Source organism: Aptenodytes patagonicus, chromosome Z (genome assembly GCF_965638725.1).
Source record: "Aptenodytes patagonicus chromosome Z, bAptPat1.pri.cur, whole genome shotgun sequence".
NCBI lineage: Eukaryota > Metazoa > Chordata > Aves > Sphenisciformes > Spheniscidae > Aptenodytes > Aptenodytes patagonicus.
In genome coordinates, this window is record NC_134982.1 from 66,468,934 (window position 1) to 66,613,112 (window position 144,179).

Here is a 144,179-nt window from a genome sequence, read left to right on the forward strand (position 1 = left end):
AAAGTGTTTCATTTTTATCACTTCAGAATGGTTTAGGGGAATGGTAGACTGCAATTACAAGTCACATCTTTAAATATTTATCTACCTTGTGGACTACAGCTTGGATGATACTGAGTTTAATCTGTTTACAATTGATTTTATTTTTAGAGGCAAATATTTAGGGTGAAATCCAGCCTTATTCATGAAAGGTACTGAACTCAATAGCTTAAATCAATAAGAACTACAAATACTTATTATATCAAGATGTAATGAATTATGCTTTCAAGTGTTTAGCCCTTCTCAAGGTTTAGCTCATAATGTGATTAATCACCTAGGTATGACAGGCAGGATTTCAACCAGAACATTCTCGCTAATGTATCCAAGTATGCTCAAATAGTGATGAAAAAAGAAACAGCATCTTTTCAGGCTGAAAAGTGGCTTCCTGACCTTCAATAACTTTGTAACTCTAGTGAGTTTACTGTAGCTGGAGAAGAGGGAGTGGACCACATACTGGTGCAGCCATGCTCTGCTTTCTGATGTGCTAAGGCTGTATGTTGCACTAGGAACAAGTCACCCAAGTCTTGAGATGTGAGCAACGTAACTGCACTGCTTTCGCAGCTTACAGACTTACCATGCTACTGGAAGGCAGGATAGGAACTGGCCCACATACAGAAAGATGCCTAGCTATGCTGAGGTAGCTAAAAGGAAAATGGAAATTACAACACTCTTACAGCATGATGTAAAAACACTTCAGTTTTCGTGAACCAAGGGGGAACATGGCTGAGAAGAAAGGAGTATTTCTGTGTGGATACCAGGTGAAGGTCCGTGGTAAAGGCATACACAGCACACAACTCTCTTGTTCTGGCTGTGTGCTGGGGCCAGAGTTTCTCTAAGAGATGTGGCACAGAGAGGAGCGCTGAGAAATCACAGGATAAGGAAGCACAGGAGAGCATAAGTGAAGAACGACATTTGTTGTTCTGAATAAATGTGATTCTTCCCTTTGAGCTTGTCTAGGGCATGCCAGAAAATGCAGAAGATATAAACAGAAAGATACGAAGTTTCCCTTGCTCAGTCAGACATACACAGAAGAGAAATTTCACCTCATCAGTGTCTGGTTTAATGTCTAGCAAAATTTCTTTTGCTGAATTGCTTCACTGACATACAAGTCTCTGCTGTAACAACTGCTACACTAACAATTTCCATGTATTGTAAATGCCTGCATTTCTAGCCTTTGTTATGCAGCTTTATTAAGCTGCACTGTTGTTTCTTGCAAAGAACCACACAAATAAAATACCCAGCTGATGCTCCAACTTTTTATATACTTCTGTCTGTTCATAAAACTTTATTAAATAAACATTTTCTTTGGCTTCCACATATTTATAGTTACACATATCTGCCTGTGGTTGTGGCACCCGTGTGACTACACAGCAGAAGTCATGAAAACCATATAGAAAAGGAATCAGGAAACATACGTTATCAGTTTGGCGATGATGATAAGGAATTCTTTTATCAACAGGAAAACTACAGCTAATATATATGGTATATGTATAGTCAATTTCAGTAATTGCTAATACGTATATTCAAGCTGGTATTCTTAATTTACTGAAAACTTTAAATGCATTTGCTGTAATTGCTTATAAAAGAAAAAACCAGGAAATTCTAACTCATTCTGGTCCAGTGAATTTTGCTTTCTTTACAAATTGTGGCCTAGCTTCAGGAGGAAAGCTTGAGGGTGCCATCTGTCCCCAGGCCCAGCCTAGATCAGGGTGACTGGTGCTCTCCTGGAGAATTACGTTAAGCAAGGGAGGCATTGAATCCAAGTCCTGGAAAAAAATGTTCTAAACTGCATTTTATGTCTATTTTTGTCAGCTCTTTTTTTTTTCAAAAGGAGAGAGGTTCCTACCTCAGAAAGGCAACTCCAGACCATGAATCACAAGTGACTGGAAGAGGATGCTTGATTAAGACAGAAGCCTTGGAGAGCAGTGAGACTTAGGACATTTTTACACAAATGGTGTCAGACAGACTTGGGCTTGGCTTCTTTTTACTGCTCACCTTGAGACCCTAAGTGCAGGGAACAAGGCTGTGGGACATACCTGAGCTCGCTAGACAAGCAATTTGTGCTTCCTAGCTCAAGGTAATGTGCACTCAACAATTTTGCTTATTCAATTTGTATCTATTGCATTAACAGATCTACAGCTCTCATGGGGGAAAAAAGCAGTTAGAAGGATGAATATAGTCAAATACATATAATTACTTAAAATTCAACCCTGGGGATATTACACCGGCAGAGACAGAAACATTGTTGCTGTTAGCCATCTCTCTTGAGTTCAATAAAGGTATTTTTACAAAATCCTAAAGCTTTTGCTGATGAATCACAAATAAGAGACCTCAAATGAACCATGGCTATTTTGTCTTTTATTTCTTATTCTTGGGACCAGCCACGTGGGAAATGTAGGAAGACTCTGAATCATTGGAGCAATGTAGGCATGCCAAGAAATGGCAACACAAGGGAGCTCAAGACTGCAGCTGTGCTTTGCTGCTGTGTTGATATATAGATACACAAGATGAGAGGGCTTTTTATACCCTTTCTTCTCCTTGACCACCTGAAAGCAACTAGCAAAATAAGATAAGTATTTACAAAGACTAATTTTCATCTGGGAGCTCTTCAGTGGTCTGTTCAGAGCCAATCCACAGGACCTAATCCACAGTCACCTTAGCTTCTGCCTCTAAATGTTTCCTACACCAGGAAGCATTGTCTTATCTTTGCTGAACAGTTAACAAATAATCTCACTTGGATGCAGAAATTAGGTGTTACTCCATCAGTCTCTTTGAGGTAGTGGTCTGTAGGTTTCGTACAGCACACTGTGCAAAATCTAGAGAACTGCACTTTTCATTAAATACAACTGCAGACATTGCTTTCTTCAAAACACAGCTGGAAGATGACATGGAGGTGATGCTCTGGACTGGTATAGGACAAATATCAGAGCCTTGGACATCAGGATTCCCTGCCTCACTGAACGCTGGAGCCCGTAGGCCATACAGTCACGCTTCTTTTCTCTTCTTTTTCTTCTTCAAAGACTTAATTCAATGCTTTGGCAGAGGAGAGATACAGACAGTAAAATATTAGTCTGGGAGGTTTTCCAAAAGGTAGGAGATGAGTTTCTAATCCCAAGACAGTGATGTAGGAGGGAAGATGCTGTTCCTGTTTCTGGCTTTCTTTTATACTGATGCGTGTTCAGGAGAGGTTTTAGGCTCTGAATTCAAAGTGTAGAGGTGCTTACCTCTGATACTTACTAACCTGGGGAATCGGCCACAAATAAAGTACATTTTTACACTTGTGTTTACCTATTAGCTAGCTCTTGTGGATCCTGTTTGGAAATACCTCTTTCTCCTGCACACAGAGCCTAGGTGCTTAAGACTAGGTTCCACTACCTGAAAGTTAGGTTTTTGCAATGCTCAGCACTGTGACACCAGAGTGGATTCACGACATAGTGTGCTAAATGTGACAGATACAGAGAGGGTAGAGTAACTGATATTACTGTACATACAGGTTTGACCCAATACCTATTGATATTAATATCTTTCCACTTACTCTCAAAGGCATTTGATCCTACTGAATATTTGATTTTGAGGTGAGGAATTTGGCTTACATACCTCAGAAAACAGAGGACTAAAAGGTAGGCTCAAACACAATTCTGATAGGGATTTTTATAGGGATTGCTATTTCCCCTTGCATCAGCTGCAGTTATATAGCACAGGTAGTAAGACCAAGACTTTCACAGGCCTGCAATGACTGCTTTCAGTGCTCAACCTCATGCATTTACAAGGCCTGATACTTGAGACTGGATTCTCAGCATCTTCTGAAGCTCAGGCCTTTTTAAAGTGGCAAGTATACCTGTCAAAAAATAAGACAGATGAATTTCAAAGCCATTTCTGAAAAAAAAAAAATCTTTAAAAGATACAGAAAGATTAGGTTCTTTAGCAAAGCACTTACCAGGCAGCAGACCGATGAATTAAGCAACTGAACATAAGGTATGGTTATACATATTATGCAATAAAAAACCATACTGTGTCATCCAGCTCTCAACTCAATTTGTGAAGAAGAGATCTAGAAGGATTATCCAGTTCTCTGATGCCTCAGTAATTTTCAATTCCTCCCCCCCAAATTAAAATCAAAGCTTTTGTAACTCATCTGCAAAGTACAAATATTATGGGAAGCAGTATTGAAGTAGAAAGCTGTCTTTTCTGCAATACTGTGTGCTGCAAAGCTGTAGCTAAATCTAAAATAGATACTTTTTTGTCTTTGGCTTAGCCATGTGAGGGAGTACAATAAAACAAAGGGAGTACAAAACAATGGCCTATATATTTATAGATTGGATATAAATAGTCCAGCTGCAAACGTTGAAATTTTTCTTACATTTACAAGGTTACAAGATAAGCACGATTATCTCTGTGTAGATTGCTAACGCTACTCCCATTAGATGAAAGAGAGAGAATTCAAAGGAGAAATTAATATACAAAGTGGATTGGGCTTATCTTTCATTAACTGAATATCTCCACCACAGTGGTGCTTCTCTTTTGGTAAGATCAGTGTTTCTCAACACTGTTCCTCTTTTCCTCTTGCTCTTTCAATAATCCTTCTATATCTTCCCTCTTTGTATAATTGAAATCAATATTGCCAGCTAAAACTGCTTCCCAAATCCAGTTTACTGAAGGAGATAAACTGTAATGGAAAACAAATAAAATCCTAAAATCTGAAACTTCTTTTTTTTGCCCATGACAAACAAATGTCAGGCAGAAGATTCCTTTTGGGAATGTTAAGAAAAATGTTGCATGAAAAGTATTGATCAGCTGTCAGTCAAAAAGTGGCTCAAGGATCCTATTCCCCCCTTTTTTTAAATTAAATCAGCCTGCAGTTGCATATAGTTATGTATAAAACTCAAGCTATTGCTACTATATGCACATGACAGGAAAAGGGAGAAAAAAATACACTGTACAAAAGAGGAGGAGAAAACTTTCTGTATATCATCCCTGATGAAATGATCGCTTTTGATAAAAGGCTATTTATTGTTCACTTTAAAATCTAAATGCTCTGATTATCCAGCTAACTCTGTCATGTGAATAGTCTTCCTCTAAAATCAGAGCAAAAAAGCTTTTTCAGGATTTAGTTCCCTGAACGGTTTGCTGGAAGAGTCTCTCTCTTCATCCACTGACTAGTCGCCTAGCCATCTTAGCAGGGGTATTCCTGCCACATGACTTACACCCTCACAACAGGCAAAATAAAGGTACACTGTATTTCAATGCAAAGTTTCTTCATATCCAGCTGCTGTTTTCCTTTATTTTATTTATTTACAGTAAGGCCTTGCTGGAAGAACAGTAAGATTATCAGGGCTGCTAAGCATCCTCTTAGTACTTACAAATATAATCTTAAAGTGTATATGCAGAGAGAAAGAAAAACAGAATTAATGAGTTTGAAATGCTTTGATGAAGTGAACTGCTATGCTGCCTCAGTAAAAAAAATGATTTAGTAACTTTTAGTGCTGTGGCCTTGCCACATAACAGTCTAATTTAATGCTCAAGAAAAATTATACAGTGTGTGTGTGGGGGGAAGTATTATTATTTACTGCAAAGCCAACTTGATTTCAGGGTCCCACTAAACTGCCCTTTGAAAATCCAAGTGTATTAAATGGTTCTCCCTTGTTAACACAACTGTGTTTATTTCTTCAAGGAAATCCATTGGATTTTTCAATAGGGCCCCTCCTTAAGGGGAAGGAAAAAAAGTTGATTCTTTCCCAAAATAATATTGATCCACGTGTGCATTACTTCTATCTTTTATTATAGTTTTTACTCAGTTTTGCAGTCCTGACATCAGGTTTACTGGTCTGTAGTGTCACTTATCTGCCCAGGAACCTTGGCATTATACTGGCCATTTGCCAACTGTCTGCAGTCTTCAGCAAGAGGTTATATATGCTGCAGTTAGTAATTCAGTTATTTCATCTCGAATCACTATATGCATAGGTAAATACTGGCTGATACTCCCTCCTCTATTTGTTTTTCCCATATATAGTCTTTTACCGAGAAATCAGTATGGGGTAGGTATTCAAATTGTCTGTCTGTATCCCTTCTTTATGGGGGACTTGTTGAAGGATGTAAGGTCAGGACTCAAGGCTTCAAGGCCTCCATCCTATCTGCTACTTATTTATACACATGAATTCCCTTCTAATAGTTAAATTCTTGAGTCTCTTGGTTTTGGGAATGCCCAGGACTAAAATCTTACATGTAATGATTAGCTAAGCCCCCAGCTCATGTCTATGTCTGCCCAGAACAAACTGATCTTGAGTATTTCTTCTACCTCTATCATCAGCATGGCCAACTCCAGTAGGCATTTTTGCAACTGACCATAGATAGTTCCTCTCCTTCCCTCACTGCCCCTTCCAAAACAGAGTTGCTGCTACCTGTTGTTCCCAGAAATTCACTTACTAGACAATCTAAGGGCTAGGACTGTCCCCCAGCATGTGAGAGACAATGCTGTAGGTCTCTCCTGTGTGATAAAACCTTAAATCCCTCTGAGCTGAATTCTCTAATTGCCAAAATATAGGGTAAGGTTTTCTCAATTACTCTTACTGTTGAACAGAATAATTAAATAGCCATTGCAAAGCTCTACAGACTAATGGCTGGGGAAGTCATTTGGGACTTGGAAGCCTGGATTCCAGTCCCTGTACTAATGAGTGTTTAAAGTGTATTCTGTTAAGAGTCCCATTTCAGAAAACCCTCTAGGTTAGTGGCTAAAGCATTGAGCTAAGAGATACACATTAAAGCTCATCAAGCAGAAGAAGATATTGACCCTATTTGTTCTGCATCTTGCATGTGTGCTGAGCAGGCAACATATGGCACAGGCACCACTGCATCCTCTTCCTCCCTTTTCCACCACCCCTCCGTTTTGCAGGGGGTGGAGACAAATACTGTGCCCCGGGAAACAGTTTGGATCTGGGAGTCTATTCTGTGTACTGTATGGTGGCATCTTATTTCATGCAGCGCCATCATCCCTAAGATGGCAGTTGTCTACTGGCTGGATCAGGTTCATGTGTTGCTTCTCAATTTCACAGTTAAATGACTAATTCTTCCAGTGTAATTGGCAAGTAAAGGTTCTGGATTATATTAGTGGCTAGATACCCGAGAACTGTTATAGTGCTAAGAAATACAGCATTTATTTCTATTGCTGATGTGGTGCAGTTTTTGAACCTCTAGTTCTTGTCACAGAGGTTAAGTGATCCTCTGTGGAGCTGAGTGGTATGCAGTAGTGAGGAGTTTCACTGGTTAAACGCTTTAGAGTTATATCATTTGTGTTCTAGTATAATAGAGTTCATCATTTCACACAATTACTGTAAAGATGTACTCAGGTGAGAGATTATTAATGTAAATCACGATTAAGAAATCCATCTACTAGGAAATATTCTGGAACCAGGAACTTAAAATATGCAAGCTACTGAGCAGCTATTCAAAACAGGCAGATCTCTAAATAAGAGAGGGTGTTTTAGGATACATAACATGTATTTGTCTAACACCTTTTCAAATTAATTTCTAAAACTAAGTAAATACAGTTTCAAAGATAAGATTGTGAGCTATTGTCGAGCTCCTCATCTGGATTCTCTTCTAATAGCTTCTTCTTTTGCCAATCATAGAATCGTAGAATCATAGAATGGTTCAGGTTGGAAGGAACCTCAAAGATCATCTAGTTCCAACCCCCCTGCCATGGGCAGGGACATCCTTCACTAGATCAGGTTGCTCAAAGCCTCCTCCAACCTGGCCTTGAACAATTCCCGGGGGGGGCGGCCTCCACAACTTCTCTGGGCAACCTGTTCCAGTGTCTCATCACCCTCACAGTAAAGAATTTCTTCCCAATATCTAATCTAAATCTACCCTTTTTCAGTTTAAAACCATTACCCCTCATTCCATCACTGATTAAGAGTCCCTCCCCATCTTTCCTGTAGGCCCCCTTTAAGTACGGGAAGGCTGCTATAAGGTCTCCCCGGAGCCTTCTCTTTTCCAAGCTAAACAACCGCAACTCTCCCAGCCTATTCTCACAGGGGAGGTGTTCCATCCCTCTGATCATCTTTGTGGCCCTCCTCTGGACCTGCTCGAGCAGGTCCATGTCTTTCTTATGCTGGGGACGCCAGAGCTGGACGCAGTACTCCAGGTGGGGTCTCACGACAGTGGAGTAGAGAGGCAGAATCACTTCCCTCGACCTGCTGGCCACACTTCTTTTGATGCAGCCGAGGACGGTCTTCTGTGCTTCACTGCTCCTTTACCATTTCTCAAGTATCAGGATTATGATGCATCTTCATCCCAGTTCGGTCACGTACTTATTGCTAAACTGGATCACTGGAAAAAGTTGATTGGAGATGGGCAATTTAGTGGCCAAAAATTACTCCCAAAAAGTTCACTGTTGAGATACTCAGGGAATACAGGTATCCAGAAAAAATTAAGACCATGCAAAAGGATTTTTTAACAGAAGTTATAAAAATGCTGATATTCCCCTTGCCAAAGGAGAATAATTTTACTTATTGTAAAAAGTGCATGTTTACATCCATGGTGGACTGGAAATGGTATTGCAATAAATATTATTCCTATATGCAGGAGTTGTGGGGAAAAAATGGTAGCAGTCAATTCATGATTATTCATTACCATTAACTATTTATTCAGAGTTTAATGCCTATTGTTTTTAAACATCTTAAAATTCATCAGTGACTTTATTCTTTCATTTTCCTTCAGTTAGCCAAAATGAGAGGGATTCTCTTTAGTAAAATACATGTAAAGGGATGACTGCTTAGCATAGGAAATTTCTAGAATTACACAAAATTGCTATCAGGTAGTTTTATTTTTGGAGATTCCTAAGAGGCTATATTGTGCCAGACAACTGTAATAAACCTAAATTAAGAATTTGCTTTCTGTAAGAAGTAGAGATAGTCTTCTGCTCTGAATCTTGTTGCCTGTTTCATTCATTCATATATAACCAAGGACATATACAACATGTTCATGCAGTAAACAAATTTATCCAATCTCTTTATACAGAAATGCAAGAGTGCTACAGCAGGTGGACAAACCAAATAATATTGTGCACAGTTATTCAAATTTTAGATACAAATTTCTCAGGCTTCTCCTTGAAAGTTCTTCTCACCTAGCATGTCTTGTGTCCACTGTCGTATGTTACTGAGAAAGTACTTTCCAGTTTTCCAGTATATCTGGTTTCAGTATTTATCGCCTCTTTTCATATATTTCCCTCCTCCCTGAATTAGCATTATTCCAGTGATCTATTTTTAATATGATGTCTATATCTATTTAATACTCTAATGCTACAAGAGAATGAATGCCACCACGAAAAATAGCCGTCCTAAATCAAAACTACTGATTATCCTAATACTTTCTTCTCAGATGGTTCACTAAGCACATATTTGGTATCCCTTTTCTCCATAACCTTACAAAAGACACTGTCTTATTTATATTATTTTAGAAAACTCTTTACTTCCAGGGAAATCACCTGTGTTTACTTGCACTGCTACTGTGCCACTATTTTCTTTAGGCCTGGAATACTTGCACCCTTCTTCTGCCTAGTACCAAAAAATAAACGTTTGTACTAGAATTAAGAAACAGTACTAAATCTGTCAGTATCATAGTAATTGGCTTAATTTTCAGAATTGCTCAGTACCTGATCTAATTGTCAGTTTGGCAAAATACATCAGCTAAGACGTTCCAAAAGATTTGGCACACTGCCTCCAAGAGTTTGACAACTTGCTGAGTGCTTGAGCCATATTCTTCACAGGTATAGCAGAAACAAATCTGTCCCCTTGACTGCACTGTTCTGTAGAATCCTGAACATGAGAAAGTCTAGAGATGGCCAACTGGCTCCCATGGCTCCTCCAAAGGGGACAGCGGTAGATGTTGCAGGGGTTTGGTGGGTATTCGTGCACTGCTATTGGAGAGCGGTCTGTGAAAAGGCCTCTCTTCATTTCCTAGAGGGGCATTCCTGCTCCTACTCCGAAGAGAGACTGGTTTTTGGCTAGATCCATGTGTCTTGTGTACTTTCATTCTGTCTGACCCAATGAATCATCTCACCTTTCATGGCTAGACAACTGTAAGGGGAGGGATTGGTTTTCCCTTCCCCCAGCTATGATACAGCTTGAGTTTTAGGACCTGCTCTCTGAGATGGAGTGTGCGCGTGAGTCCATCCAGGGTGGCAGAAAGGAAAATCACATTTTCTTCCCTGCTGTGTTTATGTGGTGAAGAAATTAGCTTACATTTAAGAGGAGAACACAACAGCTGCAGGTGCTTAAAAGAAAATGCTTGGGCTCCTACCCCATCAGAAGAGAGTCCTCCAGAAGAGGAGAGTCATCGGTTAAGTGCTGGTCTTGAGGTCATGTCCCTATCCTCAGTTCATACTCCTGACTAGCTCAAGCTCTGCATATTGGGTTGCTAACTCCTCTAATCCATATGCTTGAGCTCTGCAGTGGGGGTCAGGTGACTAGAAAGGAGGTGCATGGAGGTGCAGGTGGATGTTGTATCTCCACCCTTCAGAGAACATGGCTGGCTGAATACTAGATTTCTGTCCTTAAAAAGAAACTGCATTACCGAGTAGAATGTGACAATTTGATGACTTGCTGCTTTCAACACTGTCTGACATCTGCATTGCTGTTTCCCAAGATGGTGCAGGAAGATCTCTTACCTGTGTGCCTTGTTTGTTCTGCAGTAATGGTCGCAAAGGGGAAAACGAATTCCTACCATGCCTATGGGTGGCTTTCTTCTCCAGAGGATAGGCTTCTCTGAGACAGAAAAACTAGTTTTATTCGGACCAGCTTGAACACTGATATATTTTTAATATTAGGAAAATTAGTCTGAGAAGGAACTTCTAGGACATACTTTATAATAGTTACAGCAGAGATTTCATAATTAAAGCTAGAAGATCTTTTCCATTTCAAACTTGGCTTTGACCTTCCAAAAAGATAAAGAATCTAAAATGCTGGTCAGGAGTGAAGAAACCATACTGTCCATATATTTCCCATTTCTGCATCACACTATTTCAATGTAGAATATATTTTGAATATGTGAAGTTGTAGACAGAATGAAAAAAAAATTATAGTTTTTCCTTTGAGAAATGGTCTGGTTATCCTAACTTTTTTAAGCGGTCTACACTGTTACATATATTTTTAAATGTCACTTTGCTAATACAAGAGTTATTAATCTGATATATTGCATTGCAGAGATGGCTTTTACCCAGCTGGAAGGAAGGGAGTTCAATTCTATAGAAAAGTTTTCTGAATGGGATAAGATTTTCTGGGCTATGTGAAAAGTCTTAAGCCCTTTCTCCTTAAACTTAGTTTTTATAATTAAAACTGCCTAAACTTAGTTTTTATAATTAAAACTGCCTAGTCCTTTCCTCAAAAACACAGTTAATTTTTGGTTGAGTAGTATGAAAATACAAGGGATAAAGAAGAGAAGTGAGAAGAATTATACTTCAGAGAATGAAAATTTCATAAAACTTCCCGGCACTTTCTGGAATATCACTTCAAAGAGTTGCTCAGTCACTGAGCTTATCAAGCCAGAATCGGCCTGAAGCACAGATTGCTTGAATAACTCCCAACTTTGACAAAAGCTGAGCCGCAGAACTCTTCCCGGTCTTCCACCATCCAACGCACAGGTGCTGTCAAGTAGCATAAGAGTAAGCGTCCTGTCTCCTCTGCAGTAGGGAAGGTGAGAAGGAGGGGTAATGTGAAGGGAAGGGGAGTGGAGAAAAGAAGGTGCTGCAGACAAACCTAGCTAGGAAGGAAGGAGTGAGATGCTCTTCCCTCAGCGACTGCCCCATTCCTCTGTTCCAAACTTGTTCCTCAAGTCAGCCATCTCATAAATTAGAAAAACAACCACACAAACACAATTAAGTGTATATCGAGTAGAAAGTAGGACTGCAGGTAACATAAAATTGGACATTGCCTTTTATCTTTTCACTGCTTCCATTTGTTCTGCAAATGTATAAATTTTCCAAACTTGTTAGAGATATGATTTCTGCAAACAGGACCACAACAGACATTGACATTTGTGTGTGTTATGAAAGTATCCAAAAGGCTTTAGGTATGATGATGACAACAATGAGAAAATGGACTTTCATGACATGGGATTTGAACGAGCTGTGGAAGTTGTAGAGTCCTTCAGGGAATCAGGGCTGCAGAAACAAATAAAAAAGCCCCCAACCAAAGAAGCAACCTTACACTTTATACATGTTTTGAATTGGGAGGGCTACTGACTGGAAGAACCTACAGTGCGTTTAAGATTTGAAAGCAATCATACACACCACACATTTGTCACCTGATAAAAGCAAAGTCCACCTCTCACATTTTACAGCCTAATAAGGGATCATGTTATTAAGTAATCTAGAATGAATTTTCCAAATACAACAATGCCAGTGCAAATCCATAGTAACTATGTTCTGATGGTAAAATGGAATCAGTGATGGTAAAGTACCAATGGAAAAAATATTTTTTTCAAATATGGGCAAAAAGAATTTAATTATTTAGAATAAATTGCTACATGAATCAGAAATGACATATTTTATGGAGAGGAAAAGTGCTGCTAACATCTTCAGTTTGCGCACTACCAACTTTGCAGGGTATGATCTTATATTTAGATGTAAACACTGTCTCACTGGACTCAATGGGTCAAAATTCTTCAAATACTGGATTCTGCAAGGTTAAAAGTAAGCTCAAACACTTGATAACCCCACACACACTCAGAGTCACTCTGTGCTTTTGCATAGGCTAAAATAGAAATACTGCATGATGTTATCATTTCAGTAATCGTACTGAGTTAAAGTCCTGTGAGAACAATAAAAGGTAGTCAGATTAAACATAATGTAATAGTCACCTGCTGAGCACCTGTAAAGGCTGTGCAAAATAGTATTAATGCTGATGCAATTAGCTAGCTAAGAAATTCCTTGTAGGTGGCAGTATCCCTTGATAATGAGAAAAAAGTAGGAGCAAGACAAGACGTCACTAGGTTTGTGTTATCTCCAAGTACTATAAAAATATCCAGAAAAGGTGGAAAAGTGAATTAAGGGAAGAAATAATTTTCCCAGCTGTTTTGTGGACCCTGTCCAATAATTTCAACATGTTTAATAGTAATAAAAAATTTTGTTAGCAAAAAAATCCAAAAATTCCATCCCTTGAGGAAGGCCCCTTGACAGGAGGAAAGGTATGCAGCAATTCTAGATATTCCTTAAGCTGCACCCCCATGAATTAAGGCATCCCCACATTTTAAAGTTTTGGTTAGCATTTTAGAGCTGTCAATCCAGTGTCCTCATCTTTTGTATCCTATATGTCCCAGATAATAGATGAAGATTTCAACTGGAGTGAATCTGCATTTTCACTGGTGATATGCTGGAGAAGCAGAAGAAAGTGTAGATTAGTGGAACAGTATAAAATCAAAAGTAGATACAGTAAAGCATGCCTCCTTCTAATATGTAGCTGTACTATCCGCACGGAGTCATTATTTGGTATTTCGTCTCCTTCCCCCACTACTGTGGAACATTATCAAAAGGTCTTTGAAATGAGCATGGGTCCAGCAGGGGTGGGATTCTAGTTAGGGCATATAACTGCCTGACAACAGAAGTTGCTGGGGTGAATGTCAGAGACATCTGGTGAGTAAAAGCCCTGCCAGATGGTATGCAAAAGGTAATTTACACATGTGGCTCATATGGTTAGTTTCCATGCCATCGTCGTGGCAGCTGTACTGCAGTCATTTTGGTGTTGTCTCACAAAGCATTTTTATTGCTGCATGGATACTCTTGAATGATCTCGTGATACCCTACTGCTGTCAGTGTTACCTCTGGTTTTATTAATGTGACTCTGCTTTCACTGAATGGCATCCTTCTGTGTATACACTGAGCTATGCACCCGCTTGCTTTTTTTGAACTGGACAAGGCTGTTTCCTTTAGTGCTTTCTAGAAACTCCTAGGTCTTGTGCAGAATATGCTTTGAGTTCAAAATACTGTTACAGAATGGAATTTCCTAGGCTTTTTTTTCCCCATTCCTTTAATTTTCTTTTTGCTACTATCGTTCTGTATTTCTTGACATTTTTATGAGTGCAGGATTCTCAGTGATTTTAACAGGAGTCTGGCATGAGTAGGGGCAATAGGATAAGAGCCAAAATAGCTTTCTAATACCTTTTATTGTAGCCTGTAGGTGTTGCATCTCCATTAGATGTTGTTATGTGGGCTTTTCAAATGACTAGCCATTAGCTCTCACTTCAAATATTTCATAGTGGTTTTTTCCTCTCAGAAATCTATTTTTTCTTGTGTCTGTTGAGCTTCCTGTCCTGCTATTGACACAGTTTTGCTCAACAGTATTTATCTTGTTCTTGCAATTAGTGGGTTTAGAAAAAATTCTTTTTTCCAAACATCTCCAATAATCATCATTATCAAATGAGATCTGCAGTAATTGTCTCTCTCTTACTTAATACAAAGGTGTGTGTGCACACATGTGTACACACACCACACGTGTGTGAAAAAACAGCCTCTTTGGCAAAGCAGCAGCAGGACCTATGTTAATCAGTAAGAGCAGTTCCATCCAGTATATAATGAAAAGGTAGGAAAAAACCAAAGCCCCCAATCCCAAACAGATAATGTTTGTTTCATAGGGGTTCACTGTTACTAGTTTAGTATGATTTAGCAGTTCCGAGCTGCCCATGCTAATTTATTTGTGATACAAAAGAATGTAACAATTCAATTCACATGAAGAATGTATTTTATTTCCAAAAATAAATACACTCATTTTTAAAAGTAAACTTTAAAATAATTTTAGGTTAGGTTAAACCACGACAAAAAGGAAGATGTTAGATTAAGTAGCATCTTTCTATTCCGGCTCATTAATCAGCATCATAGAGAGGAAGGTTTACCTCTTTAGCTATGAAAATGCAAACTCTCAACAGTTCTTATTTTAGACCTTGAAACTATGATGAGATATCCCAGGTTGCACAATGGAACTGAAATAAACCTCTAGCTGATTAGTTTTATAAAATGCTGTGTGATTAGTATGACCTCTTGTGTTAAACATGGGAATATTCATTTGTTTATTCGCATAATGAAACAATCAAGCAAGTAGATGAAATATCCAAAAGCTAGTAACAACACTGTCCTTCCCATTTCTACAAATAAATAGGATAGCAGTAGTAAATGTAATAAAATTGGGACTTGTAACTTTTATATATGAATTAGAAAAATAAATGCAATCATTTCCCCATATAGAACACGGCTATCATATATTTTAGTCTACCAAGACTTTGAAAAGATAATTTTTTTCCTTCACAATTCTAATAAAACCTTGCATGACCAGTGTAGATGAAATTACAGGAAAGAACCTTGGTGACTTCTAAATAAAACATGATGATTTACCAATTTCTTAAAAAGCCTTTCGTAGTAAACTAGGTCCTGAGGACTTTATCTTCTGTTAAGGAGAACACTTACAAGAAAGTATCTTTACGCAAACATTAAGGACATGGCATGCACAGAAAAGGAAAGACGAAACCTAGACCTATCTAAATCTTTAACTAGTTTACAAAAGAGAGATTCTGACAGCACATTTGTGCAGGACTTTTATTTACAGAGTGATAAAAGCACGGGTTCCCTAAGATTGTCATTTTCTAAGATCCATGCAATTCATGTGTGTGTTTGAGAACACAGGCAAAATAGGACCAGTGAGATGGAATTATAGCACCATGTTTTTTCAAACAAACAATAGAAGATCTGAAGCTGTTTTAAACAGACTGTTCATTCTTAAAAATAAAAGCGTCTTTTTTTTTTTTGGTCTTTGGTGCTCAGGAGAACTGAGTGCAATCGACAGCATCCAAATACACTGTAGTATAATTTAAAAACAGAGAGTGATGTATTTGGAAAGTGCTTTATCATTCATGCAAAACGTGTGTGTGTATTTTTATTCAAAATTTGGTTGTTAAACAAACCATGAATTATCACAAGGCATTATGACACCATAATCACACACACTGCTATTTATGGGTGCTTTTTCCAAAATAACCTATGCTATGTAAACATACTCAGAGATTTTTAATTTTTGGTCACTCTCTGAGTAATCTACCTATATTGTACAACCATGATATTTACAACATTAGTGAGGGTTGTTTGACTCTGTGTGTGCAATATGTGCTTGCTTTAAAAGGTACACCTTAGTTAGGAATTAAGCCATTGAAATTTTATAGCAGAGCATATTTAAAAACTTTGTTATTGATGGTTCCTCACTCAAATTTCTAAAATGCAAGCCATTCAAGGGTGTAGAGTTTCAAAGGAAATCGAATGTCATGTGAGACACAGAAATCATACGGATGTAGGCTTTTATCCTATAAAGGCTTAGTGAATTTTGTCTTTGACATTAGAGAAAAGTTGAAGATGTAAGGAAACCTTCCACGCTATTAAATTTTGCAGCTGATTTTTCAAGCCTCAAAGGCAGTGCTGCCTGACTGGAAAAAAAAAAAAAAAAAAGAAACCCAGTTTAAAATCTCACCCAGGCAACAAGAATGGCACAGCTGTAACGAGGTAAATCACCTACCGTTTCATGGTCCTTCCCTTAGAGAATCTTCCCTTAAATAAATGCAGAAAAGAGACTTTACCCGGTGCAGACATTACTCTGCCTAAGGGAGCTGCGGGAATGAATTATTCAGTGAGAGTTTGGGAGGGAAAGGAAGGGGAAGAGGCAAAATGGTAGCAGGAGACCAACTTAAGGACTGCACTGGCACCGCATGCCAGGAAACCCGAGCCGGAGGGGAGCGCAGCTGCTAGGTGACACCGATCCCGTTTCACGGTAAAGCTCCCGCCGACCCACCGGAGCAGGTCTCCAGCCCCTAAACCACCCCCTGCGGTGTCCCGGGTGGTGGCCTCACACCCCGGCGGCCGGCTATCCCTCCTCCAGCTGAGGGAAGCAGCGGCCGACAGAAATCCCCCCCGCCCCCGCTTCGTGACAGGCCCGCGATGTGCCGGGGGAGGCTCCCTGCAACCCGGCCCCGCGGCAGCCCGCGGGGGCCGCGGCCTCTCCCCGTTCCCTCCCGCGGCCCGCTGCGGGCACGGCCCGAGGCCGCGGGGTGGGCGGCGGGAGGCACGGGCCCGCCGGGCCGGCGGAGGGGAGCGAGCGCGACGCTGTGTTTTGCAGGGCGGCGGCGGAGAGCGGGAGGCGCCGCTGGACAGCTCCGGAGCGGGGCGCGGCGCCTATGTTCCGGAGGCGGCGCAGATGTGAGCGGCGGCGGGGAGCCGGGGAGCCGAGGAGCCCCGCCGCGGCGGCCCCGTCCTGGCGGGGGCAATCCTGGGAGCGAGCGCGCTCCCCGCCCCCGGGAACCCCCGGGTTTCCACGGCGCGGGGCTCCCCGCGGCGGGCGGGGCGGGGGCGGGGGGCGAGGGCAGCCCTTACCTGCGGGCGCGGCGCGGGCGGGCGGGAGGCGGGAGGCGGGATCCCCGCGCGGGCCGGGGCGGGGCGGCGGGGGGACCCGGCGCCGCCCCCGCCGCCTCACGCCGCGGCCGCTTCCCCCCCCCCCCCAGGTGACGTGATGCCCGTTGTTTTGGTCCGCCCGACCAATCGGACGCGGCGGCTGGATTCTACGGGAGCCGGGATGGGCCCTTCGTGGCGGCAGCAGAACTCTCCCCTGCCGACCATAACGCATTGCGCAGGGTGCACCACCGCCCGGTCCTCCTGCGGCTTTAACGGCCCCGGCATGGACGCGCCGCGGCAGTTCCCGGCGGGCTTCGGCCCCGAGCAGCAGCAACAGCAGCAGCAGCGCCCGCCGCCGCACTGTCAGCAGCAGCACGGCCAGGACAAGCAGAGCCTCCTCCAGCAGCAGCAGCAGCAGCAGCAGCAGCAGCAGAGCCCATGCCTCCAGTGCAACAACTGCGCCTACTACGGGGCTGCTGCGGCAGCCGTGGGGGATAACCTGCCCCTGCTGCTCCGCGCCTCCTCGCCCCTCTCGGGCGCCTTCCGGACTCACTCCTCGCCACTCTCTTCCGCCGCCTCCTCCCGGCAGGGCAGCCAGCTGAACGTCAGCGAGCTCACCCCCTCCAGCCATGCCGGCGCGTCCAGGCAGCCTCACCAATACCCCCAGTACCACCAGTGCCATAGCCTGCAGCAGCAGCAGGCAGCCAGCCCCAGCAGCAGTGTCAGCAGCGGCAGCACCCACCACCACCACCACCACCACCATCACCACCATCACCAGCAGCAGCGCCGGGAGAGCAACCCCTTCACCGAAATAGCCATGAGCAGCTGCAGGTACAACGGCGGCGTCATGCGGCCGCTCAGCAACCTGAGCTCGTCCCGCAGGAACCTACACGAGCTGGACTCCGAGTCGCAGCCGCTCCAGCCGCCGCTCTCCAGCCCCGCCGCCCCCGGCACCGGCACCGGCACCCCCGCCGCCCCGGAGATCGTGGTCTCCAAGCCCGAGCACAACAACTCCAACAACCTGGCACTCTACGGCCCCGCCGGCCCCGGCCCCGGCCCGGGCGGCGCCAACAACGGCGGGGGCAAGTCCAGCAAGAAGAAGAACCAGAACATCGGCTACAAGCTGGGGCACCGCCGGGCACTCTTCGAGAAGCGCAAGCGTCTCAGCGACTACGCGCTCATCTTCGGCATGTTCGGCATCGTCGTCATGGTCATCGAGACCGAGCTCTCCTGGGGCGCCTACACCAAGGTACCCGCCGCCTCACGCCCGGCCCGGCCCGGCAGCCGGTCCGACCGCCCCGCGGGCCCGCGGAGGGGCGGCCCCGGCCCCTCAGAGAGCCCAGCGTGGCGGGGCTGCTCGACCCGCGTCCCGTCCGCGTCCCGAAGCGACTCCCCCCCCAGCCTGTGGCGGGGTGCCGCCGGCCACCGCTCTGCCCTCGGCACCGTGAGGCGAGGCGGCCCTCCCCGGGGCCGGGGGTGGCGGTGGGGCGGGAGCGGCCCCTGCGCGTGGGTCTCTGAGGGACGGCGGTGTCTTTCTCTTGCAGGAGTCGCTGTATTCCCTCGCTCTGAAATGCCTTATTAGCCTCTCCACGATTATCCTGCTCGGGCTCATCATCGTGTACCATGCAAGGGAAATCCAGGTAACGTTTCCTTCTGTGGGTCAGTGAGCATTGCTGGCATAGCTGGGGGTGCGAGGTGGTTTGTCTAAGGGCGCAGTGGTGGTAAGTACTTGGCACTTCCCGGTGGTTCAGAACGCAAAAGTGATCACTGCGCGCCTGCCGAAGTTTGGTGAATGGACCTCCACCCTGGAGAGAAACACGGCGGGCGTATATGTGCCAGGAAGCTCTGCCTGCTAGGGACTGTTGCCTGCGGTTATGCTACAGGATCGCTTAGCCCTGAGGTTATAACATGCTTTCTCAGTGACATGCCTGCCGTCTTCTGTAGCAGATGTACAGCAACAGTCTCTTATTTCTCACTGACTAAATTTCATGCTGTGCATTTCCTCTTGACGGCAAGGTTAATGATCTTCACTGTGCAAGGTATGTAATCTTTACTGCACTGTCTTAGATACAAGCATACTCTAGGAGAATGTTTAAGAGGAGGGGGAAGGCTTATGTTCGACTTGTTTTATTTAATGCCATACGGCCACTAGGAATGTGACAGAGGAAAACTGTCAAGAAAGGTAGGGCTAAAGGTAGGAGGAACGTAACGATCAAAGCTGTAGAATAAGTCTCACAAATACTGTCACAGATTCTGTCCGAGGGACTTAGTTCTAATTTCAGTTGTAATTTTTGACCAAGAAATTAAAACTTGGCTTTCCAGCTCAACTGAAATATGCAACAGATAGATTTCAAAGTTTTGAAGGGAAAAATACCTTACTCTCAGATATATCGGTGCTTTTGCTTTTTCAGATTAGTTAGAGATACCTTGAGCTGCAAGCTGAAATGACAGCTTTCAGGGGCAAAGAGGACTTTTCCACTGGTACCAACCAGTGAAAAAAAAAAATATTAAGAATTGTATAGTACCCTGCTTCTGTGTAAATGAATGCTGTAATTTGAATGTGAAATCGTACCATAGTCTCGTACTTAGGGTAATGTTAGGGAAGTATTATGTTACTGAAGCCTCTTTGCCAAATTGGATCCTGTTGTGCAGTCCTTGCACATGCAAAACTTCTGTTCCTGGCTCAGAAACCAATTTCCCTGCATTAATATAAAAGATATTGAAAGCTGTTTAATGATACTGTACTCAATAAACAAGTGTTCTGTTGAAAGAGCATCTTTATAAACTACTGAAGTACTAATAAGGAGGTTTCTTTATCCGTATAAAAATAAGTAAGTGGCACTGCTGCAATGTGGGAGCCTTCTTCTCTGGTGTATCTTCCCACAAGTGGTGCTTCAGGCATGAAGAGCAAAGCTGAAAAAAAATCTCTGTAAATATTTGAATTACTCTATGCATTTTCCAGAAACTTTAAATGGAAAATTTTATGCAAGATAACCAAATAGTTGTAGGTCCCTGTATGCCTCAGCTTATACTAAGTAGTTACTCCAAGATTCAGTTGGGATTTTTTTTCAGGTAAATAGTTACAAGTTTTCATTCCCTTAGGAGTGTGTTACAGATCAGAAGAAAACAATCTTAAAAAAATAAAGTTGTAATTCTGGGTTTTGGGGTTTTTTTTATTGGTAGTTTTAAAAAACTTCCTCATGTACGGGACTGCAAGGACAGAGTTATGCAATCATGTGACTTAATCAAGGTTAATGTAGTTTTCAGTGCTGCCTGACAGTACAGCACACAAGTATACCTGCCTGTAAAACAGCAATACCCTATGTTTTTGTCTGAGAGACACCAAAAACTGCAGTAGTCATGGCAGGGCCCTGAGTGAGCTGCAGCTTCAAGGGGCTCTGTCATTCATCTTGAAAATGAAAAGGAAGTTCTCTTTTTCAAGGAGCCTGTTAGAAGGAAAGGGCGTAGTACCAGCCTTAGCTATTAGATATCTGATAGTTTTTTAATTTAGGCACAGTCTGTTTTCGTACACACAGTTGACTCTTAAAAAAATAAGGTGAAGAACATGCAGAGTAAAATTTATGTCCAGCTACGGTCGTATATTTATGTTACACTTGACATCTGAAAACAAGAAGTACCTTTAAGATACTTGGCGTAGGAATGTAAGGAATCTTCTCCAGGCAGAAGAAATTACTGTGTAGCCCTGATAATGTAATGGTTTTTAAACAATCTTTAAAGCTAACTGTTTTCTGAAGGCACACTTGTCTAATTCAAGCAAATATCCTGCTATGTGCAGTAGAATTAGTCACGTCTGTAGAATCATGCCCACAGATGGTTAGTTGTGTCCTGGAGGACTGTTTGCACCAGCTATTTGTCAATCCTGTTCAAGTTTGAACATTCCTTTCTAATTCTTCTCTGAAGCGTACTTAGACTTCACCTGTGGGTATAGTGTAAATAAGCAGGAATTCATGGAGAGAAGAAATATTGTTCTATAGAACAGGAGAAGGTCAATGCATTCCACTTGTGGTGTGGTATGTTTCATACTCTGGTGGAAGCAAACCAACCTAAACATGAGTAGATTTTTCTACAAATCATGAGACAAAACATGTTGTGAAATAAAAAGATGACATTTTAGTAATTATTACTGATTGCAGATTTAATATTTAGAAACACCTGATGACCTAAAATGCCAGCAAACAGAAATCAGCTTTTTCGTTCTTTTCAGTAGTCTGTGACCTTGATTTATTGGTAGGAAGTCCGAACAGCCATGCTGCAAGCAAGTCTATGGCAGTGCCTAGCAGCCTAGCAGGTGACTCTAGTTTTTCCATTAAAATGACCTTGCCCATATGTTTTGCTTCGAAAACAGTCAGCAAGTCAGTTAAACCGAACTCTAGAGCTTGCCTGTCCCAGACCTGCTGAACATTTTGAGGGAGTTGGAAGGGAGGTTTATGAAGACTTGCAGGGGTTCTTCCCAAGAGCCGAGAGTCATACATCGACGTGAGACAAATGAGTTTTCTTTTTCGCCTTTTCCCTCGGTTAGACGGTGGTTGATGGGCGGTGGAGGAGCTCGAGCGCCTTCAGTCGCCCGGGGGGGAGGGGGGGGGGCGTTTTCCGCCGCCGCCTTTTCAGCACCGCAGACAGCTCCGCACGTCGCGCACGGCCCGCGGGGGCCCGGCCCGGAGGGGCCCGGCCCGGCGCACCCGCAGCGGCGGGGGCGGCCGCCCGCTCCCACCCGCCCCGCCGCCAGGTGAGCTCCCCCGCCGCCCGGCGGCACTTGCATCCCTCTGGGCACGTTTTTAGCATGGCGTTCAAAACCTGTTAGCCAAACGGCTTCGTTTTTGAATTCCCTGGAACTTGCCCAGAGCTCTGCAACTGACAGACCAAAGTCTCCAGTATTTGGACAAGAATAACTGTATGGATGCTGCGTAGTCTTGTGAAATGCTGGAAATGTTAAAATATTTTCATCAAATAGGTTTTCAGTGATCGCACTGTATTAGTTACTCTGTATACCTTTAAGAATAAAGCAGGAGCTGTTATTAAATTTAATAAACGTGAGTTAGTGTTAAGACTATAATAAAAGTCAAATGAAACCAGGTACATTTAAATGACAATTCATAGCTTACATCATCATTTCCAGAAAAGAGGATAGAAATTATAAGCAAGTTTCCTTCACATCCCTCCCCCTCCTAGAAAAAAAACGCAAATGAACAACAGTAGCGATGTTGGAGTTGAGGATAGTGACAGCTCCAAATCTGTGTGTTCTCCTTTTGGTCCATTGTTGTCATGCCTATAATGCTGTTAAAAACATCACACTTGGGAGATTATGAAATATGCATTGCTCTCTCTCCAAGCTTGTGTGGTTGTTGATTCAGTTCTTCAGAGCAAGTGCCCTGTGTTTGGAAGCTCAATGGGAAAAATGTAATTCATCGTTATCCCAGCCTGAAACAGCTATTTCTCTGACTATTTCTTCACTTGAGAGCTTGCAGAGGTGGAGGAGGGAAGAGCTAAGAAGATAGCATGATCCAATTATCATAATAATTTTTGATGTATAAATTATCCACTTCATGCATAAACAGTTTGTTAATACTATTTTACATAATTAAAGCAGCAGCATGGAACATGGTTAAAATTGTAATTCCTAGACAACTTATTGTTCCATTCCACATTTCTCAAGCAGAATTTGCTGTTAGATCAATACATAAAGTGGAATTTAAGAAAGTTTTGGGTGGCAGTTCACATGGTAAAGCTGCGTTTTTTCTACTTTTATTGAAAAATAGACCTCTCTGTCTCTCTCTAGTACTGCTGGAGATAGAAATGCTTTTTAAGTATGCACTCCTGAAGTTCTACTGGCACTTTCTTGTGTTATTCAGAGCAAAGGATTGAAATCAAAATTCTCTGAGGTTGCCAGTAAGAGGTCTTTAATGTCTTTTGTTGGGTGTTCCACCATAGCCTGGTATTTCTTGAGAGGTGGTGGTCACTGGAGGAATGTCTCCACTGGAACACTTTTCCTTTGATGCTGGACTGCTTAGTGTATCCCTTCTACAAATAAACATTGCCCTTCTATTGCCTGACCTGAGTAACAGTAACCTGAGTAATGCTAACCTGTGCTCTCCTGGACAGAATCTGAACCTCTTTTCCTTCTTCCTGATACAGATGCTCTCACTCATGCAGAAACATGAAAGTTGTTGGTATTTGGTAGAAGTGAATAGAAATCTTCATTTTTTTGTATGTCAGTTGAGATTTCTAACCACTTCTAAACTGTATTACTAGTTCATACTTAAGTAGAACACACTGTGGAAAGTCTTGCAAACTCCAAGGTTAAGCCATTGCTTTCACAGCATAGCCTCCCAGGGCTCCAGGGAGAAAGCACCTTCAGTCCCTAGGTGGTTCTGAAGTGGTGGGAAAATAATGTGCTACTGATGGATTTGGAGTGAAACACTTTCAGTCTTCATTAACTTTATGGAAAGTTATCACAGCTTAGAGCCCAAATATTTTGCTGAAGAATCAAGAATCTTTTCTTCTTTTCCATCTTCCTGAAAATTTGAAGAAATGGAACAGGCAATATTAGGAAACAGCAAAGGATGGTAATAAATACATATTTTGACCTGTTTATTGTGCAAATAAATTCCATAGTGCATGATAGTAATAAACAGGAGTTTATGGGAGTTTTGTTATCTTATGGCATCAGTGGAAAGTTCTGCAGTAAAAATTTTGCACTCATGAACAAATACGAAGTTAAACTCCCTTAGAGTTTCCTGTTATTAGAAGTAATGGGTATTCTGCAGGCCAAATTATTTATTTGTTTTTATCTATATTATTGTTTTGCCTTCACTGGGGTGGTAACATGCATCTCATTAGCTGTCTTGTTGGCAATCTCTTGACTCTGTGCTGAGTCTAACTTGCCTTTGCTTAGGTATATTGAAACATCAGGGCTTGCACACACAGACTGTAAAAATTCAGCTGCAAAAACAAATGAGTTAGATTAAGAGCATAGAGAGCAAATCTGTTGAATAATAGGTGAAAATCAATAACTAAACTTTGAGTGATAATTTTATTCTGGTCTGAAGCCAGTTGAGAATTAGTGATTTTTTTTTTTCCTATTTATTTTAATAGGCCTTGGATTGGGCAACAACAAAAGTCATTGTTTAGCAGTTTTGATCCAGGATACAGTAACTTCATGTACAGACTCGAAAATTCCCTTCTACCAATCAAGTTCAATACACATTCCACATGTGTATTAAACAGAACATTCCATGAGTGTATTAAACAGCAGAAAATCATGTAGGAATCCAAGGACACCATATCTATCGAATTAACACCATCTCTGTCAAATTAACACTTTAGAGTATTTTTGTGAAAATACTTAGTTTTAGTTCCACTCAGTACATTTTTGATAGATTATATCTGCAGAATCTGTTGACCCAGGAAAAGTTACAGTTGCCCAGTGTCTACGAAATGCAGCACTGTAATGCATGTGGCACGGAAGGCAGGCTAGAAAATCCTTTAACGTTGGTCAGCATCCAAAAGGATCTAACGCCTTTTGCATTGAAGTTACATGTAGAAGATGCCTCTATTTCCAACGGGCTCCATTAGAACAGAGGAGGAGGTTGTACCTGATGGTCAGGACACTGAATGGTTGGCCTTGCCATACCTAGGATTATCTATTAATGTGCACTGGTGTTCTGAGCATTTTTTAACGAGGCTGTTAGAAGTTTATCAAGACATAGTCGTGCATAAAGTGTGAGAGGGTCTGTTATTGCCCTTGTTGGAGGACAACATTTGTAATCAGAGATCACATTCTGGATTTGTATAAATTGTGTAGCTTAGCTGAAATCAACAGAGATACTGTTGTCTACGAACTTAGAGGCATTCTGCATGCACATGTTAATGTGAAAGTATTGCAAATGTCAGATCCTTTGACTGTGGGGACTTCAGGTCAGAAAATTCTGTCAGGTACTTGACTACAGCTCTGGTTTGCCTGAGTTTAAGTGAAAGTGTGCCGTGACTGACAAGTGTAGATTAACGCTCTTGTGATTCTGGTTCTGGTTTGTATGTGATCTACTAAATGGAGTATTCTGGGCTTTGAATTTGATTTGTGACATGTTTATGGTCCATTTTGAGCAGAGATCAGAACAGGAATGGCTGCTGCATAGGACTTGGGAGAATTAAAAAGCTGTGTGGAAGCTTCTATGCAACTTCAATCAGCTGTTTTCACCCTTGATTTTGGTGATGAAAGTTGTTGTCACACTCCCTTACTAGAGGATGAATTATTGCTCTGAGCCTGTGAAGCTTCTTTTAAGACGTAAATTAACCCTAAGAGAAGAGGCTGTAATTGATCTTGTAATTAGCTTTCAGGTAAGCTGGATATATTGGTCATTGTACAAAGTTTCTTTTATTAACTGAAAATAAACTGTAAAGTACACAGAAAAACAAGTAATTTTGTGGGGAAGTTTCCACAGCTCTGTCTGTGGAAAAGAGAAAAGTTACACATCATGACAACACAACCCCCCCCCCGAATTTAATATTACTTTTTTTATGCCTTTTTTTTTTAAATAACATAAACTATATTACATTGAAAAATGTGAATGGAAAAACTTCCATTCAAAAAATGTGATATGTGAAATACCTATGTATCACAGTGTATTTTTAATGAAGTTGTGTAAATTGACTTTGTCCCATTATTTTAATGAAAGCTACATTAAGTAATTTCTTCTTACGGCTGTCAGAAGATCAGAAGAGATTGTCACGAGAACATGTTTTACAGCTTAGAAAGAATTCTTGTGTAAAGAGAGTGGTAAAACATTAACATTTTATACTTTAAACTGGTGTATCTGAACCCAGGCCTTTGCAACCAAAACTGTTCAGTTAATATCATAGATAAATATTTTATATAATACTGTTTTAATGTAGTTGCTGGGAATCACACATTTGTAACTTACTGATTCATTCAGCTTTTCCTTCTTGAACAGTCCCTGCAATTGTGCTCCTTCATCCGTGTGAAAACCGTCCTTAATAAACATAGTTTTATATTGACATTTTAAAAACAAAAGGGTGTGAATGTGAGATACTACATGAAGGAGTGAAGACAGATGAATTCTGAAGAGGGATGTGTGCATCTTCTAAAGTGCTTCCTTATCTCATTCATTCTGGTGGAGACTGACAGACCTTTCAGAATTAAATTGCTTTTGAGGAAATGCTGAACCTTTTCATGACAGATGGAAATACCCCCATGAATTCCGTATAAAGTAAAACCAAAGGGTAGGCCTTAAATATCTTTATGTTTTTAAATTGCTACTCTTAGTCTTTTTAAGAGTAATTTGCTCTGGGTTGTTTTTTCTGCAAAGAAACATATTTACTAAAAGAAAAACCCTCTCTGTCGAAGTGGCACCTTCTAAACTTTTATGCCTTTTAATACTGTAGAGCTAACCTGGTGAATAGGGGAGAGTTGGGTTCTGTGTTATATGATTGACCAACAGAATTGTTTATTGAATTCTAATTGAATACATATCACAAAGTTACTGAAGACTGCAGGAGCCATGCAGGTTATAAATAGAGAGTTAAAAGGCTGTACAGGTGTAACTCTTAAGTATAATTTGTCTTGCAAAACCACTGCTGCTGGTAAGGATGCGTCTGTGGGAAGGGACCTAGCTTGATACTGAGTCTAGGTATTCAGAAGAAGATATCAGACGCAAAGGAAGAGTTTTTGCTTGTAAAAGAGCATATTTGAAATAAAAAATAATCGAGAAATAAATATATATGGGCTCATATCCATAGATTTTATTGTCACCTGTGGGTAAAGAGCTTCCTGAGCTTTCTTACCTGTAGTCTGCAGTAAATATTGTTGCTTGTAGTATTTCAGAGTGTAGCTGTGTGTCTTCCATAAACAGTTATACATCAGTTCTGTGGTTTGATGGGTAGGTGTAAGTTAGCCTGAAAAGAAGGAAATGCATGTAAAACAAGCATTTATATTGTAGTTTTCATTGTCAACAGGAATTACTTGGACGAATCCTCACATTTTTTCTGTCACTTAAATGAAGTTTTTACAAAAGGGAACACTGAGACCAAGAGTTCAAGTGCTGTGGAAGTAATCTGGGGAAGGCTTCATAATTACATTTGAAGCTCAGGCTTGCCTATCTTGTAGTCTTATGCTCAGATCAGTCATTTGTCATGTAAATAAGACACTGTTGTTGCCATCCAGCTGTGCCTATAATTTTCGAGAACAGCCCATCCAGCTATGCCTATAAGTTTCAAGAACAGCCTGCTTTAGCGGATGTCCCAAACACTGCAATGTGAAATGAATGCTGTGCTCCACAGTATGTCCTAATGAGATACTGTTGGGAAGCTTTATGAAGCATTTTATTCCTATTACAGTTGTTTATTCCAGCTTTCATACCACTGCAACTTCTGTAGCATTACTGCAGGTGTATGCAGACGTTCACACCTGCCCTACCCCTGACCTCTGACGGTAGTGTCTTTCACTAGAATAATGCATTATGAAGCAATGCTTCATCTTCAGTCTCTTAACAAAACAAAGATTCATCCCAGGTGGTGAACGGTATTTCTTGTTTTGTGACGGTTGCTATGCTTTTAAGAATAAGATCTGTTGCAGCCAGGGAATGGGGCATGTCTTTAATTAAAAGTAAGAATTGCATAGTAGCTTTGATTCAGTCTGTACCGTTGCACCCACAAAATTCGCATGCATAGAACTCTGATGTCACTCTGGGGAAGTGGAGAAAGACTGAATGTTCAGGTGTGGCGAGACAGCACAAAATAAATTGTTTCTTACCTGAAATAAATAATAAATACAACTAGCAATAATCATCACTCAGCATTCACTGATAGCACCTAGGCTTAATGAAGTTTTCATCAAAAGCATTCTAACTGCATTTCTGATACAACATTAGTTACCATTTTTACACCAGTCATGCACATTTGAGGTGTGTTTTGACTTCAGAGGAGAATCTGTATTTGTGAGTATCTAAATTAGTGGGATCGTTAGAGCCTTTCAGTTTAGAGCATCCTCATTATATGCTAAGGATTTGATCATTAACACCTTTGTCATTATTAAAATATCTTTTCAAGAAGACTTGGAAACTCTTGAACAGACATTGATTTATGAATAAGCTAAGGACGCTCTTTACCCACTTTTTCTTTGTCCATGGAGCAGCTCTCCGCAGTAGCTGTAAAATTCAGTTTTGGCCGTGCAGCTACTACACCCAGATTGTAGTGGGTTCCTTTGATTGTAGATTCCTTTGTGTGATACTGCCCAAGAGTTGTTCTTGGGCTCTGCATAAGGAATGGGCTCATACAGGAGAAATTCTCATCCATCCAAATTCCAATATAGCTGAAAAGGTACCCCATGACAGCTACTGCTGAACATGATCCTCATCTGAATGATGTCATGGGTAAAGTGGCTTCACACTAAGCCCACCCCCTCCTTTTGTTCTCATTCAGGTTTGGGCTTCATGGTAAAAGCCAATAACTTGCATTCTGTTGTGATTTCTGCAGTGCGATCGTTTAGAATAACTAAATCCTTATGTGGAAGGATAGACTGGTGCTGGGCCTGATGTATTCCCAGTTCAGCTTCCATATAGTTTTAAGAAAGTTTAATTGCAAAATGTGTAAAAAAAAAAGATAGAAGACTACCCATGGCCAGTCTGCTTTCCAGATTTGGTTGTCAGATAGAAAAATGTTTAGTTCTCCATCTTAATGTGCAGCCATTTATGAACAGACATTTGTCTACCTCCCAGTAACAGAATGGGATGCAGCGGAGCCAGATGAGAAATTTAACAGTGTGGCTGTAAGCTGGCAGTCCATTCTTTTGCTCTGCCATTTAGCACTTGGAAAGAAAATAAAGAAGATGAACAGTTTTTTTACATCCTGCCTGTGATCAGAGAAGTCAGCTCATCCAAAATTAATAATTCTTGCATTTCACCTGTGACTTTTGTTACGTATGTTGTGGCTGGTGTCATCCTGTGTTAACTGCTGGACATCAGACTTTTTGCTGCCATGGACTGTCCCGTTGAGCATAATGGTTGTAAAAATAAAGCTTTCTGAAATAATTTTGAACAGCAGTTTTCTGTTTAAACTGTGGAAGATAATGGGGTTGGCAGCATTCAGTGCAAACTTTTTCATGTATTTGGTTTGCAGACTTCTTAGAAAAAACAGTAGCTTTGAGGACAGAGCATCTTTTACCTGAGAGCACTGCTGTAAACTGGAAGATTTGATGAAGCTGTAACATTCAGACAATGGGGCAGCAACAACAACTGTGTATGTTAAGGAGTGTTTGACAGAATATGCTGGGATTTGGGTTTTTGGGGAGTTTTTTGGGTTTTTTTCTGAGGAAACAGCTGCAGTCGTAATTAGTAGTGATCAAGTAAAACAGTATTTTACCTATAAAGAAATACAGATAAATACCTGTAAAGAAACTCATGTCTATGTTTAACCTGATGTTTAAAGTTGCCCTTCTTAAAGATATTTTAACTTCATCTTTGAAGCAGTTTGAAGACTGTATCTGCTATACGGTTTAGTCAGAAGCCCACTTTAGGCCTTCAGGAGTAACAGGTACTAACTAAATAGCTACTTTATTGCTGTTCCCTCCCAGTTTTACTTGCCAGGGTGAATTACAGGGGCAGGTCTTGCAGGAAAGCCTCTATACACTTAGGATTAGTGCGTGACTATGTTTATTAGGATTTTAAAATACACAAGTACATCTAACTCCACTCTGCTTATCCTGCTGCCCAGTTCTTAGTTTCCCTTATTTAAGTGGTCAGTGCTTTAGGACAATACTTAAATACTTAGATTTTACATTTCTGTATTTGGAGTTATTTTAAACATATCCTTAAATGAAGTTCCCAGTTTAACTGTGTTTCTGAGACAGTAAAAACACTAAAGGGACTTTATAGTTCCTGTGGTGCTGATGTGTATTCACCCATTGTCAGTTAGTTTAAAAACAAACATGCAAACTTTCCCAAATACCTGAAGTATTTGTGTCATAAGTAAACACGACAGGAGGAACTGAGAAGACCGATTCTTGTGTATATGATGTGTTGGTACCAGTCATTCCTTGAAAACAAGTTCCTAAGTTTAGAGTCACTGGTGTACTACTCTGGCAGAATGAATGAGTTAGCTCATTTTCTCTAGCTTCAGATTCGGTGTTTCTTTCTTTAACTTCTGTTTCCCTTATTCACTTGCAAAAATATTGCCAATTTCTTCAGAAAATGCATCCTTTTTTTAATCAGTTCCAGTTTTCCTAGGAGTAATGAAGCTGATCATCCTGGTTAACAGGGGAGGTCCCAGATGACTGGAGGCTTGCCAATGTGATGCCCATCTACAAGAAGGGCCGGAAGGAGGATCCGGGGAACTACAGGCCTGTCAGTCTGACCTTGGTGCCGGGGAAGATTATGGAGCGGTTCATCTTGAGGGCGCTCACAAGGCATGGGCGGGACAACCAGGGGATCAGGCCCAGCCAGCGTGGATTCATGAGAGGCAGGTCCTGCTTGACCAACGTGATCTCCTTCTATGACCAGGTGACCCGCCTAGTGGAGGAGGGAAAGGCTGTGGATGTGGTCTACCTGGACTTCAGTAAGGCCTTTGACACTGTCTCCCACAGCATTCTCCTCGAGAAGCTGGCGGCTCACGGCTTAGACAGCTGTACTCTGCGCTGGGTCAAAAACTGGCTGGACGGCCGGGCCCAGAGAGTTGTGGTGAATGGAGTTCAATCCAGTTGGTGGCCAGTCACGAGCGGTGTTCCCCAGGGCTCAGTTTTGGGGCCGGTCTTGTTCAATATCTTTATCAATGATCTGGATGAGGGGATCGAGTGCACCCTCAGTCAGTTTGCAGACGACACCAAGCTGGGCGGGAGTGTTGATCTGCTTGAGGGTAGGAAGGCTCTGCAGAGGGACCTGGACAGGCTGGATCGATGGGCTGAGGCCAACTGTATGAGGTTCAACAAGGCCAAGTGCTGGGTCCAGCACTTGGGCCACAACAACCCCATGCAGCGCTACAGGCTTGGGGAAGAGTGGCTGGAAAGCTGCCTGTTGGAAAAGGACCTGGGGGTGTTGCTCAACAGCCGGCTGAACATGAGCCGGCAGTGTGCCCAGGCGGCCAAGAAGGCCACTGGCATCCTGGCCTGTATCAGAACTAGTGTGGCCAGCAGGAGTAGGGCAGTGATCGTGCCCCTGTACTTGGCACTTGGTGAGGCCGCACCTCGAATACTGTGTTCAGTTTTGGGCCCCTCACTACAAGAAGGACGTTGAGGTGCTGGAGCGTGTCCAGAGAAGGGCAACGAGGCTGGTGAGGGGTCTGGAGAACAAGTCTTATGAGGAGTGGCTGAGGGAACTGGGGTTGTTTAGCCTGGAGAAGAGGAGGCTGAGGGGAGACCTCATTGCTCTCTACAACTCCCTGAAAGGAGGTTGTAGCGAGGTGGGTGTTGGTCTCTTCTCCCAAGTAACTAGCGATAGGACGAGAGGAAATGGCCTCAAGTTGCACCAGGGGAGGTTTAGATTGGACATGAGGAAAAACTGCTTTACTGAAGGAGTGGTTAAACATTGGAAGAGGCTGCCCAGGGAAGTGGTTGAGTCCCCATCCCTGGAGGTATTTAAAAGACGTGTAGATGAGGCGTTTAGGGACATGGTTTAGTGGGCATGGTGGTGTTGGGTTGACTGTTGGACTCGATGATCTTAGAGGTCTTTTCCAACCTTAATGATTCTATGATTCTATGATTCTATGATCCCTGAAGAGAGTGAGGCTTCTCTCGCATTGGGAACAGTGGCAGATGGCAGCTGTTTTGGGAGATGGCATTTCTTTGTGCAGTGATCTGTAGAACAAATTATTTTTAGTACTGAATGAAGAAAAAGAAATCCTAAATGAAGAATTGTAAAATAATAATTTAAAATTAACAACATAAAAATATTGAAATGTACATAGTTCTCCCTAGTGAGTTTTGTTTCTGCAAGAAGATTGTAGAATCAGAGTTACTTTATTTCTGAGGTACTCGAAATGGGGAAAAATATAACACAGACCATTAGGTTTCTTAAAAATGCATTCTAAAAATTAGTTCTGTAAAATAGCACAGTTATTTTATGGGAAGATGTGCTGTGTTCTTCATATATGAAGTATTGAAACTGCTCCTTAAGTGCAAAACTAAATTCATCCTTAACTTTGAAATCAGAGCTTCCATCCTCGTACTGCTAAGATCAGTGTAGTAGTTGTAGCAGACCTAAAAGATCAGAAGATGTTTTTAAAGATTTTGTTGTTGTTCTTTTGGGATTATTTTATTAGCATGGTGTCACGTCCCACCTACGAGAAGGGGAGAGTGACTAAGGTCTGCAAATCCCCTCCGTGTGGATTAAGGTGAGATAACACTCAAGGTCCATACATGAACATCAACTTTAATGGAATGAACACTCTATAAGCATCAACCCTCTGTGTATTAATATGTCGCATAAGCTAAGTGGCTTTATGAGAAGTTGAGGTAGGCCTTGTGTTACTTAGCAGCATCAAGGACAAAGAATGAGGAAGGGGGGGGGTGGAGAGAGAGAGCCGGGGGGGGGGAGAGAGAGAGCGATCACCAATCCTGGATCCATCGTCAGACCTGCCAACAGGGGGTGTTGGTGTGGAGAGCGCCCCAAGGAGGCTTGTGTGTGCCCCTTTTTAGTGGCCGCAGTCCAAGGTTTCTGGAATCTTCTCTCACCCCTGTTTCAGGAGTGGTTGGGACATCAGTCAGTCAAGGAGGGTGACACTGAGCCCCTCCCCGTGGCTGGCTTCTGGAGCTTTCCCTGGGGGCATTGTCTGTGCTTGCAGCACAGTCACTTGGGCCTCGTCCCTTACACATGGTAATTTGTTCAGGGTCGTCATTTGTTTATATTTGTGAAAGTGCAAAGGGAACCTAAGCAATTCATTCACTATTTCTTTGCAACTTTCCCTTTTAGATGTAATAAAGCTGGCATAGGTTGTGTCCTGCTGCACTCTCTTAGCAGGGAGAGTGAGCCAGAAGAGGCCAGCAAAAGCAGGGGGTAGTGTGGAGTGGCGACTGATGGAAGCTGAGTTCTGAACAAGTTGTGGTGTGATTAGGTTAGGTTAGGTGAGGTGAGGTGAGGTGCTGAAATGTTTTCTAAGGGCTGGCTACGTCCAAATAACCTTGCTCAGTCCTTAGGTTCTTGGGGAAAAAAGCTGTAGTTGAAAACTGTCTCTTTTTCATCCCATCTCTGTCAATTGTATGAAGCCGCTATTCTGGATTGCGCTGGGTCACCCAGTGTATTCTCTAGTAAATACATCTGTTATGTAGTAACATACATATTCTTTTTATTTTCTCTGTTATTTCTTCCCTGCTTTTTAAATAACAGAATAATAAATAGTATAAAACAAGATTCATGCTGTTTTAGTGAACTGGTCCCATTTTCCCATTTTGCATGTTTATGCAGGAGACCTATCTCAACTGTTCCTTCTGTCTTATTCTTCTTGCGCTTAAGCGATATTCAGAGCTTTATTAAGTCATGTTTCTTCTGTATCTACTTGGAGAACATTTTTGATTGTCAACCCCAGTCACAAGAGCTTTTGGGAACTACTGGTGCTGGATGGAAGCCTCCTACATGTGGTAACTTAAGGACCTCATTCTTACTGTGTTTTAAGCAGCCGGAGAGGGTGGGATCTGAAATTTTGGTATGATGAAATAGCTGTTAAGTTAAGAATACTGTTAAAATGAAGAAATACCTGTTGTGGACATTGACTTTGTAGAAACTCTTGAATCAATCAATCAGTTTAATTCAGTCACTTACTGGTGGGTCTACTGAGTATCTGAAATGAATATGGTAACCCCGAGTGGTGGACTTTTATTTCTGGACCTCTGATTTGATTCAAAGGTTCATAAAAATTCATATAACTAAATATCTCCCTGTTGATTACAGATCTGAGGAAGCTCAACTGTGATTGTTCCAGCAAGAGTCCAAACTAAATTAAATTAGGAGATTGCCTTGTGAAATATCTTTTTAATAATGAAAGTGAAAAAATGTTTTGTTTTGATAATAATCTTTTTTTTTTTTTAGATCAGCCCTTTCTATTAATAAGTTCATTGTCTAATTCTTTTGATTTTGTTATATATTTATAAGTTTGTGATGATTTCTTAGTTCCATGCATAATTATGCTTTTCTCAGGGGGTTCTTCTCCATAGCATTAGGAAAGAAATCTTGATATCCTGGAATGTCCTTTTTTTCCCTTTGTAGTCCTTGGATTTAAATTCTTAACACTATTACCTGCATAGAAAGTTTAACTTTGGAATTTAACTTTGTGTGCTTAGGCAGAATTTAACCCTATGTTAGTTTATGTGATCATAAATGTCCTTTCTTTGTAAAAAAATCTCATAGCGTATTTGGGGTAGGTTTTTGTCGTGGTTTAATCTCAGTCAGCAATTAAGCACCACGCAGCCGCTCGCTCACTCCCCCCCACCCGGTGGGATGGGGGAGAGAATTGGAAGAGCACAAGTTAGAAAGACTCGTGGGTTGAGATAAAAACAGTTTAATAATTGAAATAAAATGATAATAATAATATGATAATAATAATAATAATACACAAAACAAGTGATGCACAGCACAATTGCTCACCACCCGCTGACCGATGCCCAGCCAGTCCCCGAGCAGCGGCCCCCCCGGCCAGCTTTTCCCAGTTTATGTACTGAGCATGACGTCACATGGTATGGAATGTCCCTTTGGCCAGTTTGGCTGTGCCCCCTCCCAGCTTCTTGTGCACCTCCAGCCTCCTCAGTCAGTAGAGCATGGGAAGCTGAAAAGTCCTTGGCTAGTGTAAGCATTACCTAGCAACAACTAAAACACCGGTGTGTTATCAACTTTGTTCTCATCCTAAATCCAAAACACTGTACCAGCTACTAGAAAGGAAATTAACTCTATCCCTGCCGAAACCAGGACAGTTTTTTATGATGATCTGAGGGACAGAGGTTAAGAAAAGACATAGACAAACCTGATTAAGAGCATTGTTTAACACATATCTGTTTTCTGAAATGGCTGTGGTTATGTTTGGCCTGTCAGAGTAACTAAGAGGTATTATTCAGATGTATTTTAATGTGAAGTTTTTGATGCTGCACTTCTGAAAATATGGTTCACAAAGACTATAAATGGTCTGAGCCTCTTTTACGCATCCCTTCCTGGGATGGTAAGGTTTAAACACAGTCTTTGAGAGAAGTATTTTGAGCCTGCTTAGCCACCAGCAGATATTAACATGAAGTTTTCTTTACATGCATTGATGTACACAGTGTTTATAGAAAAATATCAATAACTATGAAAAACTCATTTTGCACAGAGATGCCAAGTTTAAATAAATATACTGTGCAAATAATAATTTTTGTGCTGAAGCTAAGTACCAGACTTTTACAAGTCTGGGGAGGTGGGGGTGTATGCATGTATACATGTATAAGTGATAGAGCAGTCCAGCTTCCCCATTTGAATGAACTAAGCATGTTTCATTCAGTAGATAGCTATATCCACAAGACCTTGTGGATCAATTTCTAATGACCCACTAGAAAGTTTGGGTTTAACTCTGGATGTGGGAAATGTTCTGGAAAATATAAGATAGTCAAGCCTTCATGTAATTTTGTGGAAAACATATTCTTTGTCTTCTGTGCTTTGCACGCAGAAGGTGTTTGATGCCTCATGACTTCACTTACCACTTGAACCCACTAACGTCTCTGCTTTCTGGCATTGTATTTAGGATGAAGAGTTCAGCAGTCCTCAGGAACTCCTGCAGGCTCTCCAAGGTCAAGGACAGGCCTTTAGATAGCTTACAGACCATTTGATTATGTGCCTTCTGTTGATGGAATAAGGTCTTTTTCGTTAGGGGGAACTGTGTTAAAGGCTTGAGATGTCTATCTCCCACCACCATATGGTTTTAAATCATTTGTACTTAATGGGGTGCTGTGGGGCAATAGCTTGGCTGTTTGGACTAGTGAGACAAAAGCAGTATCTTCTATCTTCTTCTTCTCTGAGTACCATAATGGTCTTTTTGGTTGTATAAATGATATTTCAGGGACTACAAACTATAGAAAAATGTCTGGTCAAACATTTTGGTAAATCAGGAGCCACAGAGGCTATATTTTGCTACTCTGAATCATAGTCCCATCAGTTCTTTTATAAGGTTTAAGTGATTCCAGTATTTAACCATTTTAAATTTGGATTTTTAAATTAAACAATTACAACAATATGTTTGTGAGTACAGTTGATTCCCCTTCTGCAAGGAATGCTTCCAGGAGTACAGCTGATGCTACTTTATCACTGCTCATTGCTTCCTTTTTACTCCTGTGTTAACATATCCCCAGAGTAATACAGCAGGGTAGTGATACAGTTTTCAGATTTGTTCTTCTACCTGGATTGTAAAGACATTTTTAGAAAATGCCTAGTTGCCTTGTTCTTTGCATTCACTAACATCTTCTGCTAGTCTGCTATGAATCTGTTTTGATATACTAATGATTTACAAAATTAACTTCTCTCCTTTTGTTTTAAGTAGCTTCAGGGAGTCTCTGATCTAAGTTGTCATTGTGTGCAATCTGTCTAGTTTGAATGTGTTTCTCTTTTTCTCATCTGGTGTTATATGAATTTAACAAAGTGTTATGTAAATATACACATACCTATATAAATATCTATGATATGATATTTATTTTAATATTTTTACTGTGTGGCATTACAAATATCAAGTTTATTTGAAGTTAAAGATTGATTTATGTCTGTCTTTTACATACAACATGCTGGAAATACATTACATAATTTCAGGTGAAAATAACTTTAAAATTTTTCTTGCAGAGTGCAGACTTAATGAAGGTATATGAGAGTTCTGTATTTGAAGAACCTTGCAGAACACTGATGAAGTACTTGCATTAGATTTCAACAGAGGAATTATAAGAAATCTCGAAGCTATGAACAGGCATAAAATCTTTGACCTTGACTGCAGTTTGGCCTTCTCTGTGGAGCGCAGGACTCAATTCTATAGGAGGAGTTTGCTCACTCTTATATTATGTTCTCTTTTTATTGCTAGCATCATTCTCCATTCAAGTGAGGAGTAGTATCTTGAAATTAATGCATGATTATTATAACAGGATTGACTGAAAGCAGCTGAGAGGGTGTATACGTACCCTTTAAATTGTGCTGTTCAGCTGTTCTTTCTCTTCTTCATGCATTTACCTTCCTCGCTTTCTGGATAGGAAGTGTACCCAGCCAAGCAGGCAGGCATGCACAAATACCTCTGTATCTTCCAAATTAAAAGTGAAACTTGCATTTAGTAGATTGTATAATTGCAAGTATATAAAATGTACATGAAATCCTGTACTAATTTCTGTGTCATTTCAGTATGTCCCAATTTAATTGTTATTCACAGCCTGGTTTAGAGGCCCGTATTTGTTCCAGAGTGTTCAATATCCATCATAGTTTGAATTTAGAGACACAGAACTGTAAGGAAATTTTCCTCATAAATATGATTTTGAAATGTTAATATTTTTATGAAATAGAAATGCTTGTACTGGATCTGTGGTCATTTGTGGCTTCTGGTGTTTTCTACCTTCCATGTTTTCACCTCCTAAATCTCATTATATGATAGCTGAAGATATTATCACTTTAAAATATTATTTTCCTTAGAAGAAATAGGCACAGCTGAGGTCAAGGGAAATTGATAGGGATCTTCTGTGTCTGCAAACATAACCTGTTCCACTGAGCACTAGTGAGAAACATTCTTTGTAGCGTGTTAGGATTTCTTCTGCTGACAGGTGAATATGTTATCAAGTATGCATTCCATAATGACATCTTAAAGTTTTTAAAAACCTCAGTGATTAAATAACATTTTCTTCCATGAAAATTGTAAGATCAAATTTTAATGCCTAAGTTTAACTCAACATTCTTCTAGTCTCATCTTTTAAATTGAATCAGTACTTAAGGTATCATTTTTCTTGAATTGCCTTTCTGCATATAGAATTCTTTTTTAAATCTGTGACGTGGTAGGTAAAAAGGGAGGACAAAAGACCATTGCTTTTTTCAGCAGATTTTGCAATTTTAAAAGAAGTTTTAAAACACTGCCAGTTTGACATGTATTTGATATGTATCTGAGAATTGAAATATTTAACTCTATTATTAATTTATTCTTTTATTCGGAAACCCACACAGCATTTGAGAGATTTGATATTATCTATCTCTTTTTCAGTCAAGCTGGTTACTATTCAGATACCCATGTATTCTGGGCGTTCTAAATACCTGGACCTCTTCATAACTGATATACCACTTCTGTGATCTGTGTTTGCTAAGTGCAAACCAGCACTTTTTTGGTAATACATGCATGCATGCATACATACATACATACATAAATTGGCCTTCCAGTATCAATTTGCACATCTAGTATGCGAAGTTCGCAGAATGACCACAGGTAAAAGAAAGTGTATGTACTCATGTTGCATACATTGAATTCACTGACTGTGTTTGTTTAGCTTAATTCAACACTATTTGTGTTTCTTTGTCTTTAATAATATTGCAGTGGAGATAAGAACTATACGTAAGTGTGGTGGCTTGACCTTGGCCAGCTGTCAGACACCCACCCAGCTGCTCTCTCACTCTCCTTCCTCAACAGGACAAGGAGAGAAAATGAGATGAAAAAGTTTGTGAGTTGAAATAAAGATGGGGAGATCCCTTACCAATTGCCGGCACTGGCAAAACAGGCTCAACGTTGGGAAATTAATTTAATTTATTGCCAGTTAAAAGTAGAGTAGGATGGTGAAAAACAAAGACAAAAACTAAAACATCTTGCCCCACCCCCTCTTCCCAGGGTCAACATCCCTCCTTCATTCCCAACTCCTCTATCTTCTCCCCCATGAGTGGCGCAGGGGATATGGGGAATGGGAGTCTGTCAATGACAGTTCCTCTCTGCCATTCCTTCCTCCTCACACTTTTCCACTGCTCCAGTGTGGGTCCCCTCCATGGTCTGCAGCCCTTCAGGCTAAACCTGCTCGAGCATGGGTCCTCCGTGGGCATTAGTTCTTGTAATGAGAATCTGCTCGAGCATGGGCTCTCTGCAGGTGGCAGTTCCTTCAGGAAATATCCACCTTGCTCTGGCACAGGGTCCTCCGTGGGCTGCAGTGTAGGTATCTGCTCCAGTGTGGTCCTCTCCACAGGCTTCAGGGAAATACCTCCTTCACCATGGTCCTCTCCATGGGCTGCAGGGAAATCTCTGTTCTAGTGCCTAGAGCACCTCCTCCCCCTTCTTCTTCTCTGACCTTAGCATTTCCAGGGTTGTGTCTCACACCTTTTTCCCTCACTCCTCACTGCTGGGGCAGCGTTTTGCCCTTTCTTAAATATGCTTTCACAGAAGCACCACCAGCTTCACTTGATGAGCTCAGCTATGTCCTGCAGTGGGTCCTGCAGAGCAGCCCCTGACCTCTTCTCACAGACACCACCGCAGCAGTGCCCCTCCAGTACCAAAACCTTGTCACCAACACCCAGTACAGTAAGATGGAGGGAAAGAACATAAAGGGTTGAAAAAGAGGTCCACAAATACAGAAATTTGTTTTGTTTTGTTTCTTACTATGGTTAACTTCTTTGTTTCTTTTAGTATCAGTTCAACTACAATAAAGTTAATTTGTGGTTATCACTTTCCTAAACAAATGACTAGAGCGATTTTCTGAAAGACAAACTGAATGCATTGGGAGGAGGATGTAAAGTGTGTTTTCAGTCTCTAAAAACAGATACAGAGAGATCAGGCTTGTATTTCTGAACTCTTGAAAGATGAAAGGGGCAAAGAACAGTGCAGATGAGTAATTGGTTTTTTGGCTGTGTATATGGTGTGTAGCATGCTGAAAATACTCTTCTTACATTAAGGAGGGCATTCTTTGTATACTTTTCCTTCTCACCTGTTGAATTACTTACACATTTTTGAATAATCTCATTTTTTAAATCCTGCAAAAATATTGTTATTTCCTCTTACCTGTTTACTGAACAGCCTTGTTTCGATTCGGACTATAGTTAAAGTGATGAGAAGGTCTTCTCCTATCACTGAGATTGTATCTTCTTTGTCATTATGGGTTATGTTCCTTTTTGAAAAGTTGCCTATTTGCAACTTCTTGCACACCACTACTCTCTACTAGTGACAAATGCTGTTTGATTAAGTATTTACTTAGTAAATAATCAGGAACAACATTTACTAAACAGTGTGAAATGTTTCAGTACCTTTGTTCTTGAGTGGCTGCTGTGGTTTATCCTGGCAGGCAGCTAAACACCACACAGCCATTTGCTCACCCCTCGCCCCCAGTGGGATGGGGGAGAGAATCTGAGAGGGGAAAAAAAAGTAAAATTCGTGGGTTGAGATAAAGACAGTTTAATAGGACAGAAAGGAAGGGAAAATAATAATAATAATGATAAAAGAATATACAAAATAAGTGATGCACAATGCAATTGCTCACCACCCACCGACCGATGCCCAGTCAGTTCCCGAGCAGCGGTCACCACCCCCCAGCCAACTCCCCCCAGTTTATATACTGAACATGATGTCATGTGGTATGGAATAGCCCTTTGGCCAGTTGGGGTCAGCTGTCCTGGTTGTGTCCCCTCCCAGCTCCTCGCTGGCAGGGCATGGGAAGCTGAAAAGTCCTTGACTAGTGTAAGCACTACTCAGTAACAACTAAAACATCAGTGTGTTATCAACATTGTTCTCATCCTAAATCCAAAACACAGCACTGTACCAGCTACTAGGAAGAAAATTAACACTATCCCAGCTGAAACCAGGACAGTGGCAAACTGAAGGCCTTGGTTGTGCAAGAATCAGCATGTGCATTTAATTTTCAGCTACTACTAGACATCACCTGACTGCCTGAGCTACTCAGATATTTGCTGGCTTTTGCTTTTCAGATTTACACCATGAGATATCTTCTTGAGTCTTTGTGCAGTTTCTCATGTAGTTTTGCATCCTACATTGATCTGTATTGGTGCCTGAAGCTTGAAGGAAGCTTGGGTAGTTCTCCAGAAGCTATAATATCACCCTGTCTGAAGCATGGATATGTTCTAGGGCGGGCTTAACATTGCATCTTAGAAAGTATTTTCAATTTGTAATTTAGATATCCATTCTGAAAACATTTAAATTTTTCTTAATTACATGAACTTGAAAAGTTGCAAATAGGCAAGTTTTCAATTGATTTTGACGGGACAAGGCTTAATTGGTCCAGTGGTTTTTTTTAATCAGAAATTACACTTAAAGGAAATATGAGGAATTCTTAGTAAATAATTTGTGAAAATTTAGTTTCATGTTCAGTTTTAAAAATAGTGCATGAAAAAATTCTTTTTGTCTAACCAGAGTTATGTTTCACTTCATAGTGATGTAGTAATGTCATTTTCTGAAATGGCATATTTATTTTCTTTTTAGTGGTCCTTTGCAGCTCTGAAAACTATGGTATTTTAAAATGGAATTATAACAAGGTTTGTTAATGATGTACTAAAGCTAACCTTATATTTTATTATTTCAGTTGTTCATGGTGGACAATGGAGCAGATGACTGGAGAATAGCCATGACTTATGAGCGTATTTTCTTTATCTGCTTGGAAATACTGGTATGTGCTATACATCCCATACCTGGGAACTATACATTCACATGGACAGCCCGGCTCGCCTTTTCTTACGCTCCATCCACAACAACAGCTGATGTGGATATTATTTTATCTATACCAATGTTCTTAAGACTATATCTTATTGCCAGAGTTATGCTTTTGCATAGCAAACTTTTCACTGATGCCTCATCTAGAAGCATTGGAGCATTAAATAAGATAAACTTCAATACCCGTTTTGTTATGAAGACTCTAATGACAATATGTCCAGGAACTGTACTGTTGGTTTTTAGTATCTCGTTATGGATAATTGCTGCGTGGACTGTCCGAGCTTGTGAAAGGTAAGGTTGTTCTGTTTGTTTAGTTCTTTCTGTCTGTCTTTCTATTTTTCTCTCTTGTTTTGCCTCTTCAGTTTTGGATTCAGGGGACCTAAATATTTAATGCAATGGAGCTTCCAGGTCCTTGATATTTTGAGTGTTGGTTGGGTTGTATTCTATGTCACAGATTGCCAGGAATGCTTTGCCTTTTAATCTGAAGGACTTCTGCAGAGAGGTTTGTGCCATGCTATTTACTGTAGCATTGTGATTTGATTTCAGTGTTTTGATATCACTTTAGGTATGTTTGCTAAAACACAGTGGACAGATACCATAAAATGTCTTTAAGAGTAGTTGTTGTTATTCTGCATTGATATCAGCTTTCATTTATTTTGTTTGTAAGTTAAATTTATTGAGGACAAGGTAGATAAAATGACCATGTAAAATTCCAGTGGAAAATGTTTGGGTTTTTTTTAACTTGAGTTTTGTTGTCATGTAAAAAGAAAAAAGGAAGTGCAAAATATTGTTGGGGAGTTGGCAAGATCAAAAAAGGGGAACAGGCAGAACAATTACAGTGATAACTTTTTTCTTCCCCTAAAAATCAGAAAAACTGCATTTGAGAGGCAGACTTTCATTCATTTCAGCTAGTTTTCCAACCTCCCCCTCCCACAGACTTCAGTGTAGGTGCAGAATAAATGGCTATCAGTGCTGACAGCTTGAAATTGAATTTCTCAAACATAGCTTTAACATAAAAGAAATGAGCTTCTGATTAGATAAGCTTGCTTAGGAATATAAGATAGGTTAATTCTAAGGAGACAATTAGGATGATTTTCTGAGAAAGATTTAATGCCTGGCACAGCTCTTAGGTCCTGGAATGAATTTCTCCTTACTTAAGCTGGAAGATCTTCAACATATTTAATGCACTTCTGCTGCTGGTTGTTGACCATTTTGTTTTTCCTCTTCCTTTCCATGTCTGCCCATTTTAGAAGCAGTTTAGGGGAGTTACTTGTGACAGCTAGCTGATTTAAATCAGCAGTTAAATTGCACACCAACTGTTATGAGTATGTTACTTTTGGAAGTTACTCACTGCTTGCATTACTTCTCAATTTGTTACAAAGAAAAATAGCTGATCTTATAAACTGAGTGTAGACATCATGTTGACGTTGTAGTTTTTACTGTTAAAATTGCCAGAACTATGAAATGTAGTTTGTTACAGTAGATGCTTTGTGTCAATATTGTTTCCTCATGTTATGGCAAGACTAAACATTTAAGAATGTTCTGAAAATGCCATGTTAACGGTGACATGGTTTCAAAATATTGCCCATAGTGGGAGCAGATGGAGCACTCTAGATATCGACTGAATCTATAATAGTTGTATTTTAGTAAGCATGTTCTCATTTCAGATGTAACTGACTTCTGCAAAGCCTCTCCTCTTTGTATCACATTCTTCACCTCTGTTCCCACCAGTTTTCTTTCAACCAAATTACTGCTCAGGAATTCCTGAGTGTCTATTTGGGCATTTCCCAAATTGCCACTTGTGATGTGGCTCTGAATAACTTCAGCATCCATTGCTGTCACTGTTTTACATGTCACTGGTTAATAATCTGTATTATTATTATTATTATTATTTAAAAGTAGCATTAAATAGTCATTGTGTTATTAACTTTTTAATAGATGCACTTTCAAAATGAGCTTATAAAACTTGTGCCTTTCACAGTGAAAATTACTGAAAAAGAACTGAGGCACTTCTGCATCACTGTGATCCTGGGAAGATGCTTATTTGTTTGGTCAGGTACACTGAACTCAGAGTTGTGAACAAGGCTGAATTTTCTTCAACTCTCTGCTAAACTAGTAATGGGTTTTCCACATTTTAATTTGTAGTTGCTGTCCTTGAAGTGACTGTAATGGTTTGGACAGTAAGCTGGATAGCCACTGCCTCCTCTAAAACTGAAACAAAACACAGCTAAAAGCAAGTTAAATATAGAAGTGAGTATTAGATTGATATGTCTCTAGCATAATTACCTTCTGTCAGTGGAGTCCAGTCCACGATTATGTTCCTTCATATTTAACAAAATCCTTAATTTTATGTTTCAAAAACACTAAAAGGGAAACATTTTGGCTTTGGGAATTAGATACTTGTGACATTCATGCTAGTTGCACAGCCAATTTTGCATGTTTTGCCTCAGATTTTCCCTTGAGGGAATATGTAAGTATTTTACCAAATGAACGATACTCGCTCTGGATTCCAGTTACTAATTAGTCCACCAAAAACCTGTAAATGCATAGCCCATAGAGAAGTACATTTTTAAACAAAGCTCTCAGAAGAAAACCCCCAAACCCCACACATCAGAATGCTCTTAACATTCTGCCATCTGAAGCTAAATATCCCTTTTTGTATAGCTGGAAACAGATATAATAGCCATTTGTCATGGGAAAGGACAAATACGGCCACTGAATCCGTTCTGTGCTGTGTAGAGGTCATAGTCCTCAGAAGATGTCACCTGAGATCTTAATGGTTTGATTTGCTCAGTAGTTAGAAGTTTAGTTTACACAAATAAAATACATTTCTTTCATCTGCTCTTAAGTTGCTTTTTTTCCCCTCAGTTTTAACTAGAGGGAATCTTTATTTGTTGGAATAGACTATTTTATGTATACAACATGATCCTGAAAACAAATGTTTTCATTAGAAGGAGTATTTGCTATTCTGCTTGACGCTATACATGAAACCCTAATGAATTTTGATACATTTAGCAAAAATTAGGAATTAGGCAGCAGTCTGGTGGCTTTTTTTTGATGAGGGGGGATTTATATGAGTGAAATTTGATGGTGTTAAATGGTTCTCAGCATCACTGTAGCACCAAGCTCTATAATTTGTGTTATATAGTAGTTTTACATAAAGCTTTGCACTAGCGGTTTTAGTATTTCTTCAGTGTATTGCATCAGTTAGCTGGCCATCCAAATTGGAACAAGATGATGGTGGTAAGATTTAATAGATTAAAATATTAAAATTTTGGAATGGATATGAAACATTCTCATGTTATTCCACGTCCTTGGTGAGGGGGGAAGTAGCAGTAGGCAGTGTCCTTACCATGAAGTTGTGTGTGCTCAGCAAAAGCTGTTCCTGCTGAATGACAGCCTGATTTTGAGACTGTTGTTCTATTCAAAGTCAGATTTTTCTCATTACAGGCTGTCCTGGGAATAGGAACAGAGATTTGGAAGCACCACATTTCATACCAAGGAATGTAACATGAAAGAGCATCATTATCCATCTCTCTAAGGAAAACCTTGTAGAGACAGGTTATGGGTTGAGGCAGGCGAGTTGACCATCTGAATAAAGACTTCACTACTTTAATGGTCATCTGACTGATCACTTGATATACACGGAACTAGGGCAGGACATGTGTCTTTCTCAGTGCCTTAATGGCTGTACTGTTAGCTCCCAGAATGCTAATTATAGCAAGTGACACTTTGGGTTGGTGAGCAAGGTATTTTCCGGGATTGCAGTTTAAGGTCACCCATGAGGGCAGAATGTAGTACAGATAATGGTGGTGGACAGCCAGCTGAGTATACACGGGTTGCTAGGGCTGCAGGGTAATCTGGCTAAGGGAGTTTGGGAGGAAAAGGTGGGGAAAGCACGGAAATGTTGCTGTATACACAATGCCAGAACCTCTTGCTTTTTTGTTGCTCAGGTTTTTATGTCTGTTTTGGAGGGAAGATTACATTACACAGGTTTTAATATCTGCCTTTTCATTGCCAGCATCAGTATATTGCTGTCTGTCATACATGGGCTTCATAATGAAAATCTAAATTTTTTATTAGGTCTAACTCAATAGATGTTTGTGTTTATAACATCTCTGAGGCATGCTACCTAGAACACTTATGAATGTTACTTTTGTATATGAATTATAAGACCTGTAGGCAGATTACTTTTTGCAGTCTCCCTTACTGATCTTGTTACTGAAATAGCTCTGTGCATGGTCATCAGTTGTTTATAGCAGTTAAAATAGAAATATTTGGTTTCTCAAAAAAAAAGTTAATATGCATAGCATTATGTCATTGAAAAGTCTAACAAATTTGCTTCGCTCTTCTGGAGAAGACCTGTCTCTGCTGTGAGAAGTGTGCTGCTTTTCTAGGTTATGTAGAAGGTAGTCACTCTTGTTGATCTTTTATTTTTTCTGTGCAAAGGAAGAAAGAACCTTGCCTTCTGAATGCACACATGGCTATAATGTGCCCATGTATCAGGGCAACATGAGCCATGTGCACACATTACACTGTTGTATGTCCAAACAGCTCGTATCACATGCCTGGAGTTACTGTGGATTTACAGCGGCAGAACTGAGGACAGAAGTGGATTTTCTGCTTCCTCAGAGACCACATTTTTGGCACCATTTTTGGTTCTGTTTGTACTTCTCTCTAACTTCTGGCAATGAAGTCAGTTTAGATTGAGTGGTTTGTTTAGTCAGCATTTGTTCCTCCCATTGGCTTGTGCTATGTATTCTTTCCTTGATTTAACAAAAAAGCAAACAAACAAACAAATCCACCTGTGTGTGAAGGTGAAATCCTTTTCTAGTCTCTCTCATTCATGTTTTCTACAAATAAATAAATATCTGTCTTAATTCTTGGAAATGTGATGCCATCACAAAGCTTTCAGTAAGCAGCTCGTGCATGACAACTGCTAGGCAAATGTTAAGGATTCATTTGATACAAGCAGGTGGATGCACTGAGACTTTCAGTTGTAATTCATGCAGGAAAAAATGTTTCTTAGCTATCTAATTTCCTCGCAGTATGTGTTTGGCTTCTTTGGTTGGCTTGAGGACCTTATCTGAAGTTGTACATTGCACATATAATCCCAAGGCCACACGCCACTGGAAATTGCCTTTAGCAGTCTCTGCAGTGCCAGTGTGAAGATTCTTGCTAGTAGTTTAAAAAAAAAGAAAAAAACCCAAACAAGCTTGGGTATTTAGTTTTAAACCTATTTTTAGCCCCAAAAGCTCAGAAGCAATAATGTATCATTTTTATTTTTTCTAGCTAATATGTCTTAATTACTGTCAACAGATCAAATAACGTTTGTGTATTGACAGTGCTGGCTGTTTATCACAGTTCTTTACCTTCTCTTGCTCACTGAAACTAAAATGTGCTATTTGCAGTCAGGTTTCTCCAGTGGTGGCAAAAGTTAACTGTTAAATATTCAACACAACAGTGATCAAAGATGACCCAACGTCATCTTGACTTGAATCTATGCTATGAATGAATGATTCTCTGCCTTCTAGTCTTAATTCCTCATTTTGCAGACTGAGTGTAGATTAACTGTAAATGTTAGGTTACTCTTTTATGATATTTACATCTCAAAGCAACTCATCACTAAAACCAAATGTAACTGGTTGCATTTTCATTGCAAATGTTACCAATAGACATCAGATATATTGTTTTATCAAACAATGAAGACAACAAGGGAGTCTATCACAGAAGTACATCAGTGAATGTCTGATATACATAACCCGGATCCAAAAAAGAACAATTGATCCAAATAAAAAATTGGTTTGCTAGGTGAATGCAGAAGGATTAATAGCTAAATTATGTGTTCTTCAGCTGTTTAAAGACAAAACAGTTTATGTACATTTAATGGAGGAAGCAGAGGCACCTATTCTAATGCACGTAGAGTTTGAGCGCTATTCTTTTAAATTCATATTTTCCTTCCCCTTGGAACAATGCTGTTTGTGTAGTCTCAGCAAAAGAATTTTGGGAATACAAGTAATAATGTATTCTTCAGTTTGTTTGGATTTATAGAATTAGCCTTATAGCTATGGAAAGTAACAATAACTGGTGCAGTAACTCAGTGGATATAGTCATCCCTTCACAAAGAATTTATCAAGCCAAGATAGATCGGTGTTTCTCTAGTCCAAAAATAGCAGACCCAACTTGGGGGAAGGGAGTGCAAAAGACAAAAACTTAAAAAACAAGCACAAAAAAGTCTCCTTGCTAACATAAAAAAGATCTTATATCTGTTTTTCAGGGTCATCTAACTAGAGCAGGAAAACTATTTTTTAGGTTAAATTCCCTTTTATTTACAAAGGATTTATACGTACAAAAGTTGTATGAGAACAGAATGAAGTGAAAAAGCTCATGTATAGTTCCAAGGTCTCATAAGAATGGTGAGCAAAGTGAAAACTTTTTTTTTCTCTAAAAGCAAAAGTCTGAAGAGAATGAGAATACCTATAAAGGATTACTTACCTGCTTTCAAGGACAAAATGTCTTTTTTTTTCCCCCCGTTAATCTTGAATCTGTAAAACATAATTCAGGGAACAATCTTTCTTCTGTTCAGCAAGAATGGTTGTACCCACTCCAAATTCTTTCACATAAGAGAGCAATTTATGGACTTTTTTTAGTTAATATTTCATTACTGGATCCAAAGATATGTCCTCTGGCCCTTGCATTTTTAAATGCGGTAGTTCATATTTTTCCTCCTAATTTTAATCAACACCTTAAACTATTCAGAATATTTTGCTTCAAAGGATTGAAAACTATTTGTCATAATACTTTAAAAGCAGTCCTTAGAAAATATGATCATACTGAAGCAGAAATCAATTTCTTATCACTTCAAAACATAATTTGTTGCTCCAGTAGCTTAATGTATTTGAAAAATGCACCCTGAAATGGGGATTTAGGCTTTACTACTGGTTTTCTTTTGCTTCTTGATCTGGGTATCAGGCCACAGTGAGGAATTTGTGTCATGGTTGTCACTTCAGTGCTAATAAATGGGCGATATGCTGATTGAACTCTGACCTTAGACATTAAAGAATTCCTTTTATTGGGAATTTACAATTCAGTCCTAAAAATTCAAGTCTGCAAGATCAATTACTGGAGATAGTATGGGAGGAATTGCACAGTTTAAAGAAATTAATGGTTATATGGAGGGAAACATCAGAAAATGCTTTTTAAATATTTTATATGTTCTTTATTTTCCTTTACTGTGCTCCTTCCCCTTTTAATTTGTTGTCTCAACACATTCAGATTTTTTTTGCTTGAGTAGTTTTTTGCCTTGAAAAGTTCAGAATCGGCTATGTTTTTTGCTACAGCTGTTCTTGAGATGGTAAGTGATTTGCAGCAAATCAGTAATGAGTATTGCAGAGACATCACATTAGTAGCCAGCCTATGCTTAGAACTTCAGCTTAGGGACATAGCTGTGCTATATCCCCATATAGTTAACATGGGGAGTACAGCTCGCCAGACAAATCTTTACTACCAGTAGGTCCCCTAGCTTTACATATTTACAGGTTACTTTAGTTTTTACCAGGTAATTTGGTACTGTTTTGTTTATGCAGAGCTGAAAAAGCCTTATATTAAAACTGCTTATCCAAAGGATCCCCAATAGTGTTTCCTTCCATACAGCTCAGTTGCATACACAAGTCCATAATCCCTATGGAAACATTTGATATTTAAACCTGCAACAAAGTTTAACAGGAGTTACAGAGAGCCCTGATCTGAGAGCTGCAGACCAATGCCCTATGAGTGGAAAGGTCCCATCACCAGCCCTTCTGGAATACCACTGAGATACTATATCAGTGTCGAGTTTAGAAATGGCAGCTTCCTTCTCTTAGTGGAAGTGGAAAGGACACAGCTCTGCCTGCATGACTTGATCTGTATTGCTGACTGTTAGAGATTAATGCTGCAGGAAGTAGGCACTCCCAAACTGGCGTGAAGTGTACAGGAGGGATTAGGGAGATTTACCTTGACATGACACCTCCGGGGTCAGTCTGTGAGATGGGCGCACTTGTTGCATGCAGGTCTCCCTAAAGAGTCAGACCAAAGGTTGCATCTGTTCACTTGCCTTCTGTTCTGAGGAACTCACCCTTAGTATTTATTTTTTAAATGGTTTTATATATAAAAAAAGATTGTTAGTCAAAGGAAAAGTGACAAAGTAGTAGAGGGAAGGACCTTTTGCCTTCTGTGTTCATTGCAAGTTACAAGGCTCTTCCCCATTTTGGCCCAAAACACAGGAATTCTCATATCCTGATACGAGTATTTCTGTAAAGCTTCAATGGTATTTCTGGACTGAAATCCAGACACCTTTTTCGCTTTTATTTATACTGATTTATTTCAAATCTTTTTATAAAAATACCCTACATTCTAACATTTGTAGTATATTTTAGACATTTGTATTTGGGTAACTGAATCAGAAGGAATGCATTATGATTTGTTTTTTAAAAGAAGCTTGTTCTCCTTTTTCCTCCATCATTATCAGTGGGGTGTGTATGTGTTCCTGGGATCTCAGCATTCTCAGATGTGCAGTGCTCACTAACAATTAATTTGGAATTAGGGCCGTGATACGTGACTTTCTTTCTTAATCTTTTAACTGCAAGTGTTGGTGTGTGTTAACACCTACACTCATGCTTCCAAAAACAGTGATGTTATACTAGTTCAGAGCTTGTAGGCTGATCAATCAAGAACATTCCTGAATTAGAAAATAGAACATGAATCTACTTGCAGTTATTTTTCTCTAAAACAGAGTGATATCCAATATTTCTTTTTAAGCCTTGTTCTGTGTTAAATGAAATCCATTGGCAAAATTCCTATGGGTTTCCACAAGAGTGGTTCACTGAATTGAACCACTGAAGCTAATGGAAATTGAACCAATTGAAGTTAATGGAAAACTGAAGCTATCAGTGCAATGTGAATTGGACACTTGGATTATTTAAGTTGCAAGCTTCTGGGTCAGGGGGCTGTCTTTGTTCTGTGTTTGCACACTGCTTAGCACAGTGGTATCTGAGAATAACACATATATATGATATTGCAGTGCTAATAAATGTAATAATTTCTAGTGAGGAAAAAAGGGAGCTAAACACTTCTGAAAACTGGCGATGTTCAGATGAAGATGAATGCTTTCATGTGTTGATATAGCAGTTTAAGACGAAGTGTTTCAGTTTTGATCAATGCCGAGCATGCTGACAGCTTGTGCTGAGAACACTGCCCAGGCAGGAGTAATGCCCTGCTAGTTGGCTTGTTTTCCCCACAGAGACTCGCTGCCCAAAGTGGAGAAGGCTGAGGTGAGAGGCTCTGTAGTCTCACTTGCAGAGGGGAAGCTATGTTCATGTCTGTCTGGCGGTGGGACCTTAAAAACCACTATCTAGTAGGGTCAGTCAATTGTACTCCTTATTAGGTGTGTGCAAGCACTGTGCACAGCACTATGCTGCAAACATACATCAGGTTGAGTTGGAATGGCCTGGCACTGAACTGGGGTCTCTGTGCTATGCTTTCATTTATGGTGTCTGTGACGCAGTGCTTAAGTGTATCTTCTGATGCCAAGCTTGACAGCAAAAGAGACCAGTCCCTGATCACTGGGAAGGTGCAATGAAGGTAAAAAATATTCCAAATGTCCCAGAGTAGCAGCTACCTGAATAGGGTAAGAGCAGAAACAGTAATAGATGGTGTCACTGCCATGGGGCTACAGCCTGGTTTGGGACCTGATGCAAAATCTGTGGAAGCCAGTGGACTCGCATTGACTTCAAGGACTTTGATGACAGAGCTAAAATGATTGTGTCCTGACTGTGTAATCATGCAAATCATGCCAAGTTGTTGGGGTGAGCCTTGGGTACAAACTTAAGTATCAGTTGTAAGGAATTGTGTACAGGTCTGAAAATAGGTTTTGCAATGCTAGGAGGTAGGGATGCATGGCAGGAAAAATATCTGCAACCACTGTTACTGGCACCAGTGTGCATGAAAAGCAATGTTATCATCACCTCGGAATATCTATCTCAGTGTGCATTTGTGTGAGAGAGAAAGGGGGAAGGATGTCCAGCAATAACTACAAATAAAGCAGAAGTTTTGGGGTTTTTTTGTTGTTTTTAAAATATTTACATATTCTATTAATTCACTAAATATTTACAAATAACTTTGACTTGCAAAAGACTACTTACAAGGTGAAAATAGCAGTAAAAAACAATGTATGCTGTCTTTGAAACAATAAAACATATTGTAATACATAGACAAGAAATGACAGAATGATTAAAGATGTAACTGTGGGACGGAAGATTTTTATTAATATTAATGTTAATGTAGTCGTCTGTGATAATCATGATCACCTAGAAGTGTAAACAAATTATTCACTTCATATAAACTGAATGGGCTTCATATTGTGGGTATGCCAGGACTGCAGGATTGTGTCCCAGTCTTAGGAGTGCAATGATGTGTTGTTCACCAGTGCTTATTTTGTTATGACATAATAAAGCAGGCCATGATCATTTTAAAGAGTATTCTTAATAATCATAAACTTGAGTAGATACAAATGTAGTTACATAGCATTTGTTTTGTCTCATTGGACAGGCTGCATTAAAAATATTTTGAGTTGTAGGCAACTTTGGAGTACAAAGCAGAAAAGTTTTAAAAACCTAGGAATTGAGAGTTGTGGGGACTGAACAAATGAACATATTCTTTCACAGATCAGGATTTTGTATAAGATTAGGATACTAAAAACTAGCTTTTCCAGAGCCATCTCTGCAATCCAGGGGTTTTCACTTCCTACAGCTATGCTTTAATTTCCTTGCCTGTAATGCTGTGACCCGTCTTTTGGGGCAGATTATTTGGGCATCTTCAGCAGGTGCAAAGAGACTCTGCAAGCAGAGTATGCATAGCTTGAAAGTGCAAAGCAATTATTACTTACTAATGCACCCAAAAGCTAGCTGGAATTTAGTGAACTACTAGACTAAACGTTAGGACGTTCACCACCCCAGTAAGACATGAAAAGAGCCTTTGCTGGCCAGGCAGGCGTGAGCTAGGTGGCGAAGGTCTGGCCTCCACAGCTGCCAGGGTCAGTCCTCTGTGCTGCTGCGTTGCCACCTCCTGCCGTGCTTTTGGCATTGATGAATGGATGATCCTCCCTGGCCCCAGCCAGACCAACCAGCCCGACTGGCCTCCTGTTTTTTTCCTTTAGGACTTTATACCTTTTTACATTGGGGTTTTACCTCTTGAATCCTTGAGTTACTAACTGTCCATCTCAAGCAGAAGAGGTGTAGTTCCTTCTAGTTAGAGTAAAATTTAGTGATCATGACCCAAGGTACTGCTAGCTTATGCATATCCATTTTGGAACACGTTCTTCATTTGTAGAAAATTAAACATTTGCATCTTGCTGCTTGAGCAGAGTAGCTGAACTTCCATTTTACTTCATCCTTGCATCTTTGGTTGGGTGTTTCTTTCTTAGGATCAATAGCAGACCAACAAAGATATAAAGGACACAGTTTCAAATATGCTTCTGGTCATTGCACAGTAGAGCAACAGTTAAGTAGAATTTGGGGCTCAGCTGTCAAAACCTTTGCAGGTTCAAGCTGTGACCTGGTGATATCATGCTCTTATAAGGTAAGTCAGCCTGAGCCATGAAAATCTATGTTCAGGAATGGATACTAATTGAATAACTGGTGCTAAACTATCTAGGAGTTAACAGTTCTGTGATATGGAAGTGTTATTTTTTATAAGCCTTAAACCAGTGCCTAATTATTATCTTTAAAGCCTATGATATTTTTCATGAAAAGGAGAGATAATAGTATAAAAAAACCTAGCTGAAGTACCTTGTCTTTGTTTGCAAAAAGGACTACAAACCAGTAATGCTTTTCTGCCCTTAGTTTGCTGCATATTAGCTGTCTCATGCTGTCTGGATGTTTTTGAAATTAAACAAAACAACAAGGAGTCAAAAGACATTGTTGGCTTAGCTGACTGTGTAAGGGTTAAACAGAAGAATTTGATGTAAAAGGAAGAAAAAATATTTTAGTCCAATTGCAGCTTGATGCTGATTGAGGGGAGAGGAGAATTTTGGCTGAGCGCATTTTCCTCTTTTGGCTTGTTTTCTACTGCTGCCACCCCTCTAGTAGGTATAGCATTGGTATAGGACATGAGATTTAAAGGGGAGAAGCTGCTCCCTCGGTCCAGCTCTGGAGAAGAGTATGGAAGAGCATGGAAGGTATTTTGGTTAATAATCAGTCGTGTCAGAAGGGTCAATGGCTTTGTTTTGAATTCAGTATTTGGCTATGGTACATCTGAGGGGGAAACTTTAACATGGGTTCATAAAACATTGCACACCAACTGCTGGGTTTGCAGTGGGGTAGTGGTAGGAGAATGAGTAGTTTACTCTGGTGCAGGTGCTGTTTGGCAAGTGCACCATCAATTCGCTGCTTCAGGCTTGCTTTGGTAGTCACAGAGGGATGGCGTTAATATTTGTCCCGTCTCCTGTGGCCACTGCATTCTTTGTTGTTTCTGAACAACATAAATTTATCTGTTGTGTAGGCACTTGGTTTAATTGGCTTGAGCTGAGACTTGTCCAGAATGTTTTCCTTTGTGACCTTAGTGTCAGTCCAGGGGCCAGACTGCGTATTTCTGGGCATGCAATAGCATATGTGGGAAACAACCTTGCAAATGATTTACATTAAGTAATCATCTTCTAATAAAAATGATTTATCTCTTCACTGAGTTTGAGAAAGAAGATACTTGATGTTCTAATTCCTGGAGTTAAAGGTGATCTCTTCTGTTATTTTATACTTTAAAGAATGCAGTAGATGTAACCTGCAAAGCTTCCCACAATCTGAAATCATAGAGATGCAACATTGACTGAAAATGAACAGTGAGATTTCAGATCAAGTATTCATGCCCAAATGTCTTTTCCTTTTGACTTTGTTTTTAATCATTCATCATTTCAGAAAATCATCATACACCTTCAGACTAATGAGCTTCTAAAATTGTAACCTCGACGGTTTAAACTTTGGTGTTAAATTGCAGTCTTTCACAGTAGATTCTTTCCAAGGTATTCAAAAGCAAATCATATGTTACATTTAGTTAATTTAACACCAAAGATGCTTGTCAGCTCTCAGTAATACTTCCAGCATTAATTTTCTTCCTTTTCCAAGCTTACCAGCATTTAACAAAAGTTGTGCGTGATAATTCTTGAGAATACTGCTTTTAGAGTGGTATTTGCTCAAAGAGTTGAATCTCCTTGCAAGCAGATCACATCGGTTGCCTTCCTTGTTCTTTGTGTGCTGGGAGGCAGAAGACCTGCTGACGCAATCAGTATAGCAACAGGACACTGTTGTCTTTCAGTGATTGTATTTCTGATGGCAAGGACTATGATTTCTCTTGATTTTTGGAAAATGAGATCTAGCACACATAATTGGCCAAGAAGCAGATGCTGTGGCCTGATGTTCTAGTGTCTGCTGGAGACGCAACAATCTGCACCAGGAGCTACACATTTTATCAGTTCATTTTCACTTTCTTTCAAAGGAAAATAAAAATTCAGACTAAAATAATGTTAGCATGGTTTTAATAGGATCAACCCTAATGCTTTGCTGTTATTCAGGTAACCGGCAGTAGTGTTGTTGGTAGTATAGAACATTGAAATGAAGGTTTTAGCATACCAACAAAAGTATGCTAAATGTATACAAATAACTTATAAATTCACAAAAGTATTAAAAAGTGGAAAATTTTAGTGGAAAATGCCATTATTTAATGATATAGAAGATGTTCTGTTTGTTAAAGCATGAAATAGAGAATCCATCCTACAGTTCTGTTGTGACCTTGAACTAAGTCACTTAAGTTCTTTGTGTCTATTCCATGCAGAGAATTATATTTACTGTTATTGTTTGGTGTGGTGTCCTTATACTGAACAACAAAATGGTTTGAACTTACCCAGCAAAAAGTCCTATTAAAGTATGATCGCAGTGCTAATGCTTTTATAGTGTTTAAAATTATTGTATAAGTAGAGATGCAATCTAGCTATACCCATTCTGAGGAGCAAGGGGAGGGGTGTGAAAATGCAGGAAATGCTGTTAATTCTGTATGCTTACATTTTGCTTTCTCATGCTCTGGGGAAAGATATTCAGAAAACATAGGCCACCCCCTGCAGAAGGCTGTGTGGCTGCACTGCAGCTCCGCACCTACTTCTTTTCAGTCACAACTCCTGAACCTAAAAGAGAAATTGACTGAAGCTGGGTGGCATGGAAAAGTAAGACTGTAGATCTCATGTATTTTCCAGGAATTTTTAATCCATATAGTTGGAAGTTTTTGTCCTCTTCCCCTTTGGGGGACTCATGACTAAATTTCTTGAACTCAAAAGTTGCAATCCAGAGAAACCCAAGATTTTTTTCTTTTAAAGAGGAAAGATAATTTTACTTTTAGTCACATCATTTCTTGAGTTCTATAAAAGGTAACACTCAAATGTGGTTGACTCTTACAGGAAAATTTTTCAGTCTATGTTAAATATGCCTTGTTTATAAATTTTTATAATGAATATTTTGTAGCTGCAGAAATACAACTTAGGTATAAAGTGGTCCAACTCTACTAGAATAAGACACACGTCTTCAGTTCAGTGTCTAGTCCTCTTCCTCTTCCAAACCAAACATCTACTGCGTATCTCTGACTTCTTTATTCATTAATGTCATGGACTTTTGCTAATGGAATAAGGTGTCTTTGACCTGTAAGCTGGTGGTCATACTCATTTAAAATGAGGAGCAAAACAAAAAAAAAAAAAGTCTCTTTTTGTTATCCTTTGTGATGCTTTCAAATTATAATCTCAGATACTTTTTATGAAGCAGGACAGCTGAAATGGTCAAGATACCAGAAAAGTTGTAGCTCTGCAGTCACATTTGGAGCTCTACAAATGCCTGTGATTTTTTTTTTTCAGTTGGATTCAGTTTCTGTTGTATATGTAGAGTCTTGCAGAAGGCCAGTTCTGCAAGCAGGTGAAAGGAGGAAGATTAATAACTCCTTAAGGGCAGCATTCTTCTTGCTAGACCTAGACCTGCTCGTGCAAATGCACTTCCCCGTGTTTCTTCCATCTGTGAACTTGTCTCGTTTCTAGGGCCAAGAGAGCACTGTAAATTAAATTTCAGGTTTGTTTAACATTTCATCTTCCTGCTCATACTCTTTCTTGCAATTTAATACTAATTATGTTGACAGCCTTTGTGAACCATTCAAGTCTGAAAAAGAAATAATTAGTAACAGTTGAAATTAAATCTAATTTTTGTATCAAGCCAGCATAGTTACAGTCAGCATGCCTAAGTTCACATGTTCCCATCCTGTACATCCTTAGTTAAGTGTGACTCCTGATTATGTGCTTGCCTGCCTGAATCATGACCAAAGAGTTGAGTTTAAGTATGAAAGTCACATAGATACCTCCCACATCTACTGTACGATTTGCATAGAAATTACCAATAGAGCAATCAATAGGCATTAGATAATTTCTGTTTTAGGATTAAAATTAATTAAAATTAAAGGATTTTTCCAACATGTTCAAAATGGTGACTGCAAGACACATGCTGTAAGTGTAGATAGCACAAAAGTTAAGTTCAGTTGCCACTTCATCCAGACTATTCCCCTCCAGTACAACACAGAGTGACAATATGTAACTGCTCGTTCTTGCTGAAAATGTCACCTGCCAGAGTTCCTTCAGAGCACAGTATTTCGTTCCTTTCTTCAGTGCTTCTCCAAAATCAATAGAAGTGAAAAGTCAGAAAGTCTTGAATGAAGGCCAAGTTATCAGGCAACAAAATGGTCTTGGTAAGAAGAATTTGGCAGTAGAAAGAACACTCATGTGCATGGTCTTTAGAGAAAATACAGCAAGATCTTTTTTTCTTTTTTCTTCTTTTCTTTTTTAGTAAATGTTTGTCATCAAAATGAGTATGATCCCTACAGGGTAAGTGAACTTAGAAGTTATTCTGTCCTGAAAGCAGGACAGAAACAACAAACAAACTTGAAAATGCAAAATTAGCAAAACCAAAAGGCCTGATTTTAATCTCCTTTTTAATAAGCAAATAGGGAAGAAAGTAGAAGAGTCAGACTTCATATAATCTCACACTCCCAGTATTACAGAATTTGACGGCAACATGCCAAGGCCTAAAACAGAGCAAAGAAAACCATAACTGCATCTGGTATTTTGAACATAATATGGTGAGGGTCTCTTAAGCATTTTCTTTTTGGGTGCATTTAGCTGGGCAATACTTCTGTCTTCAAATCTGGCACTGCCAAGGTCTGTATAAGCAAATGAGGATGATACTCCTTTATTATCATCACCAGAGTTAAGCACTACATACAGCTGTATTACATTTCTGATAGCCTGACTGAAACTATGGTATTCTCTCAACTTGCATTTGCCTTGAGAGACTTGCGACAGAAGTCTGTCCCATAGTTGATCCATGTATGTACTCATTCCATTGTAAGGCATATGGCACCAGAGCAACACAAAAATTTGTCTTCTGTGTAGATAACCTTTCTCAATCCCTAGTAAATGAAGGTCCCTAGATTAATCACAGAATTCACCCTGAAGTATTTTCCTAGCCTTCTGATTTGATGAAAAGAACAGTATTGAAAAAGGAGAACACTTTTTTTTTTTAAATCTTGACAGCCTAATGCGGAAGTTTCATACATAAAAATGTAAGTGGAAAATATTTATGTTACAAGTGCTTTCCTTGTTTCATTTTCTATCTAGCAATATATAGTTATATTTTTATACTTGTTTATGTTTCATAACATTAAATGTACTAACTGTCCCCAGGACATCAGTAACGAACTGTTAGTGAAATCTGGCACAACTTTCAGATGACTCTCAAAAGTACACAGACTTTGGGTTTGGAATTGTTTTTATAAATATTCAGTAAAATCTGTCTAGTTTCAAGCAGTGTGACTTATAGAAGCTAAACTCAATACAGCCTTTCCTTTTCATAAAGGAAATTAAAATATATGCAAGGAATAAGTACACTTTAGTTTGGGTTAAGTTAAGCATATGGCTCCAGCAGTATCCATGATACAGGGTGTGAACCTAGTCCCAAATCTGAGTCAGTCAATGAAATTTTTTCCACTGACTGCAGTTACTTGTAAGGTGCTGTGCTGTATAAGACAGTTTTATTCTCCAGTTTATCCAGAGCATATATTTTGATGAATCCGTAGTTTATTTTGTTTTTTATTTCTAAGGAAAATGAAATTGGCTTGGGCTTTTTTTTTCCCCTTGCCTTTTTTTTTTTTGGTAACTTGTTTCCAATGTTCATTTCATGAATATGCATATGTTGGTAAAACTGTTGATATTCTCATGAAGTTTGGACCAAAAAAAAGCAGGCTTTATGGCTGTGAGCTTGTACTTCATTCCTTTTTATGGAGGGCAATACATCAGCTTCTGCTGTAGAAAACCAAGATACTAAAAAATAGTAATTTGCATGATAATAAATGAAATTAGTTCCATGAGAGAAAAATACTTTCAGAGTGCTCAGTTTGTCAGAAAGTCTTTGAGAATTCAGCATAATCTTTACTGTATAATTTCCCCTCCTCCTCTTTTCTCCCCCCTTTTCCCACATACAGGAGAAAAGAAAGGCTAACTTTTACCTAGTTATGCCATTTTATGTCAGAAAAAAAGGGTGGGCTTAATTTTAAGTGCATAATGATTAATTCTATTTCTAATTTCTAAAACTTCTATTTCTGAAGTTTTTCTTCAGCAAATTACTTCAGATTGTTTAGACATCAATTGATTCTGATTATCTCAACTTAAAAAAAGAACAAAATACAAACCTTTCCTCCTTCTGAGGGGGGCTTGTGTGTTAAAATAGTAACAGGGTATTTCCAGAGAAAATGCAAAATGCAAGATAGGGGAAAATTTTAGAAGGGAATTAGTTGCTAGTGATTATAATGAATGATTCACAGTAGACCTCATTAAGAAACTCTTTGATTTTGAATGTTTCATATTTCTATCATAACACAGCTTTAACCAATGCTGTTACAGACTTTGAAAAATTAAAGCAAACCTTAAAAATAAGATTCATTCTTACTGTATTGACAAATTTCAAAGATTATACTGTGTAAAAAAAATATGGCTGCAGAAAGGAAATATACATGCATATATATATATCTTTTGAAATAAGATTACAGAGTGCAGTGCTGAAAAATAAAAGTTTTCCCTCACGATTGCTTATGTCACTTCAGTTTACTTCTTTTATATTCATGCATTATAGTATTCTTTTAACTGTGTATTTATAGAAGCTTCTTTTACTGAACCTCATCTGATAAAGATGATATACAGAACTACAGAAAGAGCAGCTCTTGGATATTTTGGGTTTTATTTCTATTACTCAATGTGTTTGCGGTCTCAGTACTTTCTGGATTACTTGTTGAATTTTGCTTTGAAAGCAGAGCTATCGTTTACTCAAAAGAGTGGTTTGTCAAGGATTGGAACGGACATGTTCCCTTCCCCAGCTCCTGTCCTAAACCTTTTAGGCAACATCTCTCTCCACTAGATTAGATTAGAGAGTCATGCTTTCTCCATTTTGAATTCCATGTAAAGTTGGAATAGCTTCAAAAATATATTCTGAGATATTTTCACAATGTGTATCCTAACAGGTAGGGTAGTGAAATGAAGGTGTTGATGTCAATCAGCTTTGTGCTTGAGAAGAGACTTAAAGCAAGTTTGCTCTGCGTGGTGAATGCTTTCGTCATTAAGCTGCTAAAGTAGAAAAAGAGTATCAACAGCTCTTTTTCCTGTGCATTGTGGGAAGCCTGATCGGTTACTTGTTCCCTAAGGATTTTTCCATCCATGTTGCTTCACATATGGATCCTGAGGCATCTAAAGGGCTATTTTGCTGCTTCAGGACATGCCGCTGTTTTTGGCAAAGTGAAGAATTTTGGTGTTGTGCAACTTTTGGATGTCTAATTTAAGACATTTATTTTTAAACATACGTGTCATTATAGAGGACTTTGAGTTCATTGGTTTTTAGTCAGAGCTTTGAGCATCCAGGCTAATCAAACTGTGAACTACGGAGATGAAATCTCAGAAGGTGAAGACTACCAAAATAGTGATAAGCTGTAACAAAGACGGTTAACTTCATGCAGGGAGTCGGTCAGAGAGCTATGAAAAATTAAAACGTGATTTTTCATTTCCAAAGAATGAGGTGAAAATTTTATGACAATAAAGTGTTTTGTGCTACGGTTGTCCATCCCTGGAGCAGAGCTGTACTTTGCATTGAAAAAGGTGCTAGTGTGTTTTTGTGAAGACTAAAAAATAGCATATGATCATGGAATTATGGAGCACATTGTAATAGCATTGTGTGCCAAAGTTCATAAATAAAGATTGTTCCAGACCTTACTGTTTCAGTGCCAGTTGCTACCCTTGATCCAGCAGCTAACAACAACCGATAGAGCCTGAGTTTGCCTCTTAGCATTTGAGCGATATGAAGCATACTTAGTTTTTCTGCACAGTCTGCACAGGTATATAGGAGTTGGGAGAGTCTAGAGAGTTGAGTTTTTAAAATCCGAAGGCAACCCTGTGAAACATGAAAACTGTTTATGCTGGAGACAGAATAACATCAAATGTAAATAAATTTCAGTAGAGCTGGGAAAAACTGAATCCCTCAGCCTGTTCCATAGTGTGAGGAAGCTAGATCTATCCAAAAGAAGATTGTCTGAATATAATAAAATGTATTAGTCCAAATACTTAACATTGGGCAAAATTTTGCACAAAGCATAATCAATATAAGTTTTCTGAAATGGGAAGAATCAGTCATGTAACCTTCATGACAGCTGCTACAGTTAGTCCCAGCTTTCATCTCTGAGAGACAGAAAGGTATTCTATTGGCCTTACTTTCTTTTCTATTTCTCTTGTGCATATTTTATTAAAATAAGCCATGTTTAGTCACAGTCAACCTGATTGTTTTTCAAAGCAGTCAGGATACATGTTTAAAAAACCCTGCTGCAGGCAGAGCTCATTCAGGTCTCTAGGAGTTAAGGGTTGGTTTAAGCCTTTGGGTGCAGCTTTCCAAGATCTTTAGTGTTATTCATTATTCTACTGAGTCACAACAAGCATGTTGGAAGTAAATATATGTTATAGCTAAGTTTAAATCCCCAGTCATTTCCTATCATTATTATGCTTCTAAATGCTGAAGAGGAGAAGCATAGATTTTTCCATTTTTTTTAGTTTAATTAGCTTAGCAATTTTTTAGGATGTTTCTTGATATACATAATGATACTCATAACAGGAAAGCTTTATTGGCATCCAAAATGTGAGATGAAGACAAAAGCAAAATAAGAGTTCTGAAATGGATAAGCATGGAAACACTAAATGGAAACTTTTTAAAGGATGATGAGTGCAAACTCTGGCTAAAAAAAACAGAATAGAAATCCTGGTCCCACTGAAGTCAATGGGAATTTTGCTGCTGACTGCAGCAAAAGTGACTTGACTGATATGGTTTTACTTCAGTTATGCCACTGCAGAAACAAAATAGCTTGAAATTGCTGAAAAGAAAACAGTGGGAGTAAGAATATTATTATATTGGGGGATAAGCCCCAAAGGTGGGGTTGGAGGGGGGGGATGTTTCTTAAACAAGGCAAGAAAAAATTCTCCTTGAGCAAACTCCCTAAAAACTTTCATAAGACACGTTAGTGTTTTCATATAGTCTAAGACGTTCTGAAGCAGTAGTTACCACTTTATTCACAGCGGTACTTTTTTGTACACTGACACCGAGCACTCCTATCTCTGCTGTTCCTCTTAGTGGATTGCTGTCTATCACAAATTTAAAGGTTTCCCAACTTCCCAATACTTGTAGAATTGATTCAACAGATTCTCCTTAACACTCTTACACATTTAATGAATGCAGGTTAAAAAGAAAAAAAAAAGCAGATAATACTTTCAAGCAGCTTCAGAACTTTGATATCTTCAGATTATGCTTGTAGCTGAATAGCTTGTCTTGGAAAGATGGAAAATCTTTCCATCTCCCACGGCTGCAGACAGGTATACCAATTTAGCAGAACATCAGCTCTTTACAGCACTGGGAAACCAAGGCAAGACCTTCACCAGTGGAGGTCAAATAAAAGTTTGGTACCCTTTGAAAACATGGAAATTAGTCCTTATTTCTCTACTGGCAGGTTACCCATTGCCCAGGCATTGAGAGGTAGAGATCTGACAGCAGCTAGGGGTTTAAATAATTTTATGTCTTCACACTTATGCTTAAACTGCAATTTATATTCAAGAATAATGATAAAATTTCTTAAAATATGCCATCTCACCCTTCTTGTGTTGATTCCTCTCCCTCCTCTGCCCTCTTGTTTTCTTTTAGATTATTTTTTCCATCCATCTTAGGTAACATAGTAATATATGCTACTTACGTAATGATATTTAACATTTCTCTGTTGGGTTTATTAGTTTTCCATAAATAGTCCACAAATACTCATAATAGAAAAAACACGAACAATTTGACCACTGTAGAAGCAATCCAGACAGCTTACTCGCAGCCATTACTTTGGGTTCAGAACTGCTGATGTGAGTCTGTCTGTACAAAATACAGACATTTGCCATGGTGTTTTGCACTTTCATGAAGCGGTTTTTGTGACAAGAACATTTTTGCTGCTGTTCATAAATATTTGGGGGCTGTCAACAGACATGTTAGAAAAAAGACAAGGAGTGACATGCACTTTTCAAGCTGCCTTTCTGATCCTAAACCCGTCAAGGCAGGCAAAATTTCTTCCATTGGCTTGAGTCAGCCCCGCTGTTCCTTCTAAGTGCTGTTGTGGTTTTCTTTTTTTTTTCTTTCTTTTAAACAGGAGGAAGTGAGAAGGAATAAAAAGACCTGTCTATTATCATCACTGTATTAACAGATAAAAAGCTGCCAGTACCTACCATCCAACTAAGACTAAAAAGGCACTTAGTAACAGAATGGCCTGATACTGTGGGAGAACTCTAATAGCTGGTTAGATCAATCAGTGTCTCAGCAGAGTCTTGACAAGTTTCTGATTTAATGGGCTGAGCCTGTTTCCAGCTGTTATTAGTCTAAAAGTTTTTAAGGCTTGACAAGACTAAACTCAGCCTGGATTGTCACTGTAGTGCAGGCCAGGAATTTCTTCATGATTATGATAAAAGCGGGCCATTTTCTTCCCTACAAAAAGGGTCATGTTTTCAACCGTTTTTTTTAGTTCTTTCCTTGGCTTGTTCAAGAAAGCAAAACCAAAGATGGCAAAGTTGTCAGAGGCTGTCCATGGAGGCAAGATAAACTGAAATGAAGCTGCTAAGTGTGAATTGATGCGCCAGTGGTCAAGCTTGATGTTATGCTTGATTTCTTCTTATTCATCACTTTTTAAGATGAATGTGTCTTAGATGTCAAGATGTCAATGTGGGATAAGCGTGTACAGCTAAAAAGCAGAAGTTTTACCAGTTAAATGAAACATCATCAAATATGAACATAGTTCTGAAGGAAAGCAGTACTGAAAATCACGATACCGATAGTGAAACCAGAAGAAAAGGACTGCTGTTTGATAAAGAATCTGTAATATTGCTTTGACAACCCAAGCCACTGCAGTATTGTCAGCTGAGGAATATATTTATGTCTTCCTGAGATGAATGGTAAAACTCCCACTCAGTTTGGCTTGGGAAGGAATCGAGCCATGCTATTTTTGCACAAATCTAATCATTCAGCTATTTTTGGTTTAAATTAGAGTAGTCTCAGGACTTATATATGCTGGTTGGTGAGAACTGGATAGCGGTGTTTCACAGGATGAGGATTGCCTGGCGAGTAGCATGTTCCAGCTGCAGCACTGCCTGCCTGCTAGAACATTCCTTATTAGAGAAGGAGAGAAAAAGTGATAAATAATACTTATGCCTGTGTGACTTCAGCCAAGGATTTTCCTACCTTGGGGGAATACACAGCTTTTCTAAATGACCCTTTATTCTGCTGTCATGTGAGGCCGGATGTGATCCAGAAAATCAACCTGTTTATAGCTGCAGTTTTAACACAGTTAAATACTAGCTCTTATCCTCAAGTGGCTCACTGTATTTCTAGTGCAAGTTTTTATTGGCTAAGAATAGTGGGCTCTAAATATTTAAATAAATATTTTTGTAGTGATTCGAATTTAAAAAATAATCTTTATAAAAATATAAAAACCTTTATCAAAATAAAGATTAATGACAAAAAGCTTATGTTTTGGAATTTGATTGGTAATGACTGGATTTTGCTTTGTGTGGAACTTGTCACTCAAAGGAAATCTTTGTTTCTTTTTCTTTACTTCCTGAGCTTTTGGGTTTCCAAGCTGTTCATGGTACAGTATTTTCCTGACAGATTTCTGAGCTCTCAGATACAGAGTGAATGGATAGTTTAGAAAAACTGCAGTTGAATTCTGGAGTGTGTTACATCCAAGTTGTCTTTCACAGTCCAGCTGGAATGAGGACATGTTTGTAGTGGCTGATGATGACGGACAGTGAGCGAGACAGCTCTGCTCCAACTGTTCGTGTGGATGGCTTTTCTCCTCACTGTAATATCCATTGCAATTGGCTCTGCTGGAGATAGTCTCAATAGCGAAGTGAAAAATACAGTGATGGGAATGACTTTTCTCAGGCCTTCTGGTGACTTGAGTGCAACACTGATGGAAAAACATGGGAAAGTTTAACTTCTGCTGTGTTTATTTTACTGTTCCCTGCATAAATGGAGAAGTTAAGTCTTTAGGGCTGTGATAACTTTGAAAGCAAGTCAAAAAGGCAATGAGTAGATTTCTTTCCCCCTCCTCAGAACAAAGCTATTTAAATGCCTCCAGTACTTATTTTCAGCCCTTCCCATGGCTGTACAAATAAGACATTGCAATTCCTACTTTTTTAAGAAATTGCTTTTCCTGTTTTAATATAGATGTAATCATTTGCTACCTGATGGTGGAGGCAGGGTAGCCAAAGACTCCCCTGGCTTTGCTCGTTCAGGCTTGAATTGCAAGTGACGGTGGTGCCTAATGACATTGCAGAGCACTTGGAAGTGTATGCCGGCACAACTGTGGTTAGAATTACTAACCACAGAGATTCAAAAGTCATGAGAGAGGTTGCAAAAAAAGCAAGACAAAACCAATCCACCTTCCTATAAATCTGGCGTAGAAATGATGGGATTATCAGGACAGTGACACCGTCACCACCCCCACACCACCACCACCCCTGATTGTCTCTGTTTTACTTACAGAAATGTAACTTGAGAAGTCACTCCTTCAACTTTCTCTGTACACTTGTGAGAGAAAAAGTGGTTTTCGCTTTTGTTGAAAGATGAAATCAGGTTGTAATTTGCATGCTTTGCCATGCTTGAGCAGTTGACCCTATAGAGAGGGTACAAAGTATCCTTTGTTTTTTAGTCACCATAAAGTCATAAGTATTGATGATGATTTTTATATTAAGTGTGCACCACTTGATTGCTGAACTATAACCTTAAAATCATAACCAAGTGAAATATTCAGAGTAGGAAATCCAAGAGCGCTGAGCTAACAAGATAAAAACATTTGAACAGGTCCTTGAAGTGTGCTACTAAATATGGATGCAGATGGCTTTAATGAATATTTCATTTAGGGGACCTTACTAATTAAGATCCATGTCTCCAATGAAACTTGAAAAACTACTGTTGTGCTTTTTAAAATTTAACACTATGTCACCTTTGTTAAATGAACCATGTGTAGATTGGCTTCTGTGTTTTCTGGCATGGGTGAAGGAGGATAAATGGATAAAGACTCCATCATCTTTTCCCTGTATTGTTCAAGGGTTAAGAGAGACGTTTTGGCATTCTTTATGTGAAACTGGTGTTTATTTCAGGAACTTACTGAGTTGGATTTGAATGTTCTGTTTTCAGTCATATCAAGATTTCTGTAATTATCACCGTGTAGGGCTGAAATTTTGTAAAGATGTAACTATTTGGACAAAATGTAGAAAAAATCAAAAGCATTGCATTGCAGTTTCATCTTTAAAGGAAAACTGTTTTCTGTCTGAAGTATGGAAATGGCCAGGTTCAAAACCCAAAGAGGGGCATTAAAGAAATGTATTATAAATATTTATGTAAACATTTATTGGTATTTAACTGAGTTGCTAGCCTTAGAATATGTGTTGTGGCTTTAGTGCCCTTCTGTGAAGCTCATCCAAAGCCTATGGGTCATATCACTTACATGATACTCTGTAGGGACTTGCATGTTACATAGGCTTTCTTTTTGCCTCCTGGATGGGATGAATATGTCTCTCTACTTGCATCCGTATATTTCACAGCTGTTATTTGCTAAGTTAATTAAGTGGAGACTAAAATCCATAATATTTAGTGCAGACTGGAGAAAAAGCAATGTCAGATCTCTTTTTGTTGTGCTGAGCTCTGTGGTCATGAGTTAAATCAAGTTTGCTGTCATTTTTCTTACTACTCTTGTTGCTGTTGTGGTTATCATTATTTGTGTCACTGTCATCCTTAGGAGCTCCAAATGTGGGCTGTTACTGCATTGTTCTAGGTGCAGAACAAAAAACCTTTGAAAGCTTGTATAAAGGATGTGAGAAAGACAACAGTGACACCAGGAGAGAGAATAGTACAGACGAAATGTGGAGCTGACGTATTTGGAGTGACTGCTGTAGTCTCTGTCAGTCAAAGAGTTTTTAGGTTGTTGTAACCATCAGGGCATAGGTGGGACTTTGAAGAAGGCATTTTGCAGATATTTATAGTTAATGTATTGCAAGTGAGAGAATAGGGAAATCCTGAGAGTGTCTTTGTGTTCACTGCATTCCTGCTCCATCATGGAGACTGCGGTCCAGAAAGGAAGAAAACTGAAGCAATAATTTCAGTTGTGGAAAGCAGGTTGCTTACAGATTTGTGAACTAATTCCCTAATGGCCCTCTGCAATCCACTGTGAGACACAGTTTTAGGAACTGGTTAAAATAATACCCTTGAGGATCCAACAGCATAGATAGCTAACCTGAGGCTTCACAGCAGCTGCAGGGGTTATTGCAACCTTGAGGCTGCAGTGGCTGCCACTGTGGCTGCCACCTATGTTAGACTATTTTTCCCCCACAGAGTGGGTGGTGACAACAGGTTTTAGCCCTAAAATGTATCCTTATGGCTTCCCAGTTGACTAGGTGTATATGTCATGTGCAGACTAGATTATTCATCTGAACTTGTTTTCTTTGAAGGAGAAAATGAACATATTCCACTAGAATATTAAAACTAAGACAACAAATGGCACATCAGGAAATTACACTTAATAGCTTACTTAACACAAAAAGGAGGTTTTGCTGTATTTAAGGTAAAGATCTCCTGCCTAGTGAATGAAGGGAAGACAGTGGATGTAGTTTTTCTGGGTTTTAATAAGGCTTTTGATTCTGTCCCTCACAGCATCCCTTTGGACAACTTGTCCAACTGTGGCATGAGCAGGTTCATGGCTGAAGGGCAGAGCTCAAAGGGTTGTAGGGAATGGGGCTACATGTGGCTGGCAACCGGTCGCCCACAGTGTTCCTCAGGGCTCAATTCTAGGGCCAGTTCTGTTCAATATTTTTATCAATGATCTGGATGAAAGAGCTGAACGACCATTAGCAAGTTTGCTGACGACATCAAACTGGGAGGTGCTGTTGACTCTCTTGAGGGACAGGAGGCCTTGCAGAGGGATCTAGATAGATTGGAGCATTGGGCTATGATTAATGGGATGAAATTTAACAAGTCAAAATGCCAGATTCTACACCTAGGACGGAGTAATGCCAGCCACAAGTATAAATTGGGGGAGGAGTGGCTGGAGAGCAGCCCTGCAGAAAGGGATCTGGGGGTGCTGGTTGACAGCAGGCTCAATACGAGTCAGCAGTGTGCCCTGGCAGCCAAGAGGGCAAACCGCATCCTGGGGTGCATCAAACCCAGCATAGCCAGCCGGTCAAAAGAGGTGATTATCCTGCTGTATTCAGCATTGGTGCGGCCTTACCTTGAGTACTGTGTGCAGTTCTGGGCCCCACAATTTAAGAAGGATGTGAAGGTCCTGGAATGCATCCAGAGGAGGGCAACCAAGCTGGTGGAAGGGCTGGAAGGCATGTCCTGTGAGGAGCAGCTGAGAGCTCTGGGTTTGTCTGGTTTGGAGAAAAGGAGGCTGAGGGTCGACCTCATTGCTCTCTACAGCTTCCTGAGGAGGGGAAGTGGAGAGGGAGGTGCTGGTCTCTTCTCCCTGGTATCCAGCGACAGGATGCATGGGAATGGTTCAAAGCTGTGTCAGGGGAGGTTCAGACTTGACATTAGGAAGCATTTCTTTACTGAGAGGGTGGTCAGACACTGGAACAGGCTTCCTAGAGAGGTGGTCAGTGCCCCAAGCCTGTCAGTGTTTAAGAAGCATTTGGTCAATGCCCTTAATAATTTCATATAACTTTTGGTGAGCCCTGAAGTGGTCAGGCAGTTGGACAAGACAATCATTGTAGGTCCCTTCCAACTGAAACACTCTATTCTATTCTATCTTTTGATGATGAGAAATACAATGGCATACTTTTCTATTTACCTTGAACGTGCTGAAGAAGAGGAAAGATGTTAGGTTGTCTAAGTCAGCATTTACATGATAATTCGTTATTAGATTTTCGATCACAGACTTACATTCAGGCCAAGGAGATGGAGATGTGCTCTGCTGTCTGCTTGCCCACAAATCCTTTTCTGACTTTCATATTTGCCTCAGACTGTAGCAACTATAGTAGACTGGTGTCTTATGCCGCTGCAGAGGATTAGCAGGACTTGTACCCCTGATGAAGAGATTCTATTAAAAAACAAGAGGTTTCTGCTATTTAAATAATAATTACAGAGTACTGAGTTATAAACCATCCTGAGTGTATCTGTTACTGGTGCTATTGTTGTACCTTCTGTTTCTTTACTGCTGATGTCATTGTATTTGAGTTTTATTTAATTCCTTATAGCTGCTTTTAAAAAGGAAATAACTATAGAATACAAGAATGGTTGTATGACCAGTTAATGAGATTTCCTTCTGACAACACAAAAGTGTAACAAAAGTTTTCATGATAAAGAAATTGTTTTCTTTTTCTTTGCAGGTACCATGATCAACAGGATGTTACTAGCAACTTCCTTGGAGCAATGTGGTTGATTTCAATAACTTTTCTATCTATTGGATATGGTGACATGGTACCTAATACATACTGTGGGAAAGGAGTCTGTTTACTCACTGGAATCATGGTCAGTGTTTCTGAATTTATTCATTGGATATGAGATTAAGTTTGCTGCAATTAATCACAAAACTTGTGGTAGTCATAAGAAAGATTTATTTGCTGGCTTGTAGAGTCTATATACTTACTTGCACCATTCCCATGGTCTTTCATTCCTGGTAATGGAATGGAGGGTTTTCTTCTTCTTTAGGTAAAATTTAGCAGCTGTGTAATGAAATACAGAGAAACAAATACCACCCTGATGTAATTTGCAGCTTCAAAATCTCAATAGCATCCTTCATTAAATGTTAAGGTATTGTATCATCTCAATTATCTTTGGACATGTGTAATTGGACCAGTACTAATAATGAACCTACAGTTCTGACTTTTGTTTCTTAAAATTAAGTTACTCACAAAGAAATGTGATGGTGGCTAATCTCTTAAAGCATTTTGCTTGAGCATAGTTTTTTACATTATTTCTTGTAAGTCTAATAACATACTATCCATAGCATTCCATTGCTTTAAGTGGATTTATGCAGTGCAATTTTCACTGTAAGAGTTTTTATTACCATTGATACAATGCAGCAATTGTTAGTCCATGCATATTCAGTATATATTTATTAACTGTACTTAATGCCTGGTTTTAATTTTTCTGTTTTGCACCATTTGGTCAAAGTTAGGCAGGGAGTAAGGCGATGTATTATAAAGTCTGGGAAATTTAGGCATATCTGCAGTAAATTAGAAGTAAAAAAGCTCCAGACTCTGCCACTTTTATTTGTATCAACTCTGTGTAAATGTCCCTATGAATGAGAAGGGCAGAATAAGCATCATATATACTGTATATAACAGTAAGATGCATACTTGTTTCTGAATTTTTGCCATTGATCATAAGTAATGCAGCTCTAATATCTACCTTCTGTTAAAATAGATATATTTGGATTATGGCTGAAAACAAATGGTATCAAATAGTTGCCCCTTTTGAATGGGTGTTTTGATAAAATTTTTGTTTATAAGAGTGTATTTTGTGTCCAAAGAGTAAAATAGATCAATGCATTTTTGTAATGTTTAAGATTTTTTTCCAAATGCTGTTTGTTTTTTTTTTTTAAACATCTGACAGGTTTCAGATCATTGACCTTTATTGGGAAAGACTTCCAGTACATTTTGCCGGTGGTGGCAAATGCATGTCTCGTTAAATACAGAGTTTGCAATGTAGTTGGAAGTTACAGGCTGAAAGCAGAGGAATGACTCAGAAGGCTTTTTTAAAGGCTGTTGGCTAAGCTCAAATCTGCCATCTTCTGGGGTATTTGCCTTTGCTCCTCTTTCTGAGCTAGATTTTGATGCCAGAGAGAATGAAACATGGTCATAAGTTCATTAGGAAAAAAGGAGGACAAGCAGTATATATTGCCACGGGGATGTGCAGAATGGGGACAGAACCCTGTTATAAAGCTTTCCTTCTTCCCAGGCACTGTTTAGAAATAAGAAGCAAATATTTGAAGATTCAGCTATCAGATCATTTTGTTCACTCAAATTGTTCAGCACTTTTGGCATTTCATTATGAAAAAAAATTACAGTAACAGAAATCTAGGACCTTCAGAGCCCTGCAGAAGTGCAATGAGAATAGTAGTATTGATACCAATCACCTATGGGTTTCACACTGCTATTGTGTTTATGCTAGTGCAAATGATAACAGCATCTGGACTATTATTTTGAATAGCTGTGGGTGGGCTTATGATTTTATTATGATGAAAACAAGGTAAAAATAAAATCAGAAAAACAGACTCTAGATTATTACAAATGTTACTCTAGACGCCTATGAATGAACCACACAGATGCTGAAATTATAAGATATATTTGTCGTTTTGCTTATGACAGCACCATTTGGATTCAGATGTAAAATTATTCATGGCAGTTGCTTCCATTGCTTTGGTGAAAAACTAAAGTACTGATTGATACTTAACCATTTGCACACATGGCATTTCTTTTTCACAACTGAAACAAGGTTCTGTTGAAAATTAGACTTGTAAAATGTATGGATGATGTTCACCTTCATGTCTTTGTTTTTTATGACTAAAAATTCTGTAGCTGCTTTGGAAGCACAAAGACTCTAATCAGAATCTCATGGTAATGAGTTTGGGATAAATACCTCCAGAGACAGAAAGCATTCTTAACCAAAAAACGAGTCAGGTAGCTAGTGTGTGATGATAGGTAAAACAATACTGAAAGCCTGACCCCTAATTACATTTTTAAGGACATCCGCAATATGGCTTTGGCAAACGTCATCTTTGAGAAAAAAATTATGGAGCAATGGGAGAAAGTCAGATGTTGAAATTACTGTTTCCTTTTTTTTTTTTTTTTTACAAAGGATCTGAAAGATATGAAGTATGAAACAGTGACCATAATAATGAACTATCTTCCAGCCTAACCTGCAATACTGAAAAGCTTATACATCTTAAATATAATTCTTTAAAACCAGCTACTCTTCTGAAACTTGTGCAGTAACTAGTTAATCTTTGTTGTGGAAAAGATAAGATCCTAGAACAGACTTACTGATTTTTATTTCAATAGGAGTTGTTGATGGTCTAATTAAAAGGTACACCAGGATGATTGTTGAATGAATGTAACAAATAAAATCAAACCATGTATGTGATTTTAAGAGGGAAAATGTAATTCCCTAGCATCTGGAGTAGCAAATATATTGTTGGATTAGTGTGATCAATACCAAATACCACTGAGTTTTTGCTTTTGGATAAGGTCCCTGTTAAAAAGGATGGAAGGGAGAATAAATAGAAATACTTGTGAATACAAGAGTAGTTACAGAGACCACTGAAGAGTTAATATTGGCTTTGCAGAGCTGGTGGCCCATGGAGGGCTCCTTCGGTGTCTTGATGCCAATGAAGGGAGAGCCCAGGTGCCTTGGCTGTCCTCCCACTTCTACCTCAGGAATTGCTTTCTGTGCGATGCAAATTGGACTGCGCAGGCTGAACCCTGTGTTGTGCTCCAGCCTGGGAAGTAGACTATATGCAGTCTGCTGACGGCACAAAGTTGTGCTGGCTATTGAAACTGCAGCTACTGCTATCTTGAGGCACTGGTTCAAGTGACATCTTTTAAGTTCTGCAGATGCACACTGCTGGAAAATAGGAAAATCTTTACACATATTCAGATTATACCAAAAGGAAAAAAGCCTTGAGAATTGTTAAGAGTAAGCCAGCAAAGAAGTCTGAGCAATCTATTAGAAAAATTAAAAAAAACAAAACCCTGTGAACAAAGAAGGCAAATACTGAAAAAATGTGTACTGTCGTATTGAACAATTTACTTTTTGATCTTGCAAAGCACTTAAATATGTGAAACTTTAATGAAAATGCTGACACCACGCGATACAGAGTTGGTGGCATGGGTTAATGCAGAGGCGCTTTACAGACAGGCAAGTGAAACTGAACTGGGTACCTCAACTTGATTACCTATCAGTGTTTTTCCAATGAGATTTCGCCAGGCAGCGGTAGCATACTGTGGGCCAGGTGGACTATAAATCAGATAGCAAATGTGGCCTCTGCCCCCTGTATACATTAGGCAGGTCTGCAAGAGCGTGATGAATGGACAGAAATATGAGTGCTGCACAGTTATCAGAACAGGATACAGAGGAGATGGGGAGACCTATGGCGGCATCACCACACCATGCAGCTCATTGGAGTTTTGTCTGCCCACTGAAGATGGCATCCATGGTTGTCAGTGCACACCCAAGCAGATCTCTTAGATCCTGGTCAGCAGGTTGAGCTCAGCGACAGGTGGAGCACTTTCTTTGTGCTGGTGCTAAGTGGAACTGCTTATATAGGCAGCACATCCACCTCCTTAACGGCTTTTTGGAGTTAGGGCCTTGGAGTGTTTTGCCAAATTTTCCTTGCTTTATGAGGAGTATAATGAAGTTAGCAAAAATTTAAAGAAGGGAAGTAGAAATTGGTAGAAGTAAAAGGAGGGGGGCAAGTGTGAGAAAATATGGGAAGACGCTTAATTATTGACTGTGAGATGGATAATTTTTACAGATCTTTGTAGGCTTTTGTACCTACACAAGATAAAATAATGGCAATCCATTCTTCAGACTCCAATACAAGGATCAGTTGCAAGGTTTGAGAAGGACTCTATTCCTTTTACATGCAGCATTATGTGGTGAGCTAGTGCATTTATTGTATGATGCAAAGCTAAGGATGCAGAATCTTCCTGCAGAGCCAACTGCCAACAGTTAGAAGCAGACATGCAGAACATAGGTCAAACCTATGTTGCTACAATAAAATGGATGAGTTGCAATTGTCCTGTCACAGGATGCACAGGGTGGTTGGCTATAGCTTGAATGAAGATTGCTTTAAATGAAATAGCTGTTATTTCAGAGTGTCTGCCTCCCTAATGCTGAAAGTGCAGCTTAAATGCTTGTTATTGAAATGAACTCCAAAGAGATTGTTAAACCTATGAAAGAAATAAATAAATTAGGAACGTTTTCTTAAATTTACATCATAGAGGTGGACAAGATTAGATGTTTCTTTTGGAAAATTTTTAAATAGCATCTTTTAACTACAGGATTTGAACACCACTCATGTAGGTGAAGAATTCTTACCAGAGTAGTCGCAATGCAGTAAATGTGTACAATCTGGCCTTAGGGATACTAGTTTTTATTAGTTCTAAATTGTGAATCAAAAATGAATCAGATCTGATTTTAAAGCTTCTCATGCTGCAGCTTTTAATGTCCTTGTGGAAGTCTGCATTTAGTTCAAAAGAATCACAATTCCTTTCCTATGCATCATGAAAAAAGTGACAAGGATGAGGTGTTTCTGAGAATAGGGGACTCTTCATCTAAGGTTAAATTGTGGTGTTTGTGCATACAGTTTGTCTCAGACTCAGCCTGGTCTTACCAACAAATACAGAAAACTATCTACAAGAGGAACGTGGCACCTAGAGTAGTATAGTTTTTAACCATATGATTTTTGTTGGTAGCAAAATCTGAACTGTAACATCTTTGAAATTTAATAGTTACTAGATTGTAAAAAAAAGAGAAAAAGGTAGAATTTTAACTGCATAGTTAATATTGGCTGCAGATCTTCTGGGATAATTCCTGAAAAAGAGAAAAAGAATCATAGAATCATAGAATCATTAAGGTTGGAAAAGACCTCTAAGATCATCGAGTCCAACCGTCAACCCAACACCACCATGCCCACTAAACCATGTCCCTAAACGCCTCATCTACACGTCTTTTAAATACCTCCAGGGATGGGGACTCAACCACTTCCCTGGGCAGCCTCTTCCAATGTTTCACCACTCTTTCAGTAAAGACATTTTTCCTCACGTCCAATCTAAACCTCCCCTGGTGCAACTTGAGGCCATTTCCTCTCATCCTATCGCTTGTTACTTGGGAGAAGAGACCGACACCCACCTCGCTACAACCTCCTTTCAGGGAGCTGTAGAGAGCGATAAGGTCTCCCCTCAGCTTCCTTTTCTCCAGGCTAAACAACTCCAGTTCCCTCAGCCGCTCCTCATAAGACTTGTTCTCCAGACCCCTCACCAGCCTCGTTGCCCTTCTCTGGACACGCTCCAGCACCTCAACGTCCTTCTTGTAGTGAGGGGCCCAAAACTGAACACAGTATTCGAGGTGCGGCCTCACCAAGTGCCAAGTACAGGGGCACGATCACTTCCCCACTCCTGCTGGCCACACTATTTCTGATACAGGCCAGGATGCCATTGGCCTTCTTGGCCACCTGGGCACACTGCTGGCTCATGTTCAGCCGGCTGTCGACCAACACCCCCAGGTCCTTTTCCGACAGGCAGCTTTCCAGCCACTCTTCCCCAAGCCTGTAGCGCTGCATGGGGTTGTTGTGGCTGAAGTGCCGGACCCAGCACTTGGCCTTGTTGAACCTCATACAGTTGGCCTCAGCCCATCGATCCAGCCTGTCCAGGTCCCTCTGCAGAGCCTGCCTACCCTCGAGCAGATCAACACTCCCGCCCAACTTGGTGTCATCTGCAAACTGACTGAGGGTGCACTCGATCCCCTCATCCAGATCATTGATAAAGATATTGAACAAGACCGGCCCCAAAACTGAGCCCTGCGGAACACCGCTCGTGACCGGCTGCCAACTGGATTGAACTCCATTCACCACAACTCTCTGGGCCCGGCCATCCAGCCAGTTTTTGACCCAGCGCAGAGTACACCTGTCTAAGCCGTGAGCCACCAGCTTCTCGAGGAGAATGCTGTGGGAGACGGTGTCAAAGGCCTTACTGAAGTCCAGGTAGACCACATCCACAGCCTTTCCCTCCTCCACTAGGCAGGTCACCTGGTCATAGAAGGAGATCAGGTTGGTCAAGCAGGACCTGCCTCTCATGAACCCATGCTGGCTGGGCCTGATCCCCTGGTTGTCCCGCTCATGCCTTGTGAGCACCCTCAAGATGATCCGCTCCATAATCTTCCCCAGCACTGAGGTCAGACTGACAGGCCTGTAGTTCCCCGGATTCTCCTTCCGGCCCTTCTTGTAGATGGGCATCACATTGGCAAGCCTCCAGTCGTCCGGGACCTCCCCTGTTAACCAGGACCGCTGATAAATGATGAAGAGTGGCTTGGCAAGCACCTCCGCCAGCTCCCTCAGCACTCTTGGGTGGATCCCATCCGGCCCCATAGACTTGTGAGCATCCAGGTGGCGTAGCAGGTCGTTAACTGCTTCCTTTTGCATTATGGGGGGTTTATCCTGCTTGCCGTCCCTGCCTTCCAGCTCAGGGGGCTGAATACCCTGAGGATAACTGGTCTGCCTGTTAAAGACTGAGGCAAAGAAGGCATTGAGTACCTCAGCCTTTTCCTCATCCTCAGTGACAATGTTCCCCCTTGCATCCAATAAAGGATGGAGATTCTCCTTGGCTCTCTTCTTGTCATTAATATATTTGTAAAAACTTTTTTTGTTGTCTCTAACGACAGCGGCCAGATTGCGTTCTAGCTGGTCTTTTGCCTTTCTCATTTCCTCTCTACACAACCTAACGAGATCCCTGTACTCTTCTTGAGTCGCCTGCCCCTTCTTCCACAAGTGGTAGACTCTCCTTTTTTTCCTGAGTCCCAGCAAGAGCTCCCCGTTCAGCCAGGCTGGTCGTCTTCCCTGCCCGTTCTTCTTATGGCACATGGGGACAGCCTGCTCCTGTGCCTTTAAGACTTCCTTCTTGAAGATCGTCCAGCCTTCCTGGACCCCTTTGCCCTTCAGGACTGTCTCCCAAGGGACTCTCTCAACCAGCGCCCTGAACAGGCCAAAGTCTGCCCTCCGGAAGTCCATGTTGTGGTTTTGCTGCCCCCCCTCCTTACTTCACCAAGAATCGAGAATTCTACCATTTCATGGTCGCTAAGCCCAAGATGTCCCCCGACCACCACATCTCCCACCAGTCCTTCTCTGTTTGTAAACAGCAGGTCGAGCGAGGCACCTCCCCTGGTAGGCTCACTTACCAGCTGTGTCAGGAAGTTGTCTGCCACACACTCCAGGAACCTCCTAGGCTGTTTCCTCTCTGCCGTCTTGTATTTCCAGCAGACGTCCGGGAAGTTGAAGTCCCCCACAAGAACAAGGGCTAGCAATTGTGAGACTTCTGCCAGCCGCCTGTAGAACTCATCTGCCTCTTCATCCTGGTTGGGTGGTCTATAACAGACTCCCAGCAGGATATCTGCCTTGTTGGCCTTCTCCCTCATCCTTAGATGATACCTTAGAAGGTAAACATCATATTTGAGCAATGAAATGTGAAAATTATTTTCTAGAACTTTCTATGACTAATGTACAAAAAAGTCATAAATTATTTTGCATAATAATGCCTAAAACATTGTAGGATTTTTTATGAAAAATTTTTTACATTGTTTGATTCTGTAATGACTTGCAGAAACACATAATTGTTTATGAAACACATAAATGTATTTTGAATTGCACTCAAAGAGCTGAAAACATATGATTAAGACTAATACACTGCTTTGTGGGTAGATAGGTATGGTTGAACTGATAGAAGCAACTCAATTTTCTGTAATAACAGTAAAAGAATAATAGATTGTATTGCTATTTAAAGGTTTACCTAGAACATTTTGCACATTGATCAAGAATCTATAATATTTTTATTATTTCTAGTATCTGGTAGTAAAATCAGAGCAATATGTGGTAAATAGTTTTGTGGATGAGAAGACTACTAGAGGAATTTCAAAAATCAAGAACACAGCTCAGTTTTTACTTCCCTGAGAGTACAGGAAAGCATGAAAAGCTTTTCATGCAAATTGATAGCATCTTGGGTCCATGTCTCAGATATATGGTAGAATTTAATTCGGTTGGTTCTGAGAATTCAATAATAAATATAAGTGATGTCAGGATTCAGAACAGATTGCGTTTATTCCTTCTAACATAATACAACCTAACAGGACAGTGTGTCAAGCAGAAATGTAATATGGAGAAGACAGCTAATGATGCTTGAATTATTAGGGTTGAAGCTATTAAAAGTTGGGCTGCTCAGAAATTCTTCAGCTCCTCTACTATTGTTCCAGCACACCAGATTGCCAAAATGGAAAATTTTGTAAGGAACAAACATAGTTTGGGATTATTATATGGCTGTAGCTTGCTGGAATGAAATTTCTAACTGAAGAAAAGGAAGATAAATGATCAAAATTGAGTTGAGAAGCTCCAGAGAGTGATACCTGAAGCAGTGGTGGTTAGGCCAGTAATCTGAAATGTGAGAGGACAGCAGAGGTTCTACCTCCATTTGAGTAAACAAAATCTCCTGGAAGGTGTAACCCTCTTTTAGAATTAGAAAAATTAAGGAAAAAACCTCCCTCAGAAGGTCTTCAGTTCGTACCAGCAGAGCAGGGAAGTTTTTGAAGTGTCAGAGGACAGGGGAACTGTTTCCCCCTTAGGTCTAACTAGGAGTTACAGATGCATTTCAGCAAGTTCAAAGGCAGTTACTGTCTGGAATGAACAGCAATTGTCCCATGGTATCTTTGTTACATAGATATGACTGGAGCTGACAACTATTACAGCAAAACTTCTGCTTTGTTTTGAAAAAATGTGATTTGATTTGGTTTCATCTGCAATAACTTCAGATTTAATACAGCAATTTTAATATATTTTTACAGGTATTCTCATGAAACTTTTGGTTTGATGAAACAGGTATTGGACAAGAACATCATCGGTAGCCGTCATCCTGAATTATTAAAGTAATGTTTTCCATCAGTGTTGTAGGCTGTTGAGCATGCTTATTTAGTGAAATCAGATTTCATCTCTTTGCTCAGCAAAAAGGTTTTTTGCACATCAGCAGAAACTGTCTTGATCTCCAGGGGGTTTTTAGCTGTTATTACCAGTGAAGGTTTCCCAGAAGCCCAGCCACCAGGGTGCATTCAATTCTTGTACTGTCATTTATAGGTTCCCCTGTAGAAAAGAGATTGTGTTCATTTTATAAATCATCATTTTCTGTGCTGTCTCAGAAGCATTTCCCAGTACCCAGCTTGCATTACTCAAGAAAAGCAGTTTACTTCACCCCTGCTACCACTACCTGTTGCTGTGTCTGAGAGTATTTAATCAATTTCATATTTGTATATGGCATTCAATGCGCTTCATAATTTTTATTTTTGCAACATTGCTAAAAACCTTATGGACTAATTAGAGGTAAAGGAGTCAGCTCATCTGCTGTTGTATAGATCAGAAGTTTAAACGTTGCAATAAAATTCTAGACATAACTCCACTGAAGACAATAGTAGCCAGGCAAATATTGAATATATCAAAGTATAAATAATGCAAACCTATTTTAGGTCACCTTTTTGGCTGAGATGGCATAGTTGTTGTCCTATTACTTATCCTATTTTGTTTCAGTGTTGTAAGGTTACACATCTCTCCCAGTAAACAATGACAAATGCAAAAACACATTTATACAACACCATTTCCCTAGCCTCTGTCTGTCTTGTGGATGGATTCCTCCCTCAACTTTTGCATTGCTTGTTTTGGAGAGGGCTTTTTTACTTCAAGCAAGATTTTTTTTTCCCCCCCTTCCCTGGTGGTCCTGTAAGTCCAACTTCTAGAGAGCCAAATGAACAGCGTACCTGTTTAAATTCTTACAAGATTTTCATTTTATGCAGAGCAGCAGGAGGAATGTTGTGCCTTTTCTGGTGCAGAGCTAAATTTCCCACCAGAACCATATGTCTGCAAAGCGGACCTTCTCTCTCCCTCAGTGGATCCCAAGGGAAATGAGCAAGAAATGTGGCAACTGCCTTCTTTCAGCTACAGGCAAGTATAGCAGGACATTTTTGTGACAACTACAGCACTAAAGACTGCACTTCACTTCCAGTCCAGTAAACCAAAGCTGCCAGGAGACTTTCAGCTGAGACATTGATACACAGCGTTGCTTCCTTTCTCACCAATAGCACCCTCCAGGCATATATATGACCTCCAGGCAGTTGCAGAAGTGGCTCAATTCATTGTTGTCTTGTAAAGGTATTTTGGAACCATGGAACCAAAGAAAGAACCAAGTGGAAATGCCAGAGGCATTTACTTGGAGGAGTACAGGGTTTCTCTGCTGACCAAATGCTGTTTTCAGTGTGGCAAGCACCTGTCTTTGGTTATCACTAAAACTGGGCCCTTACCAGAATGTTAGATGTAAATGCTAGACTTTATCGAAGCCTGAACCCTGCAGTTTTGCAATCATTGTGTATTGCACCAGTGTGAACCCTCAGTCTTAGCACTTGTGAGTGGTAAGAAAGGCATGGTCTTGATCCAACGTTCATAGCCTCACCCTCATTGGATACTTTGGGCAACACCATTTTCCCTCTAGCTGCCATGGCTATGTCTGCTGTGGTTTACTGTAATGTAAAATTCTCTGTGGTAACTTTAAGGTAGTCAGCTTTGGTCTGGTGGTTCTGATGATAACAGCAGAAAGTTCAGGGTGGGCTGCATCAGTAAAGAGAAGGACAGAGGACTGTGATTAGACTGCTAAAGGCATCTCAGCTGGTATAGTATATAATAAGTATATTGACACATAATCTTCAAAAACCACAGCAGGATCTGAAGGAGAAAAAAGGCAAAGTCAGGTCTAGTATTATGATGTGTACAATATAATTGGTTAATACAGACCTACCATCTTTATTTATTGTTATTTATATTCCTTTAGCACTTCAGGACTCTAACACCTGATCCTATTGATACCAATACTGTATAAAGTATACTACTATAAAGTACTACTATATAGTAGAAATATATAGTCCAAATTCCTGAACAGTTTACCATCTCCATATATCAAAGAGAGTGGGGAACGACAAGGCATTTTGTAGGATCAAAACAAGTAATCTTGGCACACCAGAACCTTAAGTACCTTCACTGGTTTTGCTAGGCTTTGTAGTAAGTAATATCCTAAAAAAGAAGGGGTGGAATTCGAAAGAAAACTATATATTAGATTTGTACGTGTTTCCAGGGAGCTTTTCCTAAGTTAAGAGATGATGCTAAGGATTTTGTCTGAAAGGGCTTATTAGAGTGCAAAACCATTGCTTCCATACTAATGAGGTGGGAGAGCCTGGAGTTATAAAATATTGCAACTGAGGGCAAATGTTTTGTATGTGATGCCATAGAGAAGGGAATAGATGGACACAGAGCAGAGTAATATAGAAAAAATGACAGGCAAAGAAAATAACCATTGCAGCAATCTCTGATACGACTAAGAAAGAGATCATTTGCTTTGTTAAAGCAGATGAAAGGAAGCTTGCAATAATTCGGAACTAAGTGCCAAGAGAAGAGAGTGTGCAGACAGATAGGGAAAGTTGCAGTTTATGGTGCCTAAAGGTCAAGTGAAAGATGACACCAAGTGATAGTTATTTTGTTCTGAAGGGTGTGTTTAAGCATTTTTTTCAGTTGCTAAATTTAAAGTATAACTTAAAATACAATGAATTTCACCTTTCTTCTCTTGCTGTTTTCAAATAGTGTGAGCTTGATGTCAAAAAGCCAATGCCTGTTGACATTTTATTTTTTCCCTCAACTTAGTCTGTTCTTCCATTCATTTTTCTAAGGAGCATCAGTTGTCATTTAAGCTTTTGTAACTGAGAAAATAATTAGCTTACTAGTGTTTAACAAGTACCTAAGTATATATGTGAGTCAAATACCCACATACACTTGTTTCTATCAGGGCAACTTACTTTGGATTCTAGGCTTCAAAGATGGTACTGAAGGAGGGCTTTCACGGACTATTGCTTACCTGCAAGAGCATTTGAACTTAAGGCATCATTCTTTGTCCTGAACAGGAGCAGCATGTTTAGAATTAGACATGAAGAATGTCCTAAAGTTGTTTGCAGATACATCAAAATGTTTTCGTACAGGACAGTCGCTAAACAGATTAACAGTCAACGCGAGTTCTGTCCAGTGCAAATGGCTGTAAACCTTATGCTTCAAGACTGTACTGCTCACAAATGCAAATTTTACATCACCATCAGAGATCTGTTGCCACTGTGCAGTCCAGTGTTTGTTGCTTTGCCCAACTGAAAGACTAAGGATATGTCATATGTTTGTTTTCAGACTTCTTGCTTTTACTGAAGACTAATATGCACCATTTCATATCAAGCAAGAAATACTGTGCATTCAGGATGAGGTTCATGTGCTTCATCTTCAGATCCTTGCAAAAAGAAAACAGGCATTGTTCAGCTTATGGGCAGAATCTCGGTCTTGTTGTTTTAGAGAAGCCCATTTTTAAATCTGGGATCTTTAAGGGCTTCTCTTGGTTTAGTAGATGATAAGTTTGTTCAGCCTGTACATGCTTTCTGGAAAATAGAAAAATTCAGGTAGATCAGCTTTTAAAACTGGTGGATGCTGGCAAACCCTTGATCATAGAGTACTTGAAATAAATCTAATTAATGGATGGTTAATCCTGTTATCACCTGTTTCCATTAAATGGAACAAATGAGCAATAGAGTTGAACTTTAACTTTGGCTTGCCCAAGTTACTTACACCGTATGTGTTGTAATAATTTGTGTCCAGGTTTTTTAACAGCTGTGTCTAAACTGTCAATGCAGCTTGTAACTGTTTAATGCTTCATTTCATGTGAACACATACAAAACTTTCCTGCACAGAAAAATAATTCTGCAATTTTGAGAAACTGTGAAAACTGAATTGTCTGATTTTCAAATTTGCCTGAAATCACTGATAATTTGAATAGTCACCATGAATTAATTAACTTTTTTGGCCATTTTTCCCTTTCTTGTGAAGTAGTCTTAAGTCAGACCTTTTAGTGTTGATGTACATAGTTATGAACATTTAGTAGCTAACACAAACTGATGCTTTTTAATACTTTGAAATCTGATGTTTCCTTTTAATCTTTTACTTTAGCCGCACCTTGAATGGACTGTTCAGTGGGGTAGAAGTTGGTGGCTTTCAGATATATATATCTCTAGCTAAAGCTGCAGTGGACTGATGAGGGAACGTTATGAATAGTCATTCTTTCATTCTCTTTTTCCTCAGATTTTGACATACTGGAAGTCCTAAGTGCCCTTAATATCAGGCTGCTTACCAAGCGAAAATACACTACAATAACTCTGTAATGCAAGAGACGGACAGGGGGCTGACTGAGGAGTGCAAATTCCAAATAGAATTCATTACTGCCTTGATACTTGAAAATATATACATTCCTGCCTTAATTTCCTTTGTATGATATATAATTCCCCCGAAAGTTAAGCAAGAGCTTGAAGCAGTTTGATTTAGTTTATTTACTTCAAAACAGTATAAAAAGAATGATGTTGGAAATTATAAAATGCAGTAATCAAATATAAGACTTTTTAGAATTTTATTCTCGAAAGAGCCCTTCTTGCAGTTCAAATAATTATCGTGGTGCTTTTACTTAGCCTAAGTGCTTTTAATAAAAAAGCAGCTGCTGCATTATGTAGTATTGATATAAGAAAAAAACCTGAGCATATAAGCATGAATTCATTGAATTCATGTTACTAATTTTCATGTGAATCAGCATATTCAAAATCATGGCAAGTATAAGGCTTACAATGCTACCATTTTCAGTAACTGTATTGCCTCTATTTCATTTCTGCAGTTTGGAATAATTCTCACTTTATTAGTATTTTTAAGGACGTTGAGATCTTTATGGGAGCCATATAATAGTGCAGAGCACTGTAACATAAAATATTAATTAGCATCATGTACTTTAAGTGGAATTTCAATCTTATTTTCGTGAGCTGTTAGTTGTTTAAAGAATGAGCGTAACCTGTTTTCCTTCAAGGTACTACGAAACATAAACATGCAGATAATATAATCCTTCTTTTGCAGAAATGCTAAAAGAGCTCATTTGGTATCCTGAGATCCCATCATATCCCACAAAGCCAAGAGGGGTAACCTGAATCTAGAATACCTTGCCATTGCATTAAGCTGTTCTGGAGATAAGGAAGATAGCAGTGCATATACACCATAGAGGTGGTTGTCACAGCTTGTCAGTGACAATATTCTGCTGCGGCAGGCAGTGTCTTTCATGTGAGATACAAAGCTACTGTTTTTAACAGCGTTTGGCCCTTATAACTGCTGTACCGCTCTCAAAAAGCATGAGACTTAATTGCAAAGGGTGGAATCATTTCAACTCAAACCAAATTCCTTTTGTGTATCACCATTGCTGAAGCCTTTTTGGGGGGGGGCTGGGAAAGGGGGCCCTAATATTTCTCTCCCCTGGTAACTTGCTGTTACCAGGTAACAAAACAGCTGTTTTGTGCCACTTTGCCAGTGGTGTCTGTATTAATAATCTCATTCCATTTTAGCGTTCTTGCTGTAGCAGGCAGAACTCAAGTTATGTCATTAAATCAACATCTGGCCCCGGTTATCCTGACATACTGGGCCAAAAGATGTCTGCTTTTCTCTTCATGTTCTTGCTATTGTATGGGGTAATTTATTTATTTATTTGCCCACAGATATTTGCTAATATCTGCATATTAGCACTTCGCTCCTGCCCTCCTTCACAGGAAGGAGACCAAAGGAGAGCTGTCTATTGTCTGAGGGGGCAGGGCATATGGTAGAGCATCTCCTGCCTAGTCCTCCTCTCAGAAGGCTCAGTGCATTACTGAAGTGCTCAGCCTTAAGCTGCATTGGCTGTCTTCTTCCTTTTTAACTCTTAGTGGGATCTGGAGAAGCAAAGGAACTTACAACTCCGTTTTGACTCATCTCATGGAGAGAGCAAGACTTCAAGTAAATTCCCATGAACTTCTATCGACACGGGGTTGGAGAACAGAGGGAGAGGGAATACAAAGCTAGAAAGCTTAGTATCAAGGACAGGAGAGAAGCAGGAAATGCAGCAAAATTACAAGGGACTCATTCAAGGGAATGTTGAGAGCTGTGGGGATAGAAGCTTTGATAGGTGAGAACTAATTGCAGAGAATTAGGTGTTTGTGAGCGTCATGTTTTAGCCCCAGTCGGCAACCAAGTACCACACAGCTGCTTGCTCACCCCCCACCCCCACCCCCTGGTGGGATCGGGGAGAGAATCAGAAGAGCAAAAGCAAGAAAACTTGTGGGTTGAGATAAGAACAGTTTAATACTTGAAATAATAATAATAGTTATAATTGTAATGAAAAGGAAAACAACAAAAGAGAGAGAGGAACAAAATCCAGAAAAAACAAGTGATGCAGCCACTCACCACCCACCAGCTGATGCCCAGCCAGTCTCTGAGCAGTGATCACTGCCCCCCAGCCAACTTCCCCCAACTTACATACTGAGCATGACGTCGTATGGTATGGAATATCGTTTTGGCCAGTTTGGGTCAGTTGTTCTGTCTGTGCCCCCTCCCAGCTTTTTGCGCACCTCCTTGCTTGCAGAGTATGGGAAGCTGAAAAGTCCTTGACTAGTGTAAGCACTACTTAGCAACAACTAAAACATCAGTGTTATCAACATTATTGTCATCCTAAATCCAAAACACAGCACTGTACCAGCTACTAGGAAGAAAATTAATTCTATCCCAGCCGAAACCAGGACGGTAAGGAAGCAGATGGATTTCTTGGAACAATCTACGAGGGGAATGGAGAATTAATTAATTGGAGACTTTCAGAAAATTCATTGGGTATTCAATAAGTAAGCAGAGAGAGCAGATTCACTTTTTTGAGGACACTATGTGAATAAGGGTTTCCAATGAGTTAATTTATTTTGCCATCTCTATGTGTTTATTAATGGAATTTGTATTTTGGAAGCTAGATTCAGAGATTTCTTCTGGATTTTCTGGGGAGAGTAAGGCAATTATAGAGGTGGGGAATGGAGAGAGTAAATTAATGGGAAAAATACAGAAAGTGGAAGAAAGCTCTGTGAATGAAAATGTGGTAACCTTCAGTGTGCAACAAGAGATTGCTTTATACTGGAAAGTAACTGACATAGGTGCAATAACAACGAGATTGGGGTGAACCTGCAAGTTAAACACAGCCTCGTATGATGATGTGATTTTCGTACTTTTTAAAAAAGAACCTGTAAAGATTTGTTAAAAAAAAAAAAAGACTAAGGCAGCAGAAATTATTAATAGTGTAAAGTTAATGATACCTCTAGATGTGTATAATAGATGCTGCTTCTCATTACGTGGCTCATTTTAGCCTCCTTTGCTTTCCTCCCCCCCAAATAAAACATTTAAATTTACGATGCTGATAAAGGCACTGTCATTTCAAAGGGACAGGCACCTACTGGCTTTGGCCTGTTGTGAACATGCATGTCCATGTATAAACATGCATATGCATACATATACACAGCACAAATTAGAAAATTGATATTTTCTCCATCCAAGTTTTGAAGAAATGGTCTTGTGTATGTGTGCAATTTTAAATGGTAATAAGATAAGCAGAAATAATACAGGAAAAGGTTTTTGAAGGACTCAGAGAATGACAGGGAAGTATACTAAAGTGATTAAACACTAAATTTATGATTATTTTTAGGCCCTACAGAAAATCCTAGGAAACTTTTCTTTTTTGTATGCTAAATACTAATCTAATCTTATTTCCTCCTTAGCAATTGCTGTAACCTTGAGACAATTGTTAAGAACAGGGTATTCTGCATTTATTTACTAATATTCTGGGTTTTAAAAGTTGTTTTGATCACCCCCTTTGTTTATGCACTAGAAATAGGATGTATTCAAATTTTCAACCCCTGCAGGAAAAAAAGCAGAACTTTTAAATGATGCTGCTCACTAATTATTTTGATGCCTTGACAGTTTACCAGCCTGTAATTACTGACTTTTCCTATTACTCTGAACTGAAATAGCTGTAGCGTGTTCAGTATATTTACCGGGGATGAATCACCTGATGCCTGCCATACTTCTACAGCAAAGGAGAAACTTCCACTAAAAACTCTGCAAAATGCAGTAGTAACATCTTGGGGGTTTGTTTTATTGTTTTCAGGGTGCTGGGTGCACTGCACTGGTGGTAGCTGTGGTGGCAAGGAAGTTAGAACTTACCAAAGCTGAAAAACATGTGCATAATTTCATGATGGACACCCAGCTAACTAAAAGAGTAAGTCACACTTTATATTCACAACTGAAAAGGAAATGTGTGTTAATTTATTTCTGCATTTGTTTTAAATAGTCTCCTGCTCTGTTCTCCTACTCAACTTTTTCATGGGTGTGCTTTTGCACGGAGGAGGAATCAAATGCCTTGAGCTTTTCTCTGAATTGAGGGCAACTGCGAGTTCTCATCAGATTTTGAGGATTTGAATATTCTTCTATAGAGGGTCCTTGCAGCTGGAAGATAATTGGTATAACCAACAGTTAAATGCTGTGAAACTAAAGACTATTGTATTAAACTAAAAACTTTCATGCAGCATAGGAGAAGAATATATATTATGTAGCTAAAATAGCTGAAATGACTGATATATACAAGAATTTCAAGCTATGACGGACATTCTTAAGAAAGAGACATATTCATAGTTTGTGAGTGAGACAATCTTTCCAATTGCTTTGTGTACTCAACACAGGGTTTACTTAGCAGCACACAGTACCGAAGTGCCTTGAAAGATGTTTGTAGATAATAATATTTTTAGAAAAGATTAGTTTTACAAAACCTCTAGAAATCATTAGAATTCATAAAAAATATTTTAAAATTTTCCTTATGAAAATAATTTAAATTACAGTAACATCATAGAAAATGAAAGAATGCAGCAAACAAGGCAGTAGGAATCCTTTATTGAAATAAAACAGGTCAGTGTTGAGGGAACAAGAAAATGGGTAGGAGCTACACAGTCCTTTCAACTTGTTAAATCATTGTTACTGAGAAGAGCCAACACGGAGAGGAAGGTCCTTACGCTCACAACAGGAACTCAGCAGAGCTTGTCCTTTCTGATGGGTGGAGAGGGAGGTCAATGCCTGAGCTGGAAACCACGGCTCTGCTCCGGGCGGGAAGGAGGTTGGCTGCCTCAACACAGCTCTGTGCAGCGGTGCAGTGCTGCACTGCCACAGGTCCTCTGCTGCGGAGAGCCGTGTCATGTCTCTACACGCTGTGTTTCCAGGACACGTCAGCACACCGCTCTTGTTGTGCTGGCTCCCTCGTTTCTATGCCGGTGACCACTAACAGCCTGTATCTCCCCTAAGCAGTCACTGTGGGGAAAGACTAAGAATGAGTGGGGAGGCAGTTCTTATATAGGTATAAAGGGTGTCTGCCGAGGTGTCTATCTGAGCTTGTTGATTTACCCTCCTGTTATAGTCAGTTAAGGTCTTGTTGATACTAGACCTAGAGAGGTTTCCTCACAGCCTGAAGATAGCCATACCTTGTGGAAATGCAAGGACTAGGTAGAGATTATGAGGAGGTCTCTAAAATGTGATTGTGCTTCCACTGAAGTCAGGACCAAGGTTCTCCAACACTTCTACAGGTACAAGGTGGGGACCTCTTGCTGGGAAGAGCTACTGCATGGCATTCCTGCAATGCCTTTACCTAGACATTGACTTAGCTCTGATGCTGCCATGACTGGCATGATATAAAGTTAGAGGGAGAGAAAATAAAGATGAATAATAAGGACAGTTTTCCTTTGCAAGTAACCTAGTCATTCTGTCATTAATCAACATTGCATTGAAATTCTTTGTCTGTTGTTTTCAAGCATTCTTGAAAATCTTGGAGGGCCTTTAACATTTTACAGAAAGCCTCATTTAAAAAAAAATTCAAAGCACTTATAGAATAGAACACTGGCCACATTAATTGACAAGATATTGTTTCATCTCCTCAGAGAATGGTAAAAAAGAAACAAGAATAAAAATGTAAACAAAAACAGAAAAAAAGTATGTTCAAACAGGTCTGGACATTTAAGACACTGTTAAATTGCTAAGAGAATTAAGAGGTACTAACCATAGAACAAGAAAGAGAGAAATTTTATGATCCTATTAAATACATTTAGTTAATTACCATACAGATAATGCATTAATATTTCCTCACTGTAATTTATATTGCCATAAACACCAAACAGTGCTAAGTTTTTAAAGAGGGACAAATTACTCCCCAGTGCAAAGAGAGCTGGTCCCAATATCATGTTTGTAAGTAACACAGAAATTGCTCAGCAGTCCCCTTGGTCTAGTTATTGCTTTCTGCCCTCAGTGCTGCAGCTTCTTGATGTACCCACTTCCCACAGTTAGGCAGGGTCTTAAGTGCTTTAGGAAGAGTTTATACCAGAAAAGAGAAAACATACATAATGCTACTTTTGTCAGCCTGGTGTTTTTCTTTTATTAAACAGGTGAAAAATGCAGCGGCCAATGTACTCAGGGAAACATGGTTAATTTATAAAAACACAAAGCTGGTTAAAAAGATAGACCATGCGAAAGTAAGGAAACATCAACGCAAATTCTTGCAAGCTATTCATCAGTAAGTACTATTTTGCTTTGGTTTTCCTCTCCAGGTGTTTTCTCTCTTAGTTTCCCTCTCCGTCATAGTCACTCTTAATCCCCATGTCCCATCCTGCCCCCTCCCTTCTCTCCCCTCCCCCCCTTTCTTCCCCCTTCTTAGAACATTGCTCTTGAGGTTGATTTTTCTCTAAGAGTAAGACAAAGATAAGGTTTTACTGTACTACCTGTTCACAAAAAAATAAAAAAGTATGCTGGCTGTGTATGTCCAATCCACTGAGACTATCCTTTGTTGTTATATATTTGCTTACAGGTAGTAAGATACAAGCTACAATAGACAGAAGAAAACGGAAAAAGTTTCATTTGTAGTAGATGTTTTAATAATTTAAAATCAGAATGATGTGATAGAAGAGAGCCTATGAGTATGTATGTGGTATTTAATGAAAAGAATATGCATCAAGTGTCATTGTACAGCCCAACAGCAATTAGTTGCCTCTTTCCAACATATGTTCTCAGCATGTAAAATCAAATGTTGGTATGTCAGCTATGACCCTTGACATCCGTTCTAGAAAATGGGATTATATGCCAGCAGTCATTGTGTGACCTTTGAACACCTCTGGCATGATTCAGATGAGTTATTCCCCTCTCCTGAAATCTTAAGGGGTTGAAAAGGAGCCTGAGAACTGTAACTAGTAGTAGGATTAAGCTGAATTATGGTATTGCCAGACTATAAGTATTTATCTAAAATTCATAATACATATTTGTCATAAAGCACATCAAAACCAGCAGAATTGCACAATGGCTCAGTTACTTTTCCTTGGAATACATGGGAGAAAAAGAGAGACTTTTGTCCCCAAGAACCACAGATTCTTCTTAAGAAGTGGCAGGACCCATGCCACTATTTGTCTGCTCTATTCGATGTCCCAATCCAGCCTGAGGCAGCCATTTGTACAGCCTACAAAATTAGTTTCCATGAGATATTGGGGAGATGAGATAAATTAAGTAAGTTTAATTTCAAACTGATGTTTTGATAACTTTTGAGTGTGGGTCTGTGTCTGAGCCAACCTGTGAGGAGATGTGAGGGAAGCATCCATCATGAAAAGAACACCTATGTGTCATATTGCAGGAAAGACAGGAAGGAAAGGCCACGTTATCATATTTCCTATTAAATTTAGGCTAACAGTCATTGTTTCTCTGTTTCATAGCAATGTTTTAAAGCAATGGGTAGCTAAGTTTAAGATATGAGTATTCTATAAACCTTGATTACTATATTATATTTAGCAGGTTTGCAGGATTAAATGTTACTGTGCTATTGCAGAAATACTTGAAGGAATAAAAAGATGACAAAAGTTGAGGCATTTTTATGTGGATATAAAAAGTCTATTTTCCCAGTTTGGTCATCCTGCTTAGCTTAAACGATTGGGAGGCGGAGAGGAGTGGCAGGGGTTCTGGGATAGAGTATGGCATGTCCTGTGCATCCTTTGCTGGACTTGAATCCTTGATTGCAAAGGTTATTCCTTAACATTTTAACTTTGCTATTTATTTTGTCTGTGTGTGTGTGTGTGTGTCTGTGTGTGTGTGCACACACATGTTCAGAGAAGAATCTAAAAAGCACATCAGGCTCGATCTGCAGCTTTATATATCATTCAAGCCCAGAAGAGCTTCACAGGATGTAAAGTGTTGTTCTGCACCTGCCTTAAAAATTCATTAATCAGGTGGGGTGAAGAAGGTGGCAGCAGTAATTTTTTCCTAGCTGTGCCAGCCAAACTTTGAACAGCTATGTTAATGATGCATTTCCCTCTGTCCTTTAGGGCTTTGCATCCCATTCCCAAAACTTTTGTATTTAAGCAAAAAAAAAAAACCAAAAGGATAATTTTCTCAATATGCTGAACAATGTGCCGTGGATGAAAACATTGATCTAGCAGTTTGCTTTCTTCCAGCTGTAGCAGAGTAGAAGGGTGCAAATTATTTTTTCTCCCTTTGCATCTTTGAACTTTTCTCAAGTGACTCATGGTAGTATATGGTTCTTTTCCATCTTTCTGGATTCTTAGGTTTTTATTGGTCCTCCTCCTTCACCTTCCCAGCCATTTCACTGGAGACAGAAATAAAAGCAGTGAAGTTTCTGGGCCAGTTTTATACAAGAAACCAGAGCAGATCATGATAACAGTCTCAAACTCACAGTCACAGCTCTAAAACTGCCTTCAGCTGGTCTGGGTCTTTTTTGCTTCTCATGCACACTAAATAAGATGAAGGTGAAATCATCACTCTAAATTATACTATTAAAAGGCATTTTATGTGTTGTATGAATAAGAAAATCTACAGATGATAGTTAATGGGATGGCTTGAAGCTATTGCAGGTTCCTTTATCATGAGTGCAAGTGAGTTAGACTCCACCTCAGGCAGTTACTGATTGAAAGAAGTAGCAACTCCCTAGGACTTCCCACCTGCTGAATCGAGCCCACTGTGCTCATTTGGTTGTTTTAGTATATTTTACAGTTTGTTTTCTTTTGTTTTGTCTTTTTATTTCAACAAAATGAAAATAGAGCTCGGAAGTAAGTTGTATAAGCTGTTCCTTTCTAAATTTGCAGAATTTACCACTGTCTGCATGCAAAAAATAGAGTCTTTATTTGTGAACTTCAGTGGTCTGATTGCTGCCATGGAAACGCAATCCAGAATCATGATCTTTTGCTGTGATAAGTGAAGTTCATAAAATCAAGATGTTTCATATTTTCTCTTAATGAATTTAGGAACAAAAGTCTGACAGTTTTCTTTAAATCCGGCTGCTGCAGCTAAAGACTTGCCATTACCTAGAGATACATTTTTACAGTCTCTGATAGGTATTGGATTGGTTACCATGAGGAATTATCATGTTGGTGTCAGCTGGTACTTGTATTGCTACAGTAACAATGGATTTCTTGGAATTTTAAAATTAAAATACTAACCGGCAAACAGATGAGTCAATCAATCTTAAGAAAACCAGAAAACACATATTCTGCAAATTATTTGAGATGCTCACCAAAACACTAGGGTTATCATTCTCCAGTCAAATCATTACATGCTTACCTTTGACTAATTAATCTGTTCTGAGACTGTAATGATAAAACTCCATACCTTGGAGACTCCTCCATATTTTTTGCTTTAGAATAGCTCCAGCTCATAGCCTCTGAAAGCACCATTCCTACAGTCTCCATGTTGTGCTGTGAAGGAAGCCTCCAGGGGAAGAACATATGACATTCCAGTAACAAGCCACTGGAATGTCAATTTTATGTGAACAGTTGATTTCTACCTTAACAGAGTTATTTCCATGTGTTTTAAAAGAGATTTCACCCTCCACAACTTATTTTCTCATGGCGGTTAGCCTAGATGTGAAGGGAAATGATCGGTAACTGAAGATATGAACAGAAACTTTCTGATTTTGGAATATCTCCAAGAAAGCTTTCTTTTAACTAGCTTTCTAAGTAACACCATCACTAAGAAATGGGCAGAGTATGCATTAGCAACCCACCTGCCACAAAATGCTGCCAAACACATTTCATTTGACAGCTAACCAAATTATTAGCTTGGTTGGCCCTTGACATACTAGATGACTGCATGATATCTTATCACACATTGTTTATAAATTGATATGTTGTTTTTGAAAAACGCTATTTCCTGCTTAGAACAGCCACCAGAAAAGTCATTGAATGTCCAAGTACTTCTCTGTTGGGAAATGTTGAACAAATGACTCGTACTTAAGGGAGAAATGGCTTATTTGTGAAAATCACACCTACAAACCACTCCTCTAGTAGTTATTCTGAAAAACATGGACTTTGTTTCAGGGAACACATAAGAAAGGTCATGTATATATCTTTCAAAGAATGTGCATAACTAATAGTAATGCACATAGGTAGGCATCAAAGAGGAAAAATAGACCCTTGCTGCTTCTTTCATTGTTTTTCAATGCTGTAGTTTAAATAGCGCATTGAAAAGGAATAGTCTAATGTAAGTTTAAAATGTAATCATATTTAGATTCACATATTATGTCAGAAAATCAAATGTATTGGCAAGTATATTGGTTATTTAGCTGCTGGTAGATGGAAGTTCTGCTTACAGTAATGAGAAACTCACTTATCACTGTATTTCCATCAGGTTCAAACACCTGCTAACCCAATCCATTTCCGACAGAACAGGGCTAATACCTGTATCTAGTCATGTAGGCATGGGAAGATTCTTGATTGCTACAACATTAATGATAAAAAACAGTTGTTCTATGTTTCTTCCTATATCTACTTGTCACGATACTGAGGCTTTGAGGAATGTTTTGGCTTTCTTTCATATAGTCTGGATAAATTGTTATCTCCCTTTTTGAATTCAACTTTGACCATGGCAAATGGTATTCTCAAGGACATCACATTTCCTTGCTCTTTCCTTTCTTGCGGTGTTGAAGAAGCATGCTTCTCATTGTAGCAGGCACATGACTGATTCTGACTTTACACAAAGTACTCAAGGCATTGTCCATGCAGTTATTTGCTCTTCTAAGTTTTGTGCATGCTTTTTAGAAATCCTAATATGACCACATAAACAAAAAAAACTGACTTAAAATTCCACTTTTTAGATTAAGAAGTGTAAAAATGGAACAAAGGAAACTGAATGATCAAGCCAACACTTTGGTGGACCTGGCAAAGGTTAGTAGGCAATTACTGTTCTTTTAACATTCATCGTTTCAAAATGAAGAGTTTGTAAGTGAAAATGTTATGCGTTATACATGCAAATATTGTTAACAAGTTTGTTATTTGTAGGAAATTAAAATATGTGTGTGTTTTGTGGTAACACCTACTGAATGAAACATCTTGTTTATCGCTCTGACTAAAGTTTGAATGCACCATATTTTATTTTTTTTTGTACATTTGGAAAAAGATTTCACAATTGAGAAGCTGATCCTGAGAGCTCCTGAAGTGACTGCAGTGGTCATGGTAAATGCTGAACTGTGAGTGGGCCGTAGTAGTGTAGTGCTGCTTAGTAAAGAGATTTCCTGTCTGGTGATAGTGACTGTGCCGTGAGGGACCATAGTACACAGGCTTTCACGCAGACTGGAATTAGAGGTTCTGGTTTTCTATTCATGTTGTCTTATGTAGCAGTGACTTTGGACAAGTAAATTTAAGTCTGCATTTGTTTAAGTTTTTATAATGAATAATAGCTGCCTACTTTGCCAATATAAGGCTTTATTAATCCTTTTTCAGCCATTTGAGATGAGGTAAAAGAGGCTATTCAGTTGCAAACTGCCTGTCTATTGTTGTTGGGATTTTTCATTAATATAAACTAATAACTAGAGAGTTAGAGGGCTGAGCTGATAGCATTCCAGGTTTCACATTAGACCTCAGTATTTAACAGTTACTTTGATCTTAATTTGAGGCTACGTTAGAAGCATTAACGGGCTCTTCCTAAGGATTTCTTGTACACCTCTTCATGTACCTCAAAACCCTCCTCAATTTAAAATGCAGCAAAGCAAAGATTAAACTCCTCCTTGTTCATTCCCCTTTTGCTTTAGAGAACCACCTGACAACTTCAGTTGCTGAAAAAAATACATTTCAGTGTAAAGCTTCTGGCAACTGATGAGGACTTTTCAGATACTATTTAATGTAGACTACTTTGCTTTCAAGGATTATGCTAGCACCTTGAAACAGGACGCAGAGAAATGGGTTATCGACAGTCATCTGATACTGAAGTGTTTTACACTTCAGGCGGTCAGTCATTCAATTAATTTTCATTCCCTTTGGATGGTTTATAAACTTCAATCAGTTTGTCTACTGAATTACATCCAGTTTTGACTCTAGTTTAAGTCTAATCTGAAGTCTCAGTCTATCAGAGGGAGAAATTTGGTCATTATTTTTAACCAGTTCCAAGTCTTTATGAAATAACACATTTCAATTACATTTTTACTGACCACTATGGCATTTTAAAGTACACCCTATATACCTGCTGTAACCAAACACTGTTTTGTAGAGGGCAGATAGATTGGGGAACGCAGAAGTAGAGAAGCATACAATTGAGTTCTTACTCCTTGCACTACATTTAAAAAATAATCCAGTCAACTGCTTTTACTAGAGCCAGTTCAAGAAAACCTGATCAGTTTAAGGAGAAAGCAAGTGAACAACATTTGTGTTCTGCTTAGAAGAATGAGGGTGTTTAAAACCAGAGGAAATACAGAAGAGTCAAGGATGGATCACGGCTTTGGAGCCTTCGGTCTCCTGGTGGCTTACACAGCTGACTGTTCACAAAGCTTAGCATGGTCCATTTCTAAGCACCTGAACTTCCAAAAAATGTCTGGTCTTTTGTCTAATTCATTTAGACCTTGACATCTACTCAAAATATATTACATTTCTGCTCAACAAATTTAGTAGAAAGTTTATTCTGAATCTACAAGGAAAATTATTTCACAAGAGTAGATATTGTTATAATATTCATATCCTTTTTTTTTTTTTGTGAAGTGCAAAAGCATTTACAAACCCCTGTAGAGTTGTGCTGCTTGTTACGATATTTGTAAAGTCTCTCTAAACCTTTGTTTAAATCCTTCTACTTTCAGACTCAAAACATCATGTATGACATGATTTCTGACTTAAATGAAAGAAGCGAAGATTTTGAGAAGAGAATTGTTACTCTGGAAACTAAACTGGAAACTTTAATTGGTAGCATTCAAGCTCTCCCTGGACTGATTAGCCAGACAATCAGCCAGCAACAGAGGGATTTCCTCGAGGCTCAGATACAAAATTATGATAAGCATGTTGCCTACAGTGCTGAACGATCACGATCTTTGTCAAGAAGAAGGAGATCATCCTCCACAGCACCACCAACTTCATCAGAGAGTAGCTAGAAGAGAATAAGTTAACCACAAAATAAAGACTTTTTGCCATCATATGGTCAATATTTTAGCTTTTATTGTAAAGCCCTATGGTTCTAACCAGTGTTATCTGGGTTCTGATGTCAGAATCCTGGAAACCTGAACACGTTTTAGGCCAAAATGAGTGAAAACTCTTCTTTTTTCCCCCCTCCTCCTCTCAGATGCACAGTGAATGCACCTATTATTGCTATATTAGGTTGTTCCTCCTGTAATTTCATTAACTTTTTATTCATGCACTTCAAACAAACTTTACTACTACAGTATATAATATAATAAAAAGGTTAATTTCTGCACATAGTTGCTTGGTTACTTGGACTTAACAACTAAAAAAAAGCTTACAATCAAAAGGCCTAATGATAAACTTTTAAGAAACAAAATTGAAGCTTAATAATTATCTCTCAATATGAAAACTAATTCTCTAAACTTTGCTTGCAGTGGAGGGGGAAAAAAAACAATATTCATCTAACGGTGTGCTGTATATGTATAGTCATTTTAAAAGGTCACTGACAGCTTCGATTTCTGAAGTGATTAATTAAAAATATAGTTTATCCTAGAAAATAAGTTATGAAGTATGCTATGGGTTTTTTAAATCTTCCTAGGGCTTTTGTTTAACGTGCATTCGTACACACACACATAGATAATATATATACATATATACTTATGTATATAAAATTATTTATGCAATGCCCATGGCACAGATCTTTTAAACTGACTATTTGTAAAGCTACTGGCATGCAAAAAGCACAGGTAAAGTCCTGTTCATTTATTCAGAGTCTCACAGTTATGCCGGGTAAGTATGTCCAGACGGAAGCATCACTTTCAAGCTAGAAGTCTCCCATTAATGCTATTTGGGTTTTGAAAGTGTTAGGTTGCTGCTTTCTCCACTCCCTTTTTTTGTGTTTAACGTTTCTGGAGTGAATGACTGACACACAGAGTTATAGTATACACAATTGCGTGATGGCAGCACAGTGTTCTGTATACATTACATTTGTGTAATCCCCATGGTTTCTGCTATGCAGTCAAGCTTAGCAAGACTCTTCTAGCAGTATTTCCAAAAACTGCTGTAAAAATACCTGCTGTAGACTTGAGTTATGGCAGTGGGGTATCTGTGGTACTTTACTTTCATGCACAAATAATAAGGTCTCCTGCTTTCTTAAAAAAAACCCACAAAGCATAGTGTACACGTTTGTGAAAAAGTTCTGGCTGACTTTTCTCCTGGTTTATATTCCAGAGTAGGAAAACTAGGTAAGCTTAAATGCTCAGCACATGCAACTTGCATTCACAATTCCTAATTAGAAACAGGAAATTATTTGACTTTATGAACTATTTTATAGTACTTGCTATTTATGAAATATACTAGTCCCATCCCGTCCCCAATTTACAGACAAGGGTGACACTATAACTAAGTATAACAAGTAGGCATGGCTGACTGTTTCCAAGGAATACTACGTCTGCCTAGAAGTAACTAACGTGCACATTAAAGGAAATGCCAATTGCTCCATGAGACATTGTGAGTTCTGGTCAGTAGCGACAGGCAGGGAAGATAGTAATGCAGAAAGTCAGGGCAGAGCCGTGCTGGACAAGACAGAAGAGCTGTTCTCCCCAGCACCCGAAATGCCCCAAACCAGATGCATAATCTGAAAAACAGCAGACACTTTAGGCCTATTTAAAATAAAGGGTCTGCCTTTTTTGGGGATACAAACTATATAACTGCTGAATATAAGTTACATGCAAAGGCATTGCTTGTTTATGAAAAGGTCAAGAGTTTCTCCAACACTTTTTATGTCCTTGAGAAAGATGATGACCTTGCAGTATTTTTCCCCCTAGATGACCAGGAGAGTTGTATGCCTTTGGAGTGCCTTGTTTACAGACTGTGGTATTTTGTGACTGGAAATAATAAGCAGTATGCACAGTATTAGCAGTTCTGCTTTTGTTTTTATGAAGTTCATTTCCAAAGGAAAAGATGGATATTATATAGTGCTAATCTGTGCTAGTCCAGTCCTAAAGTAGATGAGATTTTGCATGGTCATGAGGCCACCCGCTTTATACTGTTGGCAGGATTAGAAGTAGTGATTAATGATATTGGAATTTTATAGTCAAGTTTCAGAATTCTTTTTTTGAAGATTTTTGTTTGCCCATTTTCCCATTTTTTGTGTTTAGTTTAGAGTATTTTTCTTGTCATTGAATGTGAAACACACTTACTGTAGCTTGAGTACAGTCCTTTTTGTCCTGTCAGCTTGAACTAGCTCTTTCGTTGTTTACATCTTTTTTAGATTTGTAAGAACCGGTTTTTTTCTCTTCCGGATTGTACAACTGGGTTTTTAAAGAACTGTAGCTCCACAGTTCTTTAAAATCTTTCCAATCTGTCAGAGTTAAGTTTGAATTAAGATCTAGCTATAAGTATTGAGCTGGTTTATTCTGATGTGAAAGAGCAACTGTCATCTTTGACCTCTCAATTTCTTTTACACAGTAGGAGTCAGGAGCCTGAACCTACTAAATTCTTGCAGCAGCTTTACGCAAGCAGGGCTGTGAGATGTACCAGGACTATCCCCATCAGTAGGGTTCTGCAACAATCTGCCAAATCCTTTTGGATTCCTTTCTTTGTTTTTAAAGCAAACAACAAATGATGACACCATGGAATACTCCAGTTCAATTTCTTAATTTACTCTATAAAGTTCAATACAAATATTTTATCTGCATTTTTGGTACTGAAGATTATTTTCTTCTAATACCTGGTTTTGAAAAACACTTAAGCGCTACATGCGAATCCAGTCCAAGAAAAGACAGATATAAATTTATATTCAGGAGAGCACAAAGCAGTATGGGTTTGATTTTCTTACTCCTGATACAAAACTCCTTTTAATCTTTCCTTGTTTGAGTTCTGTAGTACCACAAGTTCCATTACTGATTTTTTATTTCCAAAAGTTAAGCTCCTTCACCATGTTCAGCATATGAGCTCACCAAAAGCAAAAAGTAGCATTATGACAGATCTCTGAAACTGCTCGTGTAGTTGAATGTGTATTTTTCTTTGAAAGATTGTTTACAAATGGTAAGGAATCTTTCTCAAAGCACATGGCATATTTAGCATGTTACAGTTGAAAATGCATCTCTTGCTTTAGTCTCACCGATAGGAAGATTCAGCTTTCAGTTGCTGTTGAACTTCTCCTTTTCACTGCATTCCAGACACCAATTCCATTTATCAGTTTCTTCGGAGTCTTGTTGCTAATCCCTCAATTTTTAATGACACTTAGCAAAGATATCTTGCCTGTAAGGACTGAAATGTAAGATCACAAATCGGCCTATTCACCATGCTTAAAATTAAGTATGTTGATTTAAATAGTATTTTTAGTTACATTTACATTTTTGCAGGATCAGAATAATACATTCACAGGTATTATACTTTCAAATGCTCTGCAGTTCTTAATTCTGCAAATCATTATCTATTGTAAGCCTGCAGATCTTCCCAGACAGACTTGTGCGACTCAGCCTTTCTTTCCCTCCTGCTGCTCCATAAAGATGGATCTGGTATGGAAAGAGCTTAACTATCTAAAAGTTAAGCATCCAGCTTAGGAGCTCTGAACGCCTTCTGGAAGTCCATACCTTTCCTCATGAGCTATTCAAAAACCATGGCTCCCCAGTCTGGGTCTGAATCGCTGCCGTCATTAGAGGTCAAAGATAGGTGTTAGGCATACTGTTTTACTGCCGCTCAGTTTGTAAGACTCTTGCCATGTCACATCATATGTGGACATTCAAAGTGATACACCACACGTTAAAAGCATATCTAAGCATAAAAGAATAAATGGTTTAAATATGAGAATTCAGAAGAAAACCTATTACCTATATCAGTACTAGAAATGGAAATTGGCTGAAAGCTCTTTTCCCCTAACTAAAAGTTATGAAAAATTCTTAGTAAGTTTTATCTATGGAAGGAAGATTTTCTGATTAGTAAGTCTGTTGTCTCCATCTCCCAAATTTTTTGTTGCTCATATTGTTTATTTTTTTAAAAGAAAGTCCTTAAAGTCCTGTTGCCTTTTTAGTCCAACCCTCTCAAAATAATTATTAAGTGGTGAGAAGCGGCCAAGTAAAGAGGGGAAGGGAGGAAAGAGCTAACACTGCTGTGCCTCACTTTCAGAAACCTACCCCCGCACCAGCATATCTACATGCTCAGGTAGGAATGGTCACAAATTTCTTCCACCAGCACTCCTGGCTACCTATATACAAGCCAGCTGTAGCCCAGGAAGAGCACTGCCATACCAGTGCAGTCCTGAGGTGGAGCTTACACACATTCAGAGCCAACCATTTATGTTTGTGGAACTTTATGTATGCATAATAAAATTAACCTACATCTGTCAATCAGGGCTTATGAATCTGATCCTATACCTGTTAGCACAAGTACAGAGAAGACTGAGCTGTAATGTCTGTCAGCCTTTTTTCTCCAAACCTTGTAAGGAGTATCTATAAGGATCTTTGTCCTCTCCATGACTGAGAGAATAAAGAAAAAGAGATGCTTAGGAGACACTTTGCAATTAGGTATGGTATGGCTCTGACCCACCTGAGTGCCTCACCACCTGCGTATCAGCTCTGGTCCAGAAACCACAGGGTGTCACTCACTCCAGAAACCCCAGGTTTCACTCACTATAGACTGAGTTAGCACAGCACTGAGCAAATAAGCCCCATGCCTCAAGAACAGCCTGATGCACAAGATGACCGCAGTAAACAGGAGAGGGGAGTTGCGTTAATTTATGCAACTCTGCTCAAGACTTATGGCTTAGCATAGCACCAAGCCTAATGCAGATACTTGACTCCCTGCCAAGAATTGCTTGCAGCTGGGCAGTACAGCGCATGGATGGAGCAGGTGCAGCATAGTCTGGGCTAGGGTGTGTAGACATGCCCTGAGAAGGCTAAAATGGAGGCAGTTGCCAGAATTAGCATGACCATACTGCTGCATATTAGACTTTAGTACAGTGATACAGGTGAAGCTCCATTAGGTCAATAATTTTCAGGCTTTTATATGAAGAAGATTCTCCTGCAGAGGACTGCAAAACCTTTCTGCACAATGGAGGATATGCAACACAGCTGCAGTGCAAGAAAAACCGTAAGCCACAAACATGAACCTGTTGCAATCTAACATGGCAAGTAACCAAATCAGATGAGAAGTGAAGCATAAAATGCTTTATGCTGACTTCCCTTGCATTCGGATTCACTTAAACCCATTAGTATCTTCAAATATTTAGGAGAATCTAGACTGTTTTCAATTATACATGAAGCAAGCAACAAGCTTTTAGTTAGAGTAAAAGGTTTTACTTTAAAATGATGCCTATTCTGAGCTCTCTTTGCCTTCCAAACTTGCATTTCCAAATATCTTGAGTCTAAAGAGGGGCCACATGTTCTGCTATGTGGTTACAATAAAGCAGGTCTCTGAGTGGAAGAGCATCTCCAGTCCAGATAAATGATCAACCATGTGGCACCAGGAATAATAATGAAGTTAAAAGAAAACGTTCAGGTAGGTGAATTTACCAGCTACAGACTTCAGAGCTTAGAAGAGGTTTAAGTGAAGCCTCACTCCAGGTCTGAAAGTCATGGGTATCAATGAAAAGTAAGAGACTGTGCAATTATATTTCCTGACAATGAACAATAGAGACACACTGTTTGTGTTTAATATTATCCATCACCTTATACGGAGAAGTTGTCAAACTATTACAGAAGTATGGGGGCTGCTCATCTCACAGAAGTAAAGCAAGATTTTTTCAACAAAGAACTCCAAATTCTGTAATAGAAATGAGGAGAAAACCTGAAAGAGCTTGTGCTAGATTATTGTCTCAAAAGACAGGCACCTAGCCTCCAGAAAAATTGCAAGAGATGAGGTTTCAAGTGGTCTCAAGCAAAAAATCAAACAAAAAAAAACCTTCAGGAGCAGTTTTGCACACTCAGAATTGCCCTTTAAAAAAAAAAAAACCAAAAAAAACCCAAAAAAACCCACTATACAATGTGCTGAATAGCATAAATCTGTGCAAAATGAAGTGTGGCAGTGCTCTGCCTCTCCAAAGTGACTGAGTCCAGATTCCTGCTGGAGAAATTAGAAACATCCAATGGTCAGCATATGAACCTGACATGCATGTAGGAGAACAAGAAATCTATCTTAAGAATCACTCCTAAACTTAACCTGCAGTTTCAAATAGTTGTGGCACACTGGGTAACATTGCAGTAACGATCAGAGCTCCAAGATTTTGTTTTTGCAAACATCACTTACCACACACACACGCGTGCATGCACTTTGGTTAAAAGGTCTCTCAACAATGCATGCCACCCATACTCCCTCCATTGCTCCTGCCCACCCTCAACCCTTTGGTCTATGCGTTTTCCTCCAGCAGCTGCCGAGCACTGGGAACCGTGGCTACCTCTGTCAGCATCCCTGGTACAGAGCCGCCAGTACTGACCTGAAAGGCGAGGTGGCCCCGGGGCACTTGAGAGGCCACTGGCCCAGTGCATGTAACTGGAGAGAGCAGATAGCAAGACCAAATCTGAAGGCAGTCATGACCCCCTCGGCAGGGCAGTGGCATGTAACCTGGGGGTTACAATGACTCCATCCGTTCTTCCTCCCACATCACTGTATCACTTCGTTCTTATATTTCTCAAATGGTCTTATGGACTGAAAAATGCTTTTCCTATCACATCTCAAGTGTGATAAGACTTCACTCATTTTGACAGGCTGTGCCACTGCTGTGAGGAAAGCACAAGGTCTGCTGCTCCACTGTGAGCACAGGGCAACGCTGTGCCACTCAGCAGGACCCTTTCAGACAACTGCGCACTTTAGAGATCAAAACCGACAGCACTCCACCTGCACCAGTTGTCAACATTCAAGGGGAATAAACCTTAGTAAGGTGTTCTGGCTGGGCAATGAGACTTAGGAGCTTAGCTTCTAAGCGGTTAAATGTTAAAGTCTATTTCCAAAAAAATGAGAGGGGGGAAAAAATGGTGCAAAGAGAGACGTCAATTAGTCCTTCTTGATATCTGTGTTGGCTGGAGGTCAGAGTCTCATTTGTGCTGCGTGATGGTGAGACAAAAGACATGCAGATTCACTCCTGAGCACGTGAGTTCAGAAGACAGTCCCAAGGCTGAAATGTGCTAGCAAGCCACCTAGCTTCATTAGCTTCCTTTGAAACAGAGCTTTCAGTCAGTTTGGCTAATAACGGTGAATCAAACGCATTGCATTATCTGCGGTTTCAACACGCTTTGAAAGCACCTCCTGCTGCTGGGCTCAGGACCCTCTGAGGAGTGTATTGACTTCAGGCAGCTCAGCTGGCGCCACTGCCAGGCCATTTCCACAGACGTGCCAGAAAATGTCTATGCCCATTGAATTCACCTGCTCTAATACCTTTCACTGACTGCTCAGCACATCATCCCCGATCAGGTCTGGAGAGAAGAAGCTTTCCCATGATATCCCAAGCTACTTTGAAAGATAATGCAGGAATAGCTGGAAGGTTTCTGTTCTTTCAGACTTTTTAGTTACAATCTACACACAGAGGAAGCTAATCAGGTATTGAAACTGCAGTGGTAGGAAATTAGGCCATACTTATTTCTGTTATCAAGTGCATGAAAAGAACATAAAAATTGTACGTAAGAAATAGACTGCTTTTCCAGAACTCCTATATTCAGGGTTATATTTCCTGCCTTGTTACCCTGTTTTCTCCAGCCTATAAAATGTATTTAGTGATTCAGCTATATTTATTTTCAATTTGAAGCAATTGCTGTAATACAGCAGCATGAAATATGTGCATTTCCAGAATTGCAGATATTCATTTTGGCAGAAGGGAAACAGAAGAGAGATGGGCAAGTAGCGGGTAGGCTTTCCAAATAAGTTCGCAACAAATTTCAGAGAGGTAGAAATAGGACAGAGAGAGGGTTTGACCCTCAGCTGGCACAGCCTGCGGCCTCTCTATTAGTGGTCAACAGATAGGTCTGAATTGTCCTTTGGAGGCCGTGTCCACATCTGCCATGCGGAAGACATGGGCCATCTCTACAGAAAATGTAGACATGGTCTGGTGTCTGGTGGCAGCACGAGGGCATCTGCCTGTAGCCCACACTTCGCCCATGTGAACACCTACTTCCCCTGCCAGCTTTCTGCTCAAAGATCTCCAGCTGTAGCATACAATATTCAAAGAGGACTCGACAAAAAAAAAATACAGACAGCTAGACTACTACCATAGAAAATATTTGCTTTTATCTGTGTAACATTTGCCTTCTTTTCCCTCTGCATTAAAAAGATTAAGAAGGAAGAAATATGAAGAACAGTATTGGTTTTATTTAGTAGGAACAGCTTGTTTCCATGACATTTATACATTAAGCTTTTTCTAAATGACAAGCAGATTGGCAAAGTCTCTTTTTTTTTAAAGCTGTCTTCCCCTCCTTTGATCTTTGCTTAGTGGATGTAAAAAAGACATTGTCAGATGCAGAGGCCTTTTGTAACCTTCTAAGTTGGTGGAGAAAACGCCTCTTACATGTGTATGAACATGAGCCGGCAGTGTGCCTAGGCGGCCAAGAAGGCCAATGGCATCCTGGCCTGTATCAGAACTAGTGTGGCCAGCAGGAGTGGGGAAGTGATCGTGCCCCTGTACTCGGCACTGGTGAGGCCGCACCTCGAATACTGTGTTCAGTTTTGGGCCCCTCACTACAAGAAGGACGTTGAGGTGCTGGAGCGTGTCCAGAGAAGGGCAACGAGGCTGGTGAGGGGTCTGGAGAACAAGTCTTACGAGGAGCGGCTGAGGGAACTGGGGTTGTTCAGCCTGGAGAAAAGGAGGCTGAGGGGAGACCTCATCGCTCTCTACAACTACCTGAAAGGAGGTTGTAGCGAGGTGGGTGTTGGTCTTTTCTCCGAAGTAACAAGCGATAGGACGAGAGGAAATGGCCTCAAGTTGCGGCAGGGGAGGTTTAGATTGGACATGAGGAAAAATTTCTTTACTGAAAGAGTGGTGAAACATTGGAACAGGCTGCCCAGGGAAGTGGTGGAGTCCCCATCCCTGGACGTATTTAAAAGACGAGTAGATGAGGCACTTAGGGACATGGTTTAGTGGACATGGTGGTGTTGGGTTGACGGTTGGACTCGATGATCTTAGAGGTCTTTTCCAACCTCAATGATTCTATGATTCTATGATTCTATGATTCTATGAGATGGCCAGATACTAGCTGGTGGCATTTGAATGCACAATTCAGGCTATGAAGTTCCACCTGCCTTGACTCACACTATTTGCCCTGCAAGGAGCTATGGAATAGCACACCTTGCACTGCTTCACAAGTTGTTTCACAGTTGTTTGAACAGTTCAGCTGAGTGCATGATAAATAGGCTGAGCACCAAGGCTAGGTACAAGGCAACTGCACAAAGGAGCCCAGCAAAGGATGTGGTGATTTCAGTCTTATGAATGAAGAAGCACTATCCCACTGCTATGTTTAATTCATTTAAACAGAGCCAGAAGCTTCCCTGAAGCTGCATGTGTATTATTGCTCCAAGTAATTTGCAAGATGACTGTCAGAAAATCTTGATGGCAAATAAATTAATTTCTGTTGCAAGCCCTGGCATTTCTGCTAGATAACTCTCCCATGGAAGGGAAGACACTGAGAACGGTAAAGATATCTATCCAAAGTAATCTATAGGAAATACCACTCATTTCCCTGAGAGTTGATTTCTAACCCCTCAGGGATGGAGGTACATCACCCACACCTGTAAATATACTTGGAGTTCAGTGCTTCTGCCAAAAAAGAAGGCTTTTTTTTTTTTTTTTTTGAGGAAAAACATTTGAATTAACCCAAAAGCAGGGTAGCAATGACACTCATAGGGAAAAAAAGATTTTTCATTTCTGTAAGGTGGTTTGGTTCAGCTGTCTAATTTTCTGTATGTGCTCAGATGACTCACTTATAAAGATACTTATTAGAGCAAAAACTGGCATGCATATTTCTTCTCCTGCTCCTTTCCAGGTGCATGCTGTAACAACTACCCATCCATCAGCTTCATTCTCCCTGTGACAGGGTGCTCTCCCCCAGAAAGCAGGAAGGCTGGGCTCAGATCCCCATAGAAAGTACTAAGTGCATACTTCCCTACAGCCTCTTTCTTGTCTTACTGGCTGGGAGGAAGCCCTGGCAACTTGGTGCTTTGCTGCTTCCTCTTTGGAGTCAGAGACAGTCAGAACTTTTGCATCAGGCAACACTGTAGAAGTGTAATATTAAAAAAAATGAAGCTGTTTCTGGTGGAATTGGGAAGCAAACCAGACAGAGAGCCGCTCAGTGATGCAAGTGCCAGAAACACTTGGAGAACTAATGCCATTGTTAAATGCCTTTTGTGAAGTTAGTCCTAGGTTTTTTCTATCCCCACTTTGGTTTTGTGGGAAAGAAAGGGGGGTGGGGGGTGGGGGGTGGGGAGGGCTATAGCATTTTTAAAAGAGAAAGCAAAAGGATAATTGCTTTAAAAGTTCTTCTATAAGAGAAAGAATGAACAAATAATATATTTTTTTCCAGGCATAATGGAATGATTCTGCATTTTGGAGACTAATCCCATAGGGAGCCAGCAGTGAAGACGGGTTTCACAGGTTGCCCTACCAAGTTCAGTGCTTTTGCTTTCTGATAGCTGCATTGCCCTGTTGGCATTCAGAAACACTTATAGCACTCCAGCAAACAGGTTACCAATACTTTTGGCTTTACGAGGAAAATAAACACCGATCTGTGCCAACACCCTGTTAGATTGCTGTTTACCTGTCCAAGCGGTATATTTGAGCACAGTAATATCCCACAAATGAGCAGCACCAAAATGTATCCCGTCATCCAGCAGATCATTGGAGCAGAAACTTCTGCCTGGCAGGTGTTTGTATGGTGCCTGGATACACGATGCTGCTCCCTGACTGTAGCTGGCAGTACCTGGCCAGCCTGCTGGCCTGCCCGCTTATGCTTCTTATAGCATTGTTGCAGACCTGAGAGGCACCAGGCATGTCCCGTCTTAGAATCAGGCCCATCGGATTATTTTGGCCACTTTTCCACTACAGTCTAGATAGTGAGTGAAGATTATGTTAACACAAGCTGATGCTTAAACTCCAGATTTCAGTACTGTAATTAGAAACTTTTATATGAAACACTCCCACAGTGAAGAAATACAATTATTTACATGAATCAGCAAAGAGAATGTGCCATACTGTACATTTTGTTGCTTTAGGAAAACAGATTGACTTAAAAGGTCACAGAGATGACTGCTTAAAATTTTACTAATGAACACTGACTTTAACAATAAAGGATGTGTTTATATTTTTATTGAATGTTATGTTCCATATATTGCAATAAGCAAACAGGAAGACAATGCTAAAGTTTTTTACTATACTATTGATGCCACATGGGCCAAAACTAGCAAGTTGGTGAGTTAGACCATATGCTGTTTGAGTGATGGTTATAGGAAAGTTTAGCCTGATCAAGGTTAAAATTGCTTAGACATGAAAATGTACAGAACAGTTACAACAACTGAGTTGTTAAACTCAGAGATTAAGAGCATTAACTACCATTTTAGTGCTGATTTCTCATAGAAGGATTTGAGTACCTGTTGTCCTATTATTGATGAACTAGGAGATAAGGAGTCTCCTCTTCAGCTGCGATTTAAGAGGCAGTCAAATGTAACAAGAAAAAGCTTAACTCCAAGAGGAGTGGAGAGACGCACCCAATTAGGGAGAAGTACTTCTTGTTAAATGCCTAAATCCTTTCCCTCCACCCCAATTTACCTACTCATCTTTGCATATCTGGGGATTTTTCTTCTAACCATCCTTCCTAGCTGGCCCCCAAAACAAGCTGGCCCACTGCATCATCTTTGTACGACGAGTTAGTTCTCCCTGTTATTTTCCAAGATGCTTTGGATGCCAAATTCAGGTCTGAGTATTCCACTAGGCAGCTTGACTATCTTGGGAAGAGGCATGTAAAATACAAGTTGAGTGGCACCCAGACTCTTTTGAGAGCCCTGGTTCTAAAATATCATTAAAATTATTTTTTAAACCTCACTTCCCCTCAGTTAAATGGTCTCTCTCTAAACTCCCAGAGCATAACATAGGGGCATGATATAGGAATTTTTGTAGTAGACACACAAACAAAAATGCTAGGAGAATACTTGGTTATACATTAAATGAAGGGAAAAAGCTAAACCAGCGGTGTTATTGCTGTTTACTTTTCACTTAAACATTGCAAGAATTTAATATGTAAAATGCTGCAAGTGATTTTTTTTACAAGAGGTTCAACAATTTAATTTCTAACATGCAACCATTTGGGCATTAACCAGTCACTTAAAAAGAATCACATGGGGATTTGCTGCTGAAATAATTATGCAACATCACTGTTGTCAACTATACAAGACTCTAAAAGAAGTGCCTGGGATAAGTTGACATGTTATGCTTCTACCTTCTTTCAGGTTTGCATCATTTCAATATTCCTTGAATTACTGCCAAGAGATGACCGCTGTGGTTTGAAGAAAAAAAGTCCACGCAGAGTTATAGGATTTATTTTAAAATATGGATGCTCCTTTCAAACCTTACACAAAAAAACGCTCCTGCTTCACTGTTGATGACATGCTTTCTTTCAGACTTCCACACAGTTGTCATTTGTATTTTCTTCAAGTAGTGACAAACACATAGAAGTCTAGCATGGATACCAGTGGCACATCAACTGATCTGGAGTCATGTTTTTGTTACTTAACACCTCGCTCTTCCTCCCAGCCAAGAAAGTTCAAAATTAATTCGACTACCGAAAATTTACATTCATCTAACTTCAGCCAGTTCCTATCAGTTCTATAACAAAGACAACCAGAGGAAAAATATCCAGTATGCCAATAACAGGGAATGGATAGGGGATAGAATTACAGAAAGATTAAAAAGGTTATTAATTAAAACCAAAACCACAAAAAAACCCACAGAAGTATTTTGGAAACAAAGTCAGTCTAGATTAAGGATAGCCTTTTAAACAGATTTCAACTGGCTTTAGACAAAGCTCTTAGTCGTTTAACAGGATCAGAAACAGTAAATACTACATCTCACCTCTTGGTCAGGTGCCGAGATGGAGTGCTGTTTCACCTGTAGCAGCTACAGTCTTTCAGCTCTGAATATATTTACTGGTTTCTGTGAAATAGTCCATTCAGTTCCTAATGAACAACAGCATCCATTCTCAGCTCTGCTGGGAGTTTACTTAACACAAGTACTGTCAGCGCTCTACAACTGAACCCCTCCTTCATTCCTCTCTTGAAGGAACTCCCTTGTTTCCACAAGTTGTAAAGGGTTAACTTTAGCAGCAGCTGCCCACTTGCTAACTAGAAATCCTCCTGGTGGATTTTCAACCGGTTGTTACTAACTTCTGAGAAAGTCAGATAATGCCAGGAGGAGAATAGTAGAACATCAAATAGCTGGCACCCTGTGTAAGTGTGGTTAATTGTGGGCCTTATCATATTATAAGCAAAGAGAATGCAGCCATTCCCTGACACTAGTGGAGAGAAAATATGTAAAAAATCAATGGAGAACGGTGCACCCAAACTTCAATTTTTATATACACACACACACACATATATATATACACACATATATAAAAATCAGTCAAGAATTATTACTTAAAGGAATAAATAATTTAATTTAAGGTTTAACTTTCTAAAGCACCTGTCCTTGTTGTAAGATTAACACACCTCAGTTACTATATAAATTCATCTTCTCGGCTAGCATTAATAGCTTCTTAAGTCCTGCAAAAATTTTGCATATTTGCACACTAGATCTTCATGACCTGTTACATCTTCCAAAGGAATGAAGGTATTTTACCACATGTTTGTTCCCCAGGAGGACAGAAGGGAAGTCCACTACTATTGCAGCTTCTAGCAAATAACAGCCATCAAGGAAAAGCAAATCAAAGGAGTGGGTGTTGTGTGGCTCCCTGGCACTAGGGAACAGCGCAGAGGTCCTGCCACCTTGCTGCTGCAGTCCCCAGGAGCTGCGAAGCCATCTAACTGCAGAGGTCTTGAGGACAGGGGGAAATAGTTCAGTACCACATCAGCTTTTAACACTTGATTTTGTTCTGTATGGGAACAAAGACAAAACAAAAAATAAATGAAGCCTTTCAAATGTATTCATGGTAAATAAAGTGGTTCTACAGTATACTGGTAAGGGCACAGGACTGGGGTATTCCTGGAGATGCTGGCTCAATCCCTGCTTTGCAGTGCACATAAGACTAGCATTTTCCTACAAATCGAATAATGGTAGTTTATACTTGCGTTGGACACATTTCAACCACATATTCATTTGCAATTCAGCAGAAGTCCCCCTCACTTTTTCTAAGTCATGAAAGAGAGCAACACTTCTTCATTAAATAATCTGTCCTCAATGAAAAAACTAATTTCCCTGAAAACACATTTGGCCAACTTCACCTTATGGAGTGTGTGCCTCTTCCCACACCACGGTTTGGTCGACAGACCCAGTGTGGAGCAGTATTTCCTTCTAGGTAGACTGAGTTAGAAAGGCAGGGCACAACAGACTCCTAGCATCCGTAGGTAAAGTCAGACCCATAATACAAACTTGCAATTATAATTCATTTGCTCTTAGCTATAGATCAGTTGTGACACCTGTTAAACTTCTTTTTTGAGAAGGGAAGAAAATGGCAGTACTTACTACTCCTACCAGCAGATTTTGTCAGTGAGGAGATGGGATCATAGCTCACAGGGCACAAAGATGCTCAGCATTATTTTCCTCACACCCTAGAACAGTTACCACCTTACTCTGTCCGTTATGTAGTTGCTTAAAAGCCCAGAGCCTTTCAGTTGTATAATGCATCTTTTTACAGTTAAGTACAACTTAGAGTATTTTTCTCCCTTAAGGTACAATTTTTTTTCACTTGATAGAGGTGCTTATACATTATTCATTTGTTTTCCTTCACTTCAGTAACAGCAGAGTACTTCCCCGGCTTTTATTTGAGGTGCACAAAATCCCGTTTGTTTACACAAATCTATTCATCTTTGCAGTTACCTTATTCACTCTGCTTCAAGCTATTGGACATCTACCAGAGCACTAAACAGAAAGCAGCATACCAAAGCAACAGGCTCCTGAAATGAATAGGTGTGATCATCAGACACAATCCATCCTCACATCATTGAAAGTATGCGCTACCTTCTCTGTTTTATTTTCTTTATTACTAGTATTTTGGATGATCTGTATTGACAATAGGGCAAAATAAGTTTATTCTGGTTAGCAAAGATTGGGGTTGTCTTGTGTTTTGGGTGTCACTGCGCACAGTGAGACTATCCCTACCCTCTTCCAAAGGCATCTAAGTCTATACAAGTCTAAAAGCATGGGGGGAAATCATCCACCAAGTTCACCACATGAAACTATGGCAGAATTTGGAGGTCTCAATCAAGGCCAGACCCCTAAGCTCATAGGCCACCTGCTGCTCTACCAGTATTTCTACCAGCAAGCTCTTGGCAGCTCTCTGCTAAGCACATGGTATTTGCATATCGTATTTCAAAAAGACATAACCTTTCAGATACATTGCCTGCAAATCCTTGACACCTAACTTTGACAGTCAAGGTCACACAGGATAAACAAGGAAATGTGCAACTCTCACATGACTGAAGCTTTCGTTATGCCATATCCTGCCTTTTTTTTTTTCCCCCCTTTTTTTTTTAAAGGGCCGATATGTCAGTGTATCAATTTTATTAGTACCACTTTTACCCTATATCGAGAGAGCGCCTTTGCCCCAAGATCTCTTTTGTCCAAAGTAACCTCTTTGACCCTAGCAAGTGACAGTGCAAAAAATCTAAACTCTTTTACTAAACATTTGGATTTTTGTGCTGCTGTTTATGGAGTTTCCCTTTCACTTTTCATTTTATGTTGGTTTCAGGGTTTGAGGTCTGTCTACAAATCCACTGCAACTTCCTTGGCCATGGCAACTAACTTAGAAGGGCACCAAATACCATAAGCATTTGAAGACTGCTGTCTATCTAAAATTAAGAAAACTAAATAAAAAGCTAAGATTGTAGACAACCCGTTTGCAAGAATTAAGGTGAAAAAAAAGTATTTCTAAAATGAATTTACCTGCGTATTTCATCTTTGGTATTTTCTTTCTGTTCCTTAATTCCTGTCAATTTGTGCAATTTCTGTCTTTGCTTTGAAACTGTTGCCCAAGAACTTCAGTTCTTACAGTCTTGCACGGTTGCTTCCCCCTGAGGGAAGGCAGCTAGAGACCAAAGAAGCTGCAAGCTTCCCTGGGGAATTCAACAGAGCCCAAACCAAAAATTCTTGTAGCAACAGATGAAGCTGGAAAAAGAAAGAGGGGAGTCCATGCTAATGAAAAGCAGTGTTGCCAGTTAGACAAGAATAATATTGGGAAACCCTTTCATCTGGGCATCTCTGGACTTTCCTTTAATAAAGCTGTTAGAGCAGAAAGAGTGTCCCTGACCATAGTTGAGTCTTTCAGATTAACAGGCGCAATCGTATGACAGGAGACAGCGGACTGCTGAATGGCAACTAAATCAAACCGGAGCTGTCATGGATGCTTGTAAACTTCAGCACCCTTCCTGCTCATGTGTAGCTGGATCTACACAGCTATTAACTTTGTCACCAAACTTCAGAGGTGGTTTTAGCTTGGTTGTCACAAACTGGTCTGGAAAAGATGACTGAAATATGTCTGCTGTTGCAAGAAAGATGGTGTAGGATTCCAGACCAGTCAGGCTCATATCATCACTTGCTTTAAAAAAAAAACAACAAACCAATAGCAACAATAAAAATCCTCCATCTTTCTCCAAACACATCACTCAACACCCTCTACATGATTCACAAAGACTCACAGATAAGCAGTTCCATGAGTAGAGGGACCACAAAACCGGTTGCCCAACAGACCTTGGCTGAGGATTCAGCTCTTGCATGGATGCTGCCATGCCACCACCCTTCCACCAGCAGTACAATAATAGATCCTCTCTTCCCCCAGCTGCTAAGGTCCTAAAGTTTTGTAAAAATATTTGGTTTTACTCTTCTACCCCACTGTTAAATTTTTCTGAAATTAGCCAACTCTTTCAAGAGGAAAGAAGGGATTGATTGATTGATTGATTGCATAATCCTGCATTCCTTGCTGCTTTAGGAAGCCAGGTTAAAGCACTTTATATACTCCCACAGAGGGACTAATCTGTACCAAAACTAGGTAGCTAGCTAGCTATTGCACAGTTATTGGTAACACAGAACTAACGGCGAATCACTGCCTGAGTCGCAAAATCTCGTTCCCCTACAACTGCAGAGAATCCTAAAATGGATGTCTAGCTCAGACTTCTCCGCAAGGCTCCTTTCATGTGCAGGTACTTGTTAATTAAATCTCCTGGCTGACCTGTGGCAATAATGTCTATGCCACCTTTCAGAGGCAGCTAGGGGGTGGAGGTGTAGAAAAAAAGAAGGAATTTTTGCCTATAGACTCCTAACATAGGCTTCATGCGTGAACTACAGGACTACTCAGAAAGCATGGGCAGTTCCTTAGGAGTTGGAGTCCACAGCATCTGGAATACCTGAGACTTTCACTAGCTTAGAACACAGCTTTCAGGCCAGAGCAATCTAACCACGTAAATATTAAAGTACACCAACATTCGCTCATATAGACATAAAGAAATCTACCTTCTGCACTCAGCCCACGTTTACCACTGGTGTGTTTATTTCTCCTCAACATAATGTGATATTAGCTATCAGTTCTATTTTTCAATGTTTGTATGTTCACTATTACAGTAGGACACCTCAACCCACCCCCCCTAAAGATTTTAAGATGTGAAGGCTAGGTAGTGAAAGGGAAATAAGTTGTGCAGTTGTCTCTAGCCTGACAACAAAGCTGAAGATTTTCATTCCCTCCTCCCTCATCTCCACTCTACCAGGTACCCCAAATTTGTGCTTTAATGGGAGAAGAAAGCCCACCACCACAGTAATGCCCTCCTAAACACTTACATCCAATAAATGTCTTCACCTTTGGATGCATTCCACTGCACATGCAAAACTGGCAAAAATTTACAGGTATTCCTACTAATTCTCAACTTTTTGTGCATATCTTAGCAGTCGTGTCCAAGACTGACTCCTTTGCAGTGTAAGTCTACAGTTCTGAAGACACCAATCATGCGTTACTTCAATGCACAGGATTTACATTGCATTCATACATGCAAGAACTAAAACAGACCAAAATTCTTCTCCCAAAAAACAGATAACATTAGCTCTTCACTGGGAATAAAAATCTTGCAAATATTACTTTGGCACATCACTTATCAAGTTTCCTTTTTAGGACACTTTTTCCTCAAGAGTTTTTACTAAAGGGCTCAGTTCATTAAATCTGAACATCTGTCTAGCTTCTATTTGCCACACATGGAAAAAAAATAAATTGACAGGATGATGCTATGTGAAAAATAATTGTAGAGAAAACAGATGTCAATAAATAAACCAAATGCTTGGTGCAGTACAAGGTACACCTTGATTTCCCTAAACACAGTAAATAAACTTCAAAGTTTTAATGCTGTTAGCAGGACTTAATATTAGCCTTTGTACACAGTTACATGGTTGCACATTTTTGGATGAGCAAGTTTGTGGAGAAATATTGATTTCTTCATGTTGGCCTTAAAAGTGTCCACGTATAGCTCCTAAATCCATATGGCAGTACATAAATAACTAGCTTAATTTTAGAGTTTGGAGAATGCATTAACTTCTATCAAATTTCTGATGCTTCACATATTGTAATAGTTGGATAGTAGTTTGCATCCCTAAACAACAGCATATCCTCCTAAATTTTGAAAATCCTGTCTGTTTAAACTAGTTATTTTATGTGTTCTGTGAATAAGTGAAACTGTTGCCTGTAATGTAAATAAAAAAGCATTGTCTAATTTGATCAGTCAACTACAACCTCTTTGGCTGCACCCCCCAAACAACTGAATTTGAACTGTATTTGAATCATCTGCTGCTGTCGTTGCAGATACTAAGTCCCCATTCTCTTAAATAGGTTGAATTTTAGTTGAGACCCTATATCCATCTCAAGGAGTTTCTCTGACTCTTTCAAATTTCAGTAGAGATTTATTAAAGAAAACAGGAAGGGCTAGGGAGGATAGTGTATTTTTTTCTTCTCCAAAGCAAATCCAGGACAACCAGCAATGCAAGAGGAAGGGTTGCTTAGCACTAGAGCACATAAAGAAGACAGACGTCCTCCTGCATGATCTCTTGAAACAGAAGGTTTCTGTTGTCAGCTAACAAAATTAGTTGCAGAAAGAACAAAGATCAGCTGTCCTTCCAGTCACTTCAATGATTCCTGGAGGTAAATGGCTGACAGGACAGTAACAGAAAACAAAAACAAAAAACAAGGCCTTAGCAATAAGGTGAAATTAGACATGAAAACAAATAGTTCTGCCTTAATTACTGTATTCTCTGACAGAGAAATGGAGTCTCTCTCAAACATGTGTTTGAAAGCCAAGATGGTATAATCAAATCTACTTGAGTTGCTGCAGAACTGTTTTTCTTGAAATAAGTTAATGCTAAAAGGAAAATATGAAGTTCATATTAAGTACATTTTAAGTAAGAATGTTAAGTATGATATTGCAAAATAAGTTTAGGTATCATATTGTGAAATAAATCTTAATTGCAGTCTCCCTTGTAGACAGCAGCCCTCTACCTCTTCTCATGTGAAGCATTACCTTGGCGGCTGGAGAGCAAGACACAATGCTGACTACAACCAAGAATTAATGTGAAGATCCAGTGATGGCAAACACAACAGGGAACAACTGCATTTGTTTCTCTTGAGGCCTCTTGTCCCTTAATACATTAACATCAAAGGCAGCCTCACATATATCCAAAGACACAGCCTGTGCTCTTTAGTGTCTGACACCAATACAGAATATGGTATCCCAGACAGGTTCCTTTTAAAATTTTATTAATTGAACCAAAAACTTCTTTTACCTGTAGGGCAATCCCATTTAGGATGAGTGTGTTTTAGGAAAAGCAGTGTGTTTTGGGTTCCTAAACAGTCTGCTTCAGAAGAGACATGGATCAAAAGTTTTACGCAGGTCTTCCTTTTCCTTTGTGCTTCCTATATGAGATAATGAAGGAAAAGGTAGCTGAGTGCTTTCAGGCATGTGACCTTTTTGAGGGGGGTGGGGAGCGAAGAGGAAGAGGGCAAAACCAAAGCAGGTTCATCTTAGCACTGCATATCCAAAATTTCACCTGGAGAAACATAGGTTAGAGATACTACATTTCTTAAGAAGTTGCTAAAATCACAGTTTTGAAAGTCTAAACTTGTCTCAGCAATTATATTTCTGGGCATAATTACACTGGAATAATAATTCATTTCTGGCTATGCTAGCAGTAAGTCCTTTTGTGGACTGTCTTCTAGCATGAACTAGACTTTTTTTTTTTTTTCCCCAGGACCACTAAATAGTGGAGGGTCCCTGTGCAGTTGTAAGTCTTGCATACCTTCAGAGCATGCAACTAGAGTAGGAAACACACATTGGGTCTGTCCGTCCTTAGCACAAAGCAGTAATGAAGAAAGAGGGTCTCAGCCCTATGCAATCTTACCTTGCTGCTTTGCAGTCCTGATCAGAGGCTGATGCAAGTAAGGGCTTTGGTTTAGGCTTATTGCAGTCACAAAAAAAGACAAGGTTCAGGACTGTGCAGGAATACTGTGTGTGCCACATACAGCCGTGTCTGCCCAACAAAAACTGGAAGTGTGGTAGGGACAAATGAAGTATATAACCAGATTTGGTTAGTCTGGATGATGGCAATGTTTCTGGCCTGAACTGCATCTTCACAGGAAGACACAGCAGTTCTCCACAGATGCGGGACTTCAGTGGCTACCCCTGCTGAGCACCATGGCTGCTGGCACTGGAGTTACCTAACAAACACAGCTTCCACATGGGTAAGCCGCCTTGCACTCATGTAAGCTGTAGTCTCCTCATGAACAGCAAGGAAAGCGTCTAAACAACAGAGCTCATGAGTGAGTAATAAATCTTGATCCTTTACCCCTGGTCATGATATGAATCCTAGCCAAAACCTGGAAGTTTTGTTTCAGCTACAGCACTTAGCCTATTTCTCTCAAAAGCTACAGAACCAGAATTAAGGACCACTTGCTGGATAGTTAGAGGAAAATTTCTAAAGAGCATCAAGAGTTTGGGGACTACCATTAAACCATTGACAGTGGCTATTTCACTCTCCTTTATGAATGTGGAAGCACTCAAGAAAATGGAATAAAACAGCATGGCTGCTGCTTTAGGACAGATAACACTGAAGGGTTGCAAAGATTTTTTTTTTTTTTTTAATAAAAATCTGTCTCTTTGCACCACAATCTGGAATTACTTTGTTTTTCCACCTCAAAAATTCTTTTATAAGTTTGTGAAGAGTCTGCAAAAACCTCCTGGTTTATGATTGAGATCATCAGATGTCAACAGGACTTATTTTTCTGAAACTACGGTCGCAGCTGGAAGGTAACCGGTTGTTGAAAAGGCAAGGTGTGACATAAGGGAGATTAAAAGACTCATTATCAAAATGCAGATGATGATACTGTGACCTGCTGACCAAATATTACTTTAGCTTTTCTTTTGCCTCCTGGCAAGTGTTGGATACAATGAAAAACATGAGAACACAAACATGGTATCTCAAATCAGCACCTATAACAAAGAAGCTTAGCTCATTTTCAAAGAGGTTTGAGGAGGGGGGAGGTGGAGATGGGTGGTGAGGGGATGCTCGTAATCATGAGGTGCAAAAACTTTCCCTGCTACTCACAGCTCACCCAAGAGAAGAAACCTGTCATTTAAATTTATAGCACCTAAAATTTCTTTTTTTAACTTCACAAATCCGTAGCCTACAGCACACATTCATTTCTGCCAATAGACTGAAATTCCAGAGCAGTTTAACATGAGCAAATTGATTAAGAAGGGAGAAAAGCAAACACTACTGCCAGTTCACCAACTGAACTGTTGAGAGCACAAGGCTGTCTTCCAGCAGCTGGCTAAATACCAGCTACAATAGCCTTCTAGTCCAGAAAACTGAACCTGCTGGGAGATCCAAGTACTTCTTTAAACTTAGTATTAACAGCATATCTATTTGGGGAAGTGAAAACTTAAATTAGGTTGCTATAAATACTGTCAATCCCAGTGTCATAAGAGGGAAGTTCAATTAGCTCAGACTGGTCCCAAAAATCATATTCTGAAAATGAGATAATGACGAAACACCACGTTTGTTTTTTTTAAATTCTGTCAGTAGCTCAGAGGGAAAGCTCAGCAGTGGTAGAAACCAGGAGTCTTTTCTGTTAAAATGCAGCAGCTGTTTGTAAGGGCTTGTTGAAATCACCATGAAACTTGAACCGTACTGGAGGGAAGACTGTGAAACAAAATAGCCTGTAAAGAGCAGCTGTGTCTGAGGAGTTCAGCTTCAGTGCTTTTAAACTGCAAGCTCCTTGCAGAGAGCTTTTTCCAGCCTCAGGAAAGAATTATCTCGATACCAGGGTCAGAGGACTTTTTAAAACCTCCCTAGGTCAGAAAGCTCATTTATCTGTTTTGATTTCTTGCTAAGACTAAACCACCAGACTTTCAAGAACTGATAGTGGTCCTCTCACTGGTAAGTGACTGAAGCAGCCAACTCACTAACTACCAGAGAGACGAAACTTGACCTTGCACATTTAAAAATAAAAAATCTAGGATTACTTACAATGCAAGTTAAACGACCTTATATTCCATCTCCTCTGCTATAGAGGACAGAGTATAGGAGTCTTCTAAATGTTGCTTTTCCCTAATGAGGTAAAAAATAGGCAACTGTAAGCATTGTAAAAGGATTGAAAATTCTGAGCCATTTTTCTGGGTGTTGCCACTACATATTTACGCAGAATCACAGCACACATTACTTTACAGAAGTTTCCAGGTATGCAATTAATACAAATAGGAGGCTTTGTTATGCATAGAGCATAATAATGGCTTTGTAGTACTGGCAAGCAATTCACTTCTATAAAAACTTGTGCAAAATCTAAACCAGGGGGAATGAGGAGTTCTCACCTCAGAACTCCTTGATGAGATATCTGCAGAGGCACAACGTACCCAGATCCCAGGAAGAGCTGCCCAAGAGCAGCAGTTGCACTCTGCACAGTATCTAGCTCATTTGCCACAGCTTCTGTCTTCTGTAACTGCTGGCACATATAGGGCAAGAGGAGATGCATACCCAGTTAAAAAAACACCCAGAGAGTATAAAGCCATTTAGAGTCCAAACAACAATTCTTTGCACAGATACCAGAAACCACGTGGGTATACAAGGCCTGCACAAATTTTGCAATATTTGCAGTAAGTGAGGTTAGCTATGCATGGGTAGGGCAAATTGTCTGGGGCCCAACCCTGATTCAGGGTGTTTGAGAAGCATAGCACTTAAAAGGGATTTGAACAAACCACAGCAGTTCTGCAGAGCGACAGCTTCCAGGACTCTGGCATTAGTACTCCCTCTACCCTTTTCCAGCTCTGAATGCAAAACAGCAGCTTGCAGATGGAGTAAGGAAGCAAAGAAACACAGTGAGGGTGCTTAGCTCTCTCCCTGCATTAGTCCCAAGCTCCCCAGCCCTCTCATCCCATCGGCCAGAAAGAGGCCACTCAACTGGATCTGCAACGCTCCTCAGAGAAGAGGTTGGCTCAGCTCCTCAGAGAAGAGGTTGGCTCACCGTCTGCAGCCCTGTTTGCAGTCTCACGCCTGTCATTTGCCACAAGACAAGACAGGACATGGGTTGGCTCACCAACATGAGGGCTGCATCTGCTCCTGAGTGGATTTATAGGAAGATGGCATTTAGATTGTCAGGTCTGTCAGAACTCAGCCTTGGTTCGTCACAACACCCAAAGCTAAAAAAAATCAACATCAAATATAATAGGTAGCACATTTACAAAGGAAAAGAAGGGTGATATTTTTTCCTGACCAATTCAAATCAAATCAGATTTCACCCTCACAAATACAGAGCTGTCAGTGTAGCGTGCTCCCAAAATCTGACTTTTCTACTTTCTTGGTCATTTTGGTACTACATCAGATCAAAAGGAGAGAGGAAGAGAGAGGAAACTGAAAGATGGGAGTTCATCCTTGGGAACTGTCAAGCTCATTTGAGTATAAGCAGTCCTTGCTCCCATAACTTAAGTGATATTTTCCCCATTTATAACATGTTCCATCTGGACACTTCACAACATTTCACACTTGGTTCTCACAACATTGCACACATCTGCCAATGTGGGCATCTCAAGTTCACATGGTAACAAACAGAGTTAAGATGCTAGCACAGCATTAAGGTCAAGGCTGAGCAAAGCCTTGCCTCTTTCACATACCCGCACAAAGCCTCCATCCTCATTACCACAGCTGCTCTGTCGCATCCCTTTCTGCTGCTTGCTTTACTAGAAGTAGTCCCAGAAGGAGGTTTGGAAGGGAAGGTTCAGAGGAGGACTGTGTGGTTGCCACTTCCATTTTTGGAACTGGAAAGCAGACTCAGCAGGAATGGGAACAGGGAATCACAGATCCCCATTGGCAGCACGTTGTACTGGAGGCAAGGCAGTCAGCCAAGACAAGGCTAAGAGCTTTGCATTTCTAATACTTTCTGCGGTTGCAATGCCCTGTTGAGAGGAGCAAGTCAGAAGAATATCATTTCATAATACATGTTTATTCTGCTTACTGGCAACTGAGCATTTGAAGGAAATCAACTTTATTAGCATGCCTGATACATTGCTATTTGCAGTAAGTTTTCCAGGTCCGTAATCTGCAGGGCAATGGGTTCAGAGATGAGTATAATAGAGAACCCATGAAATATCGTATTACCATGAGGCTGGAGCTGTTTAAATTTAAAAATTAAGTGAGAAGAAGGTCTTAAAAATGCTGCAGGATGTCAGGACCCTGTGTGAGGAGGGGAGACTCTCTTTCCACCCTGCTCCTCAGGGTTTAGCTGCCTGTGTTCAGGGTTGGTTTTGCCACGGTGCAGCCATGCAGCCTTGGATGAAACTCCTGTGAAAACAGCTGTGCTGTGAGAAAGCTGTGAGATGCCTCATGGAGCACCTCTTCCTCCTTGGCTCAGGAGTTGCATTTAAGCTCAGGCTCTTGCTCCTTTGGCCTTGCCTAAGCCATCTTGCAGATATGTGCTTCCTGGCCTTGCACCTTGCTGACCCTGGTCCACTGGCTTGGCTCCCTGGCTTGACCTCCTACTAGTCTCATTGGTGGGGCTGGTGCAGTGGCCACAGGTCCCCTGGCTGGCCATCTGCACTGTCCCAGTCCTGTGCAGCTCTCCTTGTTGGGGTGTTGTGGTCCTGTGTCCTTGTTGGCGAGGGCATGGCTCTGCCTGCCTCTTTGTCACCCTTCGCTACCAGCACTTGTGGAGCAGCTGGTCCCTGACAAAGCCTGTCTTAAAAACAAAACAACTTTTGAACCAGAGAGAGATGTATCACATATCAGCATCACAAGCTTACCTGGAGGATGCACCAGGCTACCACTTCTGCAGTTGCTTTTGCGCTTCCTCTCAGGGATGCCCTCCCTGAAATGTTCTGAGCAGCTGCTATCCTGCCCTCCCCTGCCTACTTTCTTTTGCAAGGCTAACAAGCAGCCAGCCTGCCGGGGCGGAAAGCAGGGCAGCCTGGTGGATTCCTTCAGAATTTGTTCATGTTTAAGTGGGAGTGGCAGGTGGGGAAATCCGTGAAGAGCAGATCTTTCTTCTCACCATCCCCATAAATCTGCATGCCAATCAGCCTGCGCAGCCTGCATGGGATCCCAGGAGTTCTCAAAAAGAAATCAGGATGAATTCTCAAATTATATCTGCTGCAGGGAAGGGATATTCCCTCTCACATATTTGTTCAGTTCTGCTGCACTGCAGCCCCTAGGCATCAAATCAACTAGTAATTTCAGTTCTGTTTTCAGAATGTGTTAGAAATCTCTGAAGACACTTGCTGAGAACGAGTTGCAATCATTCCAGTGAACTAAGTGTCCATTAGGGGACTTTCATTTCTTTAACATGTGACAATTGTCTATGCATGAAAGTTAGTCTAATGTAGAGCACTTTCAAAATGCTGTTGATTTTTGTCAACTCCAGTAGATCAGGCACTTGCTACTTTGCTATTCACTTTCATACAGCACAACAGAAAAATCAAATGCTATCTGGGTCACTGAATCTTCCCATTTTTTGTGATCCTAAGAAATAATTTTTTGCTGAACAGGAAGGACAGAAAACACTCTCATTCCTTTTCTCTCACCCAACAGCTGTATTTAGATGCTGAGAATTGTTTCTTTAAACAATCTCCACAAAATCTTTACAAATACGTAATGTCACATTGCCAAGGCATGTGTGGGAGTTTCTTGAGCAAGTTGCCATGTATCTTTTTAGCATGTGAACTATGTAGCAAAAAGGTTGCTATGGTAAGCATGCAGTTTTTTTGCTTTTTAAAAATGCAGCACCTTATTCCATAATCTCACAAACTTCTGCAAGTTGCTGGCATATAAATGCTGCTACTCCAAGCTATCTCATCTTTCAAATTTAACCTTTTTTTTTAACTCTCATTTCCTTCAGGAACAGAAATTTTTACCACGCAACACTAAATTTTCAAACAATACAGCTGGTTTTGTATAAGCATTGAGTTGCCCACACACCACACTCTTTTTCCAAAAGAAAACAGTTTAAGATGTTTTAGCCATGCAATTGGTAGGATCATACTAGTTTAATAGCACACACATTACAGTCCTGTTCTGTCATATATATCAACTTTTTCACACATTTTGGGCAAGATTCTGTTTTCAACAACTGCTGTATATTGACAGGAGTCCAGCTGGCATCAGCACTGGACCATAAGGCTTGTCACTACTGCTCCTTATCCAGAAGTCACTCAGTGTTATTAAAAGGAGTTCTTAGTTTGATAGTCTCTCTATTCTTCCCCACCCCATCACATCCATTTTCATTTAACAAAATCATCTCATCTACTCTCATACTTCATTCTGTCCCACCTGACCTTCATTCTTAGCAAATTACTTTAAAAAGCAGCCACCACACTGTGCAGAAGGGAGGGGAATATATTTCCAGAGCTTTTCAACATCTCCCAAATATTCTTTTCTACGCATGAGAACTGCTGTGCTTCCATAGAAGCCTCTGCCTTTTTGCAGTTACTCCACTGCATCTCTTGGCTTCCTTTGCATACTTATGGCATCAACTACACTGCAAAAAGCCATTGCTCTGTACTTATTGACATCTCTCTACACATACCAAATACTGTGGCCTATAACTGGCAGAGGAATACTCTCTATGTTTGGAAAGGACCACAGTAAACCACAGAAGCACAGAAGCATGGGGTTGGGGTTTTCTTCTGTTTTAAGAAAGACTTCCCACCTTTTCTTTGTTTTCTTCCAGCAGAACACAAGTTTTCTATTATCAGGACTTGTTTATGCTCATTTGGTGAAAGTCCATTACACTTGACACAGTACAACACCACCTCTAGACATTACTGTAAAGCATGAAGGACTTCAGAAGGTAACGCAACACTCATATGAAGTACACTGAAGTGGCTTGTGCTTCGTATGTCTTGACATACCTGACCAGACATTGCTCCCCATACACTTGGCTTGCTTCCTAGGTGAAGGACTAGTCCCTTGCTGCTTTTGGAAGAGCAGACAGAGGACAATCCTTCCCAAGTTCATTTATGTACTTCATATTTATTCCTTAGCTCATTCTATTTTGTGTGATCTTTCTCACATCAAGAGAGTTTCTCATATGTTTGCTGTTTGCTTATCTGGAGAGCTTAAATCTATCTTTCTGCCAGAACAGAGATGCAACCTGTGAATATATATGAACAATTACAAGCTTTGAGCATGCCTGAGATAAATTAATCCTGGAAAAGCTGCAAAAAATACCCGAAAGTGCCTTTCCTCACCACTGCCATCAACTCTTCCACATGCTGTATTGACCACAGTCTGGATGCTAGTTACAATTTTTCTTTGTCAGATTACCTAGCAGGATAAGCAAGAGTTATTCTCCAGGTGTTTTGAAATCATCACAGTGATTATAGAGCAAGTGGACTTTGGCATTGCCCCAGCCCCAAACCTTTGCAGATAAAAATTATCTTCCTGAATGAGTCTCCAAGTCATTGTGAGGACTTTGCAAGACTGCTCATTTCAGTCTCGTGCAAATTCAGAGAGACAAGATCAGGTCTACCAAAAAAAATCCCCAAAAGTCCAAAACAGCAATGACAGCAAATTCTCATGTTTGTTAATATTGCTGAGCACAGTTATTACATAGTCTTCTCAAACCCATTTTGAAAATCTTTGTTGCAATCTAAGGTCAACTGAGTGGCTGCAGAACTAAACCTATTTTATCATTTTATTACATTGAAGTGTTACCTTTCCTCACTTTAATTAGTCCAAAAGCTTTCATAGTAAGGCAAGATAAATAACATAAATAGACTTTAAACTGCTGATAAAATTTAATCAACATGCAAATAAAACAGAGTTGAATATAGAATGAAAAGTCTGAAGGAAACAAGCATTTAAGAAAGGCTCTTCTCTCCCATTCCTCACCCTATGGTTTGTTTTGTTGGTTTTTTTTTAAAAGAGACAAATCAGAGCCAAGGATTTTTTTTGCTCAAGTGCTGCATGCAGAATGTGGTTGCAGAGAGCAAACTACTGCTTGGGGCAACAGTGGGGCATTTTTTTCCAGAAGTTTCTCCAGTTTTCCTGGATTATGCAGATCCTCAGAACCACTGAGAGTCTGCTTTCCTGGTCAGACTCCCTGTGAGATACATGCCAGAAGAAGTTAGGCACCTGGAAGCTTAGAGTCAGGAATTGATTTCTACCTGCAAATTAGGAGGACATCTATTCTTTAGGAAAACTGTTTCTTGAAGGTATATCCTTTAACTTTGAGATCTGCCACCATCAAACTTCCTCCCCAGCAGAAAAACAAACAAAACAAAAAACTCAGAAGCACTTTTCTCCACAGCTATATAGTTTCTACTAGTTGTTTGAGATACTTGCTACTCTTCTCCTCTGTAATCATACTGTACTACCAGAAATTTCCATCAGAAGCTACTAGTGCCTTTTGACAACAGTATTCCCAAGGAGACAAGGAATGAGAAAAGGGAAGAGCAATTATCTGATATGGTTGCAAACTTTAGTACTAAGAACAGAAAGCTGGTTTTATTTTTCGGGAGATGAAAATACCTGCAACAGTGACTTACTCAGGCGCTACTTGTCTCCACTATCTCTCTAATACCCACAGATACTGGATACATTTTTCCTGCCCTTAACATTTATTGTTGGAGAAGGGAACATTTGATTATAAAAGCTGTGGTTTGAAATGAATGAAGATAATGCAATTCTGAAGGTGCCAGAAGTCTGAGGTACATCAGTAGATCTCCACATTCATTTTCTGATTTGGTTATGCTACTAGGGTGTTTCCTTTCCTTTCAGCATTACCAAAATGAAAAGAGAGACAGATATAAGAAGGAAGACTGGGAGAGGCTCAGCCAACAAGGGAGGCAAAATAACAATTAGCTGATGATTTTCACCTGATGTTTTTGTGATCCATACATCTTCAGTCCTCCACTAGAGTTACAAGCAAGGCACCCAGCGGAGTGGGAAGGTACAGGTAACCCCCTTTATCACATTATACAAGGAAAACATGCAATGTTTTGATATTGTTTGAGCAACTTCCTTACCCTACCTATGAGAAATTTCAACCAAGGCAATTTCCTTCATAACTTTGATAGTAAGGACCTACTTACTTTCTTCCTACTCACTAGCACATAAGGCTGGTTTAATTTCTGTTTGTGTTCACCTCCAATTACCTTGCTGTGCAACAACAAATCTGCCTGTGTACTTCAACACCTGACACCAGTAAAAGACAAAAGTAGCATGTGTGCACTGAATTTGATACAACAGCAAACCAGTGACAGAAAGACAGCGCAGAAGCACAGAGGCCTAAGTCTGTGCATGCACGTGGAGATCCTTTCAGTTTTCTGCTTTTTGCAGAGATGTGCAGGCTTATGCCTCAAGAGACAATTCTTCCTTAACACTTGATAACAGCAACCCCCATGATGAGGTTCATCAGCTCAGCAGGAAACAACCCCAGGTCTTGGGTCCTTATTATATACCTCTATGCAAACAGCTTCCTGGTATTCACTGTCTGGTACGGATTCACCCTTTGCAGAGATTAGCACTGATCTTTTCCCAGTTCAGTGTCTAGTCTGCGCAAAAAATTGTTTAGAATTGCTTATAGCCCTGAGGTGCCTTGATCTTGAAACCTTTATCTTTTCCCATACTAGCCTGCATAACTCCAGAATTAGGGTTTGAAATATAAATGCCAATACAGAAGAACTCAGCATGTCAGGATATTTCCTGCTTTACACCTTCAGAGGTATGAACATTAACAGGTCTTTTCTGGGCCTGGGCTTCTGCTGTGCTTGAAGGATACTTAGTTTATGAACACAGCTTTCCACCCCACTCTGAACGATGTCTTTAGTATTGCATACTACGTTGCTTGCAGCCTACATAAAATGTAAGAATAGCTCAAATAGAAGGTATTTTTTACACTGGGATGCAGTCATCATTGTGGAGACCACATGTGATACGTTAGGTTCATGGTTTCCAGCATGAAATCATCCTGCATCATCCTTTTAGATTAAGGGTTCACAAAAGGTTTGAAATCTTACACTTAATTCAGAGATTTAAAAAAAAAACTAAAACAGAACAAACAAACAAACAAAAAAGATATGGATGAAAGGAACACATTCTTTAAAAAACAAATCCACACTAATGAACCAGAGGCAGTTCATTTTCTAACCCCATGAAAGAACAAAATTCCACCTCTGTTCTAAATACGTTTCACATTTGCACAAGGGTAACTGCATTATCTCTTTCAGGGCAGGGTAAAGTATGTGTGTAAACATCAGGCTTGACTAAGATCTAGATGTGATTCTAGAGGCATCAAATCCATAGTTAACAAAGGAGTTAATGCTGCACTGCTAGGAACATGGTGTCTTTAGCTCTTGCACTCCCAGTGCTGGACCACAAGATGCTGCAGCCGTGTAGCGCACAGCCCTGCTGTGGTATAAACCAACTTGAGTAGATCACATTCTCACAGAAAGATCAATTTTGCATAAGCAGGCATCAAGCTAGTTTTATGCTGGCTAATGAAAGAGAGACAAGATTTTGTCTTATCTGTTTTCTTTACCACATCCTTTGGCAAGTTCTACAGATGTGTGATCCCAAACCATGCACGATTCAGGTCAGATTTTTATCACTGAGTGTCTTGGTACTGTGCTGATCCAGTTTTATGATTGTGGAAGCAGCAGCCGAAAACAGCAGAGGTTTATAAGACAGCAAACCTTAGAGTTCTGAATAAATTCTATTCCATGTGTAGCGTGCTAAAAGCTACTGGGACATAAACAATTCCATCATCGTCATTAAATCTCTCTCCACAGATTTTTTGTTTTTGTAACTGTACCAGTTCTTTTCTCTTGGGTCTTCTGCATCAATGTTAGTTAACACAAGACTGTACTATTTACACTTACAGGAAACTGACAACAGCTCCATGTCCTGACATTTTTAAAGTCAGTATCTGTCAGGCACTCAGCACACCGACAGGCTCAAACGCTTTCCTCCTGTGCCACAAGTGTTTCCTTGCCTGCATTCAACGTCAGCTCTGCCAAGGTGCAGCCTTGGATGAAACTGTTCGGAGAAGAGCACTCACTGAGTGCCTTCTCCTTCCCCGGCTTGGGAGCTGCATGTCAGCTCAGGCCCTTGCCCCTTGCTGTCTCTGACCTGCCGACTTGGCTTCCTGGCTGACCCTGGACCTGCCTCATCAGTGGGGCTGCTGCGGTGGCCACAGATCCCTTGGCCACCCCTGGTCACTGTCCCAGCCCTGCACCGCTCTCCTGGTTGGGGTGCGGTGGGTCTGTACCCTGGCTGATGCAGGCACAGTCCTGCCGGCCTCCCTACCAACCTCAGCTCTTGCTTCTGGCTCTTGCAGAATGTTTGCTCACTGACAATATCCTAGACTTGTCAATCTCTTTTTCTACCCCAGAGTTAACCAGTGCTTCTGGGTTTATTTCAGCTATTTTCAGCTTTTAGATTGTGTGCTTCTGTTGCCCTTTCTAATCTATGTTCCAGGAGTCTTAGGGGAGGTTGTCTTTTTTTATTAGAAGTTCTCAGTAAATTAGCATTAGTAGTATATTAGTAGTAGACTTTGTCAAGTTATGTCCCTAACTAGAAAAAACTAAAGTAACAAAATACATTTACATGAGAACTTTCCCCCCTCTAATTGGACACTGACATTCATCTAGAGATAAGAAAAACCACATGCCTCCCAGTTAATTTTGTTCATAGTGGACACTGGATTCCTGGATTTCTCCTGCACCACACTAAATGATTTATGACAGTTTTTGACCCCACTGATGACAATTTGCTTTAGGATATTATGACTCTTAACATATCTTAAATTCAGATATCTTGAAGGCAAATATTCATCTCAAGAATCTGAAATGTCTATGTTTTTCCAATGCTGCAGCCTGGCATTGAGCACCGTTCAAATCCCACAACATATTGGAGTGTGAGGTAGGTCTCTTCAGTTATAAGTCTTTATTTGTGCTTCTAGTAATTTTCTCACAATGCTTAAATATTTTTTCATTGTTTTTTAATATTTCATCATCATGTGTTACAGGGTTACTACTCATTCCGCAGCAACCAAGTCACCACTACCATCGTCCTCCAGGGAATTCTGTAGCCTCAAGACTAGTCAGTACTAGAAGAAAGAGCTAAGGGCTGCAGAAAGTGATATTAACCAGGTTTTCCAAAATAATTCAGCACAGAATTGATTACAGCTCTATGACTTCTATGCTGCTTTACATCACAGTGAACAACTCAACTATGTAAATTCTTCTCTTGAACACTTCTATGAGCCAGCTTTTATTTTTTATTCAGTAAGTTATTGAAATTATTGTATATCTATACAGTGCATTATTTTGTGAGAAACAGCTATGGTACAGCAGCATTTTGATACTGCAATGAACATGGAGTGAAGAGAATTATCTTTCCTATCACTCCCTTTGGGAAGGAGGGAGGCTAGATGAATGACGCAGGAGAACTCTCCAGAGCAAAAGGCATTCTTCCTTTTTCTTTTATTTGGCTTGTACCTCAATATTATTTTAATCCACATGGGAGTTGAAGTTCTCTTAAGCTCACCATAAAGACACAGAGCAAGAAACTGTAGCACTGAAATTTAGGATCCAGCACTTAAGTGCTGCAATTGCACAGTTCATCCTCACTTATGGTTCAACAGTCATCCAGGGATTGTAGGAAGATCTGAGAAATGTCATCTTGACGTTTTCCAGTAACAATAAAATGAACATGTCAGAAATATGCCAGCACCCAAAATGAAAATATAATCCTTTTTCCACTTACATCTTCAAAGGTGCAAGGGAAGTACAAAAGGAGCTAGATGGTCCCGTAGACCAGGTCACTTATTTGATAGGTATACTAGTGCCTTCTCAACACCTACTCTTATAAGCTTCCGGGTCTTCAACTCTCAATCAGATCTTCCCTTGTGCAAGCTGGCTCTCCATCCATGAGTTAAGGTCTTGAAAACTGCTCCCATGTGTTCCTTCTGGGCCTTGGCCATCCATTTGCATTGGACACTTGCCTGATGGCACTCATATTGGCCATAAGCTGCAGCCAGCTGGAGATGACAGTTCCTCAAGCTGCAGCTGATTCCAAGTCACTTCCTCTTTGCCGACCTTCTCTTCTGCCCCATACACCAACAAACTCCTACCCCTGACATTGTCTAGCTGAATAAGACTTACTTAAATTTTACTTCACTTTAAATTTGCTCTTTCAGAAGGGCATGTGTGATGAAAAATTTTTTTCCCTGCCCTGCTACATCATATGATTGAACTGATTAAGGCCATACTTCCGTATCTGCACCTACTTTTATTCATACATGATTCTTCCCACCCCATGCACACCACTGCTCTGCGTCATGGATTTCAGAAATCTCAGGAAAAAGTTGTCTTGCAATTCAAAGTGCTCACCTAGATTCTAGCAGGATTGAGGACTATCACAGCTCTTATAGTCCTTTTCCTCAGGTCTAAAGATTTCAACCCTTTCTCAGTGAGATGATTCAACATTTCACATTGAGAGCTGTAGATAGGCCAAACTGGTGACCTCAGTCATGATGCATAGTTCCCCTAGTAAGCCTATATTTCCTTTGCTCATTCATCTAGCTTTAAGCATGATTCCAGCCCTCAAAACCATCACAAGGTCCCATTGCAGAACTCTGTAACACTTACCTTGTCCCTTAAGACATCAGCTCAAATCCTGATCTTGTTCCTAATCATATCTCATGGTTTTCCTGTAAAGAAATTGTGTTGTTTTATTCCTACCTGGGGCTCCGGAGCTGGATTCATAAAGACTCTGTGTCTTTTCTTAAGCGATGTGTAGGACAACATTGTAGATAAACGGATCACCGATGCAACAAAAAATTCAAATTGTTGGTATTACTGTAGGAGGAGATTTCTTTAAGGCTTTGCTTAAATCCGTAAGCAATAGGAAATGCTCATGAGTATCCCTGAAGATCTGCAGGATACTTACCTTTGGTTACATAAAAAGATGAAACTCTAAGAGCATACAAACATCTAAGAAAAGGGAAATGCATAAAAATTACTGAGCTAGGAGGTCTTCACCATATAGAAACCATGAGTACAAAGGAGGATGGGACATCACAAAGCTTTTTTTTTTTTTTTTTAAACAATAGGGTGTTCATCCTCATATAAAGACTACTGGAAGTTCTAGAGGCAGGTGATCAACGAAGAAAATGTTCAGATATTTATCTGAAATTTTTTAAAATGCATTAGTCAAATCACATACTTGTAGAAGCTGGGAAGGCAGAAAACTCTGAATTTCAAAATAGTAACACTACTTGGCTGGTTCTGGAAGACTTAACAAGCTGAAGCCAAAGTACAAGGGGAAGAAGAAGAAATGCTGTAAACTGAAAAGAGTACAGGCATGAAATTTTTTTTCTTGCTACCCATAATACAAACTCTCAACTTTCTCAATAAGGCACAAGGGAGAAGATGTTGAAAGGGTCAGGAGAACCTGGGCAGTAAAGCAGCTAAAAGATTTATTGTGGCAGCAATGGTAAATTGCAAATGCATGCACATGCAAGGAGAAGCACAGTTTCGGTTTCCATACAGAGGAAAAGGAAGTCACAAATTCTGTCTAAGCAGCTTTACTGTGGTTGTATGTGAAATAAAGCCTTTACCTCTAGAATGCTTCCTTATAGGAAAATAGAGGAAAACTGGAGCAGTTAAGAAAGAAAACTGTACTGCCTACGCACAAACAAAATCAGTAACCTAAGAGCACAGGTTTAACAAGAACTTTAAGGAAAAGTTGATCTAACAGAAAAATAAGAAAGAACTGCTAGTCCAGTATGTATGTCTGATAATATAGATATAAAGCAGGGGGGGACACGGGGGGGGTACATCAACCATACTGCTAAAAAACCACATTCCTCTACCGCTTTCCTTCCACTTTCCTCTGAGGGGTCCTATTGTAACAAAACTGAGAAGCACCCCAGGTTTCAGTTCTGCACTATCATTTCCACGGCAGCTGCTACGATGAAGAGCACAGGACTGGGCACTCAGACAGGGAGGCAGAGAGGAGGAAGCACACAAGCTTTGTCTCTGTTGTCCCTCAGGTTAAGTCTTATGTCCAGGCCTGAGTCATCTGTTCCTCTGCTCTCTCCTCCTCCATATCCTCTCTTGTTTGTGCAGACTGCTCCTTCTCTTAAATCTAGCTGCTGTCAGCATCTTCCTCAGCATTTTGTTTTTCTTCCCACTTCTTCTCACATTGCAGGTAGAGTCTTATGTATCAAACATCCATACTCGGCTAACACCTTTCATCTCCTTCTCATGCTCCCCTTGTTTACCAGAAATGCTCAAGCTGTCCACAGAATAGCTTGCTTCTCCATGTCCTTTCATGTCAGTTGTGTGCACAGTGAGCACAGCTAACAGACCAGGTCCCTCCGGTGGCAGCAGCCAGGCAGAGCTCAGGTCTGGGCTGAACTGGGATGGAGCTGAGGAGCAAGATGAGCATCCAGCTGCTTGGAGTAGGGAACCTATGGAAATGCACATACAGATACCTCAAGGGAGGTCTGAGAGCTGCAGAGAGGCTCCAAGATTCAGGAAGGAGCAGGGTCCTGTGCTGCTCCAAGGCTCCAGCATCTGTGAAAGGACGGCCCAAACCACAGCCCACATCACTCACTACTATGGCTTTTCCTCAGGACACACCTTGTTACTCTCACTAATTTTGTGAAGTTGATTAGACTGTAGCTGACTTCTAGCATAAGGTGTTCTATGTAAAAATTAGCATGCTTCCAGGTATCTTTGGGGGGAAAAAAGTTTCCCCTGTTTATTATTATTCTTTGTACAACGAAGCATTGGACCACAGGATTGACAAGAGATGGAGTGCATATCACAAGTCATACAACAGTAAAACAGGAATGTGGGATCCTGTGCTTGGGGATTTAAAATTAGTTTGTACAGAACACTACTTATACACTATGAAAAAAACCTTTGTACTGCCGGGGTAATAAACTAAATAACCTTTAAAGTCTTTCTTCTGAGGTTGCTGGGATCTTTTTATCTTTTTTCAAGGACCTATTCCTTGGTGTGCTCAACAGGCTATAAAACAAACTGGAAAAAATTAAATAAGCTTAGCAAACCTATTACTACATAACCAGTATCCTGTTGCTGTTTTGATGTGCTTCATGTCACCAGGAAATTCAAAGAAATCCTTAATATAGGAGGAAGTCATTAGAGAAAAATCCGAAGGTCATTATCTTTTATGTTCTAAGTTTCATGACAAAATAGCCAGAGGACCAATAATTTTATTAAAAACTAACATCCTGAAGCAGAGAAGTGAATTTGAAGCTTTAGCTTTGTATGATGGAAAGGGAGTAAATAGTTTATGAAACATTAAGCCCCAGTTAAAGCCGAGAGTCATACCCTCAACAGTTTTAAAGGAAAGACTGAGAGGGAGATTGTTATCCTAGGAGTCAATGGGTGAGCTCACACCAGTAAGACCAAACTTTCACCCTCCTGGATAGCCAGCAAGACTTGCCTAGCAAGCCTGGCACTAAAACAAATATTCTACATGCATTTTCCACAGCAGACTAGCTGCCATTAACAACCTCTCAGCATTATGTTTCTGAGGTATTTTCTACTGGGAAAATAACTGCAACTTCCTTACTGGAAACCTCTATGCCAGTTAGGAGCATTTTAGCAATCTGCCATTAAAGCTTGTCTTTGTACTGAATAGAATTTCACAGCATAGGTTCTTCATTTTCTGTTCCTTCAAGACTGTATCACATCTATAACTATTTTTAGAAAGAAAAACCCAAAATCTTGTGTTTACTACATTTAAGAACAATTTCCAGTACACAGCCATAGTTACTGGCATATTACTTGTTACTTAAAGGAAAGCATGAACTCCACCACCTGCCAGCTGTGCTCTGTCTCCTGTGGTGAGCTTCATTATCTCAGCGGGCTATGGGGCACGGGCTGGCATGGGAACTCACTGCTGCACTGGACAGAGATAGATGGCACTTGGACCGCAGGGCCCATGCCTGCAATCGCAATGCCTCAAGGTTTTCAGATGACTGTCTACAGAGGCACTGATCCAGTATTGTCTGCATGCGAATGAGAAGCCCACAGACCTCCAACTCATACACAGTTTATACAAGATAACTGTTGTAAAGAATTAGTGATACACTTCTAAATGCTAGAAAGAATATCACAAGCTTTCTGTAGTTGAAAGATACCAGTTTGACTTAATTCATTAGAATGTCAAATGGACACCCACATAAGAAAGAAAAGTTTAAATACATGCTGAACAGATGAAGGAATAGAGAAGGAAGAGCAGGCTTTTGAATTTTTATTTAAAACACTGGGCAGTCATGCATTTCACTGAGTAGTTGTATCGCTCCTTTTAAATCAAGTTCAACACTCTTGATATGAACCCACTATATTTAAATTGACCATTCAGTTCATTTGTATTTTTAATTCTCCCTTAAAGATCCACTGAAATATAGCCAATGTGAATGACTTTAAAAGGATGTCAACTGCCAGGATTTAGATCCTCTGAACGAGAATTCGAACAGACCTTGACAAGCAAGACCTGACCCTTTAACAGAGCAAGTAAAATTTGAGAGAGACCTCGACAAGCTGGAGGAATGGGCTGACAGCAACCTCATGCAGTTCAACAAGGAGAAGTTGAAGAGTTGCTGCAAAGTCCAGCACCCGCGGAGAAACAACCCCAGGGACCACTATATGTTGGGGGCCACCCAGCTGGAAAGCAGCTTTGCAGAAAAGGACCTGGGGGTCCTGGTGGACACCAGGTTGAACATGGGCCAGCAACATGGCCTTGACCCAAAGAAGGCTAATGGTATTCTGGGCTGCATTAGGCAAAGTATTGCCAGCAGGTCAAGGGAAGTGGTCCTTCCCCTCTACTCAGGACTGGTGAGGCCACACCTGGAGTGCTGTGTCCATTTTTGGGCTCCCCTGTATGACAAAGACATGGACACCATGAAGAGAGTCCAACGAAGGGCCACAAAGATGAGGAAGGGCCTGGAGCATCTATCCTAGGAGGAAAGGCTGAAAGAGCTGGGACTCTTCAGCCTGGAGAAGAGAAGGCTCAGGGGGATCTCATCAATGTACATAAATACCTGAAGGGAGGGTGCAAAGAGGACGGAGCCAGGCTCTTTTCAGTGGTGCCCGGTGACAGGACCAGAAGCAATGGGCAGAAACTGACACACAGGAGGTTCCCTCTGAACATCAGGAAACACTTTTTTACTGTGAGGGTGACCGAGCACTGGCACAGGTTGCCCAGGGAGGTGGTGGAGTCTCCATCCTTGGAGATGTTCAAAAGCCATCTGGACACAGTCCTGGGCAACTGGCTCTATGTGGCCCTGTTGAGCAGGGGTTTGGACCAGGTGACCTCCAGAGGTCCCTGCCAACCTCGACCATTCTTTGGTTCCCAACCAATTTGCATTGCTAGCCTCTGCACAGAATTAGGGTGGAAATTAATCTTTTTACTTTTTTTGTCCTGAGGTTTTTGCAAGAAGTCTAGATACCATTTAAAAATACTTAAAGACCTTAGTGCTCAAATAGCTATAATAAACTGGAGAAACATTAAATAGACTAAAAAGTTGAAGAACCAAATCAGGCACAAGTTCAGAAAATTTTATCTCCAAAATGGTAATTTTTGTTGCATGACTACTGAACAGCAATAAAGGAATAGTTTCGTGTTTATAACATCTTGTGTTTACTGATTTTTACTTTTTATATTACAAATTGGAAGGGAGGAAGAACCAGTAAATAGGCAATCTAAACATAAGTTTCAGGAAGGTCTAGACTGAAATAAAGGAAAAAAAAACTTTAAAATATTTCTTACTGAAGAGAAACAAAGTCACCTTAAAACCAGAATTTCTCCACTTAAGAAGTCATGCAGATTTCTCACAGCAAAATTTCAGGGAGGGATATGGGCATCTCAAGAAGCCTCAATTATCAAACATCTTTTAATAGAATTTTTTCTGCAGGCAGACATTAAGCCTCTCTTGTCCTTATAACACATAATATTTTGATTATCCTATAAATAAGGGTTAGTAGCTAGGACAAAGCAAAAAGTCTTCATTCTGTTCTCTATTAGGTCAGAGAAATACATTTTTCAAAAATCTTCACTTACACTTGTATTTATGGAGTAAACCATAACCTCCTACTCAGACAACAGATTAATAAATTAGGTATTTTGCATCTCCTAAATTCAAAGTAACAGGAAAATAAAAGGCATCTGTTTCTCTACTGTTTTGTTTTCAGGAATTATGACTGTAAATCAAGTTCCCATCAGTCAGAATTTTGCTGCTTACGATACAAATAATTCAATATATCAAGGGAACAGTATTACTAAGCTATTTTAGACTCAGAATAAATTTCTTTAACCCACCTGAGAAAAAGAACAAAATCTTCCTGAATGCTTTAGAAGTATCTGACTCAGACACTGACAACCTAAGCTGTGGAGGTTAATCATGTTTAACCAGGTGTCTGTAGTATTGAGTAGACCCATTAACCACAGCTGCTAGAAGTTAAGGATTATTTTAAATAGACATAGCCCAGGTAAGCATCAGGACCTCAAATTTGCATCCTTTCAATGAGGAAGGAAAAATGTCTCCTTTTTTGTCCAGCATTATAATAGGGGCCCAGAAGTAAAATAACAGAAGTGTATGAGGTCAGTTCTTCATCCAGAAGACTTTACTGTGATACAGCTGTACTGAACAATTTTATATATCTCTAGCTGTAAAAATATGCTTTGCACTTACAGTAGTAAAATAAGGGCATTAATTATAATTTTTAGCCATTCACTCAAACAGAAGTGTGTTTGTACTTTGATAGGACTCTAGATATTCATGCATTGCTGAAAATTGCTGTCAGACTAATCCTTGCATTTACCCCTGATTTTGCCTCATAGATATAGGAAGGAGGATGGGATGAGGAATAAAGCAAAGTCTAGTCTCTATGATTAATTAGAGCATCCTCAGCATTATTTTCACTCATACGCAGCTGTATCTTGGCCCTTCCAGCCTCTTCTGGTTGCAAGAGATTACTAGAATACATAGGTGCTTGACTGTCATCCCTTTTACCAAGGAATATACTTGTCATTAAGACAACGGCTGTGAGAGGGAGATAGATATATATATATATAAAAGATAAACTGGAAAAATTTCTTGGCGCCTTATTCATCAGAGCAGAGTACAGCAGGTGATACATGTATTTCTGGTGATAGGTATACAAAGTGTACAAGTGTCCATGTAGAAGCTCATAAGAATTTTATATCTGAATTAACTGAAAAGTAATCACTGATCTGATACTGCAAGTAAATTCCACGACTGTACTGTACATGCAGAAACTGAAATCAAAGTGCACATTTTGTACTCAGAATTAATTTCTAAGATAACTTTTAGAACACTTTTAACCAATAATTCATTGTAATTAAAAAACGGTCTCAAGATTAGTCCTATTACCGTGTGTTCAGCAAATTTTAAAAGCAATATTGTGGATGATAGTCATGAAGTTAAATTCAGTTTTAAAGAAAATGAATGATTGTCCAAAAGTGTTATCTTCATAATACAAGCTTTCTTTAAAAATCAGCTAAACGTTAAAAAATGTTTAATGCAGAAAAAGCACTACCATCCTTCGTTTATCATTGAGAGGGGAGAAGAAATAAAGAATGAGCCAGATATTCACAAAGTCTTCCTTTTCAAAGACTTTCTTTTTATATTATTCAAAAATATAATTTCGCCTTAGCTATGCACTTGATGAGAGGAAGTGCTTTAATGTATGCCTGTATCCTGCCAAGTCATAGCTGGTAGCAGGGAGGTATGGTGCTCCAGTCTGCTGCCACCTTGCAGCATGAGCATGTAGCATTCTCCTTGTCTGAATGAGAAGTGAGAAAAAGGCTGAGGACTGTGCGATACTGTCCTTGATGATGTTACTGAATGGTTTCTATCAGACAGACAACGTGTGCAGGACATTTTGCTCGGTTTTTGCTCTAATTGTTCCCAAAGGAGAAAGACTTCAAGGTATTTCATGAGTGAATCATATTTGAAAGGTTGTACTTCTGACATGGGGACATATCCCACTGTTCTTCATAGAACCGCTGGTCATCTGCTTTCGAAAACTGAGGGAGGTTGAGGTTGAGGGAGGTTAAAAAGGCAGGGCTTTCAAATGTGGCCAATTTCTTTGAGGGAGATAAGGTTCACAGTGTTTCACTTGTTCATTGATATTTCGCTTGGATTTTGGATACCATAAGTCTCACATAACTGTTTTTCACCTCAAGGACAGTGAATTATTCTACATGTAGTGACTAGAAGACATCTGACTTTCATCTTTTTCCATTTCTTTCTCTCTCAGCTCAGAGACTCTAATAACTCCTTTATGTTACAAAACGAGCCCATCTTCTTCTCCTCAGGCCCTTCAGGCACCATCCCAAAAGCTAAGCCTTCCTTTGTAGGGGACACTCAAACCCACTGCTGGCATCAGTGGAATTCCCAGGCTGCTGATGGAGGCTGTGCTGCCAAGATGAGGCAGTAGGATTCAGAAAGTCAGAGAGCAATAGTAGCTGCAGCAAGCCAGACCTGGGCTGAAAAGGAGATGTAACTTCTGTGCTTTGCATTGTGCAGGGTACCAAAACCACACCTGCAATCCTATTAAACCAAATGCAAAACTTGACAGATACCTATCACTTTGCTTCTCTTAAACGCAAGGGATTCCCTTTGCCTGTGACTGCTACATTCATAGCAAATCATGTTATTTGTATATGTAATAGGCTAGGTCGTCAGGTGGCACGAGTGAACATTAGGCTTTTGTTATCTGTAGAGCAATGTTGGTCTGCACTGTCAGACGATTTGACCTTTCTGCTTCTTTCGCTAGTTAGCCTTTTTCTTAGGAGACTATTGTGGAAGGGGTTTCTGGTGCCTGACTCCTTTTGGTCTCAAACACTTTATGACTGGAAAGGACAGATCTGACATTGAATGGAACCTCTTTACATGATTAGGAAATCATGCCGGGACTCACTTTGTGTCCTCCTGGTTCTGGATGACTCTGGTGTATTTCCATTGCTGTTTTATGACACTGTACTTTTTTGTAAGTGCTCAGATATCATTTGAATAGTCACTGTATAAGCTCCTAAGAAGATACGTAGAGGGATAGATTACCCATATGTTTTATCTTATAATTCACTGTTTGATTCTGTCCAACCCTCGTTACAGTGCAACTACTGTATAAATTTTGCAGTAAATCTAGCTTTGCAATATGAATACTATAACTTCATGCTTTTCTGTATGTGAATAGTGAAAAAAAACATTAGAAAAAGAATAATGCTTTATAATTTTCTCAGAGATCAGATAGGAATAATATTTCATCTTATCCAGAAATGATAGAATGCAATACATTTATCCACATGATATAGTTATCTGTCTTGTAATATAAGTGTATCATAAAGAATAGCACATTAAATGTGCTTAATATGTGTGTTCATTATCACTTGAAAGGAATCATTCAGTTGAGTCACTGCTGAGTCAAAGCATAACTATTAACTGTAACAATACAGAAGTATTCAAGCAGGTCATATCCAGGACAACCGCTTATGGATTACAACCACTACAGTTTTGTAAAACACAGAACATGAAAGTAGTGAATTTATATTTATGAGTAAGTTATAGGCATTATCAAAGAACTGGGTAAGAGGTTTGGTTTAACATAAAATTCTCAAGGTTTTATAGTTAAGAGGTTAGAACTTTGGTAATTCTCCATGCCCATTTTTTTGCTTCAGCAATCAAACACCACTGAGTAGGCTTTTGTGCACTGCAGCTGAACGCTCAGGATAATAACATTAAGACATACAAAACCTCTGCTATAATCCTGCTATGCATACTGTAGGTTGAGTACTGCTCACTAACGTCAAACTTCCTCAGAGAAATGTAAAAAATATTTTGGTGGAAAATTCCTACCTTACGTAACACACCTATCCACTTTGAAAGTCGTTCTTACCCACTGCTACTTTTATTAAGTAATTTTAGTTTGCACTGCAGCATTATATAGGAACTCAGCTGTGGACTAGATCTCACCATGCTTGCCATTGTAAACCACAGATGCAAAAATAATCTCTGCCCCAAAGAATTTAAAAGATAAGCTTTTTTTCACTATTCTGTTGGGCAAAGTTGCCAGTTATTCCCCAGATCTATTCATCTGAGAATTGCTTAGACTGTGAAAATGGACATGAAATTAGAACAGTATAGAGGAATGTAATTACAAGGTATTAGCTCAGCTGAAATGGGGAAAAGAGTATGAGACATACAAGGGATAGCTCATGACAATTCATTACCTTGCATGTGGAACATGCTCCCAAGGAAAATGGTCGAACTTCAAAACTAAACAAAACATAATAATGGATAACATACTGTGCAGAGTCAGGCATGGCACAGGTTCAGGGACAAAAGGGATGCTCTGATATTGTAGGTCACTTCCACCTCTGGAGTGTCTGATTTTTTTTATTGTAATACATTTCAGTTCATCAGCAAAAGTAGGTAGTGCACATTACCCAGTAACTTCAAAGCCCTACTATTACATGCAGACAGACTGTGAGGCTTCTGTGGACTCTTTCCAAAAGAAAGATATCAACATTGTAGTGAAATTATAAATGCTTAAATATGACTGACCCTACACTAAACGATGACATATAGAAGAAGAGGCTCTAAACTGTGTATAGTGATAAGTCATACAAATAACAGGTTGCTTAAAGAAAGCTAAGGATTTCAGAGGCATAGCTTGAAGCTCTGAGACTGTACTCAAATGTCAGGGCATGATCATTTCTTGGGTCTGTCAGTCAGATAGTAGTTCTCAGGGAAGTAAGGTGAAAGAGAACGAGGATTCTCAGGTCAAAACCTTTCACCAGGTACTTCTGTTTAGTTATGAACCTCAGATGATAAATGTCTTTAAAAGGTATTTAGAAATTAGAAATTTAGAAATCCTTGTTTATTGCTGAAAAAATAGTAATATGACTATTAACTCATTAGTATTATATATATTATCTTTGTCATGACTCTTAAGAGATTTCCATATGCATTTCATATAATAGATACAAGTACCTTTTTAAACTTTTTTTTTCTGCAACTGAAGGCTTCCAAAAATTCAGCAAAAAGTAAGGGAATGCTATTCTTAGACCTGTCTGTGAAGGGTTAGAACTTCTGTAAATTACAGATGGAGATATGGAAGCAAAGAATGATTAAAAGATGTTTAGACCCACAGGAACACCTATCTTGCACAGGTCACAGTTTCTGCTGGTCTGAGTGCAGTTCTCTGGTGACATCTACGGAGTTTATGTGCCAGATTTGGATGACAGAAGACTGAGAAATTTTTTAAAAAAACAACAACACAATGATGTACAGGAAAAAATTTTATTGCAAAATAACTTAAATATAATTCTCTAAGAAATGTCATGCCTTAATGCCTACATATATACTTGTTACACATTATCTCTATATGGAAGACTATTTCGTGAATTTCACAATGGCTAAAATTTGTCTTTAGCAACTAGAGGCAGATTAATTTCACACCATTTATAATGCGAAAACGTGATGAACAAAGAACAACAAAGGCGAGTTTTGTGTGATGACTGTGTAGCAAAGAAGCCAAGAGGCTCATAAAACTTCTTAATTTTGCAGATGCCATAATTAATTTAGTTAGCTCTTCAAGCTGCATTTTTTAATTTAACTACATACACATATGATGAAGTGGTACACTACCAAAGGCTGTCATTTTTGCCAAGGCCTCCATTGACACTGGATGCCATCTAGCAATTTCATTAACATTAATAAGAATCATCAATTTGGAAACACCCCAACAGAGAGCAAATTAGCCCACTAAGATGCATTTATTGTTGTAACCGAATGCAATATTTATTAGTATTAGCAGATGTAATTTTTATTATACACGAAATGGAACTACAGTTAGCATGAAGTCCTTAGATTGCATTAAAAATAGAAATGAGCTTAAGCTGAAAAATCTGGCATTTAACAACCTAAATATTAATAATGTCTAGCAGCCAGACTTTGGTTTGGCTCTTTATAAAGGGTTCTTTAGCAAGACTTTATCATGTTTTTTGATTCAAAGCACTAGACAGATTTTACAGCTTGGAGATAATATGAAAAGCAGGTAGAAATAAAGACAGCAATGTTTATGTCATAATTTTTAAGCTTTAGTCCAGCCTAGATCTATTCTTATGGATGTCATTGAAAGATAGGCCCAGTCCCATGTCCTACTAGAAAGGCTACTCTGTGTTGTGAAATGCTTGCTCTTACCTTTCAGCCTCCACAAGATTTGCAACTGTTTGCCTAAGGCTTCAACTGGTAAAATAACTTGTTAGCAACTAACATTGTACCCATAACTCCCAGTGAAAGTTTTGTTTCAGATCTCACATCTGTAAAGCACTGTGATACAACCATTGGTTTAAATTACTTCTGCATATTTTATTGGATTCTCAAGAAAATATCAAAGGGAGTATGATATACTAGATAACGTTCTATTTAACTAGTAGCTGATTAAGCAAACAGGGCTCCTTAGTAATGGAGGTGTTGTCTGGGGATGCCACAGGCCTACGTACCATTTCCAGCTTTGCAGGGGGCCAACTTCAGTGGCTGCTCTGGGCACAGTCAATTTGCCCCAGCTTGCTCATCTAGGACGCTGCTTTTGCAAAGTAATGGAAGCATTATTTAAGAGAAAAAAATCATCTCAATCTGCTAATATTTTTCTTACTTCTTTGGAGATTTTCTCTATTAGTGTTTATTCAGAATTAGTCTGGTACCCTTGTTAGCGTAAGGTCATTCAATACAAGGCAGAGAACAGGACAAGGTTTTTCCCTAATTAAATATTTGCCACTAACATCTGTGACGATGGTATAACTCCTGTTGTGTCTTTTTTAAAGTCTATTTCAGAAGTCATATCTTCACTTTAGCTCCTTAAATTGGAGGCATTTTGTACTGCTATTGAAATAGTTGTATAACCAAAAGCAAATGTCCACCTATTTCTTGAAAATGGCTCCTTTATATAGAGAGGGTTTAGGTTCTGAGTCACGTTGCTGAAGAATAAAGGGTATGTCCTCTGTCATGGAAACCAGATAACTGTTCCTTGCTGGCTTTCCTCAAATGGAAATAAAACCTCTTCATATACTAAAATGAAAAATACATGTCTTGTTTCCTAGGTATGCAGGAATGTTTATGATCAATATAAAATGAGTTATGAAATATGTGAAGTACATAATTTTTCAAAGGAGTTTGCAAGGAGAAAAGTATTTGACAATATGTATCTTCTGTTCTCCAAAAGGCATATAAAATACCTTTGAATACTATTTTCTTTCTGTTTTAGATAAAAAATGTGAGGTAAAATCTTGGTCTACTTTATGTTTTAAATTCTTATAGGTACTTTGAATATTTTTACCACTTTCTACAATTTCCTTTTCCATTTCTTTACCCTAGAAATCAGTCTTTGTTTAGCTTTAATTTGGACTATAAACTATAAATGAACATTTATAGGGTCCTTTCAAAGTAAAATGTGTCTTCCTTATTTGTCATTCATGATGATATTCCCATAAAAGATGGTGGCTAATGCTAAGATTTAAAAATGGAGGTTATTTGACTTATTATCCAACCCTGCAAAATTATGATAGTACAGAAAAAAACAGAAGCCAAAACTCA

At 39.8% G+C, this 144,179-nt stretch overlaps 1 protein-coding gene and 1 long non-coding RNA gene across 11 annotated transcripts; one reads left to right on the forward strand and one right to left on the reverse strand.

Moving 5' to 3' along the window:
* The first annotated feature begins 17,221 nt into the window (after positions 1 to 17,221).
* On the forward strand, positions 17,222 to 97,197 carry KCNN2 (potassium calcium-activated channel subfamily N member 2). 3 transcript variants are annotated; one of them, XM_076362455.1, is made up of 9 exons: positions 17,222 to 17,257; positions 17,560 to 18,698; positions 18,994 to 19,089; positions 41,943 to 42,361; positions 70,107 to 70,248; positions 87,579 to 87,689; positions 89,893 to 90,020; positions 94,593 to 94,662; positions 96,561 to 97,196. In XM_076362455.1, the coding sequence occupies exons 1-9, from the start codon at positions 17,236 to 17,238 to the stop codon at positions 96,846 to 96,848; spliced, it is 2,415 nt and encodes an 804-aa protein (XP_076218570.1). In that variant the 5' UTR covers positions 17,222 to 17,235; the 3' UTR covers positions 96,849 to 97,196. The 3 variants fall into 3 exon arrangements, with proteins under 3 accessions (XP_076218570.1, XP_076218571.1, XP_076218572.1); XM_076362456.1 differs by lacking the exon at positions 87,579 to 87,689 and having other exon boundaries at positions 96,561 to 97,197; XM_076362457.1 differs by lacking the exons at positions 17,222 to 17,257; positions 17,560 to 18,698 and having other exon boundaries at positions 19,005 to 19,089; positions 41,943 to 42,026; positions 96,561 to 97,190.
* Positions 97,198 to 109,136: 11,939 nt separating this feature from the next.
* On the reverse strand, positions 109,137 to 121,309 carry LOC143172570 (uncharacterized). Of its 8 annotated transcripts, none has more exons than XR_012997361.1 (6): positions 121,195 to 121,309; positions 120,621 to 120,723; positions 119,899 to 120,026; positions 119,558 to 119,638; positions 116,816 to 116,945; positions 109,137 to 110,939 (listed from the first exon to the last, which is right to left on the reverse strand). It is a non-coding gene; the product is annotated as an uncharacterized LOC143172570 (long non-coding RNA). The 8 variants fall into 8 exon arrangements; XR_012997362.1 differs by lacking the exon at positions 109,137 to 110,939 and adding an exon at positions 115,920 to 116,185 and having other exon boundaries at positions 119,941 to 120,026; XR_012997359.1 differs by lacking the exon at positions 109,137 to 110,939 and adding an exon at positions 115,920 to 116,185.
* Between the last annotated feature and the right edge of the window lie 22,870 nt (positions 121,310 to 144,179).

Excerpts from the sequence above, each read along its gene's own strand:
- KCNN2 (XM_076362455.1), top strand. The coding sequence starts at position 17,236 with ATGTTCCGGAGGCGGCGCAGAT. Across the intron at positions 17,258-17,559 it reads GTTCCGGAGGCGGCGCAGAT|GTGACGTGATGCCCGTTGTT; the intron begins GTGAGCGGCGGC and ends CCCCCCCCCCAG. Across the intron at positions 18,699-18,993 it reads CCTGGGGCGCCTACACCAAG|GAGTCGCTGTATTCCCTCGC; the intron begins GTACCCGCCGCC and ends TTTCTCTTGCAG.